This window comes from Rosa chinensis, chromosome 5, assembly GCF_002994745.2.
Source record: "Rosa chinensis cultivar Old Blush chromosome 5, RchiOBHm-V2, whole genome shotgun sequence".
NCBI classification, from domain to species: domain Eukaryota; kingdom Viridiplantae; phylum Streptophyta; class Magnoliopsida; order Rosales; family Rosaceae; genus Rosa; species Rosa chinensis.
In genome coordinates, this window is record NC_037092.1 from 28,103,416 (window position 1) to 28,229,872 (window position 126,457).

Consider the following 126,457-nt stretch of genomic DNA (forward strand, 5'->3'; position numbering starts at 1 on the left):
GCAGGACATGAACAATAGTTGTTCCAATAGAATGAAAGTGACAGAGCTCTTCCCTTCGATTTGCAGACCATGTTTAGTACAATTTGAGGCAACAGAAAACCATTCAATATCAAACCAGCATATGCGCGATAACAGCTAAAACTCAACATGGGATGTCTATATGACTTGAATTCATCAGAAGCAGCATAAAAGTTAAAACTCCTGCTGCATATACAGGTAAAGCCTTCGATCTTCTCCACATTCCAAAGCTGCGTAATGATTCCTTTCACAGATTGTGCTGACCATATTTGCTGCAAAAGGAGGAAATGCAACAAGAGAGCTACTACCATTGTTATTACAGTTATTTCCCTTACGTTTTCCTGAGAAAATTGAAGCCATTCACCGCTTCCAAAGAACAGATTTTGGCGTTCAGTGTCATGCATGAAGATGGCTTCAATGTTTACCATAAGAGGTATCAAGTAGCCAAGGCTTAGAATTAGTGGCATTAAGAATGAAATGGAGGGAAGCACATCTTGATGTTTTTTCACATGAAAGAGTTGTGATGCCACCAAAACAGAAGCAAGTATGGTGGATATGAGAACCAAGACGATCTCCACAAAAACAGAAGAGTGTTCATGCAATGAATGCTCTTGAGATTGCAGGAATGTCATTTGAATACCAATACTTCCTTGTAAAACCTATCACCAACAAATACTGGAGCAGCCCCACCCCATGCAAACCTTTCTCCAAAATTTTTAAATGACATGTAGAAACTCAAGTCCTCAGCAAATGGATCTGCAGGTGGATAGATGCCACAAGCAGACTTCTTTCTAGTATTTCTCAGGAATAACTTGATTGCTCTGTTTATTTTTGAATACTCATAATTCATCCCAGGAAGTAGAGTGCTTCGAATATTCACAGGACTTTCAAATGCCAAGCCTTCAAAGTAATGAAACTCTGTCACAGTTTTGGTGCTCCAAATTTTCCCCACAATGCTGCCAGTGTTTAAAATAGTCCACATTGCAGGAAATCTTAAGCTCATTTTTATTGAACGTCACCCACATGAATACTATTTGTCAACGAGTCTGTTCCATTCAAAAATCGACAAGCAACAACTTGTAGCTGAGTTTTCTTTGCATCCCATGACCCTTCTCCAACCAAGGTGGTATTGGGATTGAAAGGCCTCTGGTACCAGACTGTTAGCGTGAGTCAATGTATCCTATTTAGAATATTCTTATTCTGTTAGGAATATACTTATTGTATGCAATTAGGAATGTAATTATCCCTTTAATTGTAATTAGCACTTACCTAGTTAGTATATGTAACCTTAGTATATAAATACCTCCTTGTGAGAAGAATAAAATTATCTCATCATTCTCTCAAATACATTCTTATTCTCAAGTCAGACATTGTTACTGTCTGCAAATATTACCAGAACTCTCAAACTTCTTGTGTCCCTGAACACCCAATACTCTTCAACGACGCAACACGAGGCAGACTGGACAGAGGGAATGGACTACAGTTTGTTGCAGAAATGCAATGGCTCGAATATTTCAGATAAAAATAATCAAATTCATGGCTTACTGCTGTTGAGAGTTCAGAACAAAATCTCCATGTTGGCAAAGAACTGAGGGGAACATCATTTCCACTGCTAGCACAACTGTTATCAGATTCATTTGGAACCAAAGAGTACTGTTAGTTCATACGAGGAAGCATCAAAATAGAGACCGGTTCAAAATTATCAAGATCATACTCTGAACTTATCAAACTTTCTAAGGTTCCACTAATCAAACTTGTAATGGTAGTGAAATTGAAGAGATTATAGAGTTTAAGAACAGCAGGAACATTAAGAGAATCACTTTTTCAGATTTCATAGAACCTGATCCCACCATACAAAGCTTCCCAGAAGATTCTGACCAGAACCCTGTTAGGAAAAAGCTTACTGAACTTGGTCGAGGAGGATTTGATGCAGACCTGTTAAATTGAGGCAGGCTTGTGGAATCTCTTCTGAGATAGGTGTACCTCCTACTAGCTCTAGGAAATCTAAGAGTTCCTTCAACCTTGAATAAGCCTTGTACATCAGTTTCTTCAACACGCCTGGGTTTGAATTCAATTGAATTTTGTGGCTCAGGATAAGGCTGATATAGTGAGCTTTAACTAGGATTCATATCACTGCCACCAAAAGTATAGTAACCTGAATGGTCTACAAGACGGGGAGACTCTGAATATCTAACTGGGGATGATTGGGGGACTATTGAAGTACAATGATCAGCATAAGAGACATTAAAATGTGCCGAAGAGGATGAAACTGAATTCAAACAAAAGGTATTGGAAAGAAGGAAGATTACGGAGAAGCTTTTGGACTGTGTACCACCTCTTAAAAGAGGCAGAATTGCACTTCCTCGACATAGTCATAGGTTCGTCCTCCATGTATACTGGGAGAAACATAAGAAACACAAGAACACAACGCAATTTGTAAATGCTGGGAGATTGTATTGTTTTATGTACTCAGCAAAGTCTTCTTCGTTGTTTTGTTTTATTGAATTGGCATAATGTGGGATATGTTTCAAGTTGTTGGTTTGACAACTTAAGAAAAAGTAGATAAAAGACTTGATGAGACTACAGTCTCTACTCTTCATAAACAGCCAATATAAACAACAGTACAACACCAAAGGCTATGAAAACCAGTTTTGTTCTTTTCTGAATGCCTAAAAGGAACAAAGGTAAGTGGAAAAACCAAGAACACCAACGAAGCAAGCTCCTCACACTCCTCATGAAATTGAAAACAACTGTATTCTATTCGATTCTTTGATTCTTTTAACTACATACGAATAAACCTAAATTGTCCACTATCTATGAAAGTTAGAGTCAAATACCTCATTCCCAGTTCATAAACTGAAGCAGATAGCCAAAGAATTAACCACATTGCATCTGCAACAAGAGAAAAGTTACTGATTTCATGGCTATATAGCCAAAGACACATAGAAAAACTCCATCAATCTACTTGCATGAGTGTGATTTTATACAGAAGCATAGTGTTGTAGACATTACTCTGCCATGTACGATATTACAATCCATTTGACATCAATATTCACGCACACAAAAAATCCAAATTTTAGCATAGATTTGTTTTTACATGTATAGAAACCATTTGATAGGGTATCTCCTTACGGTACATTAATGTACTAATACATTAATAGCAGAGTACCAGATGCAATGACAGACCAACTCCATGTAGACTTGTAGTGGTAGATTAGGGAGGTGTTGGTAGAACTCATTGCAATGATCTGGTCCATCCTTGATGTGTCGAATGAAGGCTTTTCCAATTTATATAACTAAATTTCTTTTCTGCGCAGCAAAAACCAGTGAAAAAATTGTTGTGGTACAATTGGCGGAACCTATTTGCTGCGAAACAGAGAGCTTTGGACCAGGCCTCATAGCTTCCTTTCTTGCTTGAATAAGCCCAATGTGGTGTATGCTTCTATAGGGTTTGTAATCATCCCCCACTACAGCAACATATAAATACTATACCAATTCGGAAGTCCTATTAAGGAGGAGAGGGGCCGGCCAATTCCCAATGGGAAGCCTTTCCGTTGTATCAAAGAGAATGACAAGATATCCCAGAACTTCTCCGATGAGGGTTTAGCTGTCCGACTCGTTTCTTTTTAGGGAAAAACTGACATGTTTGATAATGCGGCGAAGATATTCCATGAGTCCCATCAAGAGAAGGGGTTCAAAGAAATGTAATTTTATATTGGAGAACAATTTTCATTACTAACATAATGACATAACCTCACACTTTTATCAATAATGATGTCACGGAAGCAAGAATGGAAGTGAACACATAAAAACTCAACAAATGAGAGGAAAAACAACTGCAGATGTTTACATTAGCCACCATGGAAATTACTCTTCATGAACTGTAGGGACCTTCTTATATATACCCACCTCTCGCAGCTTTCCAGGAGCAATGCACCGACCGCCAAACCGCTGCTGCAAGTATATGATACCAGCAAACAGTACACCTTCTAAAGGAATGATGGCATTCCAAGCTATGGAGAATAAATCTGCCACAGGAGCTGGATAATTGTATGAGAAATCATCAAATTGGTCATTGGCAGGGCTGTGAGCCCTGTAAAGAGCATGTGCATGTGGCAGAACTCGAGCTACAGTTGTTCCAATGTAGAACCAAACTGATAGAGCATTTTCCTTCGATTGGCAGAATATGTTGAGCAGAATTTGAGGGAACAAAAAGCTATCCAAGACCAAACAACCATAAGATGTCAAGGCATCCAGAACTGTATTCTCTAGATGAGGCAACTCAATGCGATCGTCCCTCTTCCTCAGTTTCTGTCTATGCAGAAACAAAGCAGCTAAAGCCCCTACAGCATACACATGTAAAGCCACAAAGAGAGCCCTCTTTTCCATAACCCGGAGATCCTTCCGGGTTCCATTTCCCAATTTTGCTGACCAAGTTAGCTTCAGAAGGTGGAACTGTATCAAGAAAGCTACCAATGTTGCCACCCTTATGATTATCTCATTAAATTCAAGCCATCCACCCCCTCCAAGGTGCACATTTTGGCGGTTGAAATTATGCATGAACATGGCTTCAAAATTAATCCCGAGAGGTAACATGTAGCTAAGGGTTAGAATTAGAAGCATTAAGATGGAAATAGAGGGAATGACTTCAGGGTTTCTTTTCACATGGAAGATTTGTAATGCAGCAAAAACACATGCAAGTGTGGTTGATATAAGAACCAAGGTTATCTTCCCATCCATCCTCCAAATGGATCGCTTTTCTTCAACATGCTTGGCAGCTGTAGACAAATCCAAGCGTTCAAAATGGAGAGGATCGGACTTCTTTCGAGTGCTCTCAATGCTTCCTTTGATATGATGCAAATCCTTTGCAGTTGTTGCTGGGAACTGAAAATGGACAAGAATCTCACAATCTATTGAATCATTTGTTGCCTGCTGACTGTTTGAGACAAGTGTGCGGCAGCCTACCATGCAAAGGCTTCCTTCTGTACCATCATAGATCCCTTCAGCATTGATATGCATTTCATATTTAACCGACTGCTTGCCCCACTTTGGATTAGATTGTAGTTGGAGATCTATTTTGTAGCTAATATTGATGGGATTGCTGTGGTTGTAGCTGTAAGTCAGAGGAGCCACAGAGTATTCTTGATTGCTTTCAGGTGCACATGCATCTTCCCCCGAAGACCAATCAGTCCGGTAAATACTATTGTCAACAGAGAGAGGAACACAATTGCCAAATCCAACTTGTCCTTCAGAATTTTCGGCATGCATAATGAAACTCGTGACATGCGAAAATGGATTTGGGTAAATGCTGGCCATATCATTTGCAGTCTTCTTTCTCGAGCACAAGTTTGTTACTTTCTCCATTTTAGTGTACTCATATGTCTGGCCTGGAAGTAGACCCTTGCGACAACCACAGTCCCGACTTGCAAATGTGATCTTTTCAAAGTAGCCCAACTCTGTCACAGTTTTGGTGCTCCAAATATGCCCCACAATGCTGCTAGTACTTCCAATTGTCCCTGTTGCGGGAATTCTCAAGCTCAATCTTGTTGAACAATCACCCACATTAGTATTATTCAAAGAATTTGTTGTATTCAAGAATCGACAAGCAACAACACATAGCTGATTCTTCTTTGCATCCCATGAGCCTTCCCCAACTAAAGTTGTATTAGGATTGAAGAGCGTTGGGCACTGGTTTAGCCTACCATCAGAAAATTCCACCAGAACTCTCACCCTTCGATTATCCTCCGAGCATGCAATGTCCTTAAACAACACAGCCCGAGGTAAATTAGACAGAGAAATTGGAATGCAGTTCTCTGGAGTGATACAGTGGCTTGAAAATTTGAGTGGAAAGTCATGATTTAGTACTATTGATGATAGTAGTGAACAAAATCTCTCAACATGTAAAGAGCGTGGGGTATCTTCACTTCCACTAGAGCAACTGCTATTAGTACTATTTGAGACCAAAGTGTACGCGTAGTTCATGCGAGGAAACATCAAAATAGAGATTGGTCCCAAAGACTTGGGATCATTCTCAGATATCATCATGACATTCTCAAAGGTTCCACTAATCAAACTTGTAACACTAGTGTTATTCATGATGAGATTATACAGCTTAAGGACAACAAGTGGATTACCTTGTTTCGAGTAAATGGACGATGATCCAACCATGCAGAGCTTCCCAGAAGATTTTGACCAGAATCCATTGAGTCTAAATGAAACCGAACCTGGAATTATTTTAGGCGGCATGCTTTGCAACTCAATCATATTGGTTACTTGAAACTCTAGAGTTGCCTCGACCTTAAACAAGCCTTGTACATGAGTTTCACTAATATCCCAGCATTGGAAGCCAACTGAATTTTTGACCTGATCATCGGGCGAGTATAGATTAAGAATGTCACTGCCACCACCAGTGTAGTAGTAGCCTGTGTGAATCAGATGTACAAACTGAGATCCTGCATTTATATTTTCGGTTGACTCGGGAACTACTGAAGCACAATGGTCAGCATAAGAGATTAGAGAAGCTGAAGCAGAGAACGACAATGAATTGAAGGAAATGGTGGTAAAAACAAAGAAGGATATGAAAAGCTTCATGGAGATGGTCATAGGGGAAAGATGACCAAGAACAAGAAGCAGTGCAAAGCAATTGGGAAAATGGTGTTCTATCTAGCTACTTGGCAGTTTGAACTCCCAGGTCAACCACCATGACAGAGCATGCTTCGATATTAATGTTTAAACTAGTTTACCAACTTGATCATTTCTTTAGTTATACCGCAAATTATTCATCTTATAAATATAGAAGCACAAAATTATTCAGTACAATTTTTTTAGACTACTAGTTGCAAGATTCCACAGGTATGCATGATATTTCTTTTCCATGTTGGGATTAGTCCAGTTAACTTTTTTTATTTGGTTCAATTTTGATGCCTAAAATATATGGAAAATGCTTGAGATCCCAAAAAATTATACCAAAACTCATTACCAAATGATGTGGCACCTGCTATGTCATCAATTTTGGTTCTAAGATGGTGATGATATGGAAAAAATACAATTTTATACTTCTCCTTAAAAAAAAAGATTTTAAAAAAAACAAGATAAGATTAAACCTACACCATTAATTATCATCTTCCTTGTACATTTGAGCATCCACTCATGCTTCGCTGTTCTTGCATCCACTCTTGCTTCACCCTTCCTAACCGGAGCATGAAAAAGTGCTAGAACTTTTGCCTTTGTTGTCAGATGAATTAATGAATTAATTAAAAGCCATCCAAACTTACCAAAGTTCATTTCTCCTTCTTTTACTCCCTCTCTTTTCATGATTTCCTCGAGACATTTGAACTTTAAAATTTTGAATTAAAGAATCAATTGGAGATTGGGCTATATTCAGTGCCAACAATTGGGGATCATGTTATGTCTGCAGTTAATTGTGACCTATTGGCTATTGGCCTGACCATATTTGTTGATGGAAGATCCTTGTTGCTTTGTCATCTAGAGTCTGGGGCTACCCAAGGAGTGTTGATTAATTGGCCCCAATAGTCTTATTGGAAGAAAAATGTCCTCCAAAAATATCATGCAAGACAGGTGAATAAGGTGAGTGAAATGAGTGAAACATTGAAAATGGAGAAAAAAGCCTCACCCAACCAACTAGATCTACGTCTGATGGTAGATGATCTCCTCTCGATGAGGATGGCAACCATATATCGGACTTTGCAATGGTTTTAGGTTTTCTTGATTTTTAATTTTTTGATAAAGAAAAAATTAGTAGAGAAAGTCTATGTTAGCAATTTCTTTGATGAGTTGGCACCTGCTACATCATTCGGTATATGAATTTGGTATAAATATTTGGCATCTCTAGCACTACTCAAAATATATAGTTGACCAACTTGATCAAGTTTTATGTTGCTACCAAAAATTATTCATCTTTTTCTCTTTGTTTTTGGATAATACATCTTTTTATATGGAAGCAAAAAGAAAATATACATTACAAATTATATTTGCCCTATTAGTTGCAAGATTCCACAGGTATGCATGATTTTTCTTTTGTTGTGATTTGAATTTTTATTTATTATTAAGTTAGGATGCTCATTTACACGTACATGAGAAATGGAGACCTTATAAATGTGTTTATAAGGATTTGGAACACTCTAAATTGTTATTTGTTGTGAAATTTGTATTACTTTATTATGGTATCCAAGTTATCCATAACAATATAAGTTGTATATGACTTGAAAATTAACCACATCATATTGAAAATAAATCCTATATGAAAAAATAAGGTAAGAATTTGGCTTTTTTTTTTTTTTGGAGAAACTTTAAGGTGACTCTATCCACTCTCGGAAGACAAACCTTAGTGTGTGAGATGAGACTAGCACTCTGCTAGGGTTATCGTCGGCCTCCCGTCGTCGACAAAATTCTCAAAATTTCAAAACCTTAATGGCCATGGCCTCTACTTTCATGGCTAATCCTTTTCTGGTGTTTGGGAGGTCGCCTTGCTTTGGGACTTATTTGATAATGGGCGGAGTGCAGTCCTTGGCTTTGGGCTCTTTGCTGCAATCCATGGAGGGATGGCGGCTTGCAGATCTGGCGTGGGCGAATTGGCTGAGGGCTGGTGGTTTGCAGCGGATTTGGGGTGGGCGTTTCATCAGTTTTCGACCAGGGATCTGGCGCTGGGATTCTTGTGCCGATGGTGGGTATATGCCTGGAAACGGAGAAGGAGATCACAAGCAGGGTGACATGCTAGGGGTCGTCAGAGGACGTACTGGAGATGATAGATTTGCTGGTGAAGTCACTCAACCTGGCGGAGGAGTCTGTTGCGGCGGTAATGTGCGGGCCAGTAAAGGTGGTGAACTGGAACAGGGCGGGGTGCCCTTAGCATTCTCTGATTAGGCCATCTGGGCTTTGTTCTGGCTGGTGGGCTGGGATTGGGAGGACTAGGCTCTGAGGTTTCGATCTTGGGCCTCCATTATTAGGGAAGTGGAGGATGGTATGTCATCCTCTAATCCAAACATTGTTTAATTTTTTCGGGTCGCAAAAACCAGTACCTTAGTTGTTACCTTTTATGTCTGCTTCAAGGTTTTTGGTTTTTGTTAGAATAATGGTGCGTGGACTTCCTAAAAGGTGGGTGTACTAGGGACTATCTAGGACGCTATTTGTTTAGAATAGGGTTTATTATGGTTCTAAGGAACGATTGCTTTATGTTGACCCCATAAGAGTGTTTCGTTCTTGTACTGCTTGCTGAATTTAATGAAATGGCTGAACTATTTTCGTCAAAAAAAAAAAAGGTAAGAATTTGGCCACTCCAACCATTGCTATTTGGGGGACATAAAACCTAAATCTCAAGCTACAACATTAGAAGCGACACATTTACATTTATATTCGTAGACAACGCCAAGAACATCTTGAATAAAAGCATAAATCTTGTCAAACTAACATATGATGAAGGAACTAGCAAGGTTATCCAATTTTTGGGTTACACTATTTGTCTTGAGATAAATATGTTGTATCCCAATGAAAGTAATAGCTCTCATGTAGGTCACAATCATCTACAATACAACCAACCTTAGAAAAATCATATTTATTGCTATTTAGAGCGGTGACTAAAAAGGCACAATCATTCTCAATGTCTCCAACTGACCACCTTTGATGAATAACAAGTAGTTTTAAGCCTGCTCTCACTGCTTTTGCCTCCATGTGTAATCCTAAAAGTGTATGATAAAAAGATCTTGCATTAGCAGTGAGGTAGTTTCCTTCCTCAACCAGGTTTGCCTTGTCCATTCTCAGCAAGAAATTGGCATGTGATAGGCGCCACACCCCTCAGGTCTGACCCGACAATACTCTTCACTAGACTAGTAGACTCTAAGACACAACATGTTACTTGTTTTTTTTTATATTGAAAGGTAGCATCAATTAACAAGGCTCAAAGCCAAACAATGGTACAAGGGACACAGTCCAATACAGACGAAGTCTGCAAAGCATGATTCACATAGTCAACTGCCAGAACAAGCAAGACTAGAGAAATCAAAATACAAGAAACTGAGAAAGAAACAGTTGAAAACATAAAGGCCCAAGCAGCCCAAAAAACCCAAATCCTAATCAAAGTTTCTTCTTTATCTCCAACTTGCAGCCGCCATAGCAGATTCGACTCTGAAGCTCTGACCGAAGTCATGAGCGAGGGTTGGTAACCAAGGGTGGTCTGCAGAGGTGAGGATACCGACAGAGCTGCCATACATTCTCCAGTTGACCGATTACGAGAAGATCTCGCATAAAAGGATAACAACAACCAAACCAAGATAGATGTTAGCAAAGAAACCTGAGATCTGAAGAGGTGGTTGCAGAGGGGTACAAACTCTTCCATGGCAGGGTAAGGTAGACAAGAAGAAGGAGATTTGTTCACGGTTTGGACATTTTGAGGAGCAAAGGTAGAACAAAAACTGAGAATGACCATGAGAACAAATCTGAGAGTATATCTTAGAGATTCAGATCTAACATCTAAAAACATATTTGAACTGTGAGGACAAAAATCTGATGCAAAAGAAGAGGAAAACAAGGAAATCAAAACACCACTTGGGTGAGGAATCACCACATAGGGTGAGGAATCACCACATGGGTGAGGAAAATCAAAGAAAAAAAGTTGCTGCAGAGAAGAGAGAGCGTGGATAAGAGAGAAGCAGGAGCTTCTCTCACTAAAGGGAACAATACACGACTCTCATTTGATGGGAACATGTTACTTGTTGGATCATGAAATTTTTGGAGGAGAAATTACCCAACAATTTATAATTTTCCCTCTACAAATTCTTGAGAAACATGAGGGTAGAGGTGCCATAAACAACAAGTTGGCCTCGAGCAAACTTTCCTCGAGGTAATCTTCCTTAAGCACATTCACCAGGCTACTCTTTGTCGAGCGTCATCGAACAAATGCCTAGCTTTGGATTGCAATGATCAATGAAGATGAGAGGAGGTACCTACAAAAAAAACTCTCCAATGCCCAAGTTAAAACCTTTCTTACGAAGTGAATAAAGATAAAAAGTGATTAGATGCCTTATGAGATCCGCTAGCTAGCTAGGCTATTTATAGTGTCTCGAACCTTATCCAATGAGTTGTTATGGCTTGGACCACATTCCACTCGCACATCTCTTGAGTCGAGATCCGCGCTGCGACAATAGGTTCTGCATCCAATGCTTCGAGGCCACGGACGTGTTCCTCGATTCCACATTTCCACAGATAGTGGAATATGTTACTATGTGGAAAAGGATCGATGTGCGAACTAAGTGCATGGGCTGCAAGTCTCTCGTCCCATTACTTACTATGCATGTTTCAAAGAAGTAGTACGTTAAATGTTTTAAGCTAAGTCTCTCAAGAATAGGTCCCTTCGAGGTTGTATCCCTTGACGCTATGCTTACAGCTTCCTATTTCTTGGTTATTGAGTCTCCATGTATGAGCCTCTTTCATCGAGCCATTTCTGTCAAACCTAACTAAAAAATAGGCAAATGCTTAAGTAGAAAATATATACCCACACAATACTAAACCCCAAACAAGCAGCCACATTTGGTTCGCAAATAACATTCTGAAGCCAACATTTTTGCAGAAATAAAAGATAAATTGACTGGGCTTTTGACCCAAATGTTGTCTGTGGTGGTATTGGGGTTGTGGTGAGGAACGATGAAGGTTTGGGAGTTGCGGCATTAGCCAGGCCCTTTGCCCACGCTCACTCCGCTTTCAATATGGAGGTTGAGGCGTGTAGGGCGGGGCTTTTATTTGGTATTCACCAAGGATGGTTGGAAGTGGAAATTGAAAGCAACTCTATCCTTTTGATTGCAGCCCTAAAAAGAGAGGAGATTGACCTTTCTGAGGTTGGTCAGGTTGTGGATGACTGTAAGGCTTATATGGCTGCTTTTCAGGTAGTCCAGGTCCGACATATATTCAGAGAAGCAAATGGTGTAGTAGATCGATTGGCTCACCTTGCTAGGAGAGGGATGCTTGATGATGTATGGTTAGGAGAAACTCCTGCTATTATTCAAGATGTACTCTACGAGGATATTAGTCATTTGTATGCTGTGGCTCGGGGTCCAGGTTTTATGTCCCCCTTGATGCCCAATAATTCTATAATAAATAATAACGGGCGTGGGGCTGAGCCTCCCAGTTAGGTTGGGTTCCAAACCTCTTTTTCAAAAAAAAAAAAAAAAAAAAAAGAAAGATAAATTGATAACTTTTTTTTTTTTTTTAGAAGAAGAAGAAATTGCATAGAGTGGTTCTAGTTGGACCTCCAAATTTGATATTTGGACCTCCAATTTTTTTTCAGTTATTAATTGACTTTGTCAACTTATATGAAAAGACAAATAAGGACAAAGAGAGAAAAATGAAAAATTAAGTAAGTAAATAAATAAATACTCTTCTTACCTCCTCCAACCAAATATAATATTCAATTTAAATTTTTTTCCCCATATTTCCTTATATTGCCTATATAGTTTTATAATTTACTTAAAACAATTAAGTAAAAATAATAATTTCTATACATGGCCTATCATTTATTACAAAGGTAAATTCAAAACAATCTTATTTGGAATTTTCTTAAACTAAATTAATTGAATATTATGATCGAGTATATCTTTCAACCCAATACCCTTGAAATCATTCTTTTAGCAAATTCAAAGGGGTTCCAACAACATATCAAGATCGAGAACCAACCATCTGATTAATTTTGGTGGAGGAGAGACCTACTCATAAGATAGCAATGTGATATGATTTTGATTCATTTTTCTTGTCGTGGTTGCAGATAGAGATAAAAAGTAAAATAACATATTATTGTACCTCATGTTCAAGGGCATTTTGGTAAAAATAAGGAGGTCTACTTAGCTTTTTAAGTATTCTAAAAAGTAAATTAGAGGTGTACTAAGTATGGGAGGTCCAAATAGCAAATTTGGAGGTCCAACTAGAACCACCCAATTGCATATTATTAAACAAATTAGATAGGTACATCGGATGGCGAATAATATGAAAGCAGAAAATAAAAGAGCGATCTAACTAAACATGCGCTGCCTAAATACATTTCCTAGGGCATATGTACAAATAGCTGTAGGGAAGAAGCGGAAAAAGGTCATCGCTTCTTCTATTACAACAATTGTAATTCAATATAGATAAAACTTGATAGTGAAGAACTAGTAGTGTCAACAATATAGTGGTAACAACTAGAGAAAATTTCAGGACAAGTTTGCAAAGGCTAGAAGCTTCATATTGGAGGAAGATCCACACGTATCGGAATCAAAGACCAAAACCCATCCAAGTTTACCCTCTTTGATGACTCCATAGACCACATGATCCTTTCATTTTTTGAAATGTGTCTGCCGAGCCGAACCCAAAGGTGCCTTCCTTTTAGTTATATATAGCTCGTGAAGTAGAATTGATTTTGATTTTATGCTTGGAGGTCTGGGAGGAAGCCATATCTAAACAATATATTGCAATTACCAAATGATAAGAGCATAATGATGTGATGTTATTATTGTTAATTCTCATATTTACTTTGTTAGGTTAACTTATTTTATGGTTAATTTAGTTGGCTTTATGTTTTATAGGTATTTTATTTTGAGCAAAGAAGGAGAAAGGAAGCAAAAGAGAGATTGAAAGGAAAAAATCGGCAAATCTGCTTGTGCAGATCAGTCAACTTCGACAAAGCACTGAGAGCAGCTCAGTACGAGCTAGATGATTATCTTTACATTGATGGAAAGCCCCAAATGTCTAGTTTCCATATCTTTTTATGGTTTTCAATATCATTTTTCTAGAAGTTATGGCTGATTTAGTACAATAAGGTCAGGCTGCGCGGGAATCAGAGGTTGGACGGGAATTTATGTTTTGAGACCCAAATCACACCAGAAAGCCCGAGGACGAGTTTGTGCTTCATATTCTGACTTAATGTGGACAAATGGCACGACGTGAATGGTTGAATTGATTTATCAAGTTCAAGAGCCAATATGAAAATTCCACGTACCTAAGCATGCTAACCCTAATACTTTTAGGTTTTACATTTCCCGCGCAACAAGAAATATGAAGGCAACCTCTAAGCATATAAAAGGGGATCCATATGTAGCAGCTTGCTCTCTCCCTTCTTTATTTTATTTTGTTTCTTCTATGTTTAACTAGTTTTTATTAGTTAAGGGGGCTGCTTGAAGCCTCTATACATGATCTACAAGATGATTTGACATTTGATTTTATTTTCTTTTAATTCAAGATGAGACTTTGGTTTACTACTTTTCTCATTGATGAATTTTTGTTTGTACGCTTTGAGTGCACGCTTAGTATGCATGTTAGGGTTCTAATGCTTCGGTTGTTTGATGCATGTGTCAATAGTTGGACTCCTCAGAACTTCTAGAGAACCGATTGTTAGCTTTCACTATCAAGCAAATTAAGTCCTAGGATTAGCAAGGTGCTAAGTTGTCTCAAACTCTTTTAGACTTTAATGACTTTTTCTTGTTAAATATAATAAACATACATTTAGGTTGCATGTCAGAGAATTGTCTAGGTGTAGAGCATGCATTTGCTACCTAGCGTACGAAGTAAGAAAGGGTAATAGGTTTTGTTCAAGAGGACCGAGCTAACTTGAGCATCTTCATCTAAATTAATTGAATTAGGATTGAACCAATTATCTTGTGTGTGATTGTCCGGGGTGGATGCATCTTCCCTAGCTAGCTTTATACTCATAGATTTCAAAACCCACTCAAAATCAGTTTTCTTTATTTTACGTTTTGTTCTCTATTTTTCCATATTTATTTTAAGGATTAATTTCAGTTTAGTACCCTGTGGTTTGGGGGTAACATCATGTCAGTCCCTGCTCTTTCAATTTGATCAGCAACACTCCTGTGCTTTCAATTTCAATCAGCCGTGCCCAAATTTTATTGTTCCGTCCAAATTTTACTTTGTCAATCCAGTCAAAGTTAATTTTCAAATTGGACGGAACAGTAAAATTTGGGCACAGCTGAGTGAAATTGAAAGCACAGGGGTGTTGCTGATCAAATTGAAAGAGCAGGGACTGACATGATGTTACCCCCAAACCACAGGGTACTAAATTGAAATTTATCCTTATTTTAAAATAGTAAATCAATTCCAAAAATTCCCAAATTTTGTTGCCAGACGCCTTATGTGTCCAGTAGATCTTTGTAAATTTTTATAATTTTCTTAATAGTTTCGATTAGGTTTTTAATTAGGTTTTCGACTGCTATTCTCTAAGAACGGTGATCACTTTTGTGACATTGTTTTCAGTAGTTAGAACCTTAGTCCTCTGGGGGAAATACCCTTGTTTACCCTTACTACAACTGACAATCCGACATATCTAAGTGTGAATAAGGAAAATCAATAGTTTTCAATTTACCTATCACCAATATCTTGAAGCGGTCCCCATCGAAATTTCAAAGGAAGAGGCATGTTAGGGGGAACAAGATTTATTTTTCTTTAGAGAAGTCAGAAGAGGATCGTCAGATAAGATCAAGTTTTCTTTTGTCAAAACAGCTTTCGTAGCCTTTGAACGAGCAACCTTCTTTAAATTAACACGACTAGAAGAGAAAGATACACATTAAGAGACAACTGGTACTACCACCAAACCCAGATTGAGATGAAAGGAATTTGAAAGAGTAGAAGCAGTAACCGGCAAAGGAGGAGGTGACTTGCCAACTGACATAGAGATAAGAGTAGCCGCAGAAATCAATTTGCAACCGCGACAAAATGCCAACAGAGTGTAAAGGTGGTGTAAAAAAACCACGGGACTGTTCATAAGGCCCTAAAATAGATTGGGCCTGAGTAGGTAAAAGAGAACCCAATACAGAATTAGAGGGAGGTTGATTAGAAGATGCTCATGAAATCTGACCAGTATCAAACCCACTGTGCAAACTCCCATTGTAACTGTTAGTAATTGTTGGTAACAATTCATTATGAACCACCACTGAATTTGCCCCGGTCGCAGCTTGAATAATTCTGGCCTCACCTCCACGTTGGATAATCGGCAAACCAACAGAAAAGGAATGGGAATAGCAGTTGAATGAATGAGGACACCACAAAAATAGCAGAATTCTGGTAGAAGTTCATATGAAAACTCCACCTCTAAACCTCCATTGTCTTCTTGAGTCTCAATAGTTCGTTGGAGTAAAGCCTGATTAACATCATCCAGAGAACTCGGATACGAAGAGCGGTTCCAATACAGTCAAAATCATTATCACGATTGACGTCAATATACTAACAATTTGTTCAACTTCCTTTTAAAGGTAGAAGATCCTAGATTTGCCCTTTTTGTTTTCTCCTAGATTTGCTCTTTAACGGAACCGTTATGAAAATTTAACAGAAGTATGTCATTGATAGCAATATAAGACTTTAGGTATCACACTGATAGCTTTGTGAGTTTGTGTATCAAACTGGCCGGTGCACAAAAGTTGAGAGACGGTTGGTGCATTTTTTTTCTAAATAGGGGACATAAATGGGTCATTAAGCCTAGATGGGTCGGGTCGTTGGAGCTATCCAGATCACTCAAATCACAGTGATAAAGATCGCACGCGAAGAACTGGCCGCTGAACTTAACCCTCCGCCTCCGCGCGTGGAGATTACGCTCTTCTCTGTCGTCGACTTCCTCCTTCTCTAAGGTACTACTATTACTTGCACTAGATTTTTACTCGTCAATGGAGAGTCGGATTGTGCTTGATGAGTTTAATTCAGTGATTCAGTGGTTTAGTTTCAATTTTGATTTTAATTTCAGTCAGTCTTGCAATTTCTATTCTTGGTGGTTTTCTCTTAGCTTCTCAATTTAATTCCAGGGAATTCAGCATCAAAGATCTGTTCTTGAGTTTTGAATTTTGAATTTTTCCTTCTTCTTTAATTTGAGGCTTATAGGGCAAATCCAAGGTTGTATCTTTGAGTTCTGCTCTAAAACTCTGAGCTCCTCTCTTTTCAAGCTTCAATCTTGTTTGCTTTTTTGCTGACAAAACTCTTCTGTTATTGTATATTTTTCAATATTTATGAGGTTCTGAGTGCGGGTTGATGAACTTATACAGTGTACAAAGTCAGTGGGTACACTAGAAGAGATGTTCTCTAGCATTCCTTACACTCACTCATGATATGACAAGTGTAACTGCCAAGAATAGTTACAGACTTGTTATGCTACTATGGATAAGAAGATTCATCTGAAAACAAGTATAGTTTCACCTCAACGATTTTCAACAAATGCTTTTTATTTAGAAAACATGGTTGTCGAGGTTATGTATGTGAACATGTGATTCTCAACAATTCTTTCTACATATCTAATGGTTAAAATACTAGCGTGTTTCATGCTCTCATATGGTAGTTGTTAGATTTTAATCTGAGTTTAGACTCCATGTAAAAGACTAGTCTTTGGCCTATTTAGTTGGAGCCTTCAATCACTTAGCTCAATGTATAGTGTTTGCTGTTTTGTATTAGCTAAGCTTTCGTTTTGGAACCTTTGGTATTCAACAGACTTGCTCAAATATGGTTTACAATCATCAAGCAATTCGCAGTAATACTTGCTTTGATTCTGTTTGGACGTATACACAGAGAACAAGACTACCAATCATGCATTTGGACTTCTGTTTTGTGTTTCAAGTTTAGATTCTTTTTAAATTTTGTTGTTTTTTATCGTCCAATTATTTTTCTTCTGATAACTCTTTTCTTTGATAAAGCCTTTATGATAGAGGTACATTACATTCTGAGGACAATTGGTTCGTCACCGTCAGTGTCAAGTTGGTAGGATCAAGGATTTTACTTTAACCAAAAGCCAATGAACCATGGATTCTAATTAAGACTTTCACCGCTGCTTTTCTTCAAATCCATGGGGATTTTATCTTCAAGTCCATTTTCACCGCTCTGTTAATTTTTCTTCTCTATTACCAGAAGCATATGATTGAAGTCATCATCAGATCATTGGTTATTTATCAACCTATCCCACAAGCATAAGTAAAGCCAGATAACTGAAGCCATCTGACCCAACTCCTTGCTTGGAATGGGCATGTCAAAATTAGGCTACTCCAAACCCTACTGGCTCTATGCCAAAGTTCTAACACCTTGAATGGAGAATGCATCGAAATGGGTTATAATCCTGTCCCATGGTACATAATCCTTCAGGGAATTGAATGTGCAATTAGCATGCCAAAGTTCTTTATGCTCCAAATAAAGAATATATATATACCTACTAGGGATGTGGGAATTGAATGTGCAATTAGCATGCCAAAGTTCTTTATGCTCCAAATAAAGAATATATATACCTACTAGGGATGTAGGAATTGAATATGCACTTAGCATTCTTAAAACATGGTTCATAAGTCATAACTAATCAATTTTCATTTTCATTACTAATGGGAGTCAAAATTCGAACTTTGTTGGAGAAAGATCTGATGTTGGATATGGTTCAACTAAGAACCAAAACTCATGTCCACCAACATGTTTATGGCCTTGTTTGATGCATAGAAATAGTTGCTTGACAGAGGTACTGTATATAATTTTAAATGTTTGAGCTATTTACCTTGTGAAGAGAGAAGAAGATAATCTGAGACAAACATGAAAGTACCACACACCTCTAACAACAATGACGTTATTTCACAGAAGAAAAAAATGGAAGTAAACAAATTAAAACTCAAAAGAATGAAAGGAAAAACAGCAGAAGATATACAGTGAATTAACCAAACCTCTCTCTCTAGTTTAAATACGCTAAACACTTTAAAATTACTCTTCATGAACTGTAGGGACCTTCTCATATGCACCCAACTCTTGCAACTTTCGAGGAGCAATGCAACGACCCCCAAACTGCTGCTGTAAGTAAATGATACCAGCAAACAGTAGACTTCCGCTGCTTGCAGTGGCATTCCAAGCTGTGGAGTGAAAATAATCTGCCGCACGACTTGGATCAATGTGAGAGTACTTGTCCAAATGGTCACCAGCATAGCTGTGAGCCCTGAAAAGGTCATATGCATGTGGCAGCGCTTGAACAAAAGTTGTTCCAAAGTAGAACCAGACTGATAGAGCATTTTCTCTTGATTTGCAGAACATGTTGAGCAGAATTTGAGGGAACAAAAAACCACCCAAGACCAGACCACCATAAGATATCAAGGCATCCAAGATGGAATACTCTATATAATGCAACACATTGCCATTGTCCCTCTTCCTCAGGTTCTGCGTATGCAGAAACAAAGCTGCTAAAGCCCCTATGGCATACACTCGTAAAGCCACAAACAGAGCCTTCTTTTCCATGACCTGGAGATCCTTTCGGGTTCTATTTCCTGATTTTGCTGACCAAGTTAGCTTCAGAAGGTGGAATTGTATCAAGAAAGCTACCAATGTTGTTATTCTTATGATTATCTCATTATATTCAAGCCATCCACCGCCTCCAAGGTACACATTTTGGCTGTTTATATCATGCGTGAACATGGCTCGAAAATTTATCCCCAGAGGTATCATGTAGCCAAGGGTTAGCATTAGATGCATTAAGATGGAAATAGAGGGAATGACTTCAGGATTTCTTTTTACATGGAAGAGTTGTAATGCAGCAAAAACACATGCAAGTGTGGTGGATATAAGAACCAAGGTAATCTTCCCATCCATCCTCCAAATAGATCGCTTTCCTACATCCTTGGAAGCTGTAGACAAATCCAAGCGTTCAAAATGAAGAGGATCAGATTTCTTTCGTGTGCTTTCAATGCTTCCTTTGATATGATGTGAATCCTTTGCCTTTGTTGGTGGGAACTGAAAATTGACAAGAATCTCACAATCTATTGAATCATTTGTTGCCTGCTGACTGTTTGAGCCAAGATTGCGGCATCCTACCATGCACAGGCTTCCTTCTGTATCATCATAGATCCCTTCAGCAGAGATGTGCATATCATATATAACTGACTGTTTGCCCAACGCTGGATTAGATTGTAGATGGAGGTCTATTTTGTAGCTAATATTGTAGGAGCTGCTGTAGTTGTAGCTGTGACTTAGAGGAGCCAAAGAGTATTCTTGATTGCTTACAGTTGAATAATCGGTCTTGTAAAATTGATCGCCAACAGAAAGGGGAACACCATTGCCTGTACCAACTTGCCCTTCAGAATTTTCAGCATGCATAATGAAACTCATGGCATGCAACAACAGATTTGGGTAAATGCTGGCCTTGTCATTAGCAGCCTTCTTTCTCGAGCACAACTCTGTTACTTTGTCCATTTTAGTATACTCGTATTTCTGTCCAGCTGGAAGCAGACACTCTTGATAACTACAGTCCTCCCCACTGGCAAATGTGATCTTTTCAAAGTAGCCCAACTCTGTCACAGTTTTGGTGCTCCAAATATGCCCCACAATGCTGCTGGTACTTCCAATTGTCCCTGTTGCAGGAAATCTCAAGCTCAATCTTGTTGAACAATCACCCACATTAGTATTATTCAAAGAATTTGTTTCATTCAAGATTCGACAAGCAATGATACATAGCTGATTCTTCTCTGCATCCCATGAGCCTTCACCAACTAAACTTGTACTAGGATTGAAGAGCCTTGGATGCCAGATTGGCCAATCGTCTACAAATTCTACCAGAACTCTCACCCTTCGTTTATCCTCTGAACACACAATGTCCTTCAACGATACAGCCCAAGGCCAATCAGACATAGAAATTGGGGTGCAGTTCTTTGCAGTAACACAGTGGCTTGAATATTTGAGTTGAAAGTCATGATTTAGTACCACTGATGATAGTAGTGAACAAAATCTCTCTACTTGTAAAGAGCTTGGGGTATCTTCACTTCCACCAGAGCAACTGTTATTAGAATTAGTTGAGACCAAAGTGTACTTGTAGTTCATGCGAGGGAATAGCAAAATAGAGATTGGTCCCAAATACTTGGGATCATTCTCAGTTATCATGACATGCTCGAAGGTTCCACTAATCAAACTTGTAACACTAGTGGAATTCATGATATTGTACAGCTTAAGAACAAGAAGTTTACCTTGTGCTGAGTAAATGGATGATGATCCGACCATGCAAAGCTTCCCAGAAGATTCTGACCAGAATCCATTTAGTCTAAAGGAAACGGAACCTGGAAATGTTTGAACTGGCAGGCTTTGCTGCTCATGCCTGTGGGTTACTTGAAACTCAAGAGTTCCTTCAACCTTGAACAACCCTTGTACATTAGTTTCTCTAATGTCCCAGCATTGGAAGCCAATAGAATTTTTGACCTGATCATTTGGCGAGTATAGATTAAGAATGTCACTGCCACCACCAGTGTAGTAGTAACCTGTGTGAATCAGATGTACCAAGTGAGATCGTGCATTTATTTTTTCGGTTGACTCAGGAACAACTGAAGCACAATGGTCAGCATAAGAAATTTGAACAGCTGAAGCAAAGAATGACATCGAATTGAAGGATATGGTGGTAAAAACAAAGAAGGATATGAAAAGCTTCATGAAGATTGTCATAGGGAAAAAGATGACCATGAACAAGAAGGAATGCAAAGGAATGGGAAAAATGTTGTAACCAATGCTCTATCTACTTGACATGGTCTGAACTCCTGGGTCAACCACCATTACAGAGTATGCTTCGATTTTAATGTCTAATAAAGTGTACCAACTTGATCAATTATTTAGTTATACCCCAAATTATTCATCTTATACATATAGAAGCAGAAAACTATATGGTATAATTGTATTAGACTACTAGTTGCAAGATTCCAGTGGTATGCATGATAATTTTTTTTTTCCTCCTGTTGTGATTAGCTTAGTTGACTTTCTTTTTTGTTCAATTTTGATGCCTAAAATAGTATACCAACTTGATCAATTTTTAAGTTGTACCACAAATTATTCCTCGTGTTTAAGAAGAGAGAGAAGAGGAAAAATACAATACAAATTATATTACACTATTAGTTGCAACTTGCAAGATTCCGCAGCTATGCATGATTTTTCTTCTGCTGTGATCAGTCTTGGTTGAATTTTTTATTTTTATTTTTATTTTATTTTAAATTTTTGTAAGTATTGTAAATTTAGGAAATACCAACAGCCTCTAAACTTTGATAATCCTTCCCTTTCTAATATATGCAGTTGGTCCCTAAGCTTAAAATCTTGTATACCAACAGACAAGAAGTTTTGGCGTTGTTTGATGGATGCAGGGTAAGAATTTCTGAAAAGAGATTTTTTGTGCCTTTAACTGGTTGGTGTTGGAAGAGTTGCTGATATAAGAATTACCTTGATCGATACAGGGTAAGAAGTTCTAGAATTAAAGTAGGTTACTTATCCTTTAAATACTTTGTACGTATTAGCATTATGGAATGCAGTCAATGTAGTTGGAGCAGACAAAGCATGGTTTAGTTGTAGAGTTGCTAGGCAAAGCAAGCTCTCTAGGAATTTAGGAATGATAACTATAGAGCTGTACCAATTATGTTCCATACTTGTGCATTTATGAGTATTTGTGACTAATTCAATTGAAATCTAAATATAACAGTTCGTACTCTTCTTCCATATTTACTCCAAGAGTCATCTTGTTTCTCTTATAGATGAGTAAAATGGAAGGACGCACATTAGAGCTTAAATGTATGACATCAGAAGTGCATTACATAAAATGATGAATTCAGCGTACATTTCCCTTTTTGGCCTAGAAGATAGTTGCTAAGAAACAGAAAGAAAGAAATTACACAGATACAGAATACAGTTGAATTCTCTCTCCGCCTCTCCGGTCTGCATGCATATGAAGAAGCCACCCCGAGAATGTGCTGAACCAGATTGATTTGGAAATTAAGACGCTTCAGTAACGATAGGCACCTTCTCATATTCACCCAACTCTAGGAACTTCTGAGGAAGAATGCAGCAACCCCCAAAGCGCTGCTGCAAGTAGATTATCACAGCAAAAAGTAGACCTCCAAAAGGAATAATGACATTCCAAGCAGTAGAGTAAAAGTCTGCTGCAGGGCTTGCATAAATGTATGAATCTTTCAATTGGTGACCAGAGGTATGAGCCCTGTAAAGATCATATGCATGTGGCAGCACACGAACAAGAGTTGTTCCAACGAAGAACGAAACTGACAATGCCTTTTCCGTTGATTTGGAGAACATGTTGAGAAGAATTTGAGGGAACAAAAATGCATCCAAGAACAAACCAGCACAAGATTTCAAAATAGTACCCAAAATGGGATGCTTTTGACCACTCGAAACCATCACAGCAATATCGTTCCTCCTCCAGTTCATCAGAAGCAAAGCAACCAAGGACCCTCCAACATATACTGGTAAAGCCACAAAGAGAGCCAGCTTCTCCACTGCCCAGAGCTCCTTTTGGTTTCCATTTGCTGATTTTGCTGACATTGTTATCTGCAGAAGACGAATTTGCAGCAAGAAACCTACCATTGTTACTACCCTTACAATTACTTCATTGAGTTCAAGCCATCCACTTCCAAGGAACACAGTTTGGCTACCATGTTGTGTGAACAAGGCATCAAAGTTTAGCATAAGAGGTATCATGTAGCCAAGAGCAAGAATATACAGCATCAAGATAGAAATGGATGGGAGCACATCCGGATTCCGTTTCACATGAAAGAGTTGTAATGCCCCAAAAACACAAGCGAGTGTGTTGGATATAACAACCAATATGATCTCCACATCCATTCTCCAAATGGATTGGCTTGCTTCGACCATGTTACCAGCAGCTGAGGTCAAATCCAATCCCTCAAAATGAAGAGGATCAGACATTTCTCGTGTGCTTTCGATGCTTCCCTTGATAAAACCCGAATAGGTACTGTTTGGATTTGTTGGAGGAAACTGAACATTGACAACAATCTCACAGTCTACAGAATCATATGTTGGCTGTTGGTGACTGTTTGAGCTCAAGTATCGGCAACCTACCATACACAGGCTTCCATCTCTGCCATCATATATCCCTTCAGCAAAAATCCCCATCTCATATAATGAATTAAGTTGGGACACTCCACTGGGAAGCCTAACCCCATCTACTGCTTTAATGCTTATTCTGTAGCTGATGTTGTACCTGTTGCTATTGTTGTTTCTATCGCTCACAGGAGCACTCACAGGAGCTCCAAGGTATTCTTCAGTTCCATCTTCCAGAGAGTACCAATACGGTTGGAAGAATTTGTTATCAACAGAGAGAGGGACAGAATAGCCCCATCCAACTTCTCCTGTAGAACTGTTGGCTGTAATATCCAATCCCATGTAATAAGAAAAAGGATTTGGATAAATGTTGTTCTTGTCATCAGCATCAGTCTTCTTTCTTGGGCACAACTTTGTTGCTTTGTCTATTTTGGTATACTCATACCTCTGGCCTGGAAATACAGCTGAATCACTTTGAGCACTGTCAAATGTGATGTTTTCGAAGTAACCTGCCTCTGTCACGGATTTGTTGCTCCAAATTTTCCCCACAATGCAGCTAGAATTTCCAATTGTCCATATTGAAGGAAATCCCATTGTCAATCTTGTTGAACAATCACCCACATGACTAGGACTAAAAGAATTCCTTGCATGCACGAACCGACAAGCAACAACATTTAGCTGATTTTTCCTTGCATCCCATGAACCTTCCGCAACCAATGTTGTTGTTGGATTGAAAGGCCTCTGGTAACTGATGCTACTGGCTGCAAAATCTACCAGAACTCGCAATGTTTTTCTATCCTCCAAACACTCAATATTATTCAACGACATGATGCGAGGCAAATCAGACACAGCAAGAGGAGAGCAGTTGTTTGCAGAACCACAATGGCTTGAATATCTCAGTTGTAACTCACGGAATAGTATTGCTCTTGAGAATACCCTGCAAAATCTCCCTATTTTTAAAGAACTTGGGGGAACAACACTTCCATCCGAATAGCTGTTATGAGATTTGTTTGAAACAAAAGTGTACTGGTAGTTCATGGAAGGAAGCAATGATATAGAGATTGGTCCAAAATAATTTGGTTCATTCTTAGAAGTTACCAAGCTCTCTAAGGTGCCACTAATTAAACTAGTAAGACTACTTGAACTCTTGAGTTTATGTAGTTTAAGAACCACAGGAAAGGTCAGTAAATTACCTTGGTCCGAGGAATTAGAACCTGATCCAACCATACAAAGCTCCCCAGAAGATTCTGACCAGACCCCATTTAGCCTAAAGCTTCTGGGACGCTGTCCATATGGAACTCTTAAGTCGGTGGATTGCCAGCTCCTTGTAGAGTTTCCCACAAGGTTATATGTACTGTCACTAGGAAATCGAAGACTTCCTTGGACCATGAACAAGCCTTGTTCATCCGCTGCTCCATCATTCCGGAAGCGGAATACAATTGAGTTCTGACTAAGAATGTTAGTTTCACCAGCACTGTAGTAGAAACCGGTAAGGCGGTGAACAGAGGAATTAAGTCCGGCATATCTTTGTGGGGTTGAGTAGTGAGGAGGAGCAATTGAAGCACAATGATCAGCAAAATACACTTGAGCATCTGAAGTGGAGGACGAAACAGAGTTTAACGAACGTGTGACAAAAACAAAGAAGAAAATGAAAATTTTCATGAAAATGGCCATAGGTTCTTTAGTCATGTGTATTCAGAGAGATGAACAAGAGCATGAACAAGTAATGCAATTGAGTACATACATGGTCTTCAATGTACTTGGCAAAGTCTGAACTCCCAGGTCAACCGCCATTAGTCTACAGGTCAGTTTTTTAAGCCAACAGGATGGTTTTTAATTGTTCAATAAATCAGAAAAAGATTACAATTTAAGATATGTTTGAAGTTGCATTTGTTAATGCCGCAATTATGATTTTGTTTATAATTTTAAGACCTCAGTTGACTCCTGGGCATTTCATCTAATTGTATGAACACTCTGATCGTTTTGATCATTAGGAATCGATACTAACTAGTCAACCTCTATTGGTTCGTTAGATTAAACTCATCAGTCAATATCTAATAGTTACTGGATTTGGATCTAACAGGATGAAAATCGAATCCATTTCAACGAAAATTTACACAACATTCAAATTCTATTACTATCGAATTTATTGACACTTCATCCAAAGAAAATGCCAATTTCATTCATACGAAATAAGTTATAGAATAACATACATTAATATTATTATTTTTTTGGTTAAGATTTTGTAAATCATGAAAGCACACATTCGCAACTAATTAGAATATTAGAGATTTAGAGATATTTCAAATATATGATATAAAACTTTATTGACACGGTGAGTGTATGATAAGTAGATAAACATTCAAAAAATAATAATAACAGTTCTAAAGTGATAATTCAAGGCCAATATAGCACCTAAACCCTAACTTGTTGCGACATTAATTAATGAAACACACTAAATTTGTCACCTAAGCAACACATACAACGAAGAGTAGACCAACCTTCCTTGCAACTCATATGCTGAACGCTTTTCTTAGTCCTGGGACGCTGCGTTTGACTTTGACTTTGACTTTGTTCTTCTTGCTGGGCTTTGAAACACAAAAGGCCTTATAGGACTCCAACCAATAATTGGGATGCAATATTGATGGATCAAAAGTAATTTCAATTAGGTTTTGCGTCACCGGTTAAAGATTATATATAAATAAGAGTTGAAAAGGTCCAGAGGATATTACACTCGATTTTTAATACTTTTTTTATTATGAATTTATTTGACTATTACAGCCTGTTCGGGCAACCGTGGTCAGCATGTCGCGGTTGTTGACTCCGGCCGAGTGATTCTCCTTTTTGGGGCCAATTTTTTTTTTTTTTTTTTTTTGGGTCTAGAATTTTTGCCTGGTAATTTCAACCAGAAATTAGACAATACTGTCTAACTTGTAGCCTAAGAATGATGATGGTGTTGGTATTAATGCACTTTATTACTAATCTTTAGAATACTTTGTACTGTGACAAATTAATTGAAGCAGGCAAAGCATGGTTTAGAAATAGTGTCCCTAGGCAAAAGACTTTCAGCTCTCTACGATTCTAAGAATGGTAATATTAGAGCTGTACCCATATCATGTTCTGTACTTATGCGTGCAATGAGATTATAAAGTTTAATTGTGACTGATTCCGAGTGAAATTTATCTACATCAGCTTTCGTCTCTTCCATATTTTCTACAACAGTCAACATGTAGTCCTGTAGATGAGAAAACGGAAGGCTTAAATACAAGACATCAGAAGTGCATAATCATTCTATTAATTTAAAGCGTACATTTCTTTTTGGATACAGAAGCCTAGTTGCTAGTAAACAGAAAGAAAGAAATCGAACCAGATAGAGATGATATGCTGAACCAGATCGCTTTGGCAATTACAATACTTGACTGACGTACGATAGGGACTTTCTCATATGCAACCAACTCTCTCAAATTTTGAGGAAGAATGCAGTGACCCCCAAACCGCTGCTGCAGGTAAATTATCCCAGCAAAAAGTAGACCTCCAAAAGGAATAATGACATTCCAAGCAGTAGAGTAAAAATATGCCGCAGGACTTGCATAAATGTATGATTATATAATTGGTCATCAGCGGAGGTATGATCCATGTAAAGATCGTATGCATGTGGCAGCACTCGTACAAGAGTTGTTCCAATGTAGAACGAAACACACTGCCAAAAAAAAAAATGTAGAACGAAACAGACAAAGCCTTTTCCGTTGATTGAGTACATGTTGAGCAGAATTTGAGGCAACAAAAATGCATCCAAAACCAGAACACCACAAGCTTTCCAAAAAGTATCCAAATTGTTATGCCCTTGATACCTTGAAACCATATCAACAATACAGTCCCACCTCCACCCAAGCCCAATAGAAGTTTATTGCCCCTCTTTTGGGGGGCAATAGAGATCTATTGAGGGGCAATACAGGTCTATTTGGGACAATAAACTTTTCCGGCGACCTATGAGATCTCTGACGACCTCTTTAGGGATCTCCGAAGAGGTTTTTAGAGAAGCCAGTGGGTGGCGGTTGTTGACCGGAATCCGGCGATAGTTGGCCGGAATCTGGAGACCGGTGACCGGATTCTGGCTAATCCGGTCACCGGTGACAGGGCTCCGGCGAAGTCTCCTAGGGTTTCTCTCTCTCTCTCTCTCTCTCTCTCTCTCTCTCTCTCTCTCTCTAAGTAATAAAGGGGTGAGGGTAAAATAGTCTCAAAAATAAACAAAAAACAAAGAAAAAAAACTTAATGAGGTATTAGAGAACGTTTTGGGTAAGGGGGAATTACAAAAACTTAATAGGATAAGTGGGAAAAAAATTCCCTAAAAATGGGGTAAATGGACAAAATCTCTATAATAAATCCTCTCAAAATCAAAGGGCAAAAGCGTCACGGCACTATTGAATGAATAGTATAAAACCCCATTCTACTTTAGGATAGTTATTACTAGGCAACTCGCCCGCGCGATGCTGCGGATTGGTAAATTTTGTCTTAAAGTTTATATGTAATAGGGTAAAAATGACAATATAAGAAATGTTAACTGAATATATTATCGCTTTGCATATTATGAAAGTGTTGAGTATAAGCTAGTATTTTAACCAAACTTTTATATTTACATTTTTCAGAAGAAAGAGATATTCTAACAAAAGATATTCTTTACATACAAATTAAGAAAGTGGTTAAATCTCACCAAAATATCATACATTTCAAGTTGGAACTAATCATTCTCTAATGTATCATTTATTGGTTCATATGGTGTTAAAGACACTTCATTTGCTTTTGGATATGATGGGCTATCGCTGAAACAAACAACATAATATAATAAGCAGTATATGAAACTTAGCAGTGAAGCTTTTAAAAATCTGTGTGACAATTTACTGATATGTGATAAACATATACAGTTCTAAATTAATTTTTAAGAATTACTCAAGACACTTATCTATATAATACCATGTTTACCGACTTTTTCTATTTCTATTTCAAACAACTTGAATCAAGGCTCAAGTTATTTCACATTTCAATTCACATTTTAAAACAATGTCATTTTGATATATTAACCAAGCGATCCGAACCAAAACTTCTATTCAATTTTGTTTTAATATGAAATATTTATGGATTGATTTTTTTTTTTTCAATGGAATATTTATTTTATGGACGGTAGTATCATAGATATCGTAATCTTTGAATATCTATATATCCTCAAATTAAAAAGTTAAAAATTTGAACTTTGTTTTTGGTATTGGCAAAAACCGGAATCAAACACAACCAAACCCACCTTATTTACATGACAGGCGAATGGTTAAGAAAACAAAATGAACATACTTGAGACAAATACCATACCATTTTCACTAAAAGCCTTAAGCATGTCACACAATTATGTACAATAAGCTTATCTTTCGTATTCCATATGCTACTTGTTCTGGTGAAGCGCGCTAAAAGTGTGGGTGACTTTGCGAGGAATCTATGAAACCATTTTCTAGTACACGAAATGATATTGGTTTTCAGATAGAACATAATAGCACAAGCAACAACATATAAACACACATACAACATGGTGTTTGGCTCCAAAATCAGTATGGGTGAAAACTGTCTCTTTTGAGCGTGTGCGCAGGCGTGCCAGCACAGTGGGGTGCAGTCGTCGGAGAATCTCTTGACCTGACTTCTTGATCAAACTATGTAGACGAGGAGAGCACCAACCTCGTCACAAGGTTCTTTTCACTGCCTTCCAGAAAATGACTTCTTGCCTTACAGGTAAGGGCTTTGGTTGTTATCTCTTCGCGTCACCGAATCGATACTCAACGTTGTAAGTTGAGCAAAGCAATCACTAGGAAGTTTGGAGAAAGCACGGGTTTTGCTAAAGCGTATCTTTAGCTTCGCTGGGTTGAGAGGGCGTTACCCTTGCTTCGCTGGGTTTTTAGTAGGTTTGCTCCGGAGAGACTTTGATAATCTTTATGATTAGTTGATTGAAGAGTTGTCCCTAATTCGTCATTGAAACCTGGTATTTATACCTAGGGTTTCGACTGTTCCTTGCCATAGAAGGATTATTGATTGAAGTTTCCTATTCGATCTCTGCTACCTGACTCCAATAAGGACTCGTTTTCCTTATGGATCACGGAATGGGTGAAGCTATAACCCAAACCCAAGTAGGCTTATTTTTGGGCCGCAGGTATCGGCCCGCTGTGCTAAATCCCCTAAGGGATCTTGCCAAAAATACTTTTGGGCTCAAACACATAGTTAAACTTAAAGAACCAAAATTTCCATGGAGTAAAAGGTAAATTGCGTAAGCAATATTTTTTTTTTTTTGGCTGAAAGATGAGTGAAAGAGAGGAGTAGCCTCCCTAACACTCTAATGAATTAATCAAAGAAAAAGTAGATAACAAGAGAGGGGCACAAAACCAAAACCTCTCGAAGCAAACTAACAATTAAACAAACCTAGCAAAACCGAAACTGAGGAAGACCCATAATGCCACTATTACAATAGGACAAAATAAAAGAAGGAGGCACATCCCACCACACCAGCTGAGTTAATGACGTACCATGATTAGCCAATGCATCTGCAACTTTATTCCCTTCACGAAAAATATGAGAAGAGCGAAATATCATATTTGAGATGCAACTTAAACAATTAAGCCAACGAACATGAAGTTGCCAAGGTACAAGCAAAGGAGAGCGCAGGTAATCTAGCACAAGTGATGAGTCAACCTCCAACCAAATGTGTTTCCAATCACGAACCCAAGCAAGCTCAATAGCCGTTATCACTGCCAAAACCTCCGCCACTATAGAACTAGGAATGTCAATGTTGGAAAAAAAAGCACCCAGAACATGACCATTACAATCACGAAATACCGCACCAAAAACTCCAATACCCTCTGCATGCTTCCAAGCACCATCTGAGTTAATCTTCACCCACCCAATGACCGGAGGATGCCAAACAACCTCAATTACTCTAGGGGCTCTCCGCAACCTACACTCTACTCCAAAACACTTTAATATTCGAAGATCTTGAACTAAATTACTCATTAGACCCTTTGCAAGCTGACTAGCCGCTCTAACATGACCCGAAATGAGTTGACAAATTGAAGTAGTAGACAACGACTTGCCGTCAAATCTGGTCTTGTTCCTAGCATGCCATACAAACCATAAGATCGATGTGAAGGTGATCAACCAAAGCTCTTTAAGCTGTGAACTACGTCCCATACTCAAACCCTTGTGAAATATATCCATAAGAGTATGAGGAACAACACCCAATTCAAAAACAGACGGGAAATAAGCCCATATATATAGCAGCTGTAAAAGGACAAAGCAAGAATATATGCTGTAGGGATTCAGTACATGCACCACAAAGTTCACATCTTGAAACCCAAGCTACTTCCCGTCTTTGAAGAAGATCATCACAAATTATTCTCCCTTTTGATACTTTCTAGGCATGTAGAGACATTCTAGGCAATATAAATTTAGACCATAAAGTCTTACACCAAGGCTGGGAGGGAGATGGATGCCTCAAAAATTGATAAGCATGCTTTGCCATTAACTCACCAATTGATGAAGGCATCCAAATGAGCTTATCCTCCATTGATGCGTTAGTTGCAAAAGAAACTTGCCTAATTTTATTACACAATGCTGGAAAATGAACTTGAAGAAGATCTGGAAACACCCAAGAACCACCAACAATAAAATTAGAAACCAAGTCCTTATTACCTCGCAGGTCAACATGAGCACCAAAGTAATCAATAATAGGCCTCCCCATAAAATTATCACGCCAAAAAGAAATCTTGCCTCCTGAACCAATCAACCATTGAGAATTTTCTTTGACAACACCCCAAAAAGGACGAACTCCCGGCCATATAGAGGAAGAGGCATAAGAGCGACGTTGAGAAAATCTATTCCGAATAAACGAACAACCTTTTGATGGAAAAGAATAGATCTCCCAACAACGCTTCAACAAAAGCGAACGATTAAGAAGCACAAGTTGCTTCAACCCCTAGCCACCTTCATCCATGGGAGTGCAACAAGATCTCCATGCCACTAGAGGAATCCCACGTTTATCAATTGAACCGGACCAAAGAAAATTACGGTACCATACCTCAATACGACGTAGCAAAGAGACCGGCCACTCATACACTTGAAATGTGTAAACAAACATACTGTAGATGACTAATTTGATAAGTTGGAGTCTTCTAGCCATAGACAAAAATGAGCCCATCCAACTTGATAATTTAAACCTAATTTTATCCACAACTAGTTGAAAGTGCAAAACCCGTGGCTTGCCTTTAAAAATATGAGCAGCCAAATAAGTGAAAGGGGCTGAACCCAATGGAATACCCAAGAAACTTGAAATCGAATGTCGCCGCCGATATATATGCTTGCCAATGAAAACTTGTGACTTGTCCTTATTAACTACTTGGCCTGAAACACCCCCATATTCCTCAAAAAAGCTCATAATTTTACGCAAATTGCGTTTATCACCCCGACAGAAGACAATAACATCATCTGCAAATAGAACATGTGAAGGAGCAATGGATCCTCTAGGAGAAGATATACGATGAAGTTGTCCATTAGAAACCATCATAGAGATACCACGACTAAGAACTTCTTCTGCCAAGCAAAATAATAATGGAGAAAGCGGGTCACCTGGACGAACACCTCTTCCACAGGAAAAGTAACCCACCTGCCTTCCATTAATGAGAATATAAAGCTTAGCTGATAGCAGTAAGGCGTGCACCCACTGTACAAAGGTCTGATTGAACCCAAAGGCTTGCAGTACATGTAGCAAAAAATCCCAAGATAATGTATCAAAGGCCTTGGAAATATCAACCTTTACCGCTACGTTACCTCCAAAACATTTTGAGTCCAATAAATTGAAACATTCTGAGGTTGTGAGGATGCAGTCTGATATATTCCTACCGGCAACAAAGGCATGTTGTTGGGGGGATATGATACGAGATGCCACTGAAGACAAACGAAGAGCAAGAATCTTTGGGATAATGTAAATTGCGTAAGCAATTACCATCTTCATTATTTATAGTAATGTAAAACATACATCTTTCTGTTTTTTTGGACAATAATGAAAAACATACATATTGGTTTTCCTTGGCCTTTTACGTATATGTTCTCCACTTTTCCTTAAGTCTATGATCACGTTCTTGTTTAATTGTTGTTGTACCAGAACTGTTTCTGGAGATACTGAACGAGCTTTTCATCGACTTGGAACGCCTTGCTTAAAACATCAGGATTGATGGGAGGATTGGCCCCGAAAACTGCGTTGGCTATGGTGATACCCCTGGGTTCTGGCTGCTAAGAGCAGCAATTGCTACAGCATTGACGGGTCCGATGTTAAGTTGGAAGTGAATGAGACCGACTGGGAAGACAAACACATCTCCCTTGTTCAAGACCTTGCTGATCAGCTTGTTATCGGGGTTGGAGGTGACGAAGCCAACGTAGAGAGTGCCTTCCAGGACCAGAAGGACTTCAGAGGCACGAGGGTGCGTGTGGGGAGGGTTTAGACCGCCATTTGGTGCATAGTCTATGCGAGCTAGGGATATCCCAAGGGTGTTCAATCCGGCGATTTGCTCCACGTTCGCGGCTGTCACGGTTGAACCAACTGCGTTTGCCGTGGATTTTGGAATTTGGAGACCAGAGAAGAAGAAATCATTTGCTGTTGCAAGCTTTGGGTCCTTGCAGAACTTGCCATTCACAAACACTCCTAAACAAAAATAATTAAAGCATATAATTATAAATGTTCTCAAAAGAATCAGTTTTATAACATAACATATAAAGAATCTCTACTAAACACTACTTCAAGAAAAGAGTACATTGCATTTTTTCTTTTTCTTAATTATGTACAAAAAAAATTATGATACATGAACATATTGGTGTGTCAATAATAGACTAATTGTCTACAGACTGTAGTCGTGGACTACCTCGAAATAGGTTGAGGAGTCTAGCATTATATGAAGCTAACCAATCTACTTGATTTAATGTTACATTGATGTACCTTAGACGAACCCCGAAGTTAAATGAAGTCCAAATTTACAGTTTGACACCACATCATTTATCTGTATGTCTGTAGTTACTAGTATGAGTAATATCAGATATTATATGCACCAGATACCATTCGAACATGGATAGTTAACTTGAAGAACAATCTTCACATGCGCATGCATTTTGAAAAGCAATATGGAAATTAATCATAAGATTAAGGAAAGATGAACTCATAACAAAACATGGGAAACTGATATGATAAGAACAGAATATAGGAAGCTAAGTAATACCGGGAAATTGGGAAAACTGTGCGTTATTGATGGCTACGCAGAAGTCCTGTAGAGGACTGGGGTCTGAGGCAGAGACGAGGAAGGTTGCCAATGCAAAGATGGCAAGAGTAGCAATAGGCAAATGAACTCCTTTCATGATCTTAACGAGGTTGCTATTGCTGCTAGCTAGGTTGTCTCAGATTACTTGTATCTCTAGAGTTTCTTTGAAGTGGATGAATATCCTACATTGGGCATAGCTCTATTTATAGTCTAAAGGGGGTGAGATATCTCAAATATTTGGATTTTCTTTTCGGTGGAAGTAGGTATAAAACTTGGTTTCTACAATTCTAAATGTACCATTTAGCACTTTTCTACCTCTTTTCTTCAACTTGAGTAGGGGCGCGTGCAGTTAGGGTTGGGACTGTTTATTTCTGATCTTTATCATTTTCAAAAGATTAACCGTACGAAAAACCAATGACACAAAACTTTTTTTAGTTATCTAGCTATATCAAATGAACAAATGATTCGTCATAAGAATTTAATTTTTAGGAAAATCATCAATAGATTTGATAATTGTTAGACAATTACACAGTTTTCAGTTCAGTTAATTTTTGCAAATATAACCTTTAAGGGGTGATCTAGAAAATATCAAAATAATGGTTTCAGATCACATGACTACTCTATTAGATGATTGAAGATGAGAAATAAAAAAGTTCACGGAGAATGTTGAAATTTTATAAGAGAAAACTAACTACCATTTCTCATTTAGAAACAGTACGTTTAATTAATTATGACTCTGATTGTTTTGGTGTTTCAGAATGATTAGTGTTGTTTTTTTTCTTCAAGTCCCAGGCCGCCATGGTTTGTTTAATATCATCAACTCGAGCAGGTGAGGAATTAAGGAAATAATTTTTTTTTTCCAGAAGATGAAGACGATCAAGATGATGTTGTACCACAACTAGAATGGAGTTGTTAAACGTGGCTAATTTGTATTTATTAAAAATATTAGGTAGTGTATACTGCAATAAAACCATTAACCAAGCTAATTACTAATTAGTGTTCTAATGTTTATCTATCGATCCTTAATGGGATTTTCATTCAGTTTCTACCAATTAATATACACAGCAGCCCACGAAAGTCTGACGTGAGTTTCCACGATTCCACCAGCACCTCGGAAAGTTTGGTCATTCTCTTTTTGGTCCTTAATGACATATCCAAGTTCTTGAGATAATTCTAGGGTACATAATTATTATACATGCATGCATGAACATTTCATATCTCATTCACACTCTCACCACTTCAGATAATCCGTAAGAAAACGACATCGATCACTTCTAGCTCTTTACTGAGATGGATAAGGCAAGACGCGGAACTAAACTAATAAACACATTCGATTGACTTAGATTTGACGAATGACGAGCGTACGTATGTATAAGAGAGAACTCAGAAAGTAAGATTAATGATCAAACTCTAGGAATTGTGGAAGCATATTCTTCTAGTCCTAGGTATGAAGCCTCATAATTATTCTTCCACTCATTGAATTTGGGCTAGTGTTTTGAAAGCGCTTTCTTCTTCCAACTATTTCTGTTAGGCTCTAGTAGCAAGAAGCACTCAAGTCCAACACCATTGCTTGAGTGCCCATTCTGTGGTCGAAGGTCACTGAAAAAAGGAGGCCTCGTTTGTTGGCCGGTCAACCCAACACCATTTTTGGAAGTTCAAGCTCTTTTTGCTCTTTTTCATTTTCAATGAGAGAAATTTTAAGTACACCACCTCAATTACTTAATGCACACCCTTTATATTTTTTTGTCTAATTTTTTCATCAAACTTCCATCTATGCTCCTCCTCATGAAATAAATAAATGAGAAAAACTTCAAAAAAAAAAAAATTCATCAGCTAGCTATGTATATTAAAATTTTATTTGAAACATTACTTTACTATAATTTTTTAATTTATTGTGGAACTAATTGCTAATTAATTCAGCCACATATCAATAAGGTAATTACTAATTACCTTTCTTCTTTCTCACATCAATGAGGTTTGTATATCGCTAGCTAGAAGATTGAATAACTTAACTTTCTTACCTTTGATATTCTTCAAGTTGATGTCTCTAAGATTTTAAAAGATTCCATATATGTCAGACATATCTTCATGATCCATATAGTCATAGTCAATATTAAAATCAGTAAAGAATGAGCCATGGTGGTTGTTTGGCAAACAAAGTGATTGATGATGATGTATTCATGTATGCAAGATATATTTGATGGTGGTATAACCTCTTTTAATATGTTTCAACCAATTTAGCTGCTTGCTAGTTCTTTATGTGGACTACAATTATTTCATTTATCAATGACGTTCACGTATGATCTTGCAGAGAGATAGATTGTATAATGAAGACGAGGAGAAAATTTAACGTATAAGAAAATATTTTAGGGAACGTGACCAAATGTCCAAATTTGGGCAAATATGAACCCACTTACTCCGGTAAGATATTAGTGTGCCCACTTACCTCATTTAAAAAGAAAAGACTGTTTTAGACAAAGCTTAATTATAAAATTACTAAGCCACTCTCTCACTGCCATTGACCTCCGGCTCTCTACCCCGGCCTCTGGCGACTCAAACCACGACCTCAGACCGATGGATCTATACTTGCGTCTCCTCCCAAACCGGATCGTCGTCGCTCTTAGCTGAGTACAGCCTTTGGCAAGTAGCTTTCCTCAGTCGGCCTTCCTTTCGGTCTCGAGTTGCTTCAACAGCTTCGACGACTGTATGGCGTACCCGTAGATTTACGACGATATGACGAGGTCGCGTCGGAGAAGGAAAAACACCAGAGATCTATGTTGCCGGCGTTAGGTGGAGATTCCGGGTCGTCGACGTCAAGAAACGCGCTAGTTCTAGATTTTTGGTGTCCAAGTTCGGGTCTGGAGGGACCAGCAGTCATTGTGATGGTAGTGACTTCAATTATCTTGCATTTTACCTCTAGGGTCAGTAGCTTGGACGTGCTTTAATTCATTTACAGTGGGTTTGATTGTGTATATGATTTGGTTTGTACGTAGCAAGGTAGGTGAGGCTGGTGGTTGTGATCTGAGTTATGTTCTTTTGCTTAGAGATCAGAAGTAGAAAGTTTCTGGTACCAAGGAAGTTCAGATATAGATTGGCTAGGGAACAGAGAAACAAGCAAGCATATTAGCTTCTGGCCATTATATCCTTTTCTAGTTTTCTCAAACAAGATAGCATACTCTATATGAGGTGGTGGAAGCACACGGATTTTCAGTCCTGATGCTCCACGTATTCATAGTTATTTAGTTAGTATCCATTTACACACTCACATGACTCTATATTTTTGCCTATGTTGTTTTTTTCGATGAGTTATTTTTGCCTATCTTGTTAAATTTGGTATATGGAGTATAAGATGAGATTTTTGCATTGGTTAAATTTATTTTACTGGGGCAATAATGTTATTATTGAGGGGCAATAATACTATTATTGCCCCCCAATAAAGTTTTTATTAGGGGGCAATAATCATATTATTGGGGGGCAATAATATTCTCCGATGACCTTCACCGGCGACCGTCACCAGTGACCGGAGTCTGGCGGTCGGTGACCAGAATCCGGCGAGCATTGACCGGACTCCGGTCAAGTCTCCGTTGACTTCTCTCTTAGTGACAATGGGAAGGAGGGCAAAATTGTCTCAAAAATAAATAAATAATAACAATAAAAACTTAGTTGGGTATTAAGACAAAATATATGTTATTTGTTGGGTAAGTGGGTAATCTTATAAGATGTTTGGGTAAGTGGGGTTAATGTAGCTTAAATTTGGGTAAATGGACATTTTCAACAATTTGATACATAAAGCATTTAATTCTTATTTTATTTTTGTGGATTCTTCTTCATTTTTTGTTATTATTTATTTATTGTTGAGGAGGGTATAGAAGGAAGTTTGATGACAAAAAAATATAGGAGGTGTGTATTAAGTAATGGGGGTGTGTATATAAAACTTCTCTTTTGATAAAAGTAAAATAAAAAATTTGCTCAAATGTTGGGATATAGAATGTTCAGTTCACTAACTCTAGTGTTGTAAATTTTTAGGGAGTTGGATGTGGATCAGCAAATTAGCCAGAGGCCCAGAAGAATCATTTTGTATTTTTTTTTTTTTGCTCAATACGAGTTTCTCCTTTCACATCTTCTCAATCCTCACACGTAATCAAGCTTATTTTGAATCATTTACAACTTCTTCATTACTCATTACTCTTACCTGCTAAGCTTTAATTTTGTCTTCCCCTTGTTTCATTTTAGCTAGGAATAGAAATAATTGGTTATAAGATAAAAAAAAAAAAAATTGGACAATCATTTTTTTATATAATTTAAAGGCGTCTTAACTCAAAGCACCAAAATAAACTAAAATTAACCCACTTGCCCTAGTGATAGATTTTTATTCTCACCTACCCAGTTTAAAGTGAAATGACAATTTTGCCCTCAATCTAATTAATGAATTACATCATGCCACACACACTCACTCATCCCTCTAATCTGCGCACACACATACACTCTCTCTCTTGCCTCGATCCCTCCCTCCTCTTTCTCTCTCCAAATTCTTCACCACGGTGGACGACTTCTGGCACCGATTGATTGGGACAATCTCACCAGCCATCCATCCTCTCAGTCTTACCTTGATCTCTCTCTCTCTCTCACAGCCACCGCCGCCGCCACCGTCAGATTCAGATTCGCCGACAAAAAAGTGAAGCGAATGAGGCGAAGGTGATGAACAAGAAGAAGAAGAAGGGCAAGAAGATAGCAAGCGTCGAGTCAGAGCCCCAAGAAGTGGGGCCCAAACGCTCTCTCTATCCAGTAGTCAATGGCGGTCTTTGTCACCTCCAGCAGATGGAGTCTCTCTCTCTCTCTCTCTCTCTATGATCATATTTGGCACACTTAAGATTGCAGAAGGATATATGATGACTAGAATAGATGGGAATCAAATTCTGTTAGAGCACCACTGCAACTATATCAAGTTAAACAAACACAACCTTTTGAGTATCGGAATCATACCACTGATGTCGCCAAGACGTGTGTGTGTGTGTGTGTGTGTGATTTCGCTTTGGTTTTGGTGTTGCTAGGTTTCATTTCCGAGCAAATGAAGCCATTGATAGTGTTCTAGGGTTTATGCAGTAGCAATTTCAAATTTTAGATATTGTACAGTCGTTAATATATATATATACAATTTTTGTTGGATTTGTGTTAGTTAATGTAATAATGATGCTATTTCGGCTAGAAGGAAAGAAAAAGAAAAAAAAATTATTGTCTCCCAATAAAACGTTTTTTAGGGTGGGGCAATAAACATTTATTGGGGGACAATAAAACATTTCCCAACTTTTATTCCCCCCCCCCAATAAAAGTTTTGAATTTATGTATTCTCCTCATCTCTTTACTTAATCAAAGTTTTATTTGTCTAATTTTATGTCACTTTTGGCTCACGGAAAGTAATCATCAGGAAATGAAACTTGTTCTGGGATACAAAGGGAAAGGAAATACTTTCGTGAAGGAAGAGAAAATAAGGAGGAAAGTGGTTCCTTCAAATCCCCAAAGGAATCACTTTCTCCTCTTCTTTCATTGCATTTATTACTCATAACACATTAATTTATTGCATTATTTACAAACTTTTTAACAACTTTCCATACGTTACCAAAAATTAGAATGAAAAGTTCTTGGGAAATTTCATTTCCCTTCCCATGGAAAAGACAAAGAAATTATTTTCCTTTCTGTGAACCATTAGTTCCCGAGGGAAATTTCATTAGTTTCATTTCCCCCCAATAAACTATATTGCCCCCCTAATAAACATTTATTCGGCCCTAATAAAGTTTTTATTGGGGTACAACAAATGTTTATTGAGGAGGCAATAAAAGTTTATTTGGGGGGCAATAAATGTCTTCGGCGACCTATGAGATCTCCGGCCGACGACCTCTTTGAGAACCTCCAGAGACCTATGGTGATGTTTCCAGTTGAGTCCGACTACCAGTGACCTCCTGCGAAGTCTCCTATGGCTTCTTTCTCTATGTAACAAAAGGGTAAGGGAAAAATAGTCTCAAAAATAAATAAAAAACAAAAAAAACTTAATTGGGTATTAGGAAATAATTATAAGAGTCCTTATGGGTAAGTGGGAAAAAAATAAGTGAGTGGTGTAAGAGGGAAAGAAATCTCTAAATACGTGTAAATTGACAAAACCTCTAATTTAAATAAGCTTGAAACTTATTTAAGTTGAGAGGTTCATCCCCAGACCCATACTAATTTTTCATTGATGGACAATGTTGTTTTTCAAGAAAAATTTAGGCCATAATATCATATTTGTTTAAGGAAAAGAGAATCGGGGAGAGAATTTGGAGGATAGTTGTGTCTTTCATTGATAATATGAGCCCCTATATATAGGGAGTACAAGTACATAATCTTGGAGTACAAGGAATCCTATTCTAAACAGAACTAGGAATCTATAACATTCTCTCATATAACAACTATAGAAAGTAATCCTAGTTTGGTAAGACACACATTATCCTGATATCCTTCAACATGCACTCCTCCTTGTGACGTCCAAATGTGATGACATCGTGACACCATGGCGCTTCTAATGTTGCCTCATTAAAAACCTTGCTTGAGTAATAAATACCCTGTGGGACAAAAACAACCTCGAGGAGGAGAAAAAGAGTACAACACGCCCTTCACTCTTTGAGATCAAACATGTAGACATCATACCTCCCCCTGATGTCAAGATCTCCCTCTGATTGCTACAATCGTGAGAGTTCGGATAATTCCTCATTCCGATACTCTTCACATGTTTCTCGAAAGTGGATTTAGGTAACGATTTAGTAAATAAGTCTGCTACATTATCCTCTGATTGGATTTGATTCACTTCAATCTTTAGAAGTGTTTGTTGTTACTGATTGTAAAAGAATTTAGGTGATATATGCTTGGTCTTGTTTCCCTTGATGAAAACTTGCTTCATTTGTTCCATGCAAGCTGTATTATTCTCATAAATGCATGTAGGTTCATATGTGGTAGACTTCAAACCACAAGTTCTTCGAATATGTGCAACTATGGACCTCAACCATATGCATTCATGAACTGCTTCATGAAGAGCAATAATCTTTGCATGATTCGAAGAAGTAGCGACAAGGGTCTGCTTTGTAGACCTCCAAGATATCGCGGTGCTTCCCATGGTAAAGACATAACTAGTTTGGGAATGACCTTTGTGAGGGTCAAAGAGATACCCTGCATCAGCAAATCCCATCAAAATGTCACCATCGTTTTGATGGAGGGAGGGAGGACACTGGCGACCCTTGATGGCGGCGGCGGCGCCGACGATGTTGCCGTGTACAACGGCAATGACGATGACTCTTGGGCCTATTGATTCTGATTCCATCTTGTCGTCCATTCTTTTATCTCTGCAGGGACAGAATAAGCTCATATCTATCGTACCTTTTAAGTATCAAAATATTGTCTTTACACCGGTCTAATAGCGTTGCGTTGGCGCTGGGCTATATCTAGCCAACAAGTTCACAACAAATGAGGTGTCCGGTCTTGTATTGTACTAAGTACAATAATGCCCCTATTGCACTTAGGTAGGGCACTTCTGCCACTAACACGTCTTCATCATCATCCCTATGACGAAACGGATCCCTCTTAGGGTCAAGATTACAGACGACCATGTGAGTGCTTACAGACTTGACTTTATCAAAATGCCTAAGCATCTATTGACACGGTATACAAGTTCTAAATCTAGACAAAACCGTGTTCTCCCAAAATCCTTCATCTCAAACTCGGATTTCAGATGTTCAGCAGTTTCCCTTAACTCGTCAAGGGTTCCAGTTATGTTTATCAACATAAACCGCGACAATTGCAAATCCAGAACTTATCATGGGAACACACCGGCATAGTTCATCATATCCCTTCCCAATCAAATAGTCACTTAGTAAGTGTTGCATCCTCATTACAAACGCACTTCGTTGTCTAGAGTCACTTGATTTTGGCAAATGAAGTTCATCAGGGACCGTCATGTATATTTTCGTATCTAGATCCCCATAAAGATACGTAATAACCACATTCGTAAGCTGCATGTTCAATTATTTAGAAACTACCAAACTGACAAGGTAGTGGAGTGTAATGACATCCATTCTGGGAGGATATGTCTTCTCGTAGTCGATTCCAGGGCGTTGTGAGAAGCCTTGTGCCATGAGGCGAGTCTATAATCTCTTTTTTCTCATCACACTTTCTAACGAAGACCTATTTATGTCAACAGGTTTTATGTTAGGAGGTGTTGGCATCTCAGGTCTGAAATCCTTCCTCCTCGTTAGTGAATCCAATTCAACTTGGATCGCATCTTTCCATTTAGGCTAATTTTCTCTACGTTGACATTCTTCAATGGAGCAAGGTTCAATATCATTGGTAACAATAATTTCACGTCTTCATGTACACTAGTGTAGTTTGTAGAGATCTCTATATTCTCAGGAATTGGTTCTAACATTGAGGCGTCCCCCAACGATGTCTCTTGGACATAACCCCAATCCAAAATATTCTCATGAGACGGATTTTGAGTATCAATGATCAATGGATCAGGTTGTGCCAAACTCGCTCTCTTCATAGGGGGGAATCCATCGAACCTATGGGTCTCCTACACTCCCTAGTGGAACCCACGGTCTGTGACGCTATTATGCTAACTTTTGGAGTCACCATGCCATCACCCATGGCGGTGGCGCCGTACCCATCTCCTCTGGGTGGCGCCATGTCCTCTTGAGGGGACATCAATCCTTGCAGGCATGTTTGCAGCAAGTATATGTGATCTCCTCACTTTAGGGGATTGAGATGAGACATAGTGGAGACAGACCACGACAATTCTTGTCGTTCCTGTTGAACGTTGACGTTCTAATCTCTCCCAAACGACTGGAAAACTATTTCATCAAAGTGACAATCTGCAAATCTAGCGGTAAAGAGATCGTCTGTGAAGGGTTCTACATAGCAGACTTATAGTTGGAGATTTATATCCAACACAAATATGTATGCATTTGTTGCTAATGACCTATTTTGATGCGCTGTGGTGACGCGATTGGCACATAACCGCACACTCAAACATGCATAAGTACAAGATAGTAGACTCGCACTCAGTCATTAGCTGTAATGCAAAGAAAGGTGAGGCGGTGGGTCGTAGACGAATTAGCATAGCTGCATGCAATATTGCATAACCCTAAGCAAAAATATTAATGCTCAATACCAATGTTCGGGCTACCATCGTAGTCGTTTAATAGTGGCTTTCCGCGAGACCATTTGGGTGTATATATGGGAATATGATGCCCAATATCAATCCCCAATGATATGCAATAGTCCTCGAAAGTCTTCGATGTAAAACTCTCCAGCATTATCAAGTCGAATTGACTGAATAGGATAATCTGGGTAGTGAGCCCGTAGCCATATGATCTGGGCAAGGATTTCATCATAAGCAGCATTACAAGTGGACGATACCGCGACATGTGACCAGCGTGTCTGCACATCAACCAACACCATAAAACATCTAAACAGTCCGCAAGTTGATTTAATCGGTCCACATAATCCCCTTGGATTCTATAAGAACACATGTGTCCTTTGCATAGGATGGTCTTGATCCTAATTTAGTTAAAAAGCAGGCTTTACAGAATGAAAATGGGTCTTAGAAGCAACCAATGAGGATTTTGGTTGAGCCACAAAGTCAAAATTGAATTGAGAAGTGGAGAGAGGAGACTAATCACCATGTATGGCGTCAATGCCATCTCTAAGCCGTAGGGGGATGACGACGCCAGCGTTAGCCGACCAGTGGTGGACGACGGCAGCGCCGTGCTCCCTGGTCTCCTTCCGGTGGTGCTCAGTGTTCCAAAGGTCATCTCTTATGACATTGTTGGACTTAATTACTCGAATAGTGATTACATATAACCTAATAGAGCGACACATAAGGTTTTCTAATACTCGTTTTCGTCCGTAGTCATTAGAGGCAATGCAAATGAACTTATGTCCATTCTCACTAGGTGTTTCCACATAGAAACCTTTGGCTCTAATATCTTTTAAATAATAAAGTTCGAATTAAGATATGTCCAAGACATGAAATAAAATAATTGACACTTTATTAATAATAGTCAACGATTACATCAAAGTTTCTGACCAAAATCTAATCCAAAATGACTATAATCAAATGTAGACAAATAGTTACTCATTCCTTTCGGTAACTCTAATTTGGTAGTTACCAGGTAAGGTAAGAGATTTTAGTGGAGCAATGCTCACTTGTAAAACCGTTCTCTCAGATCAAACATTTCCTAGACATCACAATTAATTGGATGAGCCTAGTTGAGAAAGAGTTAGAACTGTTGTCATTTCTTGATAATGTCTAAGGCAAAATGCCATTACATATATTCTTGGAAAATAAAGACTATTAATCAAAATCTGCAGCATCAACATTTTTTCCCTCGCCAGATTTGAAACCTGCAATAGTGAGATTGACATCATTGTCATCTCCATCTTCTCCTTCAGCTCATGCTCACTCATATCTTTATACACCTTATATTGTGCAGCCTTTTTTTTCACTCGCATTACAGCGCTTAAACCAATGCTCTAAAGATCCACATCTATAACATACCTTACACATTAATTGAAATGCACCTTGTGCATTTGGATGTCCCCTAGGGACGTTGGTGGCGCCACCAGCCAAGGTGGTGGCGCCGGCTTTGCCTCTCCCACGCTGGTCAACGTTGTCATGTGTCCGCGCATCAATCTAGCGGCTTCCTTCTTTTGTAGGACGGTTGTATGAACCCACATGTCCATACTGTTGTTCCTTAAATTTAGGGTTCTGCTCCTTGCGCCCTTCTTTAGGTGCGCTATTATAATTCGCCTCGTGAACGCTTTTAGTTCCAACAGGCCTTGAATTATAGTTTTTCACGAGTATATTGTCATGTTTCTCAGCAACTAACATAGCAGTGATAAGATGATGAAACCTCGTGATCCCTCTAGCATTACACTCAAGCCTATATTGCTTTGCAACTATTAATGCTGAAACGAGGAAGGTTGAGAGGGTTTTCTCAATTAATTCCTATTCTATGAGCTCTACTCCACAAAATTTCATTAGTAGTGAGGTGATTCTTGATGTTGTTCACCCATCGATGATAACCAATGTCATTCAAATCTAGTTTAATGAAGTCGAGTTTTTGCACGCTTTCATTCGACATTCAAAAACGAAGGAGAATAAATTAGTTTCTATGTAAAAATTTCCACGACAACTAATATAAGATTTCCAAGCCTCTTTGCTACCAAGAAATCGATTTCCAAGAAATTTGGATTAGACCGAAACAATGATGTTTGAATGGTCAATTTTCGATGCTCACAAACGCTCTTAGTTCATAGTTTATTAGTGTGAACTGTTTCGATTTTATGAATCGAACCCATGTTAAAGAAATGTGGGATAAAGAAGAAGGGATGGAAGTCTCCAAGAAAAAGAAAACAAAATTAAAATATAGAAAGTGGAAACTTTTATTAAAAACTTACTTGGAGATTTTGGAGCTTGAAGACTGGATACACGTGCGTGTTGATGCAGGCGTGTAAGATCGCAGGAGATGGTGGCGCGGCACTGGGGTGCGCTCGAGGTATTCCTAGGGTAGGGTTCTAGGGTATCACAGCAAGAAGAGAAAAGTGGAGGAATTTTGGCTTCTGATTCAGGGTTAAGGCTCGTGCTGATAACGTGTTTAAGGAAAAGAGAATTGTAGAGAGAATTGGGAGAATAGTTGTGTCTTTTATTGATAATAGGAGCCCCTATATATAGGGAGAACAAGTAAATAATCTTGGAGTACAAGTAATCCTATTCTAAACAGAACTAGGAATCTAGAACACTCTCTCATATTACAACTATAGAAAGTAATCTTAATTTGGTAAGACACACATAATCCTGATATCCTTCAACAATCTTTTCATTGCCAAATTAATTAACAACAATCATGTTCCTATTGTACAAGTGAATCATACTAATACTAGAACTCCAACAACTTTCTTTTTCAGAACCCAGATCTGCTTCTTTCGGTCTCCTCTTGCCAATATTGCTGAGATTGCCAGCTGCATAAGATGCAATTGCAGAAAGAAGGCTACAGCTACCATCACTCTTACAATCACCATAGTTATAATCAAATATGTAAAATCAAGCTGGTCAACGTTCTCATAAACGTGTATGGCTTCCAACTTGATCAAAAGATGTATCAGGTAGCCGAGGAGTACTAGACTTGGTAGAATTGAAACGGAAATGGACGGGAGCAGATTAGGATGCCTTTTCATGTGGAAAAAGAATAATGCCAGAGCCACGCCTTCAAGTATAGTGGCCTACCATCTCCACATCTATGCTCAAAATGGATCCGATTGCTTCAACATTGCAACTGGTAAATGAAGACAAATCCCAGCGTTCAAAATGAAGGGGATCAGACTTTTCTCGTGTGCTTTTGATGCTTCCTTGATTAAACGGGAAGAGTTCTTTTGATTTGTTGGAGGGAACCGAAAATTGACAAGAATCTCACAATCCTCAGAGTCATTTGTTGATGGCTTGCGATGGCTGTTTGAGCCAAGATTTTCGGCAACCTACCATCCAGAGGCTTCCTTCTGTATCTGCATAAATCCTTCAGCAGAGATCCTCATGTCATTTAAAGGTGGCACTTTAATACTTATTTGGTAGCTAATATTGCAAGGGTTGCTCTGGTTGTACCTTTAGTGTTCACTGTATGGATACGGCTGCAGGTAGCCTAGCCTGGTAGGATCTATTGCCAACAGAAACAGCCAAGAACTGCCCCATCGAACTTCTCCTTTGTAAGTTTTAGCTGACATATCAAAGCCCGTGTGAAATCCCAAGCTCAATCTTATTGAATAATCTCCCACAGGAGCAATACTGAGAATCTGTTGCTTTTGCATCAAAGAATCGACAAGCAACACTACATAGCTGATTTTACTATGCGTCCCATAAACTTCCCCAACCAATGTAATATTGGGATCAAAACGCCTCTGCTAGGGGCCATTTTCTAAAATATAACTCCACCTTCCTGCATCTCCATTATGATTTGCTTCCATATATTTTTGTTGATGCATTGAAATAGATGCGACTGACTTTCCGATATGAAAAAGAAGACATAGAATGCAAATAGTGGCCTCGTCACAAAAAGAAGGATACTAATACCAACGTGAAACTATTAACATGACACATCTTCACTCTGATTCTCAAGCATATATGCAAGAACTGATACAACACCAGCACATTATATAATCAGCTATCAAGATACATCAAAATTCAGACACCAATTGTTTGACAACCAACACAATCTATCTTGAGTCTTGACTCAGACATATGTACAAGTAACTCAAACTTTAGCCATCCACCTCCACAATCCATTACATAGCTAGCCGCATGATTTTTCCCTCTTCCTGAAGTAACCTCTGATGAAGTCCACACTGATGATTAGTAAACTCCTCGAACAAATCCTTCAGCTGCTTAGCTTTAGTGTATTCTGGACTCCCAGACATTATAACCTTCACCTCATTGCTACTTGGAGTTTTACACTCTAATGTTGCCTGTAAATCAATAAGAATAGTACTTTATACTGGCCAGTTGATGCTTTATAATAGTTATTTTTCATTCTAAAATGTTTTACCTTGGCTTCTGCCTCTCTTTCGCAGGGAGGTCAAAGAGAGGTTTTGAAAAACACTAACTATTTGTCATGGCACAATCGGTGGCCAATGCAGAAACAAGCAATAATCATGCTTAAACAGTATCTTACATAACTACAAATCACAGGACAGCTCAAAGACAGAGCATGGTGTTTGACCCTTACAGTCACACTGACAGGAAAAATTAAAGGAAACGAACCTGAGATGTACGCTTAAAGGGTTCAATCGATGCCCTTATTGTGCCATCCATGGGAATTTTCTCAGTCAGAACCCAAGGCCTACATAGATTTAAAACTGATGAACATTAGAAATCAATAAATAAAGCTAAAGGTTCAGAATCCTAAAACTACAATAGTTTTCCCTTTTTTTTTTTTTTTTTTTTTTTTTAACTATAGGAAGATATCAGTTCACAGAAGTGATAAAACCCATTCTATACTGACCAGTTTGAGTTCACATTAACAGAATAAACAAAACATTTGACACAAGACATACCTTCCTGTTGACGAGATGATTATGCGATCTGGACTTCCCAAAAATTCAGACAACTTGTCGAGGTTCTTTTTGCTGTTCAACATGATGGTTCCTCTTGTATAAACCTCTGATTGCTTACTTAGAGAAACAAATGCTTTACATGATATTGAAAGTTGCTGGTATATGAATTCCATAATTGTAAATGATGAGATCCCCTTCTCAAGATTCTCAACAAGGATCATATGGGGAAGCCCTCCAACATCCATGTCATGTCCATCCCTTGCAGAAATATTGTCCATTATCTCTGCTTTAGAAAATAGTAAAAGATTCAGAGAACAAAACTAATGCATTTCAACAAAACTCCATGAAAATCTGTACAAACCTTTGGAAGATGAGCTTGGAGTTAAGGATCTCCTGACATGGCTTGTATCCTACAAACAAACAAGCATTACTACTATACCGAAAAAAGAAAAGAACAGAGAATGGAAGTTCTTAAAGAGCAAGTAAAGGACAGAGAAACAGACAAAACACTCAATATTCAGTGGATATTACTGTGGTCAACAACTTCTTACTGTCTATGTCAGCCTCACAATGAGTCCAACACACTCAAACTCTTAACTCTCAATTGTCTTTAATTCACTCTATAAAAATTGTTTTTATTTTTTATTTTACAATCATGCACACTGTTTGTGCACAAAACATTATCAGAGAAAGACAAACTTTCCTGTATCAATGCTATTCAATCTAGGAAATAAACCCAGAATAAGAAACAGAACTGAACACAGATAAAATATTCTCCAAAAAAAAAAAATAAGGAGTAGGCAAGGGACTATAATTCAAACAAATCAATTTATAATCCAAAAGGCGGCAAACCTGCTATTAGAAAGACTATTAGAGAATCCAAACTCTCCTCTAACAATGCTACACACTATAAGAAAAAACTGAAAAAACGAAACTGAGCTTGTGCCCAAATAAAACTCGAGACATAGTCTAAATTCAATTTCACAGTTACATAATGCAGTGTTCATTTACAGACCAACACAGATATTCAAAAAAAAAAAAAAAATCAATTTAAATTCCCAAAATATTAAAACTTGCCTTGTTCAGCTGAGAAGAGCTTCCCTTGTGCCTCTTCCTGAGCCTACTACTAGACTCATTGTCACAATCACCACCACCAGAATTCTCAATCGAATTCGAAAAAGTGTTCTCAATCATCTTCTCCTTGACCGCGTTAACAAAAGAGGTCAACGCCGGGTCAATCTCTTCGTCCACCGCCGGCAGCCGGACTCTGCAAATATTCTCAAGCGCCACCACACTGAGAGTCCCAACTTGCGGGCCGTGAATCCACTCCAGAATAAAGCTGCATGTGCACTCCTCCTGCCCTCCCTCCCCAACCCTATGCTCCTCATGCACAACCTAATCATCCACAGTCAGAAATCCACAGAGGCATTTTCACAAACACAAAGCGTGCACAGAGAGAGAGAGAGAGTGGAAATGACTGAACTGACCCCGTCGACGAAGGCGTCGAAGAAGCGGCGGTCGTCGGGGTGGACGGAGCGGGCGGCGCAGACGAGGAGGCCTCTGTCGACGGAGGAGCACTCGGAGTCCTGGAGCTGGAGGGAGAGGCGGCGGACGCGGGAGCGCAATGCGTCTAGGTCTGGGAGGGCGGCGAGGTCGTTGGCGCCGACGAACTCGTCGTGGGCGTCGGAGAAGTTGGCGAAGGTGATTCTGAGGCGGAGACCGGCGCCGGTGTCCTCCGTGAATAGGCGGGCGTCGTACCAGGCGTCGTCCTTGTGGGACCGGAACTCTAACGCCATCGATGATCACGCTGTCACCGTCGCAGTGTGTGTGGGGTCCGAATGGGAATCTCGCAGCTTTTTGAAAGGAGGGCGATATGAGTCGGTGTGACGTGTGATCGTGTGCGTCAAAGGTGGACGGTCAAGGTATTAATTCCATGTTAATATTTTTCTCTAAAATTTACCAACCTGGGGTATTCAATGTTTACTTTTATGGCTATATGCAGTAATAATCTCGTAGACGGTGCGAATGTTACTTATAATCTACGAATCATTAAAACATTGAGCCACGTAAAAAGAAAATAAGGTCACACAAAACTGGCCTTGGAAAAGAAAAAGTTGTTGGAAGTGATGATCAAGGATATGCTGTGGTTTCTCTTGTCATGAAAGATATCGGGACTTCGGTATAAATTTTATTTTGTTTTGGGGTTTTGAGGTATTTATTTGTAAATGTAGGCTTAATACAAAAAATGTGGGTATAATGTAAGTGACAACTCTTTCTGACGGTCATTAGGGAAGTGGATTACTATTGTATTATTTTATTATACGGTGAATTTCATTAATGAATATGACTTTTGTAAAAAATAATAATAAAAAAGATTGATTTATCTATATTTTAATTGATTTTAGTACATAATTCTTGACCCGGAGCTCATTCAAGGCATTTGTTGTGGGTAATAAATAGCATAACACCAATATTAGCTTGGTTTCTTATGCTTTCTAATGAGGTATACATGCGGATAAATGAGAAGCTAAAATTAGTTCAAGATAGTCCTCAATTATAGTTTTATATATCAACATTTGTACATTAATTTCTTTAACTATAATAGAATGTAAATGTGTGAGTCAAAAAATCAACTGAACACGAATATTTAACATTCCAAAATCCTAATCCTCAAAAGTAAAAGAAAGAAGCCAGAATCACACATTAAAGTGGTAGGTTAAAAGAGGGAAGTGATCGAATTGTTTTTGTTTCCGATGTTCATCACATTCTTTGGATGGGTTCATGAAAAATTCCCTCTTGAGCTCATTTAGATCTGCGGTTTATAACAGCCTACAGTACTGGACGGCTAAGATGTACGGCCGAAATAAGTATCAACAAAATGAACGGTTGGCAGAGTGGGAAAGTAACATGAGCAAAGCATGGCCAAAGGTTGTATGGCACTGTCATCCCTGTCACTCTGACAATTTTGACGCTTGATTCTCCAGCTTTTTCATCTTCTTTTTTCCTTACTTTTGTTAAATCAACTAAGCACCGAATTTACTGGGTTTAAATACTCTATTGCCCCCATAATTGCTTGTCTTATTTTTCCGGCTTCTTTTTTGGAACCGGCTAGCTAAGCTAAACAGTTGCTTTTCATGTTTCCACTTTCCACTCGGCACCGCCGCATTGGTAAGAATTATGATTTGTTTTCTTTGTTTTTATATGGGAAAGTTAGTAAATAACTAAATCTCGATACTCTGCCGTATTTCCAAACATTAGATGAAGGAATTAGAAACAAGATTAGAAGAAATATTAGACTTTGAATGAAGATGATTTTGAACTCAATTATATGTTCTTTACCTATGTTATATAAGGTTTTTATTATATGGTATCTTATTTAATTCTAGCTTGTAAGAATATATAATTTAATTTTCTTAGCTTTCTTAGTTTGTCAATCATTTCCTAATCTGAATCATTTGATTTGATTACTCTTCCTTAATTAAGAAACAATGCTCGATAATTCAAAAGAAAATAAGAAAAAGCTTCTTTATATTCAAAAAAAAAAAAAAAAAAAAAGCTTGTGTTATGCTCATCTGCACACACGTGTTTGTTTGGTAAGAAAAAAGAGGAAGCCGATGCGCCGAGCGAAGCCGCCCCACCAGAATACTAAATCTTTGTCTTAATAAAGGCAGAAAGAGCGAGTGAAGTGAACTACACTAGAAAATATTCCAAATCTAAACACCCTTTTCACACTCTCCTACCTCTGCTACTCTCTCTCTGTCTGCCCCTCATTGTTGAAGAAGAAGAAGAAGAAGAAACAGTGGTGTACGTGTGTGGTTTGGTAGAGAAATGAGGGGTCCTTTGGGGGCAGTGATAGGGAGGTACCCATCAAGTGATGGGAGTGACCAGATGAGCTCAATCATCAGGCACAACAGGAAATGCAAGGACCTTGTGTTCCTGGTCATCTTTATAGCCTTCTGGGTTGCTATGATTGTCAACTCAAGCTTTGGATTCAATCAAGGAAACCCATTAAGGTAACACAATCTTCGCCATGCCTATTCTTTTGGGTCAAGTTTGGTTCTTTTTTAGTTTTTAAGGTAGGAATCGCCGTCTCTCAAATGGGTTTGCCTTTTTAGCTCGTTTCGCCAGTTTTTTAACATTCTTTATTATTTCTGGGTTTCCGTTTAGTTCTTCAGTGTGATAAGTCTGTTCATCATTGTGCTGGTTTCATCAGGCTCACTTATGGACTGGACTACAAAGGAAATGTTTGTGGCGACAGGCATGCAAAACCTGGTCTTCGGGAACTCGAACTCAAATATTGGTTAAATCCAAACCAGGTTTACCTGAGTGGTCTAAAAGACAATCAGTTCGAGCTGGCCGATGCCCGGAGTATATGCCTATTGGATTGCCCCGCCCCTTCTGAAGATACACTGAATTGGGTGTGTGATTACCCTGAAGGAGAGATCCGTCTCGCAATGAATGATTGGATTGACAGGAATTATGATTACTTTGAGTTCCTTACTCCTGAAATGCGAAATGCCTCTCTTCAACTTCGGGGTCCTTGTTACCCTGTCATATTTCCTAGTGTAAACGGTGAGTAAACTCAGTTTTGCTACAGATTATTGAATACAGTTCCTAATTGCATTCGAGTACAAATATGTTCTATTTACGCAGGTGATGTTTGTTGTGTGTGTATATGTCTGTCACTGGAAGATGGCTGAGGTTTAAATGTAGTCCCTGTATGGTTTCATTATCAAATATTTCTTCTATTTTACCTCATAGTAATGCTGAACCTTTTCCTTTTTGCAGTCTATTGGAGCTGCCAATTTATTGCTCGTCCGTCAAACAATTCGCTGAAGCATTGGCAGCAAATGGGTGGAGTGAATATTAATGAGGACATTATTATAGACAAATCTATTCACAGTTCCATCAATTCTCGGTCAGCTGTCTTAAAGGTTGAGTAGTGTTTTCTTTCTAGTTTTTACTTCTTTACAGCAAGTATGCTTGTGGAATTTGTGAAAATTGTAACTTTTTCTTGTCTTCATCACTTTTTGCATCAGATTTTCTTAACAATTAGCTACTCATTTTCAGAGAAACATAATTTATGGGCCAGAATAATTTTTGATTACTATAGAGTGTCATCACTCATAGAGACGAGATGAGTTGCCTTAGTCTAAGCCTGCTTTTAAAAACTCAATAGAGCCTATCATTTTCCTATTAAGTTATTAAGTTTGTCTGGCTATTAGTGAATATCCAATCTCAAAACTATTTAGTAATATTTCCTCATTCAGAGAACCTAGTTCCCAGCCAATTGAATCAACCGGGCAACAAGAGTTCTTCATTTTCTACAAAGGCCGAATTTATAAGTGGATGCTTGCTGAAACTGCGGGCAGTTATTTGACAAATAGATCTCCGCATTAGTCTTCACATGCTGCCAGAACTATGACCCTATATGGATGTGTTTGCCCCTTCTTTTTACTGCTTTATGGATATAGTACCTATGCTCGTTGCATTTCCTAGAGTTCTAATTTTCATTGCTTACATCGTATTTGCAGAGATACATGGCCGATATTGGAAAGTCATGGCGAGTGCTGCTTGTTTGTGGAGGAATCGTGCCACTGGCTTTGTCATTGATTTGGCTGCTTCTGATTCGTCATTTTGTTGCTGCAATGCCTTGGATAACAGTGGCCCTCTTTAATATTCTCATAATATCAGTCACAATGTTTTACTACTTGAAAGGTCAGGAGCTTTTTTTGTATTCACCATATCCATAATTCAATTGGTAGTTTGTTAATATTACTGATAAAGCTTGTTTAGGCATCTAAAGTTGTTTCATCTGAGGCCATTAGCCCTTCACTTCTACTTCATACATATTTGATCATCTTCTGAACAGTAGATCCTATATTACTTGTCCCCCAAAGAGAAGAGAGACAGCGGGAGGAGGAGGAGAGAGGGGGGGTTCCGAGAGGGAAGATTGAGTAGAAAAATTGGAATTGTGTTTATTTATGTCCAATATGTTGTCTTCTACAAGGGTATATTTATTCTCTCTTGTTGAGCATGGTTGTTGACTTTCTTGTGTCTCATCTTTAGCACTGACATATTGGTTAATACATCCGCCATTTGTACTGGAGATAGAATTCAGATCGCTGCTACTTGTTTGAGACTCAAGTGTGATGCTTCGCACATTCCAGTCGTCTACTTGTGTATTTAACAATATTCAACAACATGCAGTTCTGATTTTTTTTTTCTTGCTTGGTTATAGCTGGATGGATAGGAAATGATGCCATCTCCCCAATCATTGGTGAGCACGATCCGTACATTCGCATAATTGGAAGGGTGTGTACATTCATTAACAAAATTCTCCAAACTTCAAAGCTAGTTGATAGCACTATGCCTTTGTTTTAGTTAGTTTGTATCTTTTACTAACTAAACAGTTCCAATCTTTCAGGAGTTACATCATCTCCGTGCTGTTGCAGTTCTCATGACCTTTATTATGGTTGTTTCTGTTCTTACATCAATTGCTATAGTTCGCCGCATCCTTATGGCAACATCTGTCCTTAAGGCAAGTATGATATCTCATTAATTCTTTGAAATTGTAAAAACATATAATGGGAATTTTGATGATGCATAAAGATATAAAGACCTCTTGATTTCTCCCACTTTCTCCATCTAAAGAAGTAAATACTCCAATTAGTTTGAGTTGCCAAAGTTGTAGATATATAAATGTTTGAAAGCTAGAGCTATCAACTAGCTTGTAATCTAGTGGTATTTCTCCTCCATTTGTTGGAAGCATCCTAAGTGCTCCCCCTTGAATAATGATAATCATGAAAATAAAAATAAAACAAGACTTTCAGCAAATATTTCTCAAAAAGTAGAATGATGATGTAGGATTTATTAGAAATTAACCCTTAACTTAATTTCTGTTTTCCTCTTAAGATTTCAGTATTATGGCTGAGAAGAAACATGCAGGATAGTAGGGAAAGATATAAGAAACATGAAGAATAGACTTGGTTAGAATGTAATCAGAAAGTGTTTAGACATAATAAAATTTTCTTATGGATTTCTCTTTTGAGTCCACATCTGGAATTGCACAAAGATACTAAAACCGGAAGTTCAAAGACAGAAATAAAAAGATATGATAAGAAATGAAGGTCAACAGTAGTAAAGCTAGGGAAAATATAAAAATACTGTTGTTTCATCATGTTTAAAAAAAAAAAAAAAAGTCATGAAGAAATCCGTAGCTATTAAAGGTGTGGCACATGATCATTGCCAAACCTAGGAATTGTCTTGTTCAGTACTACCATTTATACCGAGATTATTAAACTTTGACCGAAGTGAATCCTCAATTTCTGTAGTGCATACAACTATGCAAGGAATAATCTCATTGATTCATATGCAGGTTGCTGCCAAGGTCATAGGAGAAGCTCAAGCACTCATAATATTTCCAATAATTCCATATACCATCCTTGGAGTTTTTTACATGATCTGGTTTTCAGCTGCTTTTCACCTGTTCAGTTCTGGTCAAGTAGTCCAGAATAGCTGCAACTCGAACTGCTGTGCCTATGATCTTGCATCAAAACAAGTTCACTGTGATCGTTGTTGCGGTTATAGCATTCATTACACTCCTCATATTGGAATTGCTATCCTTTTCCACCTATTTGGGTGTTATTGGGCTACACAGTTTTTCAAAGCAGCCTCTTCAACTGTTATTGCTGGTTCTGTGGCCTCTTACTATTGGGCTCGTGGTGAAACATCAGTAAGTTACTAAGCTTGTATGCTTAGATGTTTACAACAAAGTTGGCTTGTAGGTTTATTTCATAGGTCCGGGTTTTATCTTTGTTAGCTGAGTTACAAGAATGCCAAAATAATTTATATATGTATGTATACTGTCGTTAACATGATGGTGTTCAGTGCTTAGGCTGGCATATCTTGAAATTGGCATAGCATTAAATATTTTAATTTCGGCATGGCATGGTATTATGTCTAGAACTGTTTCAACTTACTTTTCATTTATAGTTCCTCTAGAGGTAATAAACCTGTTTCTCTCAGTCTGAAATTTGATTCTTACTGTTTTAGCCACAGATAATAGTGGTCTGTTATGGCATTTTTACAGTCGACTGTTGGGCATATTTCGTTGCATAGTAATATTGAACATATGCAATATCCATCTTAGACTGAGAGTAGATACGTGTTCACATGCATATCAGTGTCTAGATGTGTGGACATGCATTCCAGTGTTTGCATGTGCTAAACGCATGTCAGTGTCTGCTGGCACATTTGTTGTACACTGAATTTAGGTGGGGGAGCTCTCCCCCATACATGGGTAATATCTGCTGGATTCTGAAAAAAAAAGAATTTTGGGCTCGTTATCTTTAGTAACTTCAAACCAAGTGACCCGAGATTTTCTTTTCGAGGAACAAGTTTTATTTGGTTATGTGCCATTTTTATCTTACTCATTATTTTTTGTAATGCAGGGTGAAATACCATTTCTTCCGGTCTTTTCCTCTATGAAACGGCTGATGCGCTATAGCCTCGGGTCGGTGGCTCTTGGCTCCCTGATTGTGTCATTTGTGGAATCAATAAGGTTTATGCTCGAGTCAATTCGTCGCCGATTAAAAGTTTCTGGTACCACGCCTAATAACTGGTTCGGAAAGGCTGCATTCTCTACTGCTAGGTTTTGCCTGAGCTGTATTGAGTGGACAATCAAGTCGGTTAATCGCAATGCCTACATTATGGTAATTCCAACATAACTATTGATCAAATTTGCAAATGTTTGTCTGTTTTTGTTCAATTTCATTTCTTTGTATGATGACTGCACATAGGAGAACTTATTTGTTGGTATGACCAATTTCCTCTTTGACCAGCATGCTAAAAGTGATTCCTACATTACTAAGAAAATTCACACCTGAAAACAGTACCATCCGAAATTTAAACCTTATTGTTTTGAGTATGCAATACTTTGATTATGGCATGAGTTGTATGCTTTCTTGAAACTCATGTGGGTTAACTTTGGGACTTGGTGACCTTTAGTGAGAGTACTAGAATGAAGTAAGATCTCTGAAAAGCATGAAAGCTTCAAAGAATAGAAAGGGGGTGGGCACAAATCTTGCAAGTTTACTCGTTTTTGTTATGACCTACAATGCTGCATGACTGCAAAACACTGCAGTGATCCCTTCTTTTCCTCTATGTATGTACTGTAGAATTTTATTTATTTTGGGCTGGGGATGGTGCAGGAATGTATCAGGAGTTGAAAACAGTATATACCCTTTCGGTCTTTATAAAATAAAGCCAGAATATGGGTTATTGAAAACATGTTTGTTACTCTTGCAGATTGCTATAACAGGCAAAAGCTTCTGCAAGTCTTCTGCAGTTGCTACAGAACTGATCATCAGTAACATCCTTCGGATAGGGAGGGTGAACGTGATTGGAGATGTGATACTATTCCTTGGCAAATTGTGTGTCAGCCTATCAACTGCCCTTTTTGCTTTTCTTATGTTGGATACCCACAGATACAAATCTGCGCATAACAAGATCTCTTCTCCACTGTTTCCAGTGTTGGTATGTTTAGGATTTAAAGAAATTAATTCTACTAATGATGTTGATGTATTGTGATGAAAGCATTTCTGATGAGGGTTTGCTTAATTAAATCTGCTGTTTATGTTCATGCAGGTTTGCTGGGCCCTTGGTTATGTGGTTGCTACACTTTTCTTTGCTGTGGTGGAGATGTCAATCGATACGATCATTCTTTCATTCTGCCAGGATTCCGAAGAGCACCAAGGGACTGCACAGTATGCCCCTCCACTTCTCATCGAAACTCTAAATGACGAAAATGAGATGCAGAGACTTACCCAAGGATCCAATGATATACCTTAGATGTGCATTTTCCTTCCGGTCAAATTAGCTTAAACGGAAATTTAGAAGCCCTTTTGTAAGGTTCTGTAATCCTGCCTCCCAGTACTTTACTTGCCCTATCCTTGAAATTTTGTTTTTACCTGTATATGTTCAAGTGTTAGGCTAGGGAAAAGGTTGCCTCTATAGAAGATTTGAATGTTGATCGATGTGAAAATGGTCTTTAATGGAATGGAATTGAATTAGAATTTTGGCATGGAGTCTTGAGCTTGCTTCTGCTTAAAGTAATTACAAATGGTCATTTGAGTGGTAAGGCATTTTCATACATGGCTGCAATTTGCAAGGTGATGTTCTGTTGGTGTAATGGAAATAAGAATTGCGAATTGAAATAGAATGGATCCTCAATCAAATTGAGTAGGAATTTGATCGGTGATCCTCAATCAATTGTGGAATGCATTTCGTTGTATCAGTGATCGTATTACTAGAATCTGACATAAACTATACCAACGAGTGTCGTGTGGATTTTGTGAGTCTTAGGTCTGAGCTAAACCCCTAAAATTCTACACCGTACAATCTTGTTCTTCATTTGTGTCTACATTCACTCATGGATTTCTTAACACATGCAACGTTGCCCGCCACTATGCTTTAATTTAAATGAGATCAAAGAAGAGTAATATAAAGTTTAACTTGAGCTCATGGGATCTGAAAGGATATGTCACACTGTAAATATCAGCAATTCAACACAACTAGAAAATTGACTATTCTGAAATCTCTCTCTTAGTAGTACCAAAGTAGCTATAGTATGTTCAAGCTGACAAGTCATTCAAGTGCAAACATAAGCCGTTTCCAGCTCTGCAAAAGCTAGGATTTCTTTTTCACCTGCCAAGGATTCTATATCAACTTCCCACAAAGAGAAAGTTCCTTTCACAGCCCAAATGAAGGTGAGCTCTGGATTCTTTCATTCGATTTTTTTGAGAAGCTCAAGCGTTTCGGGTCAATCACATCGAGTCGGATCAATATTATCTGCCCATTCTCCTCCTCAGTCCATTTGATCGATTCCTTCTCCAGTTGCTTTATAATCTGCAAGTACAATACCCTTTTAAAACATGGTTTGAAATCATAAAGTTGAAGAGGGATATAAAAGCATATGGTGTCATAATAATGCATTAAGAAAAGCTCTAGAAAGCGAATTCTTTTGTCCTCTGTCATCTCTCTGTAAGATTAAAGTACTCTTATATATTTTGATTTTTTTTTTTTTCATATTTCCTTAAAGAATTACACTCAAAAGTTGAAACCATGGAGATATTCCATGTAAACTAAACAGCAATAGTTCGACTTTGAAAAGAAAAGAAAAATATGATCAGTTGGTAGACCATGTTATATTTACACAGAATGAGGCTACGAATCACTAGTAGGATAAATTATAGCTTAGCAGAGACTGCAGAGTTGTAATCCACAAGCAGAAGCTCAAATGAAAATGAAACTGTTGTAGGCATAAGACCCAAAAACAAATAAAAAGAAAGTCTAATCGGAAAGAAAATTTGAAGAGAACTAGCATGATGATATATCATACCAGTCTTCTCCGCGCTCCTCGAGTGGTATCTTCATCATTGCTTCCCACTATGATCCTAAGGTACTTGAAAGCTGAAAAAAGCATGATGCAAATCCGTGTCCTTAATTCTTTCTTAATAGATAAGTCACCACCCAAAATTAAAATCATCTTGTGGATTTGATTTCAAGAAAATTGAGGATCATGGTGACCAACCTGGCATGCCAGAGAGATAGGTTAATTCAAGCCTTAGAGTACGTATAGCTTCCTTGGGTTCATGATCATGCAAGTCAAGAGACACAGAATCATCATCATCTCTGCAATCAAATTTACAACAATGTCATCTTATGAGGTAGCTAGTACACATAAATGATGGCTCAAGAATGGTTTGCATTTCCCACCTAGTCTGAAGAAGTTTTTCAGTGGATTTGTCATCTGCTTCCCGTGCCTTTCTGCAAAAGAAATGGCCCTATACATTCCAAAGAGAAAACAATAAATAGTTAAATACTAATAGCCACTAAATAGAGAGTAGGCACAATAATTTTCAAAATCTACTGGAAACACTTTTTTTGTTTTATTTTTTTCAAACTATCATCTGTGTACTTGTCATCTTTTTTTATTTTAATTTTTTTTTATTATCATTTTAATCTCTATAGGCCACTGACAAGGAAGAACACAGCGTTCACCACCCAAAACCACAATCCAATATTGATGATAAAGAAAGTCCATGAATTTGACCTATTGTGCATGCTAATAAGTGTATCATCAAACATCAATTACGTTAAAGAACCATAAGTAATAAGAATGCAAAACAGTTGGGAATAGCAGTCACAAGAAAAGCCACATGACATGCAAAAGTCAAGATTTTCATAGTTATCAAACTTAGTGTTCCTGGCTTCATCCACAGTGAAGGAATACCAGTATGAAAAGATATTCTAACAGAAAGTACATCAAGGGTGAACAGAAATTCCAAAGTCTAGATTATTAGAAAACTCAAAGCTGTTCTTTTCATCTTCAATGATTCAGTCACTAGAGTAAAATAAGTACACTACCTTCTCGAAAAATTTATCTGCATGTACATGATCACCGTCAGAAAATGCTTCTAAAGCCTGCAGAGCAAGTGGGAGGGTTACTACTTACATATGAAAAACAACAATACCGATGTATTTAGCTGGAGACAAAATTGCAACCTCAAAATAACATGTAAGCATAAAGGATATAGAAGCAGAAGCTTAAAGAGAAAGTAATAATATGGCTATCATATCTCCCTGTTATCAAGAGAAAGATATCAACATTCTTGTAGAGGGCTATATGATAATTTTCCCAAATAGAATTCTGCATGTAAATTTCAATATGTTTACATAATGGGGATCTTACAGTTTTGTAATACTCCTTCATTGTAATCCAATATTCCTTCACAGAATTACGTAGAACCTCATAGCTATTCTCAACATCCTCAGATTCTGTTTGAAGAAGCCAGAGTACCACAAAGTGAAAGCTTTAGAAAACTTTATACAGAAAGCAATAGGAAAAATAAAAAATAATTGCTGACTTATGTTTTCATGGTAATGCAAACAATTCAAGTTTGTACCTGCCCTGGTGACTTCTCGTCGTACCACTGTCGCAATTTTGTTTCCTATAATTGTGTCTCTAAAAGGTTCAACCACCAAATTACCATGAAATCCCCTACATCCATTTCTCTTCAGTCCCCTTGATGGGAGATTTACTTTAGGTGCTTCTTCCAATCTTTCAGGAACACCAAACAATGCTTCAAATAACTCTTTCTCAAGAGCAGAGTCAGTAGACCCACCTTCTATTGGATTTCTTGCATTTCTAGATCCATTACTGCAGGAATGGTAAACAAAAAACAATTAAATTTTAAATCCTGAGCATAGTGAAAGCTATGACTAAAAATAGCAGAACTCCACTAAAGTGAACTAGATGAGCATACCTATGAGCAGAATGTTGATCTGAACACTTCTCTGTAGACTGTTACAGAAAAAAAAATTAAATGAATGGAAGAACTTAAAAATTTATGGTTATATCATGTTGTAACTAGATTTCTAACTTTGTGAAAAACAGTACAATGGTAAACAATTTTATCATTAAAAAACAGGATCTTCAACATTCATAAGCTAATCACAAGATTCAGTCATTATCTAGACAAGTCCTTTCTCCGTGCAGCCTATTTTTTCTTTTCTATCATGCTCCATGGCTCTTGTTCTCATTATGCTGGCCTTTTCTCCTGCTTTAGATTGCCTACATGTCACCAACGTAATGCCTACAACTTGATGGCTTTTCTCCTCTTCTCATTATGGCTCTTGTTCTCATAAAGCCGGATTTAACACAATGCCACTAAGTAAGGTCAAAGTTTCTAAGTGATTTTGACCTAGAACTTCCCACTAGCATTTCTCTTACTTCTGTTTTTGTTGCTCACTTCTCCAATTCAGAAATTCTCTTCGTATTTTTCAACTAACTATATCTTGACTACCCACTCGTTTGTTACCTATACTTTTGTAAATGGTAAGGGAATGCATCAAAGCAAAATCTCACCTTTGAACTTTCTAAACTAACAAGATCATCAGAATTTTCCAAGGTTGATGCTGACATAAAACGAAGTTTCTCCATGCTCTGCATAATCAAAATATCAGTTCTTAAATAACATAGATTGAAATGCTAAAGAGTAGAGGGAAGAAAATGAAACATTTCTAAAAGGCAATCTCAGATTTATATCTCAACAAAAAATTCCCCCAACATTACTCATCAAAAATTGAATCCCTAAATCATCAACCTTTTCTTCTCCATCTGTTCTGGGCTTATGTTTCTTGAAGGATGAGCACTCTATATCTAGAAAGATCAGTTAGTTGAATGTTTATATGCGTTTTGTTTTTTTACTGTTTTCTAACAGTAACAGTGCATCATTATGCATTGGTTGCATGTCTTTATCACATTTTGTATCTGTTTCCATCCATAGAAAATAACAACCAAGTTTTCACTTAATTTAAGAGCAAGCAATTGGAATTAGTGCACTCAACTATGGAAAAAGCCATATGTTTGGAAAAGTTGACAGAAACTACAGCACTGATATTTAATGCTTAATTTCTTTTAGCATATTAGAGTACAATATATTTACATCAAATGAGAAAATGAAGCAACTGAAGAATGCGCTATACCTTTTCCCTATCATATCCACAAAAGCCTGCATCCAAGGAAACTTTCCAGTTAAATAGGTTGTAAACCTCAAGAAACTCATCAGGAAAGAACATAAATTCTATAATAAGAAGGCATATACATATCAACTTCGATTCAACCATAGGACATCTAACTTCTTTCACATTTTAAATGCAGCACAAGTCAGACACAGAACTAGCATCTAGGGAATCCAGACTAACCACCATTCTCGCTCAAGTGCAAAAATACATCAGAATAAATTTATATACTTTGACATCAACCAGGAGAGTAGTATCTATAACATATATAACTACGTATCAACTGGTAGAACTGCGTATATCGCACATGTTATATATAACAATCACATGATACCAAAGTGCACAAGTATGAAAATATGTGACTCTTTTGGCGTGCTAATGCAAATTTGCAGCAATGCATGGATATAGGAAATAATACCAGGTATCAGTTACCATAGCCAATGGGTTATCTCATCTTTTAAAAGCAGAACCATTTCACTACATGTTTTCTTCACATTCCACATTCATGTTGGGGAAATGTTAAATACAATTTTAAGACCCCACATCACTTAGATGAATCGTTAAGCAGAAATTTTTTTTAGCTTTACATCTGGCAACGGCTATTACTTTAAAGATTATACAACAATGAAAAGTCTCAAGATGACTCCAAGTACAATGAGACCCGGGATAAGAGGTTTAATGAACCTTAGCTTAGGCAATTAATTGTGCTGGTTGCTTATAAAAAAGGAATCTCAGGCTTCTACAACTATCCTGAAAGGTAATGCATAACAGAAGAATCAACAAACCTAAATCTGGAGGAACATCATGAAGGCATATAATTTTGGTTCCGATTGTCAAAATTCAGTGATAGCACTGCCACCTCTTTCTCTTTTCAAATCAAAATAGTCGAATGTCTACAAAATACTTGAGGAACTGTTGATTTGGATTAAATGTGATACTTGCACTTGACACGTTATGCAAAGTAAAAGATTACAGTATTATATTTGAGTAAAGTAAATGCACAACGAACTAAGATTCCGTTCGACAGGAGATTTTTTTTTTCTTTTTGGACCAAGAAAATCATACAAAATCTAGTACGCTATTGAAGAAATGGAATTTCTGGAGATGAAAGACTTACTGAGAACTTCTTTGATCACATTCATATTAAGTTTAAAGCCATCTCCAAGCATTTCAAACAGAAATTCTTCAATATCGGCGTGCATCTTACTGTTGTTAGCTGTCATGCTTGATTGGACTTCTTCACTAGATAAATCAGAGAAAGGCATTTCTTTCAATTCTAATTTTAATGGTTTCTGCATTTCAGCAGATTCATTTGTTGATGTCTTCTGCCTACTGTAGTCTTTGCCTATCACACCAGAAACGGTACCCACTGATAGAGGAGGTCTTTTTGACTTTGATGCTCTGGTATTGCCAACTCCATTAGAGGTCTTTTGAAGAATGCTGACAGATGACAGTGCTGCAGGAACTACGCTTGTACACTGCACTTGAGGTGACAGGCCATCTGAGAATGTATCACTTGCACCCTCAAATATAGCCTTTGATGCACTAGCACCATCTGAGGAACATAAATTTGACGTGCAAAGAATTTCACCAGCCATTTTTACATTGTGCCTAGCCTTGACATAAGCAGAGGCAATGTCCTCAAGAGAACAACTAGAGCTAAACACATCAAGCAAATATGTCAAGTCCTTTTTCTCTTTATCAAGGCCTGCATCAGGTAAGGTAGATGCTTGCATTTTTATGTGTTCTGCATTTAGAAGAAAACCAAAATTTATTTTCCTAAATTCATTTATTAAGAAAGAGAAGAAGATTATCAAAGTGCTATTTAATTAGGCCCTTCTACTTGATCTATCAACAACCAAAAAAAAAAATTGTAAAACTCACTTTGAGATGCTTCAACATCAGAAACAGCAGAAAGAAAATATATACATTCTTTATACATTACAATCCTTCTGTATTTCCCTTTACTTTTGACTTCTTGCAGACTGTAAAACTTATACATGATCAGAAAAGAAACAAAAGACAGCAAACAGAACACTCGGAGTCTTCCATACTAGAGAACAAAACAGGACCAAAGGAAATAAGATCAAATGTTCAGCATGAGAGAGGAATGCAAGTAGCCTAGGAAATATTGAAACATCACATTGCCATTAATCAGAATAATAAGAGACTGTATAAGCTCTTAGGATCACAGTAAGAGCTTGATTTCCTTGACAGGATTAAAAGCTCAAAATGCAACGGAACAGAGATACCATCACCTTTTCTACTGATATAAACTGCAGTTAGCAACAGAGTCTACCAAAATGTGTCTATGGAGCTTCCTTAAAAGAGGTCATTGGAAATATCAAAACTTTGAAAAAAGAAAAAAAAACGACAAAACTTGGAAGTTCGATCCGCAATTAGAAAGTTTAACTTTTTGTGCTGCTACGTTTCCACATAAACACAAAAAAACGTGTTCTGCGCGGTGCCTCCGTTAAATGCTTATAACCTCCATCACAATCTTTCCATATATATTTTTCAAAAATTACATATATTACAAAAACAATTTCATTTCTATTTTCTTCTTGGCAGGAAGTTACCTATATCTCAAAAAGTACATAATCTGAGGAAAAAAATGACATGAAAATAGAGAACAAAAAGAGGGGATACACATGTTTTCAAGTTCAGATAAGAGCTTCCACCTAAATTTCAATATATGGACTTCATTAACAGCTGGTTGGCACTTTCAGATCATCAAGTTAAATATAATATATCCACCAAAAGTCTCATTAAGCCCTCAATTCTAAACATTTTGTGCATTATACATATTATGACAGTCATGAGATAAGCAATGCTCAACAATGGGTCGTGAACATGAATGTAAACCTGATGAGAGAGAGTTAAAGATCAAAACTTTACGTATATATTCATACACAGGTTACAAACAGAGACCTACAAACCAACCCACATTGAGTAAAGAGAGGTAGCAGAGATAATAGTGACGGAAAGAAAACCGATTCGAAATGAATAGCAAGACTGAAAGAGAGGTTTGATTGTTACCTAGAGAAGAGAAGATGACTGAGGCCTTGAGAGCTTCTCTTTCTCTTTCAGTCTTTCTCTGTGAAGATGAAGAAGGCGCTTAGCTTCTCAAGGAAGGCATAGAAGATGAAGAAGGCGCTTAACTTCTCAAGGAAGGCATAGTGAGAGAGAGAGTAGTGTCCACGCCAGGGCCGGCCTTGCCCATGGGCATTATTGGCGACAGCCCAGGGCCCAGGATATTGGGGGGCACCAGATTGCAGTATTATTTAATATATAATATATATATTTAATTATATATAATTATATATGTATAGCACTAACGTGTAAAAAAAAAAAAGTTCATATTTCCAGACGCATTATTGCGTCTTTACTTTTCCTCTTTCTTCTTCTCCTTCCAACGCGTCTTTACTTCTCGAGTTCTCCTCCTTCTTCTTCTTCCAAGTTCCAACGCACAACGGCAGGAAGAAAATTGATTATCCAAGCTCTTGCTCTCTCCCAAGTCCCAAACCCCCTGCAAATTTTTTCTTTAAATTGGTTTCAAACTTTCAATGGTTACTCAATTCTTCAATTCATTCTCATCCATCACCCAATCTTTCTCCTCTCTATGTTTATGTTATTCTACGGTGATCGTACGAAATTTTCAGCTTTCCATTGATGTAGGTTGAGGTACAAATCAAAATAGGTATTGGGTGTTCTTCAATTTTGATATCTAATTTTGATTTTTATTGGGTGTTCTTCAATTTTGATTTCGAACAATCTGGACATTCATTAGTTTTCAATTTTCAATATTAGGTGCAATTGGAAGTTGCAGATGCAAGTCAACGAAGATCAAAAGACTGAGAAGAGAAAGAACAAGAAGGAAAAAAGCAAATTCCAGATTTTCAGGTATTGTTTTAATGTTCTATGCTACTGTGTTTATCAATTATCATTCAAAGTGATTTCTAACAACCTGCTCATTCATCAATTTTCAATTTTCAATATTAGGTGCAATTATAAGTTGGATTTGCAAGTCAATCTCGATCAGAAAAGAAAAAACAAGAAGGACAAAAGCTGATTCCAGATTTCCAGGTTTTATTGTTCTATGCTAAAGTGTTTATCATTCAAAGTTTAGTGTCTTGGCTTGCTTATTTGAGTTTTTTCTTGCTAGTTTCAATAATGTTTCCTAGGAAACAAATCTCAGGTTCTCAAAAAAGAAAAAGAAAGAAAAGAGAAGAAGAAATTATTCAATCTCAACGGGGATCTTTAGATAGATATTTTGTTAAAGAAACAAATGAATCTGTTGAAAATCATGTTGAGAATTTAGTAAATGAACCTGAACTACATATTCATTGTTGTTTGAATCTTGAAACTGCTTTGAGAAATGGTGATGGTTCTGACATTGATGCGAAATATTTGCTTATGGAGTTACAAATTTTGCAGGAAATGTTGCCGAATGAGGCATATGAAACAGATAGGCCTTGGACATCCATTCAAATTATGGAGTTTGCAAAGAAAATGGATATGTTTCCAAGTGTTATGGTTGCCTATAGGATTTTATTAACTATACCGGTGACGGTAGCATCCGCTGAAAGAAGTTTTTCAAAATTAAAATTATTAAAATCTTATTTGCGGACTACCATGACTCAAGATAGGCTGAATAGATTAGCTATTTTAACCATTGAAAGAAATATGTTGGTAAATGTTGACTATGAGAAGATAATTGATGATTTTGCTTCAAGAAATGCAAGAAGGCATCATTTCAGATGATTTGTAATCTTTTTTATATGGGGTTTTGGTTTTATGTCTCCTCCCATTGTATAATATTTCTTTATGTAATAAAATCGGCGTGGGGATGAGCCGCCCAGTTTGACTGGGTTCCAAACCCCTAAATAAAGGATTTAGATTATGACATTTTGTAAGAATCATTACATTTATATTTCGGTTAGTTGGTGGGCACACAAAAAAAATTTCGCCCAAGGCATCAAAAATCTCAGGACCGGCCCTGGTCCACGCGATATGTCAAGAAACAAGAAGAAGACGTTGGCCCATTGTTTGAACTTCTTTTCAAATTTCATGGCTGATTTGGTCATTACAATGTAGCAAATGAAAGATACATCTGTTTCATTTTTTTTTTTTTCTTATTAGACAACAAACCAATAGACTGTAGACAAGAGTCAAATTTAGACATTCCACTCACAGAAGATAAATTTCTTAACCATATAAATGATATTTCAATTATCATCTTTCTTGTAAATTAGAGAAAACCAAACTTTTGACCTATCTTAGGTCTTATCTCGCTTACGAACTCGACTTCCAAATTCGAAATACACAATGCATTTTTTTTTTTTTAGGGCAACGGAAGACTAATCCATTGATAGAAATCATGACGACCTCACTCGGTCAAGCATGAAGGATACAAACACCCCTCATACACAATGCGTTTGTATTGATTTCTCATATCGTTTCAAAATCCAAGTAATTTGGCCGAAAAAGCAAAAACGTTTCGCCATTGCCATATATAGGAACTTGTTTGGGAATCTTGGGCTGCAGCTTCACATGGGCTTACTGTCAATAACACCGTTTTGGGTTTATGTTGTCATCTCATTAAGATCGACGATCGAGACCCTCTCTTTTGGGTTTTGAATGATCCAAACCCAAAACCCAGCAAGGCGCGTGTGGCAACATTGAGGTCGTTCCACCCTCATTTCTCTCTCTCTCTCTCTCTCTCTGCTACCGTCACCGAACGCAGGGGTCTCTCTCCTTCAAAGCAGTATACTTTCCATCTCTATGCTCTTCCTTTTCAAATTGGGTCGTGCCGTTTGATCAATCTTGTAAATGGGTTTTTGATTTTAAACATGTTGTGCCTGATGGGTTTGGTTTCCTCTTGGTGATTGAGAATGCCTTTGTGAATCGATAGATAGAGCGTACTATGTATCATCAATGATTATTATTTGTGATGCCAATCTTTCAGTTTTGCATTTTGAAATTCTTGCACTAGATTATGTGATGAGCAATGAAATGAAGTTTAAGAGTCTAGAAAGTTGTATTCTGAAGCAGTCTAATTGGTTTTGGCAGCAAGCAAGGTATGGGATCCAGAGGAGTTATTACTGATAAATGGTCCATGAGGGTTCTCTGGGCCTGTGCAATTGGAAGTGCTATAAGTATGAGTTCTTGACCTGTCCATTTATATGTTCATGCCTCATATAGAATTTTGATTTTCAAGTTGATGTTTTATCTGGAAAATGCTTGGTCTTGTCTTTACAATGCTTTTGGTTTAAGAACCGGACAATAGATTGTACTTGTTGCAGTCATAACAATCCCATTTCACCTCTGTAGATTCCCAAGCATGCTGTGTTGCTATATAAATTTACTATGATTGAAGTGTTCAATCTGAACCAACAAGTTTAGTCCAATTCACCCAACGCCAATCCTAAACCCATAAAAACCAAATGTAACTGGAATGGATAAGATATCTTTTAACTGATGAGTTTCCAACAGATGAATACCAGTCTAGACATAGTAAAAGTTTGTAGTCTAGCACCGGGCTTCATCTAGTTACTGTTTCATAGAGTTTTCCTTGTTTCAATTTCTTGGCTTATCTTGCTAATTGTTGTACTGATTTTGTTCTTAGGCCTGTATTTTGTTGCTGCGGAAAGGCAAGCACAGAACAGGGAACGGATGTTAGCTGAAAGTTTAAAGGCCATGGAGGAAGAATCACGCAATGCTGCAGATGCTTGATTGTTGATATTATAGGCATTAACTATTTTAGAACTTTCAGATTTCCCAAGCTATCCTTTTTATCATTTTGGCCATTGTAAGGACTATGTAAAAAGTTTTGTTTTCAGAATCGAGTTTAGGGGGTTCCCCATTGACCAGAATTCAATAACTGATGTTGAGGATAAGAATGTATAAGAGGCTGTACGGATTGATCTCTGCAGGGGAGTACATGTTCAATTACGAGTCTTTCTCATGTGATGTTATATTTTGCTTGAATTGCAAAAACACTTCTTCGCTTTGTTGCCAAATTTTCATTGTTATTGTTGGCTTGCAGTTTGCATAATCGTTGTCTGTAAGAAGGGTCATTACTGTTGTTTGAGCTTGAACAAGAAATGGTAACAACTCGATTCCAAACCTGGAACAAACTAAAGGAAGTTCCGGCTTCTTGAACCACAAAGAACGAAAGATCACCCCTAGGCCTCAGCTTTGCTCCTGGATAGGATAGGAGATCCAGTTTTACCAGCATTCCAGGTTGCAATAACGCGCTGCAGCTTTATTCCTACAAGGACTAGCTACAGATACTTATTACATACAATCTAAACTTTTCTTTCGTTTTTCTTTTAGAAAATTAATCTCAGGGGTCTGACTATTTGATGGACGTGTGAGTGTGTGTGTCTAGCTGTAATGGCAATGTGCTCTAAGAATGTCATATTTTACTTGCCAACTTAAACACCAGAACATAGTAAGACTCTTATTTGATCTTTTGCATATACTTGCTCAGCCTCAATACCGGAATTTAGCGAGGCTCTTAATCGCTTCTTTCTCATGTGATCTTTTACCTACTCCAACTGAGCTTAGGGGGTTGTTAAGTGAACTAATTTTCCTCTTCCTCCTATATATACTTGGATACTCGTTCATTCTCTGGTATTGAAAATATTTGGGTTTATCCCTTTGCTTATCAAGAGTTTATCTCTTTGGTTTTCTGCTTTTCAAAGTGTCTTGTTCCTTGTTGAAAACAATTTGAAAAACACAAAACCATTCATGCATTAATATTCATCACTTGCATCCCATGAGGTCAATTGGGTACTACAAGCTTCAAAGGTGAAATCTTCAAGAAGAACTTCCTGCGTTCATAGCTTGTGTCTTTGTTGAGATTTCTGAGTTGTTAACTTGTGTAAACAATTAGCAAGAATTGAGTACAAACAGTCTAGTGAGTGAGTCTAGAAAGGTTGTCGCGATCAGTGTAACCTCTGTGTTGTAATCTTGTAATTTGGTTTTGGTCTTTCAAGAGTAAAGGCCATGCAGATGTTTCCCTCGATAGGGGTTTACTGCGTCAATAAAACATGTGTTCTTTATTGCTTTAGTTGGTTTGTTGATTTTACAATACATACTGTTCAATATCAATACTCAGGATTGATCATCCATTTGCAATCCTTGAGAAAGTTTTTGAATGAAAAAATCGGTTATTTCACAAACCCCAACCCCCCCCCCCCCCCCCCCCAAGGCTCCTTCTAGGATCTTCAACTAGTTTTTACACATTCTCATTGCGTTGCAAAATGGAAGCATAAACATGGAAAGATCTTCGCCACAGCCATGATTCGATCTATTGGGTGAAGATACTGACCTTGCACTGTGAATCCAAAAAAAATAGTACTGGAGACTTTTGGTGAGAAGAAGATCCGTCCTTTCCAAATTAAGATAACGAAAACCTACTGGGAGTAAGAATATGGAGAATGTATAGTGATGTAATGTTTTAATGGCTCCTCCATGGTGATGTTATGTTTCAATGCCACATTGTTGTTGTACATATGTAACCTCTAAACTCAGATCCAACAGAAGAAACTACGTACAGCAACAATTAAACCACTATTTTTCATTTCACTATAAGACCAATCAGTGAATCTAAACCTCGGCTCAAAAGCTGGATTAGAGGCCTCCATATGGAAATTCTAAAGCATTATCCATGTTCTAAAGCACGTTGTTTCGGTCATTATCTCCTAATTGTCAACATTTTGGTACAATAAAAGAAAAGAATGCAACAAGTAAAAAGGTTAGTGGATAATGCTCATGAAAATCATGTGTTACCATTAGTAATTAGTCTGCGACAGTAATAGTAAAGAACAGACTGCTCAAAAGTAAACTCCACATATCCAGCTAGCAACAACATATAAAAGTAACTTCTATAGTTCTAATCCAGCAGAAATAGTTATTGAACCAACTCCATTAGTCAGCCAATTAACGCCACAAAAGTTCAAATTCAAGCTCCCGCGATCAGAGTTGCCATCAGATTTTCGACGGAGTGAAACTGCGACTAGCAGTAGCTTTGGATTCATCCAAGGGGCAATGTTCAGTCAAGTGGTCAGCAAGACAATCACAAATCCCACAGTACTTGCGACCATCATTAGCTTCCCTAGGGCAATCTTCAGTCAAGTGCTCACCCCGGGTCTCATAGCACGAACAAAAGATAACTATCTCAACAAACTTGCAGCAATCATCAGTCAAGTGGTCACCCAGCGACCGACAATTCCAACAAAACTTGCTATCGCCATTAGCCAACATGGGGCAGTCCTCAGTGCAGTGCTCACTGTCATCACACTTGAAACAAATCAAATATTCCCTGAAACCAGGCTCTCGCTCCGGCAGTCTCTATTCTGCATGGGGAAAACATCAGAATAGTTCTCACCCTCAACCCCACAAGCTTCACAAAACAAATCTTCCCCAACCACTGGGCCAAATGGGACGGGTTCCAGGTTTGGACACCTGCAAAAGGAGTGGTCATCCTTCTTCTTACAAAAGTAACAGTACAAAACCATCTTCACCCCATTAATATGGGCACCTCCAACTGGAGTGGTCATCCTTCTTTTCTACTCTCTTCAGTAGAAGAATTTGGTGAAGGTTTGCTGCAGATTGGAGGGTAGGGTACGGTTGAGTGTTATTGACTGAAGGGCAAATTTGGAAACTCAAGTTCCAAAACATGAGTAGGAATGCAGAATGCAGAAAGGTAACGATCATAGCTCCGATTTCTTACCTAGTAAAACCATGTTGTTTAAAGAACATATTGTTTATGATCTTCCTTATTCTACCAAGTTGTTTGATTTCCTCTCAGTGAATAATACCTGTCAATGAAGTTCCCAGATAGATCCAAACTGGGTTCTTGTACGCACAAAAGTGCATGCAACTGACCGGCCAACCACGTCACTTGTTGTTTTCCTGTTAGGTTATGATCGATGCAGCAGTTCCTTCACCTAAACAACGCAGACAACTTCTATTACTGGTGAAGACCCGAACCCTAGCCTCTAGTAGTTAATTCCCTAGATTATGTAACATGTACTTCAGTAGAAGCTCACTAAAAGCCTCAAATCTTGAATTAATGGTACATACATGTAGTAATATACAAGCTATATATGATAATGATAGGTTCTAGCTGATGTTCAAATGCGTAACATTTGTATCAATAAGCAGGCAGCTGGAATACAAACATAGGTTTTCAGTTCAGTATATATAGGAACAGTGGCGGAGGGAGAAATATATATGTATGGGGGCCAAAAAATTTAACCAAACACCAAATAGACCATTGATGAACCAAAATAGATCCCTTGCATATACAAGAACGGAGAAGAAAAATAGTAGGAAACAAAAAACCAAATTAATTAACCTGAATCACAATAAGACAATAGATAACTATAATTCCATATGAATTTTGTTATCATAGATGTTGGACGGATCAACAAAGAGATATTGATATTTGAGGTTTAACAAACGAACTCATCGCAACAAGCTAGCAATTTCAGTAGTGTTTGACTTTCAGTGCTGTGATAGTTGAGTTTTGATTATATATGCTGAGTAGAGTACACAAGAAGCTTCATATTCCCTCTCTTATTTTGTGGGAATCGTGAATTGTGGGCTTGCTAATATATTTAGTCCAGCCATCATATGTTTTGTGGCCTGTGAATTGGGGAACAGAATATATATTGTCACATTTTTTTCTGACGAGGGCAAATCATACAATTATGAGACAAATGTCAAAATCTTAATGGGGGCAGTGGCCCCCACTCGGCCTTAACTCCCTCTGCCTTGTAAATAAAACAAGATTTCCTATATCCAAAATCAAAGCCTTCCCACAGAACTTTTTGACTTTCAGGAATTTGATGAGGCTTTTGGTTCATACAACAAGATGTTGACCTAGTCTATGTGCCTATATGCCTCTTATTGCTGGGGTATTTTGTACCTTTTGTAATTAGATGTATCATTTGGACCATCTAATACATTTATTGCTGGGGTATTTTGTACCTTTTGTATTTAGATGTATCATTTGGACCATCTAATACATTTCTTTCATTGAAAAAAAAGAAGAAGAAGAAGCATAGGATAGACTTGTTAAACAAGCACTTGTAATTCTTCAAATAAGGTATGCGCGTATTTTTCTTCCTGCGGACCCAATACTGTAGAAATGTCTTGCTAGTTTCATCCCTAGATTTCTGATCTGGTATGTACGATATATACGGTGACGTGCAAGTCAGAATTATTGGACTACACTTGTGGTTAAGGGCGCTCTAATCTCCAGTCAACTGGGTTTGACTTTATGAAGTCAGTCCAATAAATTAATATAAGTGATGCGCAAATAGAAAAGGCCAAAGCAAAAAGTTTCCCCGAGAAAAACTAACAATGAGTTCCAGCATCGAAGCGTTTATCCTGATATTGCTTCTCTTACTTCTTCTCCCCTCTAGAATTTGCCAGCTTCCCCTTGACGCCCTTACGTCAGACCGTCCCATCAGAGATGGCGAAGTTTTAGTCTCTAGCACGCAAATCTTTGCACTAGGGTTCTTCAGCCCCGGAAATTCTCAGCACCGCTACGTTGGAGTCTGGTATAACAAAGTTCCAGAGAAAACCATTGTCTGGGTTGCGAACAGAGATAACCCAGTGAATGATTCCTATGGAGTGCTATCGATCAATGGTGATGGAGGCCTTGTCATACATGGAAAGGACCGAAGTACCACTCTTTGGTCCGCAAATGTTACTCTATCTTCACCAAACAATTTCACAGCCAAGCTTTTGGATACAGGAAATCTTGTTTTACTTGAGAATAGCCAAAGAGTTCTGTGGGAAGGCTTTGATTACCCCTCAGATACACTGCTTTCCTCTATGAAGATTGGGCTGAACTGGCGGTCCGGTTTGGAGTGGCACCTAACATCTTGGAAGTCAAAAGATGATCCGGGAACCGGGAGTTGTACATATGGGATAGACCCGATGGGGTTTCCGCAGTTGTTTTTGTACAAGGGTAGAGGGGCATCGTGGCGGGGCGGCCCTTGGATCGGGGACAGATGGAGCGGTCTACCAGTAATAACCGCTACCGTTGGAGCCTACAATGTGAGTTTTGTCAATAATGAAGACGAGCTATCCTTCGTGTATGCTATTGCCAGGGACTCAGTGATCACAAGGGGGGTGATAGATGAATCAGGAATATATCAACTGCTCGTGTGGAATGATCAGGAAAATCAATGGACCAAATTCGTCTCCTACCCGAGTGAGTGGTGTGAGCAATATGGACAGTGTGGTCCAAATACTAACTGTGACTCAGACAAGGACTATATGTTGGCTTGCACGTGCCTACCTGGGTTCGAATCCAAATCACCTCCTTTGAGAGTTGGCGGGGGTGGGTGCATTAGGAAAGCTGGAGCGTCCACGTGTCAAAATGGAGAAGGGTTCATGAAGGTGGCGCATGTAAAAATACCGGACTCGTCTACGGCACGTGTGAACATGAGTATGAGTTTGAAAGGGTGCAAACAAAAGTGCTTGATGGATTGTTCTTGCACAGCTTACACGAATGAGGATGAGCAGGGAGGTGGGATCGGGTGTGTGACATGGCACGGGGACTTGATGGACACGAGGACTTTCTCCAATGGTGGTCAAAATTTATATGTTCGAGTTGACACAACTTCTTTAGGTACGTTCTTTATGTTTATAATACTACATTAGTTAGAGCTAAATGTGGTCATCTAAACAAACATAGAGAAGGAGTGAATTTAGAGTATTTAATATTTAGGCCATGCTCGACAGTTTTAAGGAAATGTGAGAGACAAGTGAATCTCAACCACATGTATTAAATTTAAATACTGAAATTACAATAACTTAAAACTTGTATTTATCTTCAGTCGTCAGATGCACTTGTACCTCACATTATATCAAAAACTGTTTCTTATGTGAGCGGCTCTAATTTAACAATCCACCATACTCAATTTAATTGTGATAATATTGTAATTCTTCAAAAAATTATGTGGACCGCATCTTGAATAGGAGGGGTCATTTTATTTACACTACCTTCATATTCGTGTAATGCATGTGCGATTGGTGAACGTCTTTAATTCTTACCTTAAAAAAAAATTGTATTTATACTTTTTATGCGCTTTTTATTGTATTAAAATAACTATTTATATGCTTTGATTATGAGTTTCTATTTTATAGACTAAAGGGTATTTTGAGCAATCCATATTTTGGAGAAGTCTGAGCACTTAACTTTATATTATAGCACTATAGATAGCAGTCCTGCTCAACTGATCAGTTGATTTCCATGCTCAATCTTGCTTAGTAGTGATGAAAAATAATAAGGCAATTGAAATGCTTATTAATTTTCATTCTTGGATTTATACTGATTACTGAAATTTTATAGTTTAGAGGCAAAGAGGAACATAATAATAATGGTCGTAGTGGTTTCGATGGAGGCTTGGATGTCGGCCGTAACGGCTGTTGGAGGATAGAGTTGGCTAGGTTCCTTGTTGGATCTGGTTTAGTTTTTGGTCTGATGCTGTTGATGTTAGGTCTGCAAGTTCTTCTATCTATCTATCTATCCATCTATCTAAGTCATGCTCTGGTGGTCAAGTAATTGGTACTCAGTTATTTACAACTACCCAACTGCCGTTTGATATAAATCCAAGAATGAAAATTAATGGATTTTTTTTGTCCGATACTTTAGATTTTGTTTGGGTGTTTACTTATTTCCCTTTGTAGCTCAATATGCAAAGTCAGGTGGTTCTCTTAGCAAGAAGACAAGGCTGGCAATTTCACTAGGATCTGTTACAGTTTTTCTTCTCTTACTTACCCTTTATTGGTTGGTAAGGATGAAGATGAAAGGTAAATAAACTTTTTTTTTTTTTAAATACTTTTTTTTTTTTTTTAAGAGGATCAAATGATTTCATTCCTACTCCCATGGTGACTCGAACCCATGACTTCGTCATTAGGTAGTGGGTGCTCTAACCACTGAGCTAACATCACTTCGTCATTCCTTTAGTCTTGCCTTCTATTCATTTATCAACATTACTTGTTATGTAATATCATCTGATGAGGCTAACTAAGCTTGACTATATCAAGATAGGAATATGGAAACAAGATTATAAAAAATTACTTTTCTGTCTTTGATAATAGGTAAGCATAGGCAAAATAAATATCCACTTAAACTTACTGCCGGGTCAACCTACTTCGAAGAAGCTACTGGTAGATTAGCTCTTCATGATAGTAGAATAAACTCGGAGTTATTATTCTTTCATCTAAAAACCATAGCAACCGCCACAAAGAATTTCTCCATTGAAAACAAGCTTGGAGAAGGAGGTTTTGGCTGCGTTTATAAGGTAGCTCCCCTTGCATAATGTATGAAATCAAAAAAAAAAAAATTTGGTTCATGTGTTGCATCAGCTACTCTCATTCATTTTTCAAATTCAATTTCAGGGCATACTTTATGATGGAAAGGAAATAGCCGTTCAAAGACTATCCAAGTTTTCTAGCCAAGGAGTTGAAGAGTTTAAGAATGAAGTTCTTCTAATTGCAAAACTCCAACATAGAAACCTTGTCAAGATTTTAGGTTGTTGTCTTGAAGATGAAGAGAAGATTCTAATCTATGAATACTTGCCAAACAAAAGTTTGGACACTTTCATCTTTAGTAAGTCTTTATACACACACACACACACACACACACATACAATTATTATTTGTAAGTATCTTCAAGTAAGCAAGGGTACTTAGTTACTCTATATTTCTTACTCTATCCAGATGAAACAAGAAGAGTACTTTTAAGTTGGACAAGACGCCTCGTGATAATCTTTGGGATTGCTAGAGGGTTATTATATCTTCATGAAGATTCGAGACTGAGAATTATCCATAGAGATCTAAAGGCCAGCAATGTTCTATTGGATAATTCTTTGAACCCAAAGATTGCAGATTTTGGTATGGCTAGAATGTTTAGAGGGGAGCAAACTGAAGCAAATACCAATCGTGTGGTTGGAACATAGTAAGTTTCCTCTAAAATTAGCAAATCTCAGAATAAATTTTTGGTCTATGTGTTATGGTACTCTTATTAAACACTAAAGAAGTACAAATAGCTTGTGGCAAGTGTACCCAATATAAATGCTATTGAATGAAGCTTAACATTTGATTTTTGCTTTCTACAGTGGTTATATGTCACCAGAATATGCAATGGAAGGATTGTTTTCAATCAAGTCTGATGTGTATAGTTTTGGTGTCTTATTACTAGAAATCGTTACTGGCAAAAAGAATGCTGGTTCCCATGAGGGGTATCCTTATTCAAATTTGATCGGACATGTAAGCGTGCAAGTCTGTCTATTTGCAAACAATGACTATCATAATATACACCCTACTTATAATGCTAACTTGATGATGACCAAACTATTTTCAGATTTGGGAGTTGTGGAAAGAAGGCAGAGTCGTGGAAATCATCGATTCATCTATAGGTGAATCTTACCTTGTTAGTGAAATTATAAGGTGCATTCAAATCGCACTCTTGTGTGTGCAAGAATTTGCGACTGACCGGCCAACCATGTCCAGAGTTGTTTCCATGTTAGGTAATGATTCAGCTCTTCCTTCACCAACACAACCCGCATTTTTACTAAAGAGAATGAGTCCTAGTGGAAACTCATCCAGCAACAAAGGAGCTAATTCAGTAAATGATGTCACATGTACAATTGTAGAAGCTCGCTAATTATGGTTATATTTTAATACACGTGGAAGCTTCATATTTAATGGTGATATATATCACCACGTAATTATTGGTGGTGTGCAAATCCGCTTCCGAATGTTTACGTCCGGACGTCCGGTTCAATTTATTTGAAGTTTTGAACTTCGATCATCCAAAATTGTGAAGAGTAATATCGGCAAACCAATCAATGGAAGGTCATATATGCGATAAAGTAGAAACAAAGTACGGGGGTGTCTTAAGGCCCAGTCAGGTCGAAACACCACCAGTTAGATACTTAGATTAATTCTTACACTAGTACAGTGAGTCAGTATAATCTACTATTAATAGGCACATCTAGACCAACTACTACAAGAGCTAAACCATAAATGGGGAACATCTAAAACCTGCTTGCACAAACACCAGAGCCCGAATAAACAACTTCCACAAGATTTTACGCCTAAGACCAAATTTTGTGAATCAATAACAGTTGGCACCTGGCAGGTATAGTTAAGAGTTGGGATCATAGTTTGCCGATTGGAATATTTGAAAATTTTGCACTATTGGGGAAATTGATTCAAGACAAAATCACTCAAAACTAAAGAGCTCCAAGTTTACAGAGATACAAGTATCTTGAGGAGGAGTATTGACAATGGAAAAGCTCGTAAAATTTAATTCTTTCAGTAAGGTATCATTGTAATTCTCATTGTACCAAATACTCTATACCAAGGCAATGGAATAGATTGACCAACTGTAAATCTTACAAGTCAAAATAGGAAGCACCAACAACTGAGATGATGATGAGAAGGGTAAGTTTGTTGACAACTATTACCTCTATAACTCTCCAAACTGAATCAAACGTGGGTTTCTGCTATCTTTCCAACAGAAATTCCGAGGCATATCAAACCATTTTTGTGTGAGTTTTGAGGACCCAGAAACAGATCCAAAATCACTTCTTTTTTGTTCCAAACGGTGAATGAAAAGTCAAAAGTCTTGGGTTTCCTCACATTCTCTCAGCAGCCGGCTGGAGAGAAACATAAAGTAGATGTAAAACCCAAGATGGGAAATAGAGAACATTCAAAGATGAAGGGTCTGACTTATGGCGCCGGTGTGGTGCTGTTCGATCATAACAGAAATGTAGGGGACAGAGAGGAGTAGTACTTCCACAAGTTGAAGACTTTTGATATATTAGAAATGGTCTTGCTGTCTGAATCAGAAATAAATTATGGAACTACTTCCCTGCTACCTAAATGTACGAGTTTTAATCACCAAAAGATCCTTGTGTTTTCGAAAAAATCAAAAATACAAGTCCAAAGATTTTTGTTTCTATGCCAAAATCTAAAATTTCTCTTTGGTTTTAAATTTTTAGGTTACAAGTCCCGCTCACAAGGTCTTGCTGTCTGGATCAGAAATAAATTATGGAACTACTTCCCTGCTACCTAAATGTACGAGTTTTAATCAAAAGATCCTTGTGTTTTCGAAAAAATCAAAAATACAAGTCCAAAGATTTTTGTTTCTATGCCAAAATCTAAAATTTCTCTTTGGTTTTAAACTTTTTGGTTTTAGACTTTTGATATATTAGAAATGGTCTTGCTGTCTGGATCAGAAATAAATTATGGAACTACTTCCCTGCTACCTAAATGTACGAGTTTTAATCAAAAGATCCTTGTGTTTTCGAAAAAATCAAAAATACAAGTCCAAAGATTTTTGTTTCTATGCCAAAATCTAAAATTTCTCTTTGGTTTTAAACTTTTAGGTTACAAGTCCAAAAATTAGTGACTTCATAGTCCTGGGCAAGCGGGACTTTCTAGAAGGCTCTATAGCATGGTTTGCATTATGGTTTTTGTTCTGGGCATGGCTTTGGTTACGTCCTCCGGCCTGTATGTATTTTTTTCTTCTCCTTATCAATAATACTTCGGGAGGGGACGTTGAGCTTGTCCTCTTCCCGCTTCTTTAAAAAAAAAAAAAAAGTCCCGCTCACATTGATGTTATAATGTAATTGGTGAGTCGAACATGACATGTTACAAAACCCTCTCACTTAACAGCATTTTAATTTTTAGAACATTATCAACTAGCTAATTCCTCAAATCTTCTGTGGATTTTAGTTGGTACATTTTAACATCAAATTTTTGCCTCAACTTACGTCAAATTCTTATGTGGAAATGAAGCCACATTATGTTGAAATTGATTGGATCATAGACTTGGTGATTACTGATTAGGCTCAAACAAAAATTGGTGATTACTAAATTAAGAAACAACTTGAGGTGTTAGAAATTTAAAATGATATAGGCAACGGAGAAGATTTTTTTTTTTCTTTTTTCTTTGAAGGTTTAGGAAGGAGGAGTCTTTTTGATTGAGTGAGGAAGGATAGTCACATGCTGGCACATCCAGTGTGTACAAATTCTGGTTCCAATGAAGTGGATAAATTTCATGGAATTATTTTGTACCAAAAAGTGGCATTGTTTGTCGGTACCAAGTCCATACGTAGAATATTGGGATTTCAAATATAAATGTTGAAGTCTTATGAAAACTGAGACAGGTTCAAAGTAACAAACAACATAGTATAGCCTTCTAATTTTTTTTTTTTTATGTATCCGTCAATATCAATTTCTATAGGAAGGTCAAATTGACATTTTAAATGAAAGAAAGACATGCTTGACTGTTCAAGTGTGAAACAACTCAAACGGAGCTTTTATAAAAAAATTTATCCTGGAATTATGTCGTCATCAGACGTCTGATATCAAAAAGGTGGAGGAGTCGAGATATGACCTATTCTCCATTAATTGACATGCCATTCAAGATATGCAGTGGACAAATATGGGCATTTGCCCTTTTTTTTTCTTCTTTTGTTTTTTATTTTTATATCATATAGAAGATTTTTGAAAGAAAAGGGTTATTCAATTAATAAATGAAGAGTCGGATACTCACCGTTTATCTATCTTTTCTAGCTATTTACAATGAACAAACAAGTATCTTGGAAGTGGTGTTAGCTCAGTGGCTAGAGCACCCACTACCTATGTACGAAGTCATGGGTTCGAGTCACCATAGGGGCAGGAGTGAAACCGGGTTCGAGTCACCATGAGAATAGGAGTGAAACCCTTTGATCCTCTTTTTTTAAAAAAAAAAAAAAAAAAAAAAAAAATGAACAAACAAGTATATTGTGGCAGGGTTCCTACTTCAAAGCATACTCGGCTATTATTTTCCAGAACTCAAAAGAAGTGTGTGATTATTCCAAGAAATTATCAATGCAATCAAGGTTAAATATAATGTCAACTTGTAATCATGCCCTGTGTTCTTACATGTTGTTACTCAATGTTTTGAGGTTTTAGGGTAGCATACGCTTTCCTATTTTGTAACAACTTGTCAACTTGCATATCATCACAACTTTCTTTTGTAACACCAAACCGCTACAACGACCTCAGGACCAACCGTATCTTAGTACTTTTGAAAAAATAGAGAAGACATCCCATCTGGCCCCGGAGCCTTGGTAGGGTACATTTGGAACAGCGCCACTTTGATTTCCTGCTCACCATATGGTGCACAAAGCTCAATATTCATCTCATCTGTCACTCTAGGTTCAAGTAAATCAACCACGGAATGCATATGAGCCTGATCAATATTAGCAGAACCAAACATATCTGAAAAATAGTGCAGGACAACCCTTTCCAAACCCTCCTCTAAGGACTGCCATGTACCATTCCTATCAAACAGCCCTTGCAACCTATTCTTTGCTCTCCTGTTTGAGGCCTTTCGATGGAAGAACTTGGTGTTATGGTCACCTTCATTCAACCATACAATCTTAGAACGTTGCTTCCAGACTTCCAGTAAGCATGTTCATCTTCATCTTCTAGGAGCACATCAAGCCTGGTAGATAAATCAAAGGTCTCCTGCTGGTTTTCTTGAGTGAGTGGTAAGTCAAGTAGAGATTGGAGTCTACCACGTATCAATTCAATCTCTCTGCGACGATTTCCAAAGACAGAACGTTGCCACTCATTTAACTCAAATCTAGTACTGGTAATCTTCTTCGTAACCTAAAGCATAGGTCTACCAGGAAAGGAACAACCCATCCTCTAGCAACAACCTCCTGACAGTCAATATGAAGTGCCCAGAAACTCTCAAATTTGAATCACCGGCACCTTCTAGCACTAGCTGCCGGAGATGAGGTAAAGACACCAATTAACAGAGGCACATGGTCCCCATGTATTGGAGGGAGATGCACGACACGCGCCTCCGCGAACACGTCCAACCATGAAGGCGACGCTACCGCTTAGTCCAACCGGCATCGCACACCACCACCTTGCCAAGTAAATGGCGCCCAAAAAAAACCCAGATCAAACAAATCAGACGAGCGCAATGCATTCTGGAACAATTGCATTTGCCCTTCTCGCCTAACAGCACCTCCATCCTTCTCATAGCCATGGACGATCTCGTTAAAATCTCCAACTACTACCCACGGTAGTGCTGATTCCTCACTGAGGTGTTGAAGCAGTGACCACGATCGGTGTCTCTCCGACGTGGTCGGATGGCCGTAAAAGCCAGTAAGCCTCCAAACCACCCCTAAGCCGTCTACTGCATGGACCTCAACATCGATATGATTCTTGGATTTTGACCTAAATCTCACATCCAGCCCTTCCTCCCAAAAAAGAGTGATACCGCCGGATTGCCCAACACTGAAAACAGCCTCACAATTGAGAAACCCTAACTGCAGCCTCAACCCATTCATATAATCCCAGTCGTTAATCTTAGTCTCACTCAAGAAGATGAACAAAGGCCTCTTCTGGTGAATCAGGGTTTGCAATGCTTGCACAGCAAGGTCATTGTTCAATCCCCTACAATTCCAAGCAAGGATCTCCATTGAAGATTGCTTAGTTGCTAACGCAAACCGGGGAGCGTTCTCTGTGTCGATAAGTTTATCGACCTGTTGCAATTGCAAACTTGGATATCGTCTTGTTTTTAGCAAATACTTGCTCAACCTCAATACAGAAATTTAGTGGCTCTTAATCACTTCATTTTTGGTAAACTTACTTCCTCATTATAATTCATAGTTATTAGTTTTTACACGTTTTCATTATGTAGCACAACGGAAGCATAAACATGGAAAGATCTTCGCGATCTCGCTACCATGATTCGATCTGTTCGGTGAAGATATCAACCTTACACTATGAATCCAAAAAAATAGTACTTGAGATTGTTGGCGAGAAGAAGATTGGTCCTATCCAAATTAAGAGAACCTTAATTATGGGAGTAAGAATATTTATTCTCTATGATATGGTGATCGATGTGATGCTGTTATGCTACAAAGTGTTGTTGTACATATATAACCTCTAAACTCAGATCCAACGAAAGAAACTACCACTACACCAATTTTTCAATCAGACGACAGTTTTTCACTGTCGTCTGATTATAGACTTTACTGTTGTCTATCTCAATGCCGTCTGATACATGGATCAGACAATACCAAAAAACTGTCGTCTGATAAAGTTTACTACAACAGCGACGACTATGCTGTCTGTTGTCTGAACACCAAGAAAAACAACAGTGGCTTATATACTTACTGTGTCTGAATGTTGTGCCACACAACAGGGGCTTATATGCTTGCTGTTGTCTGAAGGCTGTGCTCGACAACAGGGGCTTATATGCTTGCTGTTGTTTGAAGGCTATGCTAGACAACAGGGGCTTATATGCTTGTTGTTGTCTGAAGGCTTAGTCAGACAATATGTACTTGCAAATCCCATTGTCCATCCATTACTGATACTATAGATTTCTCCAAAAAACTGTTGTTTGTTGTTTTGCTGGACAATGACTTTCTCGTTCTTTTAGTCCTTATAGTATTATAGTTAGATGGCTCATACAACAGTTTTTGTTAGGCATATTGGACAATAGTTTTTAGCTGGATTGAACGGTATGATAGACATTCAAAATGACATCACATCCAAAACACATTCATTTATGTTAAAATCCGATACATTTATCCAGATATCCAATAAAGTCATTACATCAACAGAACTAGTTTTCTAACAAAATTTAGTAAAATGTTGAAACCAACCAAGTCTTGAAGAACACACTTTATGATGACAATGAAGATGCCAGCAGAAGTTGCATCAACAACAACCTTTACTTTCGCATCAACAACAGCCTTTACTTTCGCTGTTGAGTGAGCTTAGCAGAGAATCCACTGGCAGCCGTCTTGTAACTGCTAATATGAACACCAAAGTATGCAAGAATAAGACTATTAATAAAGTTCACTGGTAAATTGCTACTAAACTGCTAATGATTAACCATGCATTCTTATAATTAATAGTCACAAAAAGATAGCAAATTTACCTTCTGAAGTTTCTCAAGAGCAGGAATAGCATCAGTTTCAATAGTCTTAGCAGCATCACGTTCTCCTGCAACTTTGCTTGATGAGAGTTCATCCTGTCATTACACCAAGGAATAGTTAATGATGGACTTCAGTACTGGAATAAATAAAAAATTTGACTTACCATAACTTTCTGAAATTCCTCGAGATTGGTTGCTAGTGTTTCCCACTGGAAACTGATATTTGGTAGGTTCAAACACCCTTTTCCCCTAACTTTTGTCTTCGACTCAATGACAGTTACTTCCTTGTATAATCTATGACCTATTATTGTATTTCCATCATACCTGACATAAATATAGAAAGTGATATAAAAACCAAATTTGCTATTAAACACATGAAATTCATCGTAACATATCAAAACATTACCAATAAGAAGTCCTCTTTTCGTCTCCTCCTATCTTATCTTTGCGGAATGAAGAAATTTCAGTTCCTTGTTTCAGAGCATCATTAATATAAGCCACTGCATCATCTTGCTAGATACAAAAAGAATGAGTTAATTATTTCACACAACCAGAAACTAAAGGGAAAAACAGAACAGACACCTGAATATACTTGGAACATGTATTGACATGTTCAGGCAACAACAATTGGTAACATAAAGCTAGGATATCCGGTATGTACACCACTTGACATTAAGAAATAGAAAAAATAATGACAAAGGAGTAAATACATCGGCTCGGAGTTCACAGAGTGCTTTTAACATTAGTAAATGCTCTGTCGGATCAAGTCCTTTATAACGTGCTATCTCCTCTCTGCAGGGAAAAGAGATTGCCTTTAGTTGATATCACTTTTTGAATCATATTATATATAGTAAATCTAGCTTGTTTCAGTACCCTTTAGCTACCACGAGTGGAATCTCCCCCTCAGCAACCTGTAGTAATGTAATCACATACCAGTGAACATTTTAATCATGAATTACCACTCTGACATATATTGCTGGAACAGAAATCTCTTCCTTTGTACAAATAGAACTTCCTTCATATATAGCTCATATATTGCTGGAACATATTGAGAAGAGATACAATTGAAAGACTATGACCAATGGCCTTAACAGTAGAAGTTGGATTCATTTATTTTTCTTGAAGTTGTAAGTTATCAAGCCTGCTCAAGCAAATTAACATTTAGTAGTATTCTTAAATGGCCAAAGATATATACGAATTATGACTTCCGCTACATTCTCAAAAGTCTCTTAGCCTAAAATTATATACCATAAGTTGTCACAAAGACGTGGATGGATTATAAAATATAGTCTAATATCTGCAGAGTATGGACTTAGACTAGATTCTTTACTATATATCAAGGCGCGCATCAATAATACCTAAGATATCTTGAATGTTAAAAATTATTTGCGCATGATTGATTATCTACTTTCAAAAACTTAAGTACATATACACATTTCATTACATTATATTAAGCATAATATTCAGAGATAAGTTTATTTCACCACAAAATGAGAAGTAGAATAACTGCAAAAGAAACTGAAGTGCATGATACATTATACTGGTCATACCTCTTAACATTAGTATTTGCAAGACATCCAAAATAGCTATAGTGAAACACAACCTCAAATCGGTACTTGAGCCCCGTCTGAGAAGTACAGTTGACACAGAAGGTCCACAACCACATTTTGGCCCACATTCAAACACTACATCCTTGGCTTCAATTAATCTGGAAGGTAAAACAGAAACAAGTACAGTATTAGAAAATGAAATGCTATAAACCACTTAATATTAGATGTTTATGTAGCATTTCTAGGATAGCATGTTTGATGCAATTCTCACCTGCCACCATCACGGTGCACATATGGAAAGTCAGAGCCGTTAAGTTTAGCACTTGGTAGGTCTTGGAATCTACACAACTTCCTTTGCAATTGCATCCAGTGGCATCTTTGGGAAGCTTCACGTTTTGCGCAACTTGAATAGACTTGAAATACGTGTAACCTGAAGTTGAGGGATATAAAAAGATCCATGAAAAAGTTCCACCATTGCAACTGAAGAGGGCAAAGTAATTTGATAAGGAAGAATGACTCAAATCAACAAGACAACTGGATGAAATTTGAATTCCAACTTGCCTATAAACATTTTTTTATTCACAATAACAAGTATTACTCCATGAACATGATCAACTTGCCTGTAGGAGCAACAGGCGGATCATCGACCAAATTGCTAGCTGGAATTGCAATATCCTCTAGACCCCCAGATATGTCCTCGCACGCCAACCTTAGACGATAAAACAACAGAAAGTATTAAGAGCTGAATTGCAACTCAGATTTCAATTATTTGTAACAAATTATTCTCCAAATAAAATCATATTTCTGATATAGATTGTGGTACACGTCCATTAACAAATTGAATCTGTCAGAGGAGTTAAAAATCATATTAAAGAGAAACCAAAATCTCACCCAACTTTAAGAATTATTCTCCAAAAAGAATTGATGAACAAGTCATTAATAACCATGAAATTGAAAACTTTAAGAACCCAACTTTTATTTGTGTTCATTGGGAATTCTGATGTTTCAAATGCTAGTTACTTTCAAATCAGCATTTCATTTGCACTTTTCAAGTATAGCAAACTAAATTAATACTAAAACTCAAATGTATAAATCTTAGCAATGTTGAAATTGAATTAATATATGCATACCATTAAGAGTCACGATGTTCCGGTGCTTTATATCTCCCATTGCTTCAAGTTCCCTCTCAAATCCTCGATCTCTATCTGCACTTCCTCTGTTCCCTCCCATTGCGTGAAGGAACGAATCCATGGAAAAATTAAACATCTTAAAAGAGCTTGAAACTCCAATGCTTTTCAGTTTCGTTTCACTTTTGATCCGCTTAGAATACAATGCAGTGTTCCAATCACCCTAATACATCATCTCCATATATATGAGTACCATATTTGTATACCAAAGTCAGTTAGTTATGATTTTTCAAATTATACTATAACGTTGATGGAAACTTTAACAAATTTAATTACCTTTATTCTCTTCAAGCTTTCATTTGTGGCCCTCTGATTCACACAGTTCTTGCATAGAGGATGAATAAAAGAAATCAATATTCAAGCATCTCCACTCAAATGTATTAGCCTAATTCAGCAACCCACAAATTCATTAGACTGCAAATTAGATAAAGCTAGATATCTATATAGGTACGTAGTAGGCTAGTAGCTCCTCTCTTCGATCAAATTTTTCGTTTTGGTATAGGTCTCTTCAGTTTAATCAGTAACACAGGATTTTACAGTGAGGAAAATTTGCCTCACACTCCTTATACCACATCAAACGATGGACTTCGATATCATTCCAAATTCCAAGCAATGATGTCAAAATTGGTATTTGAATTAAATGAATGACTAGCTAGAAAATTACATGCACAAATTCAGCAAATCCAACCCACCCAAGAACTGGGATTTATCAGAATTTACAATTTCATTAATTTTAACAATTTCAATTTGGGTTTTATCAATTTGGAGATGAATTGGGTTGTCTTAGAATACCTAGATTCGGTGGAGTGACTGGAGTCAATAACCCAGCAAGGCAGCAACTGATCATGCCTCAAGGGCCGAGCTGCCGAAGAACTGATGAAGATCAGAAACTTAAAAAAAAAAAAAATGGAATATTCAAATATAAAGGAGAAGGAGAAGATGAGGAGAAGAAGATGGAGACGGTGAGAGAGATACCTGGATGATGGATCGCTGGAGCTCAGAGACGGAGAGGAGGAGATTCAACTGGAAATCCGAAATCGAACCCGGAACCCATTTCAACAATTCAACAATCGAACCTGGAAATTACATATTAGAATTTTAGAATTCAGAAACCCAGAAGGCCAGAACTTCAGAAGAAAAGAAGAGGAGGACTGGAGGAGGGGAGGAGCCGTCACCGACTCGCCGAGGAGGTCAGGAGGAGGAGAAGAGTAGGAGACGGAGAGGGAGAGGGAGATAGTGAGATACCTCGAGCCTGGAGGCGGAACTCTGAGACCGGAGAGCGAGAGAGGCGGAGACGGGTTGCTAGACAGAGTGACAGACTCTCCAACTCCGAGTTCGGCGGCCCTGCAACAGCCGAGGTTGAAGCCAAATTGGGCAGGTGAACCTATACAAGACGGCTTCCGATCCTTGTATCGCAGGACGGCCTCTTCATTCTAGATCTTGGATTGGATGCAATCCATCTGAGAGAAGTTGAGGGCTGAGAATAGTGAGTATATTGAGATCCAGTAGTGATAGCTGAGGATTCGTGAGAGAGCTGGTTGGTGAGGTTGGGTGAGATGGATAGTGATTCTGATTAAGAGGGATAGAGAGAGGCGCGAGCTCAGGTTTTGGACTTTTGGTCGAACAGTGGGAAGTGAAAATTGAAAATTTGGCTAGGTGTTAATTATTAACTGGGCGCCAACTTATTGAACCCTAAAACTCAGACAACATCATCAATTCAAGTACATTGTTTGAAAAATAGTGGCACGACAGACAACTAAAAACTGTTGTTTGAATAACAATCAGACAATATCTTTCTCAACCATTATATTACTAGCAATTACACAACAGAGAAGAGAAGCAATAATTATTGTGTGATTAAAAACAATCAAACAACATCTTTTATCGACCATTGTGTTAATCAACTTTGGACAACATCATATAATAACTGTTGTCTAAATTAATTCATTCAGACAACATAAAAAAAATCAACCATTGTCTGAAATGCTATTGCACAAGAGCCAAGAAAAAACTGTTGTTGGAATCGAAAACTCAAACGACAGAATATTTCTTGCTGTCGTCTGATTAATTCAGACGACAGTTAAAATGTTTGCTGTCGTCTGATATGTATTGTCTGATTCCGAAATTGGTGTAGTATACAGCAACAAACAACCATTTTTCCTTTGATACTCAATTAGTGAATCTAAACCTCGGCTGAAAAGCTCAACTAGAGTCTTCCTCATGGCTCAAGTAAGCTCATGCATTGCATCCCTTTCACAAAATCATGGGTTTTTCATGGGTTCCATTCTTGTGTCAGCCTTGATTAAGGAATTTAGATGTTGGCTTCTAAATTTGGTTTTCCAAATTTAAATTTGGGGTATGGGTTTACATGTGCAATATGAAATTAAGGGTATGACTTTACCTACTCCAACTGAGCTTAGGGGGTTGTTAAGTGAACTAATTTTCCTCTTCCTCCTATATATACTTGGATACTCGTTCATTCTCTGGTATTGAAAATGTTTGGGTTTATCCCTTTGCTTATCAAGAGTTTATCTCTTTGGTTTTCTGCTTTTCAAAGTGTCTTGTTCCTTGTTGAAAACAATTTGAAAAACACAAAACCATTCATGCATTAATATTCATCTCTTGCATCCCATGAGGTCAATTGGGTACTACAAGCTTCAAAGGTGAAATCTTCAAGAAGAACTTCCTGCGTTCATAGCTTGTGTCTTTGTTGAGATTTCTGAGTTGTTCACTTGTATAAACAATTAGCAAGAATTGAGTACAAACAGTCTAGTGAGTGAGTCTAGAAAGGTTGTCGCGATCAGTGTAACCTCTGTGTTGTAATCTTGTAATTTGGTTTTGGTCTTTCAAGAGTAAAGGCCATGCAGATGTTTTCCCTCGATAGGGGTTTACTGCGTCAATAAAACATGTGTTCTTTATTGCTTTAGTTGGTTTGTTGATTTTACAATACATACTGTTCAATATCAATACTCAGGATTGATCATCCATTTGCAATCCTTGAGAAAGTTTTTGAATGAAAAAATCGGTTATTTCACACCCCCACACCCCCCCCCCCCCCAAGGCTCCTTCTAGGATCTTCAACTAGTTTTTACACATTCTCATTGCGTTGCAAAATGGAAGCATAAACATGGAAAGATCTTCGCCACAGCCATGATTCGATCTATTGGGTGAAGATACTGACCTTGCACTGTGAATCCAAAAAAAATAGTACTGGAGACTTTTGGTGAGAAGAAGATCCGTCCTTTCCAAATTAAGATAACGAAAACCTACTGGGAGTAAGAATATGGAGAATGTATAGTGATGTAATGTTTTAATGGCTCCTCCATGGTGATGTTATGTTTCAATGCCACATTGTTGTTGTACATATGTAACCTCTAAACTCAGATCCAACAGAAGAAACTACGTACAGCAACAATTAAACCACTATTTTTCATTTCACTATAAGACCAATCAGTGAATCTAAACCTCGGCTCAAAAGCTGGATTAGAGGCCTCCATATGGAGATTCTAAAGCATTATCCATGTTCTAAAGCACGTTGTTTCGGTCATTATCTCCTAATTGTCAACATTTTGGTACAATAAAAGAAAAGAATGCAACAAGTAAAAAGATTAGAGGATGATGCTCATGAAAATCATGTGTTACCATTAGTAATTAGTCTGCGACAGTAATAGTAAAGAACAGACTGCTCAAAAGTAAACTCCACATATCCAGCTAGCAACAACATATAAAAGTAACTTCTATAGTTCTAATCCAGCAGAAATAGTTATTGAACCAACTCCATTAGTCAGCCAATTAACGCCACAAAAGTTCAAATTCAAGCTCCCGCGATCAGAGTTGCCATCAGATTTTCGACGGAGTGAAACTGCGACTAGCAGTAGCTTTGGATTCATCCAAGGGGCAATGTTCAGTCAAGTGGTCAGCAAGACAATCACAAATCCCACAGTACTTGCGACCATCATTAGCTTCCCTAGGGCAATCTTCAGTCAAGTGCTCACCCCGGGTCTCATAGCACGAACAAAAGATAACTATCTCAACAAACTTGCAGCAATCATCAGTCAAGTGGTCACCCAGCGACCGACAATTCCAACAAAACTTGCTATCGCCATTAGCCAACATGGGGCAGTCCTCAGTGCAGTGCTCACTGTCATCACACTTGAAACAAATCAAATATTCCCTGAAACCAGGCTCTCGCTCCGGCAGTCTCTATTCTGCATGGGGAAAACATCAGAATAGTTCTCACCCTCAACCCCACAAGCTTCACAAAACAAATCTTCCCCAACCACTGGGCCAAATGGGACGGGTTCCAGGTTTGGACACCTGCAAAAGGAGTGGTCATCCTTCTTCTTACAAAAGTAACAGTACAAAACCATCTTCACCCCATTAATATGGGCACCTCCAACTGGAGTGGTCATCCTTCTTTTCTACTCTCTTCAGTAGAAGAATTTGGTGAAGGTTTGCTGCAGATTGGAGGGTAGGGTACGGTTGAGTGTTATTGACTGAAGGGCAAATTTGGAAACTCAAGTTCCAAAACATGAGTAGGAATGCAGAATGCAGAAAGGTAACGATCATAGCTCCGATTTCTTACCTAGTAAAACCATGTTGTTTAAAGAACATATTGTTTATGATCTTCCTTATTCTACCAAGTTGTTTGATTTCCTCTCAGTGAATAATACCTGTCAATGAAGTTCCCAGATAGATCCAAACTGGGTTCTTGTACGCACAAAAGTGCATGCAACTGACCGGCCAACCACGTCACTTGTTGTTTTCCTGTTAGGTTATGATCGATGCAGCAGTTCCTTCACCTAAACAACGCAGACAACTTCTATTACTGGTGAAGACCCGAACCCTAGCCTCTAGTAGTTAATTCCCTAGATTATGTAACATGTACTTCAGTAGAAGCTCACTAAAAGCCTCAAATCTTGAATTAATGGTACATACATGTAGTAATATACAAGCTATATATGATAATGATAGGTTCTAGCTGATGTTCAAATGCGTAACATTTGTATCAATAAGCAGGCAGCTGGAATACAAACATAGGTTTTCAGTTCAGTATATATAGGAACAGTGGCGGAGGGAGAAATATATATGTATGGGGGCCAAAAAATTTAACCAAACACCAAATAGACCATTGATGAACCAAAATAGATCCCTTGCATATACAAGAACGGAGAAGAAAAATAGTAGGAAACAAAAAACCAAATTAATTAACCTGAATCACAATAAGACAATAGATAACTATAATTCCATATGAATTTTGTTATCATAGATGTTGGACGGATCAACAAAGAGATATTGATATTTGAGGTTTAACAAACGAACTCATCGCAACAAGCTAGCAATTTCAGTAGTGTTTGACTTTCAGTGCTGTGATAGTTGAGTTTTGATTATATATGCTGAGTAGAGTACACAAGAAGCTTCATATTCCCTCTCTTATTTTGTGGGAATCGTGAATTGTGGGCTTGCTAATATATTTAGTCCAGCCATCATATGTTTTGTGGCCTGTGAATTGGGGAACAGAATATATATTGTCACATTTTTTTCTGACGAGGGCAAATCATACAATTATGAGACAAATGTCAAAATCTTAATGGGGGCAGTGGCCCCCACTCGGCCTTAACTCCCTCTGCCTTGTAAATAAAACAAGATTTCCTATATCCAAAATCAAAGCCTTCCCACAGAACTTTTTGACTTTCAGGAATTTGATGAGGCTTTTGGTTCATACAACAAGATGTTGACCTAGTCTATGTGCCTATATGCCTCTTATTGCTGGGGTATTTTGTACCTTTTGTAATTAGATGTATCATTTGGACCATCTAATACATTTATTGCTGGGGTATTTTGTACCTTTTGTATTTAGATGTATCATTTGGACCATCTAATACATTTCTTTCATTGAAAAAAAAAGAAGAAGAAGAAGCATAGGATAGACTTGTTAAACAAGCACTTGTAATTCTTCAAATAAGGTATGCGCGTATTTTTCTTCCTGCGGACCCAATACTGTAGAAATGTCTTGCTAGTTTCATCCCTAGATTTCTGATCTGGTATGTACGATATATACGGTGACGTGCAAGTCAGAATTATTGGACTACACTTGTGGTTAAGGGCGCTCTAATCTCCAGTCAACTGGGTTTGACTTTATGAAGTCAGTCCAATAAATTAATATAAGTGATGCGCAAATAGAAAAGGCCAAAGCAAAAAGTTTCCCCGAGAAAAACTAACAATGAGTTCCAGCATCGAAGCGTTTATCCTGATATTGCTTCTCTTACTTCTTCTCCCCTCTAGAATTTGCCAGCTTCCCCTTGACGCCCTTACGTCAGACCGTCCCATCAGAGATGGCGAAGTTTTAGTCTCTAGCACGCAAATCTTTGCACTAGGGTTCTTCAGCCCCGGAAATTCTCAGCACCGCTACGTTGGAGTCTGGTATAACAAAGTTCCAGAGAAAACCATTGTCTGGGTTGCGAACAGAGATAACCCAGTGAATGATTCCTATGGAGTGCTATCGATCAATGGTGATGGAGGCCTTGTCATACATGGAAAGGACCGAAGTACCACTCTTTGGTCCGCAAACGTTACTCTATCTTCACCAAACAATTTCACAGCCAAGCTTTTGGATACAGGAAATCTTGTTTTACTTGAGAATAGCCAAAGAGTTCTGTGGGAAGGCTTTGATTACCCCTCAGATACACTGCTTTCCTCTATGAAGATTGGGCTGAACTGGCGGTCCGGTTTGGAGTGGCACCTAACATCTTGGAAGTCAAAAGATGATCCGGGAACCGGGAGTTGTACATATGGGATAGACCCGATGGGGTTTGCGCAGTTGTTTTTGTACAAGGGTAGAGGGGCATCGTGGCGGGGCGGCCCTTGGATCGGGGACAGATGGAGCGGTCTACCAGTAATAACCGCTACCGTTGGAGCCTACAATGTGAGTTTTGTCAATAATGAAGATGAGCTATCCTTCGTGTATGCTATTGCCAGGGACTCAGTGATCACAAGGGGGGTGATAGATGAATCAGGAATATATCAACTGCTCGTGTGGAATGATCAGGAAAATCAATGGACCAAATTCGTCTCCTACCCGAGTGAGTGGTGTGATCAATATGGACAGTGTGGTCCAAATACTAACTGTGACTCAGACAAGGACTATATGTTGGCTTGCACGTGCCTACCTGGGTTCGAATCCAAATCACCTCCTTTGAGAGTTGGCGGGGGTGGGTGCATTAGGAAAGCTGGAGCGTCGACGTGTCAAAATGGAGAAGGGTTCGTGAAGGTGGCGCATGTAAAAATACCGGACTCGTCTACGGCACGTGTGAACATGAGTATGAGTTTGAAAGGGTGCAAACAAAAGTGCTTGATGGATTGTTCTTGCACAGCTTACACGAATGCGGATGAGCGGGGAGGTGGGATCGGGTGTGTGACATGGCACGGGGACTTGATGGACACGAGGACTTTCTCCAATGCTGGTCAAAATTTATATGTTCGAGTTGACACAACTTCTTTAGGTACGTTCTTTATGTTTATAATACTACATTAGTTAGAGCTAAATGTGGTCATCTAAACAAATATAGAGAAAGAGTGAATTTAGAGTATTTAATATTTAGGCCATGCTCGACAGTTTTAAGGAAATGTGAGAGACAAGTGAATTTCAACCACATGTATTAAATTTAAATACTGAAATTACAATAACTTAAAACTTGTATTTATCCTCGGTCGTCAGATGCACTTGTACCTCACATTCTCTCAAAAACTGTTCCTTATGTGAGCGGCTCTAATTTAACAATCCACCATACTCAATTTAATTGTGATAATATTGTAGACTAAATGGTATTTTGAGCAATCCATATTTTGGAGAAGTCTGAGCACTTAACTTTATATTATAGAACTATAGATAGCAGTCCTGCTCAACTGATCAGTTGATTTCCATGCTCAATCTTGCTTAGTAGTGATGAAAAATAATAAGGCAATTGAAATGCTTATTAATTTTCATTCTTGGATTTATATCAAACGGTAGTTGGGTAGTTGTAAATAACTGAGTACCAATTACTTGACCACCAGAGCAGGACTTAGATAGATAGATAGATAGATAGATAGAAGAACTTGCAGGCCTAACATCAACAGCATCAGACCAAAAACTAAACCAGATCCAACAAGGAACCTAGCCAACTCTATCCTCCAACAGCCGTTACGGCCGACATCCAAGCCTCCATCGAAACCACTACGACCATTATTATTATGTTCCTCTTTGCCTCTAAACTATAAAATTTCAGTAATCACCAAAACTGATGATTTCCTAATCTTCCGGTCTTTGGATTTTTTTTGTCCGGTACTTTAGATTTTGGGTGTTTACTTATTTCCCTTTGTAGCTCAATATGCAAAGTCAGGTGGTTCTCTTAGCAAGAAGGCAAGGCTGGCAATTTCACTGGGATCTGTTACAGTTTTTCTTCTCTTACTTACCCTTTATTGGTTGATAAGCATGAAGATGAAAGGTAAATAAACTTGATCTTGCCTTCTATTCATTTATCAACATTACTTGTTATGTAAAATCCCCTTTTTTGCATTATTAAATATCATCTGATGAGGCTAACTAAGCTTGACTATATCAAGATAGGAATATGGAAACAAGCTTATAAAAAAATTACTTTTCTGTCTTTGATAATAGGTAAGCGTAGGCAAAATAAATATCCACTTAAACTTACTGCCGGGTCAACCTACTTCGAAGAAGCTACTGGTAGATTAGCTCTTCATGATAGTAGAATAAACTCGGAGTTATTATTCTTTCATCTAAAAACCATAGCAACCGCCACAAAGAATTTCTCCATTGAAAACAAGCTTGGAGAAGGAGGTTTTGGCTGCGTTTATAAGGTAGCTCCCCTTGCATAATGTATGAAATAAATAAAAAAATAAAAAAAATTGGTTCATGTGTTGCTTCAACTACTCTCATTCATTTTTCAAATTCAATTTCAGGGCATACTTTATGATGGAAAGGAAATAGCCATAAAAAGACTATCCAAGTTTTCTAGCCAAGGAGTTGAAGAGTTTAAGAATGAAGTTCTTCTGATTGCAAAACTCCAACATAGAAACCTTGTCAAGATTTTAGGTTGTTGTCTTGAAGATGAAGAGAAGATTCTAATCTATGAATACTTGCCAAACAAAAGTTTGGACACTTTCATCTTTAGTAAGTCTTTATACACACACACACACACACATACAATTATTATTTGTAAGTATCTTCAAGCAAGCAAGGGTACTTAGTTACTCTATATTTCTTACTCTATCCAGATGAAACAAGAAGAGTACTTTTAAGTTGGACAAGACGCCTCGTGATAATCTTTGGGATTGCTAGAGGGTTATTATATCTTCATGAAGATTCGAGACTGAGAATTATCCATAGAGATCTAAAGGCCAGCAATGTTCTATTGGATAATTCTTTGAACCCAAAGATTGCAGATTTTGGTATGGCTAGAATGTTTAGAGAGGAGCAAACTGAAGCAAATACCAATCGTGTGGTTGGAACATAGTAAGTTTCCTCTAAAATTAGCAAATCTCAGAATAAATTTTTGGTCTATGTGTTATCGTACTCTTATTAAACACTAAAGAAGTACAAATAGCTTGTGGCAAGTGTACCCAATATAAATGCTATTGAATGAAGCTTAACATTTGATTTTTATTTTCTACAGTGGTTATATGTCACCAGAATATGCAATGGAAGGATTGTTTTCAATCAAGTCTGATGTGTATAGTTTTGGTGTCTTATTACTAGAAATCGTTACTGGCAAAAAGAATGCTGGTTCCCATGAGGGGTATCCTTATTCAAATTTGATCGGACATGTAAGCGTGCAAGTCTGTCTATTTGCAAACAATGACTATCATAATATACACCCTACTTATAATGCTAACTTGATGATGACCAAACTATTTTCAGATTTGGGAGTTGTGGAAAGAAGGCAGAGTCGTGGAAATCATCGATTCATCTTTAGGTGAATCTTACCTTGTTAGTGAAATTATAAGGTGCATTCAAATCGCACTCTTGTGTGTGCAAGAATTTGCGACTGACCGGCCAACCATGTCCAGAGTTGTTTCCATGTTAGGTAATGATTCAGCTCTTCCTTCACCAACACAACCCGCATTTTTACTAAAGAGAATGAGTCCTAGTGGAAACTCATCCAGCAACAAAGGAGCTAATTCAGTAAATGATGTCACATGTACAATTGTAGAAGCTCGCTAATTATGGTTATATTTTAATACACGTGGAAGCTTCATATTTAATGGTGATATATATCACCACGTAATTATTGGTGGTGTGCAAATCCGCTTCCGAATGTTTACGTCCGGACGTCCGGTTCAATTTATTTGAAGTTTTGAACTTCGATCATCCAAAATTGTGAAGAGTAATATCGGCAAACCAATCAATGGAAGGTCATATATGCGATAAAGTAGAAACAAAGTACGGGGGTGTCTTAAGGCCCAGTCAGGTCGAAACACCACCAGTTAGATACTTAGATTAATTCTTACACTAGTACAGTGAGTCAGTATAATCTACTATTAATAGGCACATCTAGACCAACTACTACAAGAGCTAAACCATAAATGGGGAACATCTAAAACCTGCTTGCACAAACACCAGAGCCCGAATAAACAACTTCCACAAGATTTTACGCCTAAGACCAAATTTTGTGAATCAATAACAGTTGGCACCTGGCAGGTATAGTTAAGAGTTGGGATCATAGTTTGCCGATTGGAATATTTGAAAATTTTGCACTATTGGGGAAATTGATTCAAGACAAAATCACTCAAAACTAAAGAGCTCCAAGTTTACAGAGATACAAGTATCTTGAGGAGGAGTATTGACAATGGAAAAGCTCGTAAAATTTAATTCTTTCAGTAAGGTATCATTGTAATTCTCATTGTACCAAATACTCTATACCAAGGCAATGGAATAGATTGACCAACTGTAAATCTTACAAGTCAAAATAGGAAGCACCAACAACTGAGATGATGATGAGAAGGGTAAGTTTGTTGACAACTATTACCTCTATAACTCTCCAAACTGAATCAAACGTGGGTTTCTGCTATCTTTCCAACAGAAATTCCGAGGCATATCAAACCATTGTTGTGTGAGTTTTTGAGGACCCAGAAACAGATCCAAAATCACTTCTTTTTTGTTCCAAACGGTGAATGAAAAGTCAAGTCTTGGGTTTCCTCACATTCTCTCAGCAGCCGGCCGGAGAGAAACATAAAGTAGATGTAAAACCCAAGATGGGAAATAGAGAACATTCAAAGATGAAGGGTCTGACTTATGGCGCCGGTGTGGTGCTGTTCATAACAGAAATGTAGGGGACAGAGACGATTAGTACTTCCACAAGTTGAAGACTTTTGATACATTAGAAATGGTCTTGCTGTCTGGATCAGAAATAAATTATGGAACTACTTCCCTGCTACCTAAATGTACGAGTTTTAATCAAAAGATCCTGGTGTTTTCGAAAAAATCAAAAATACAAGTCCAAAGATTTTTGTTTCCATGCCAAAATCTAAAATTTCTCTTTGGTTTTAAACTTTTAGGTTACAAGTCCCGCTCACATTGATGTTATAATGTAATTGGTGAGTCGAACATGACATGTTACAAAACCCTCTCACTTAACAGCATTTTAATTTTTAGAACATTATCAACTAGCTAATTCCTCAAATCTTCTGTGGATTTTAGTTGGTACATTTTAACATCAAATTTTTGCCTCAACTTACGTCAAATTCTTATGTGGAAATGAAGCCACATTATGTTGAAATTGATTGGATCATAGATTTGGTGATTACTGATTAGGCTCAAACAAAAATTGGTGATTACTAAATTAAGAAACAACTTGAGGTGTTAGAAATTTAAAATGATCTAGGCAACGGAGAAGATTTTTTTTTTTTCTTTTCTTTGAAGGTTTAGGAAGGAGTCGTCTTTTTGATTGAGTGAGAAAGGATGGTCACATGCTGGCACATCCAGTGTGTACAAATTCTGCTTCCAATGAAGTGGATAAATTTCATGGAAATTATTTTGTACCAAAAAGTGGCATTGTTTGTCGGTACCAAGTCCATACGTAGAATATTGGGATTTCAAATATAAATGTTGGAAGTCTTATGAAAACTGAGATAGGTTCAAAGTAACAAACAATATAGTATAGCCTTCTAATTTTTATTTTTTTTTATGTATCCGTCAATATCAATTTCTATTGGAAGGTCAAATTGACATTTTAAATGTGAAAGAAAGACATGCTCAATTGTTCAAGTGTGAAACAACTCAAACGGAGCTTTTATAAATCCTGGAATTATGTCGTCATCAGACGTCTGATATCAAAAAGGTGGAGGAGTCGAGATATGACCTATTCTCCTTTAATTGACATGCCATTCAAGATATGCAGTGGACAAATATGGGCATTTGCCCTTTTTTTTTCTTCTATTGTTTTTCATTTTTATATCATATAGAAGATTTTTGAAAGAAAAGGGTTATTCAATTAATAAATGAAGAGTCGGATACTCACCGTTTATCTATCATTTCTAGCTATTTACAATGAACAAACAAGTATCTTGGAAGTGGTGTTAGCTCAATGGCTAGAGCACCCACTACCTATGTACGAAGTCATGGGTTTGAGTCACCATAGGGGCAGGAGTGAAACCAGGTTCGAGTCACCATGAGGGCAGGAGTGAAACTCTTTGATCCTCTTTTTTTTTAAAGAACAGAAAAAAAAAAAAGAATGAACAAACAAGTATCTTGGAAGCCTTCTACTTGCTAATTAATTCCATTAATCTCAGACTTACAAGGCTAACAGTGGCATAACCAAAACTTGTAATAAGCGGGTCAAATAAGTTAGGGTTTACATTTAGGTCAAAAATTTATACTCAATAAAGAAATAAATAAAAAGAAGAAAAATCTTAATTTCTTATGTTTCTTTCTTACTCTTGTGACAAACCTCAACAATTAGACCCTAAAAAATTGTGGCAGGGTTCCTACTTCAAAGCATACTCGGCTATTATTTTCCAGAACTCAAAAGAAGTGTGTGATTATTCCAAGAAATTATCAATGCAATCAAGGTTAAATATAATGTCAACTTGTAATCATGCCCTGTGTTCTTACATGTTGTTACTCAATGTTTTGAGGTTTTAGGGTAGCGTACAATTCACTTTCCTATTTTGTAACAACTTGTCAACTTGCATATCATCACAACTTCTCTTTTGTAACACCAAACCGCTACAACGACCTCAGGACCAACCATATCCCAGTACTTTTGAAAAAATAGAGAAGACATCCCATCTGGCCCCGGAGCGTTGGTAGGGTACATTTGGAACAGCGCCACTTTGATTTCCTGCTCACCATACGATGCACAAAGCTCAATATTCATCTCATCTGTCACTCTAGGTTCAAGTAAATCAACCACGGAATGCATATGAGCCTGATCAATATTAGCAGAACCAAACATATCTGAAAAATAGTGCAGGACAACCCTTTCCAAACCCTCCTCTGAGGACTGCCATGTACCATTCCTATCAAACAGCCCTTGCAACCTATTCTTTGCTCTCCTGTTTGAGGCCTTTCGATGGAACAACTTGGTGTTACGGTCACCTTCATTCAACCATACAATCTTAGAACGTTGCTTCCAGACTTCCAGTAAGCATGTTCATCTTCATCTTCTAGGAGCACATCAAGCCTGGTAGATAAATCAAAGGTCTCCTGCTAGTTTTCTTGAGTGAGTGGTAAGTCAAGCAGAGATTGGAGTCCACCACGTATCAATTCAATCTCTCTGCGACGATTTCCAAAGACAGAACTTTGCCACTCATTTAACTCAAATCTAGTACTGGTAATCTTCTTCGTAACCTAAAGCATAGGTCTACTAGGAGAGGACACAGCCCATCCTCTAGCAACAACCTCCTGACAGTCAATATGAAGCGCCTAGAAACTCTCAAATTTGAATCGCCGGCACCTTCTAGCACTAGCTGCCGAAGATGAGGTAAAGACACCAATTAACAGAGGCACATGGTCCCCATGTATTGGAGGGGGATGCACGACACGCGCCGCCGCAAACAAGTCCAACCATGAAGGCGACGCTACCGCTCGGTCCAACCGGCATCGCACACCACCACCTTGCCAGGCAAATGGCGCCCCAAAAAAACCCAGATCAAACAAATCAGACGAGCGCAATGCATTCTAGAACAATTGCATTTGCCCTTCTCGCCTAACAGCACCTCCATCCTTCTCATAGCCATGGACGATCTCGTTAAAATCTCCAACTACTACCCACGGTAGTGCGGATTCCTCACTGAGGTGTTGAAGCAGTGACCACGATCGGTGTCTCTCCGACGTGGTCGGATGGCCGTAAAAGCCAGTAAGCCTCCAAACCACCCCTGAGCCGTCTACTGCATGGACCTCAACATCGATATGATTCTTGGATTTTGACCTAAATCTCACATCCAGCCCTTCCTCCCAAAAAAGAGTGATACCGCTGGATTGCCCAACACTGAAAACAGCCTCACAATTGAGAAACCCTAACTGCAGCCTCAACCCATTCATATAATCCCGGTCGTTAATCTTAGTCTCACTCAAGAAGATGAACAAAGGCCTCTTCATGCTTGCACAGCAAGGTCATTGTTCAATCCCCTACAATTCCAAGCAAGGATCTCCATTAAAGATTGCTTAGTTGCTAACGCAAACCGGGGAGCGTTCTCTGTGTCGATAAGTTTATCGACATGTTGCAATCAATGTTTTAAAAGGCTAAGGCGTAGCCGAGGCTTTTTCGGGAGAGCCTCAGTAAGGCATTTGCCTTGAGGCGTAAGGCGTAAGCCTTACGTATTAACGAGATTTATGTAAATAAAGCTGAATCCAACTAAGTAAAGTTTCATAACACAAAGGAGCACTCATAAGCCATTGAATTACAGAACTCATCAATTGAAAGGGTGATAAAAAAGAAAGTCATGCACCAGTACTGATATTCAAAATGCCTATACTTAATTACTTATATCAACTTATATCTTAAACAGAACAACCAAGTAGATTGGAACTTCATAGCATAGTTTTTCTATGAACAGAACAACTAAGTAGATGGAAATTGCTATATCATAAACAGAACATTGAATTGAATAGCCTCAGACTAATAGAATTGAATAGCCTCACATTTTGGTCTCTGTATCGGCTTAACAAAGTTGGAAACGAGTGCACACATAACTGTCAACACCACTCTTATTGAAGAAAGCCTCACAGAAACAAACCTCACAGCATCCAAGCCTCCTAAATATGAACCTTCCAGATGTAATTCCACTTCCAAGCCTCACCTCATAAGTTAAACAAAGATAAGCATATTAAAAGAAGAATTGTCTTTTGGGGTTAATCCTTAGATGCACCTGTCAACACCACTCTTATTGAACAAAGTATTGAATGCTAAGAATTTTCAAAATAAACCTGAGTCAAGTGATAAACTTCGATTGGAACACAACATCATTTCAAACTCAAATATACGAAGAATCAAAATCAGATAAACTTCAATTGAAACAAAACTACAAAACATCAATTCGAACTCAAGTGAATATAGACCTTAATTCGAAACTAGTTCAAAGATTCAGACTATAGAAATCGAATTCAAGACCATAAATCCTCATACCTTAAACTCTTCAAATCGAACTACAACTCTGAAAGTAAGAAAATTTCTTTCTCCAATTCTGCAAACAGCCTCCTTTACAGTGAAATCCTTGAGAAAACCAATGGGCTCTTGATCATTTTATCAAATTGCTGCTTTGGGAATTGGGATTTGAGAGGAAGGAGACGAAGTTTTGATGGAGAAAGCTGAAGGAAACCAAAAATGACTTTAGCTCGTGAACACAAGGATTTTTAATCCACAAAACACCAAAACTACGTCGTTTTGGTGTTGTAAAAAATATATATATATATATCTGGAGCGTCCGCCTTTAACACCTCCGGATGCGTTTTCTGCTCTTTCTCCACCTTGAACAGCGCCTTCGCCGCCTCTGCGCCTCGACAGCAAAACACACTCAATTTCTTAGACGCCTCGCGCCTTTGAAGCCTCAAGGCGCGCCTGAGGCGAGCTTTTTAAAACACTACTTGCAATTGCAAACTTGGATATCGTGTTGTTTTTAGCAAATACTCGCTCAATCTCAATACCGGAATTTAGTGGCTCTTAATCACTTCATTTTTGGTAAACTTACTTCCTCATTATAATTCATAGTTATTAGTTTTTACACGTTTTCATTATGTAGCACAACGGAAGCATAAACATGGAAAGATCTTCGCGATCTCGCTGCCATGATTCGATCTGTTCGGTGAAGATATCAACCTTACACTATGAATCCAAAAAAATAGTACTTGAGATTGTTGGTGAGAAGAAGATTGGTCCTTTCCAAATTAAGAGGACCTTAATTATGGGAGTAAGAATATTTATTCTCTATGATATGGTGATCGATGTGATGCTGTTATGCTACAAAGTGTTGTTGTACATATATAACCTCTAAACTCAGATCCAACGAAAGAAACTACAGCGGCAGTTGTCACCATGAGAACGTATCTGGCTTTTGGCTCCAAAAAACTCGGACCGTGCCTAGGGTTTTCTTCAAGATCTCTTAGCCTTCTCGTCCGGCGGCGCTCATCGGTGGTGGTTCGTCATGCCGACTGGGCTGCTGCCGGGTGGGTTTTGAAAGCAATGGCCGTGTAGTCTTCTGAATGGGGGTGGCTCGAGGTTTGGCAAAGGAGTCCTGGTGATCGATTTGTGCAGGTTTTGGTGGGTCGTCTGAACTTCCACGACTTTTGGCGGCGAGGTTGCGTCGGGAGCTCTCCTAGACATGTGGTGGTGGCGTGGCTGTCACGCCCCTGATTTTAAACACATGAAAATCGATATATATAACCCCATAATTATATATGCGTGAACGTCCAGTCATCAATACAAAATACCTGGAATCTTTTTCCCTTTAACTTACACAAATATTGATGCCCTGAACCCTCAAAGTTAATATAAACTCGCTCCATAGAGTTATATATTACAATGCTTACGAAATAAATTGTCAACAACAAAATAAAACGTAAATGCAACTCAGAGTAACTATACAACGAAAGTCCTTAACAACGGTAAAGTCACAAAGATAGCTTCCTACCATAAAGCTGCACAAGCGTCACCTCAGCTTCAGCCACGATCTCCTCGACCTGCAGGATTAACCCCTACACCATTCCATTGAATAGTGCACCGGGTTCCACACAACAAACCCGGTAAGCTTATGAAGCTCGTATGAGTAACTCAAAACCAATTACACAAATTTCACAAAAGCCTTCTGCTCATAACCTCAATCCTAGCATCCAATTACACAGATTTCGGTCAAACAAGACTTCCTCAAGAAATGTTTAACGCCATCCTAACGCACTACGGAGAATTCCAACATCACACTCATTTCCCATTTCCCCCCCCCCCCTAGGAGTTTTTGTCATCAACATGACATCAAAGGTGAAGAACAATGAATCACCTTCCTATCCTCACTACAGAGTACAGTTCATAACCGCTATGGCTCTTAATGTAAATCAAACCATCAATCAATACAATCAAGGAGAAATCAAGGCAATCACATATCAAAACAAGCAAAACAATTCATAGTAACCCCTGCATATAATTTAGTTCAGGAGGTCACACTAAGTCAAACAACTCAAGACAAAGTAGTCATCGAAGTCCCACACTCTGACGTCTGTAGGTAGCCCCAACCATCACAGCAGTCCTCTCGATCTTTGTTAACTTAATAACAATTCAGCTCCGCTACTGAGCAGTCATCACACTGATCATCGCACAGATTTCTACCAGTCATCACCTAGATTTGCATCATCCTACTAATCATCACATAGATAGCGATCATCACATAGATTTACAACGAAGCCACTAATACATGAATATATATGCATATATATACATCCCATAATATATATATATACACACATAGTCATCCATCCACACAGAAAACCACTAATACCAACTATAGTCATAGTTAACCTAATAACTCCAAGACAATAGGGTAAACATGCTCATAACAAATATCAACCATATTCATAACAAATATCGATCTTACTCATAACAAATATCGATCCTGCTCATAACAAATATCGTGAGATTTACTCACCAAACGATAAAGGTATTCCATACATCAATGAACCTTGTGAGATTACTCACCTTGAATCTCCCGCTGCGTCTTCAATACAGAACAAGACAGCCAATCCACAAAATAGCCGTCCGAGGAGTACTACGTCACGTACCTAAGGAATTACAGCTCTCATTCAGTCAACGAATCACAAGGGATAACGTTCGAAACCCTAAATCGAACCAAAATTCCCAAGGTGACGCCAAATGAGGCGAAACCACATCCGAGACCTCCCAAAGTCCTCGGAATACGTCCACGATCGATGTGACCAAACCACAAGTCGATCGGACGCTCAAATCCTCAAGGATCGAATAAATCGATCGGTATGAAACTGCAAAAATCATAACAATTCCATACGAACTCCAAAATTTGCATATTATATATCGAAACGCTCGTATCAACGAGTAGAACATATATAATACCAAAACCAATTCCTTAAGTGGCCGGAACACCGCCGGAACGCCACCACAGACGGTGGTGCACCGCCGCCGGCCAAAACACATTATTTCACAAAACTCCCAACATCAAAGTTCTTCATCTAAGCATGCTTGTGAATTCTCATAACTAGCTCGAAGTCAGAAAACAAGCATAAGGGGTCGAAAACTACCTCACAAGCCGTGAACAGTAATCCAAACTGAGTTGATCGAAGTTTCACGTGAATCGATCCAAACAACCACCAAGGATCGATCGGCGAGCTTGTTCTGAACTCAACTAAGGAAACTCAAAGCCTTGCCGACGTCGGAGTTGTGTTTTCCGGCCAGGTACGAAAACGCTAACTGTACAGCCTCGCAGCGCCGTACACGGTGGATCTCGTCGCTAGAGAACACCACAGGGACCACCAGACGGCGGAGACGATCCCGTCTGGAAAGTTTCGTCGCCGGAGATGGCCGGAGCTCGCCGGAAAAGTCGGGTCTGAATGCCGGGTTCGGGTCGGGTCAGTCGAAAATCTTCGACTCCGAGGAAGCGGACGAGAGAGAAGAGAGAGAGGGTATGCGGTTTCCGGAAAAGGAAAATGAGGAAATGAATATATTTTTCTGATTTTTCCTATATATACCAAAATGGAAATTTTTTCCAATAGCCATAACTTCCTCATACGAACTCCGATTTATGCGTTCCGCATGTCCACGAACTCGTATCGACGCGCTCTACGACTTTCGTGAAGGAAGTTTTTGGAGAATCTCAACATATCAAAAGTCAACCTTGAAACCCCCCTAATTCCACACTTTACGAATAAAAATTCGTCCAAAACACTTCCGCTCCGTCCACGAGCCACGAAAACGTCCGATACCCACAATTTAAATTCCGGAAAATCCTCGGAAAGTAAATACGAATTTCTGGGGCATCACAGTGGCTATGGCGGTTTTCTGGGTGATGGTGTGGGCAACGCAGCTTTGGTGGTCTGGGAGGATCGCTGCAGGGGCGAGGCCATGGTGGATCTGGAGCGATCGTTGTGGCGACGTGGCTAGGCGGTTCTACGCGATCTCGTGGGGGTCGCGGCCACTACAGGTCTGGCGGTGATCGTCGGCGCTGGCGGAGGATGGTTTTGGTGGCTGGCTCGGGTCAATCTTTTGTTGGGCCTTGGGCTGGACTCATCTCCTTGGGCTGCTCTCTTGGGCCTTATTTTGGGCTGGTTTTGCCCTAGTTTTATATTTTATTTTTAGTTACTCTAATATTTCCTTGCTTTGGGAATCCTAGGTTTGTATTACTCTCTAATTTTGTTAGAGAACTACGCACTTTCGTGCCTCTAGCAAATCCTCTTAAGTAGTTACGACGGAGGATTCTCGAGATAATGACGTGGGAAGCTTTTGGTTCCCGGGTCTCCTTGCCTAGTACTTGACTTTGAGTCTTTTACTACTTGCTTCTTAGTTCTCTCTAGTTGTACACCAATTGAGGTCTCTAGGCGACTAGGTTTACTTTTCAAAAGAGAGGTTTTGTAGTGAGGATTTGATCTCCTGTATATAGGCTCAATAAGTGAGCGCATTTGTTAACAGTGAGGGTCACCTGTCCTTTGCCTGGTAGCTTATACCATGTATGATTTTGGTGTAAGACAGCATTCGATGTACGTGCCTTCTGGCCATGGATAATTGAATGATATTATCTCCTTTTCTCAAAAAAAAAAAAAAAAAAAAAAAAAACGAAAGAAACTACAGCAACAAACAACTATTTTTCCTTTGATACTCAATTAGTGAATCTAAACCTCGGCTGAAAAGCTCAACTAGAGTCATCCACAAGGAGATTCTGAAGCATTATCATTGATCTGAAGCACATTGTTTCAGTCATTTAACATATACTAAAGGTGAATCCATTGTACTACTATTCATACTATTGACAATTGTTCATAAGCGTGTGAAAAGACAATTTTGCCCTTTGTGTTCCAGCAATTACCGGCTGCCACTGAGGGTTAAGAGGTCGGGCGTTGTTTTGACGCGATAGAAGGGTGTGGTCTGAATTTCATAGAGGTTTGCCGTTGTTTTGACGCGATAGATGGGAGTGGAGTTAGCTCTTTCCAATCTTCGATCTGTCGATAAAAGGTAATCATGAATCATCTGCTCTTCCCTCTTCAAATCTCATCTCCCAGATTTGATATAGAATTTGAAATTTTGATTCTTTGATTGGATGTGAGATTTGCCAATAATTGATCGTGTTTGGGTAGGTGATCTGCGACAACTAAACCAATCGTGCTTGGGTCTTGAAGATAATCGTGCTAGACCAACCAGGTGAGAGGTTTTGTGCTGTGATCGAGATAATCGTGTCTATTTTCCATTTAATCTCTTGAATTTGGTTGTTTCGTCCTTGGGTCTGGAAGTCTTCTTCTGCTATCCTTTTTCTTATATTTTGTGTTTGGTGTTTATTGGGTTTTTGGTTTTTGTTGGTTTTGAACTGATATGAGTTTTGGTGTTCTAATTTGGGAATTTTTATTTTTTCATTCTTTCTGTTCATTATCTCCTCTTATGTCAAGTGATGGTGTTTATTGGGTTTTTAGTTTTTGTTGGTTTTGAACTGATATGAGTTTTGGTGTTCTAATTTGGGAATTTTTGTTTTTTCATTCTTTCTGTTCATTATCTCCTCTAATGTCAAGTGATGGTGTTTATTGGGTTTTTAGTTTTTGTTGGTTTTGAACTGATATGAGTTTTGGTGTTCTAATTTGGGAATTTTTGTTTTTTCATTCTTTCTGTTCATTATCTCCTCTTATGTCAAGTGATGTTTTTTTTTTTTGCAAATCTCACTGCTCTTGCCTCCTCTGGGATATTGCTGTTTTTTGTTTGATTTTGTTCTTTTTTTCTTGGTTTAGTTAGTGGTTGTAAGTGTGAGTTTGGGGTTTTTGGTTTCTGTGGATAAAAGGTAATGATGAATGTTGGATTAATTGGGTTTGTTTTTATGTGATAGAATTGATAGAAGGGAGAAAAGCCAAACCATTCCAATCTTGGATCTATGGGTGACAGGTAATGATGAATCTTTCTCTTTCTTTTTGATCTGGAGTTTGATATCGGAGGTTCGATAATTTTGTAAATGTAAGGAATTATATTGCTATCAAAGATTTGATAGAGAATTTGGATAGAACAGTGGAATTAATTGATTTTGTAAATGTGAGAAATTATATTGCAGGTACTGTTTGTTTCTTTCTTTCTTTAGTGTTTTGGGGTTAGGGTTATTGAATTTGGGGTTTTCTTGGGTGACCCTCCCTAGCGCTTAATTTCACCGCAAAGCACTCGATTTTTTTTTTTTGGATTGATTATTGGATGGCATCAGAAACTATGAAAAGGTTCCAAGATCCAACAGGTTTCATTTTCAATCGGACTCATCTTTGTTATTATTTAGTAAATTGTCACTGGTTTCCATTAGTAGAAGATATCAGTTACCATTTTCCAGCAAACCATGTTGTTATCTTATTTTTGTTGTATGAATTCTTGATATCTAAGCTACAGAATTATTAAAACCATACCTAACAAATCAATATAGATGGGTCCTACTATACCTTTTTATGTATGTGGAGAGCAGCTTTCTTCTAAAGGTTAAATCCTTTGTCTGACATTTCCATTTGCCTTATTGTGCAGGCCAAATAAAGGAGGTACTTCTAAGTTAGAGTGAAAGATCAGTTGATTAATTGAATTAAGAAGAAAGGGTTCTAGGTTCTGGACTGTATTGTGGTCACTGAGTTTGCAAAATCTCCTACTCCTTGCTGCAAGTAAATTTAGCTCGGTTTAGTTACTTTTGTTCAGTTTTCTGATCATTGTTGTTTATTGTTCATTTCCCTCCTCTTTTTCTGTTAAGCTTTGATGAATACTAACATTGAATAGAGTCCAGAAATATACTTCATCTCAAATTCATTGATATCACATAGAGCCTGTGAGATCGCTGGACAGTTAGTTTATTGTTTGAATGCCTCTCTGCCTCAAAATGCGATATCTTCTCAAACTAAGGGGCAGAAAAAAGAGCTGCATTCTTGCCATCGCTGCATTTAGGATTGCAGGACTCTTTGCTTTATGGTTAGGATATTTCTGCTCGGGTTTGTGATCACCTTTGAGTTATGTTATCAATTGTTTTGAACCAAAGAACATGCACAGTGTAGTTTGCTTAAAATCTGAGACTAGAAACTATTGTATTATACTTTGGTTTGCATTATTGTAAACATCATTTGAAGGATTAGACATCTATTAAATAACACCAACAATCTATATTAGTTGCCAGATAAGACTGAAGCATATTTCAAACTCAGAATCTATTAAAGGGCTGCAAGTCTGGTTTTTTTCCTTCTTTTCAGAGTTATTTACTTTCAATTTGTGAAATTGGATGCTTCTCTTTTTTAATTTCTCCTTCTTATGGAATTAAAAATTCAATATATCTGTTTGAACTTGAGTCAGAATAGGAAGATCATATTACTCTACCAAAACTTACAAACTCTGCCTTCTTTTTGTATCTTCTGCTAATGATTATTACTGGAATTTTACTTTGCTTCTTAATGTCATACTAAAAGGTCAATTTAGTACTAAGCTCTTAAAATTTGATTTGAGTATCTCCTACACTACTGTTCATAGTACAAATCAAAAAGGAGAAAAAAAGCTAATATGTAACTTATACACTTTTTAATTATTATTTTGTCTCAGGGAGCGTAAACTTCACCAAGAGTGCTACAACATAGAACGCCAAATTTGAGGTAATCCCTTTTTCTCCATTATCCAATTCATTATTCCAACTGAAGTACTACTCTTTAATTTTGCTCTATGTTTTGTTATCTTCAACTTTCGCTAGTTAGGTACCTGCTAATTAAGTATCTTTTCTGTGAACTTTGGACTCCATTTTTTACAAGAAGAAAACATATTAAAGTTACATATCACTGTTAAAATCAGAGGAATTGGAGAACTACATGTGGGATCAGTTAAAAAGTTTCTAAAACTCAATCAACCATCAAAATTATTAGACCTTGGTTGTCTTATTTACACTTTTGTTCAATATTAGTCTTTTTTTTTTTTTTAAACTTTTGTTTAATATCAACATTTTTCATTTCAATTTACTTTCTTTCTCTTCAAGCCTCGACCTCACTTTCAGCAGTCTTCTTCTCACACTCCAACACCTTGAAACCTTTTCTGATTTCATTTCATCGAACTTCAATTGTATGGAAAAATTTACATTACGAAATAATAAGTACTTATTTGTTTGTTAATTTGCAAATTTCTTCTGTTATTTGCTCTTACACTTAATCAAAGCTAACAAAATCGTTTCACTAAAAACTGCACTTTAGTGACCTACAGTTCACTGATATTTTTTACTAATAGGGCTAACTTCAATGGAACAGAGGAAAGGTGAAGAAGCAAAATGATCAATAACAGTTCAAGAATTTTACTTTTCTAACACTGCCAACTGAACTTTGATTGAACTTCCAAACTTTTTGAATTGCTCCTGCTAAACACTTCAATCAAATCTATATACATAAACAATAAAATCTATATGCATTAACAACCTGTATATATATACTCATTTATAGCTAAAAATTTGATCTTGTGGGTATCAAAGACTAAAAACAAAAGTAGTTTAAAACAAATAAGAAACAATGAAAATGAGACCTACCATGGATTTAATTGTTTAGCAAATTAAATCATCAAACAAGACCGTCTCCATTAAAAGTCTTAATGGAAGCAGAAGTCTGTATCATAGTTGGCCAGAAAATTCCTTCCTCAAGTTTAGCATCTTATATATGTTGATCACCATGTTGTTCCAATATAAGCTTTTGGTCAAATGCTTCCACCCGCCTACAACTATTCGGCATCAGTGTCCTTCTCAATCTGGGTAGACATTACTGTGCACCTTAGAACCGTTTATTAAGAATAACTCAAACTTTGTAGAGGCATGTCTTGCCTTCTTCTTAAGGCCAAAATCTATTTTAGCTGGCTATGGAGAACATTTCCAACCTATGCAGATTTGAAATTATTTCCATAATTAGCAGTTAAGTTGAATGACATTCTTCTTTGTCCATACTTTCCTCTAATGATAGCTGTGCACGGGCTTTAGTATCATCCATGTTATGGTCAGCCTAGCAGTCAATTTGGTCAATTTCCGTGCCTCCAACATGGAGCATACATTCTTCCAACATGGATGATACAGATCTTATGGTCAGCCTAGCAGTCAATTTGGTAAATTTGAGTGCCTCCAACATGGAGCATGAGGACTTCCTCAAGGCTGGCTTTTGGGAATCGATTAAATCAAGGTAATTATTGCTATCCACTTTTACTCATGATAAGAATACTACAACATGACATATTTTACACTGAACGTGGAAGTAATTCTATCAGCTGTGCCACATTGTTGTATTTTGTTTTATATACATTAGTGTATTGAGACTGCTATTATTTATTAGTTACAAAGTATGAGCAGCAACTTTTTATTCTTCTTAACACGTATAAAATGTTGTGGCTGAAGCTCCTCTGAGTGTTGAGTAAATGTAGTGTTTTTGCTTGAGGGCAAGGTTGTTGATTAGATCATCAAAATTTGATTCTTTTGTGTTTAGTGAATGTAGTGTTTTTTGCTTGAGGGCAGGAGATAGTTTTCGATTAGAGGTGGCAAACGGGCCGGCCCGGCCCGGCCCGGCCCATTTTAAGCGGGCCTAGTCGTGCTTCGTGCCGTGCTTGGGCCGGCCCATTTATTATCGTGTCAGGCTCGTGCCGGCCCATTTACTTAAACATTAAGCCCGGCCCGGCCCATGGGCCGAGCCCATATCATGTCGGGCCGTGTTCGTGCCAGGTCAATAACGGGCCGTGCTCGTGCCTACCCACTATAAAACACGATTTTAAAATCTTAATTTGAACAAATAAAAATTAATTTTATTTAACTATTTAGAAAATTAAAATAAATTAAGTTCTACAACGTTTTTCTTAATCTTAGCTTTTTAAAATTAGATTTCTAATAATTTTTTATATTCCACTATAAGAAAGAAAGGAAAAAAAAACTCAAAATATATTGTTTTTAGTATATTATTGTGAGATTAATCTTTATTAATATAATGAAGATTTAGTATCTATTATTCTTTCCTTCATTCTATAGTTGTATTATTATGAGATTAGTCTTTATTAATAAACATATATTTAATATTTAGGAAAAATACTTATGTCAAAACAATGATATAATGTTTTGTTTCATTATTTTGACAATATAAAAGAAAACATTGGTGGAATTGTCATGAGATTTTAAATAAAAATGTCTCATATTCAAATCTCATCATTGTAGTTTTTTAATATTTTTTTTTAAAAAAATGAAATTTTGTGTTTGTAACGGGCCGGCCCACAATATGTCGTGCTCGGGCCGTGCCGGGCCCATTACGGGCTCGGGCCGGGCCGGGCCAATGGGCCAATATTCTTAGGCCCAGCCCGACCCGTTATTCTAACGTGCTTGGGTTGTGTCGGGCCACTAACAGGCTTGGGCCGTGCCGGGCCGCTTTTAAGCGTGCCAGGCCCGTGCCGTGCTCGTGCTTAGCGGCCCGTTTGCCACCTCTATTTTCGATCTTATTGAAAAACTGTGCATTCTATCATTTCGTATCAGCAGTGGAAATTAGCCAGACTGTTTTTGTAGGGAGACGGATTGGAGGGTGATGAGCTAAGAAGGAATTCTTATGTCATCAAGATCCTAAAGAAGACAAGTTTCCATGGCTCTAGCGCGTTGAAAAACCCAGAAACAACCCTGGAGCATGAGTAAGAGTCTTGCTCATCAACTATTGATTAAAGACTTATTACAGCTTGAGCATATGCAAAAAAAGACGCATGGTAATGTTATCCTCTTTCTAAATAAAGTGGTTTAAAGCTTATGGTCTAAATTTTACCTCATAACTATTTGTTTCTCAGTTGAAGCTCTCAAAACCACTTTGGAAGGCTCCCTCCTAATATCAGAGATGAACAAGGCAAGGTCTGATCCCTTCTATTTTGGTCATTTTGTTTTTGTTTTTTTGGAAAGTTGAACAACAATAGAAAACTGAGCAATTTTGGAATTTTACAGTGTTTAATTTACTGCTTTTTGTTTGTATAGTGTGGAACTGAGAGTTGCTGATGATAAATTGTAGCCCTTTTTTTATTGTTTAAAATTGTTTCATATAAAATCTTATCAACGATGCACTTTACTGATTGTAAATTTAGTTTCCTACATACGAAAACTTTGATGTAGTTTCATATCTGTTGCACAAGTTGAATCTATATTGGCAGGTTGGTATTAATTGAATAGGTTGCTTTTGCAGGACAAGGTTGCACCTATGTAATTCATTTTTGGCTTATAAGCTTTTGACGCTGTCGCGGTTGCTTTACATAATAGTTATTTTTCCATTCCCTGTTTGTTGATAAGATCCCGTGTATTTCAATCAATTATCGTCTTACAATGTCAATCAACTCATCAACAATGTAGCTTCAGTTTATTAAAACTATCGTTCAATTCATTTTTTTACAAATGAAGAAGAAATACAATGTTTTCCCCCGCAGCATCGCGCGGGTTATTTTCCTTAAAAATTAGTGACCATATTGACAAAGTTATTTTCCGTAAAAATTAGTGACCATGTTGATAAGGTCATCATAGGTGACCTTATCATATTATTTTCAGTCTGCTTTCAAAACCTCATCACATCAACAAGTTTTGGATTATACAATGATCAAGAAAGATCACAATCCTTTTCCGCTATTTTCCAGAGTTTTGGCTCAACTTTGTTGCAAGTAATCAACTGAAATGCAATTATTTGAATCTGTCTTTTACAATAGCACAGGCGGAAAACTTATTCAGCTGATTTCACTTTGATACTCAATTCTAAGTCACCTATGATGACCTGGAAATCGAAATAAGAGCCTGGCACAAGCAGAAACCCTACAAGAAATTCAAAAAGTTTGCAGGGAAGTTCAAGCAAAGTTCAATTGCCAGTCCTGTTTGCCTGCACTGAAAATTGTATTCTGTATTCGAGCATCTGCTCTTTCAATTTCAGTTTCATATAAACTATATTCACTTTCAATTTCAACTAGCACTCCTGTTCATTACACATAACAACTTCATTAACAATCCTAAACAATTCATTAACAATCCTAACTCCCGCAGCAAAGCGCGGGCAACTATTCCTAGTTATCTCCTAATTGTCAATATTTCGGTACGATAAAAGAAAAAAATGCAACAAGTAAAAAGGTTAGTGGACAATGCTCATGAAAATCATGTGGTACCATTAGTACTAATAGCTTTTAGAGACAAACACAGCACATCAAACATTGACAAAAACACAGCAGCTTAAAAGTAAACTATATCCCTCACCTGTTTCCGGTCAAAAAAAAGTGGACTCCACATATCCAGCTGGCTAGCAACAACATATAAAAGCAACTTCTAATGCAGCAGAAACAGTTATTGATCCAACTCCAATAGTCAGCCAATCAAGGCCACAATAGTTCAAACTCAGGCTCCCATGTATCCTCCAAACAGCTGGTCACATGATCAGAGTTGCCATCACATTTCCGACACAGTGAAACTGCCACTAGCAGCAGCTTCAGATTCTGCCAAGGGGCAATCTTCAGTCAAAAGGTCACCCAGCCAATCACAAATTGTACAGTACTTGCAACCATCATTAGCTTCTCTAGGGGAATCTTCAGTCAAGTGGTCACCCCTGGTCTCACAGCAGGAACAAAATATAACTGTCTGAACAAACTTGCACCAATCATCCGTCAAGTGATGCACCCAGCGACGAACAATTCCTACAAAATTTGCGATCGCCACAGGGCAGTCCTCAGTCCAGTTCTTGCTGTCATCATACTTGCAACAAATCAAACATTCCCTGAAACCAGGTCTGGTTCCGGCAGTGCTCCTTTATGCTTGCGGCAAACATCAGTACTCCAGCTCACCCCCAACACCACAAGTTTCACAAAACAAATCATCCCCATCCATTGGGCCAAATGGGACGGGTACCAGCTCTGGGCACTTCCAACTGGAGTGGACATCCTTCTTCCACAAAAGTCACAGTACAAAACCATTTCAACCCCATTAATATTGGTTTATTCCATAAGTTCGCGATCTGTGACAAAATGCAAAAGAAAAAAATAATTAAAAAAAAATCAGTGCTGACCAGATGAATTGAAGAATTATGTACGGCAAATGTATCAATATATTTCTTCACAAGAGGAAAATTGAATTGTGGATAAAACATATGCATAGATAATTAACCTAGCCGCAGATTGATGTCATCATGTATGATCCCGGCCATCAAGAAATAGTTACAATGTATGATCCTAATATCCGCTATGCATCATCATGCACAAATTAAATGACTCGGCTAATAGTTATCTTCAAAAACCAAATTGATCCAAAAAATTTCACACAGTACAATCAAGCCACCAGCCATATATCATCAGGAATCTCAACCTAGAAGAAACATATAACCTATTGGCAAAACCAAATCAAGGGACTGGACTAGTGCATGGTGTATGCCCATGAAAGAGAATCTCAAGTACTACTTGACAAAATGGGGTGTGCCAGACAGAACATATAACTAAGGTAGACATTTAACAATCATACCCCAATATGGCCATCTTACAAGTAATTAATAACCATTTTACCTTTCTACTCTCTCATTCATATACAGGAAACAGAAAGATCGAAAAAACACTAGTTCAAGTTCAACAGCAATTGTAAAAGTTATTTACCATTTAAATTACTACAGACAATATTATTCCAATTCCTGCAAAGCTTGCTTCGTTCAAATAGCAAAGACAAAAGAATATGAACCAAGATCATTAGGGCACTGAAAGCTGAAGTGCTCATTATCCTACGCACAAGCCTTGCACTGCTTCTTGGCTCTGTGGCCAGGCGTAAATGGGCACCTCTATATGTCGTATTTATTATGTAATATGTGTGCTACCGCTAGGCACATATAATAGAAATCCAAAAAGGCAAAAATGCATGCTCACCACTGGTTGATCAAAGTCCAATGTAATTTGTTCCCTCCAACGTGTTAGGGAATGACCAAGCTATGAGCAACGAGGATCCAAAGTCTATAAGAATGTACTAAAACAATCGGAACGTGTTACAAATGGAAGTATCGAGAAAATATTGAAGATATTATTTATAATTTAGACTTTGATTACAGGCATTACTGGAACTATCCTTGGGATCATGAGGATTCTCAGCAATCAAATACCTAAAAATACCTGCTCCTATCTCAGCAGAAGCACATGAAGAGGCGATCAAATATAGTTGTTTTCAAATTGAAGCAACATACTACAGTGGCATGTATAAGACCACCCATATTTATGTTGTTTATAAAGGTGGGGATTGGCGATCAAATATAGTTGTTTTCTAACCTCTTTTCCAACATTTATCGTCTGATGGAGTCAGATAGAAGGGAGACTGATCATTAAAATAAAAATAAAAATAAACCACCTACTAGCTTGGTAATTCTTCCAACTTTTTCTTCTTTTTTTAAATCACACTGCGCTAATACTCAGTAATTAAACTAATTCACAACATCGATCAGTAGTATTTGTGTTCTGACATTTAGTCAACTATTACATCACGTTTCTACTCTATGTTCAGCAATATCGTGTAACACGTTACCGTCCGGTAGGTATTCTATGGTCTTTAACCCTCATCACTATTTTTCAAATTGCATACAGCGGGGTGTAAAATCTACACATTTCTCTTCCTAGTATTCTACTATTCTTCATCACCATCATTCCATTGCTACTTCATTGATGCAGATCTTGGAACAGTTTCTGGTTGAAAATTCAATACTACTGATGCAGAAACAGACGCCGATGGACGAAGAAGGGGTGTACCTGCCCTACTTGATGTTTCGTTAGCAACTGGGCAAGGACTGTTCATCACACTAGAAACTGGTTGCAACTCAACTCCATTATGTGTATTGACATCAGTTGCTGGGCCATCGAAAAAATCACGATCATCGTCCTCAACCGACACTACTGTGCTTGTGTCTGTACATGTGTGTATGGTTGAATCATCATTGTATGTGCCTAGCCTTCTTTTCCTCCTAGCCGCTTTTTTCCACCCATGTATGGTTTCTCTTATCCTTTGTGGGATTAGTGCGGCCTTATAATTTGTTCCCATCTGAAAATTCAGTGTAAAAATACAAACAGATAATTTAGAATTTCAGTCAAGGACATAGATCATAAGGCAGAAAACAAACAATAGTAATAAATTCATGACAGGTTGTACAGCAAACAATTTTTAAGCAACATTATCAACACTATAAATAGATGGTGTAAAAAATTATTCCGAGCGAAATAGCAAAGGACAACCAGATCTAGACTTCCTGTAAATTGACAATTATCAACATAAAAAAAATGGAAAGACTGATTGACAAAAGAACTCCCATCATGCAGAACCCCCATCAAAATGGACAGAACTTGCAGCAGACAGTTTCTTCCTTCCAGCACTGGCCCAATGTTGTCTCACTCACATTTGAATATAGAAATGTAAACACGTATAACTGTATCAATTATATATATAGATATTTTTGTACCTGAGTAACCAAGGCATACAGTGGCAAGGTGCTGTAGCTGCACAGGAATTGCCCAGCAAACCTGGAAGACAGTTTACACTAATATAAGACGCATGATTGACAATGCACTCTACAGTGTAGATTGTCATAACCAGTCAAATTGTTTGCATACCCTAAAATCAGCCTCAAATACACAAGTGTATGATTCCGAATGAAGCAAGAACTATACCCAAACTGCCACTGTAATCAAATTAATCAGGAAATTAGTTAATCCTTAAAGATCCTATACACTTTCAACAAGTAAATTTGGAATCAAAAGGGTTCCTTTTTGCCATCTCAATTGTTTGTGGTTTATGATCTTAATTGATAGGAACTGAAATACCAGATTGAAGATACTATAGAAAATATAACAATCTATTCCACAGATAAGGAATTACCCAAAACCAAAAGAATGAAGCCAACTCAAACGCATTCTGCAAAGTAACATAAGAAGATTTAGGAAATGAAGAACATGCGTATCATAATTGTGAGTACATTAGAGGACCTAAAGTCACAGTACACCAATAGAAATGTCTGGCATCATAATAACACCATTGCAAACCTGGAACAAACAAAAATGTATCAAGGACAACAGAAGTTCTGGCTTCTTGAACCAGAAAAGATCATCTCGAGGCCTCAGCTTTGCTCCTGGATAGGATCCAGATATACCAGCATTCTCCAAAGCAAGGGTTGCAATAACATGCTGCAACTTCATTCCCACAAGAAGGACTAGCTGCGCACAAACATACAATCAACATGAGAAATTTATGATCATTTAAGAAACTTGAGACAGAATTTTGCTTATAAAAAATTCATCACTATTGTTGCTCGACCCTCTGGATATTAAATATAAAAGTGTGACATGTTTGTAGTCGGGGAATAGCCCAGTTGGTAGGCTTTATCTAAAGAGGAGGTCCCAAGTTCAAATCCCCTCCCTCAAATTCGTAAGTGATCGAAAAAGAATAGATGCAATGTGTGCTTGAAGTTTCTGTTTCCCAATCAACATTTTGCTAGCATCTTACAAATCATTCAATTTTAGTAAACCTGTGGAAAACTAATTGTAAAAACAAGAAAAGTAAATCTGAACTTACAGTAATTGGAATGATTGCAATCCAGAAATAAAGATTAGACCCTGCCATGGTTTACAGACATAGAATCACAGTTTAGAGTTTACAAGATTAATAAAAACGTCATCATCCATAGGTTCAAGCACATGCACTAAATGAATGCATAACGAAACATGAGACCCATATCTGTTACAACGGCGATGAACATGTCCTGTAGCTAGATCCACTTGAGACCAAATACTGAAACAGATAAAATCATTTGCAGCATATTCACACTGTAACTGTCAACACTTGCAGCAAAAAATCATCTGCTAACCTTGTACATTAAACAGCATGAAAGCAACGACAAATCCCCAGAGTGGAGCGCTGCAGGAGATTCAAGAAGAGACATTTAGTTATTGATTCACAGTGAATTTCAACTACAAAACCAGAAATAACATCCAATAGCAGGAGAACTTGAATTAGGTCCAAGCGCAGGAGAACTTGAATTAGGTCCAAACTGAACTTGGACGCTTACTGTTACTGTAGTTGCTAACAACCATAATATTTTCTATTGTGCACTTAACAGACATATATAGCCATCCAAACACAAGATGATTCCCAACACATTGCAACCATAACGAGAGCTATGGATGTCAACGAATTATCAAGAGCTGACATGGAAAATGATGGTTTTTTTTTTTATTTGTACTGCAACATTGAAAAATGTTTCCTTCTTAACAAAGCTTTCTCTTTCTCACATCGACTTCATCAACAAGTATGGTCTTTTTTACTTTGAAAAAAAAAATTAGAAAAAAAAAAGGTAGCACATATTGGAGAACACTTGGCGCAAATAAATTGAGAATTCAAGAGCTTTAAGTTGTAAAAGAATGTTGAATGATCTAAGTGATTTATTCAACACTCTCTGCCTTTAATGAGAAGGCATGGAGAACTTGCCTTATATATTACAACTTACTACAAGAGTTTTGGGCTCGTACAAAAACTAGCTGTAACAACAAAGTAATGAAGTTTCATCTCCCATTTCACTAACCACTAAATTCAGAAAACATTCATGGCTGACAAATACAGTTTTCTTGTTTGCATTAAAAATTCCGCAATTGCCTAGTATTAAAAGTCACACTCCACCATATTTGAAGATACTAACAAACAGATGCTATCATGGGAATGGAAAGTAATACACTATTCTTTTTTCTTTTTTTCTTTTTTCATTCATAATGTTAATTGCTTACCTCACACCAACTATTCTTTGGAATTCCTCTTCCATAGATCGAATCATATAGCTGTGAAAATCATACTTTGGTGGAAGGTTGTGATTCTGCCATGAATAAGAGCCGAGTGAGTAAACATCCATTGAACATGTAGGGGAAAATGGCATTCCTCACATATCAGGAGAAAGATACTTAAATTGTAATACTACCTAAGCATACATAATATAAGTGGAAGCAGAACGATAGACCAATTATAATGTGTTGCACATACTATTGATAGTCTTTTGGACAATCTTTTAGACGCAAGTCATAAGTTATAGGGTACTGATTTTTTTACTCCTCTTTCTTTTTTCTTTTTCTTTTTTTAATGATCTTTATGTGTTTAAAGCTATTATAAGATTATGTTAAAGGTAAGATAATGAAAAACAAATCATAAAAAGATATGGAGATCATTTAAAGGTGGAGGACCGCAAGTGGAGAAAAGGGGAGTGCGAAAATCGCTTCCCAATCATAAAGAAGTATACAAAAGTAACAGCAGCCAAAGATTGTAAGAAAACTCTTTAATTCTCAGTTAAAATGACATTCAAGTTTGTCTAATGTCGTTTCCTCTTATAAAGAAAAACAGCTCCCAATTACCGGAAAAGCTACGGTGGTACTATAGATGGTATGTGGACACAACAGTAAATCCGAAGTGCAAGTTTATGCTGAAGAAAGAATCAAGAAAATAAAACCATATGCAAAGACCCATTCTACTTGTTCTGATGAATTGCATACCATGATGAAACCCTTGCGGAGTGTTAAGTAGTCAGCACGAACCACTGAATGCCCGAATTGCCTGAAGAAGCATATCTGAAAGACAAAACATTCAACTAAAGCCTTTAATGAATGCAGCTCATTGAAAATACTAAGATACATAAAGAAAGTTGAGTAATAACTAGTGTAGCCTATGGAGGACCTAAACAAGGCTCCACAGACAAATCAAACCATATTTTAGAAAATCTATGCCCTTCAAGCTTGTGTTTTCTGTCAATTTTTTCATGCATCAGTTATGCCCCTACCATATTTCCTCTATATGGTCCACAGAGCATCATCAATAAAATAAATGGAGAAAGACGGCTGTATTTTTTTGAATTTCTTTTGTATTTTAGGAGGGTGGGGGCAGACAAGAGATAGAAATTTCTGGGACCTAATTACTTTTGTGTAAGTCTCATCAAATTTAGGGTTTAGGAGGGTGGGGGCAGACAAGAGATGGAATTAGTTTTGCATAAAAATGTATGCTAGCTTAAAAAAGAATGGAGGTATTGGCGTAATTCAAGTAAAAAAAGGGAGTAACTTACCACCCAGATTAAAAAACTATTCCTAGCCAGTGGATTTGATGTATTTACAAAGGTAGACTGCCTTCGCATTGTCATCTGCCGTGTGATTTCTGTTACAGAGTATATCTACAGTCACCTCACAGTTATGTAAAACATACAGATAATAATACATGATATACAAATCTAGTCGTCATAAGCACAGCTTAAGTATAAAGATTTCCTTGGCTGGATGTAGATACATTTATCTCACGGTTTACATTTCAAAGTATATACAAAGAGGGATTTCCAGATACAAGGCTAAAAACAAAAGAAGGTATGGTTAGATTTAGAAAATCAATCTCTTGCAAGTAAATTTGAGGATCAGATCAAAGTTTTGACACTCAAAATAAGTACAAAGTAATAAAGGCATAGAATTTTCCCTGGAGTATGAATTATAAGGTGGATGATATTTTTGGCTGCAAGTGAGCCAAGTGGTAGATGAGTACCTTGAACCTCAGCTTGTTGAGGCTCATGAACGAGATCGTATCAGTTTGGTGACATTTGATTTATTTATACCTAGTACGTAAAGTCACAGAACCACTTATACAGAGGTCCTTAGTTTCATCGATATAAGGCCCTTCAACAGAAGGTTTTGTTAAGGTTTCACCTTGTTAAAATTCTATAAACAGATCCTGCACAAAGGGAAAGATGAACCTAATGCCATTTCAGAGCTTACCAGTCAATGAATCATGCCTGTCCATGCGAGCCGCATCCTCCCATGCTCTCCAACCGTGAATCTGTTCATAATATATATAGTTATATATAACGCCAAACATTGAGCCAAAATGGAAGCAATATTGGATAGTCTACTCTCATATTTCAGTATATAACGTAGCAGTACAGTACAGGGAAGTGATAATATATCCACATACATACAAACACACCCACCCACCCCTACTATACCATAATTCTAAATACTAGGTGGAGATACAGCACTGTGTTCATGTCTAAGGTTGTGGCAAGTGATGTTAATTGTGTTAAGGACCAAGCACATAGAACAACGGGAACAGGCTATTTTTAGGTGAAAGTAGTCATAAAATCTCAACTCTGGAACTAATACAGAAAGATCAATAAAGGAAAGAGATAGACCTATTCACTGTATTTCTTATTGATTGGTTGATGTTTCCTTTACTGCTTTTATCGTGAAATATGCAAGCCCTTTGTTTCAGAGTTATCATAGTGAAATGATACATGTTCTCACTTCTCACTCAAGGACACTAGTAAACTTTTACTTCATAAACTTAATTTCATAAACTGGCCACCAACAGGCATCCAAAATTAGGCTATTAGTAAGTAGTTCATATTTGCAGTATCCAGGAAATACCAATTCGGTTATCATGCACAACAAGACCTGGATTTTCAAACCACTATTTCCTTATAGAATCAGCCAGATGAGAATAAACTAAAACCAAGCTTTCTTAATAGGAAGTAAATGCAGAGACTACGATATTCAGACCTTCACTATTGCCAGCAACATCGTTAAGCAGCTGTAGGATACATGTGTTATTGCCATGACAAAGATGAAGCGGTGCAACTGCTCAAGACCTTGATATGAAACGAATGGCTCATAACCCTGTTCAAAACGAACGAATTCTATTTTAGCCAAAACCATTCCATAAGGCACCACTTAGTTCATGGAAAGTACGAGGGAAAGAGAAGAAGAAATCTAAAATAATTTCCTTCCACATTTAAACCATTTTCAATAGTTCTACTTCATTTCAGTTTGTATTCCAAGAACCAAGTCAATATAGTAAATGAAAGAAGATTTAAAGAGAAGAAAAGGCAAAAGCTAATTAACAGAATTTTAAATGTACAAATAAATAAGTCATGGTACCTCTTTGCAGGTATTAGCATTCAAGCCATTTAACATTCTCCTAAACGTATGGGGCAGAACAGTAAACATCAATAGTTTGCGTTCCTCAGACGTCTTGGTTTCATTTTCTTCATCAATCTCTTTTCTTGTACATGGAGAAAACTTGCTATCATAGAAGTTTGATGGAATGCAAATATTGGCTATCGTGCTTGAGGTAGCCGTCAAAAGAAGAGAGATAAATCCAAGCAGCATCAACTCTGAAGGCAACAGACCATGAAATGAAAGCTCAGAAACGAGATATATAGTATGAAATTATGTTTTCAAGTCACTTTCCAGCAACACATCAAAAAGGGTTTTTTGCATATACAAGGTTGTAAGAATTCAGGCCACATACCTTCCTTCATTTTCTCCACAGCTTCAAGCAAGGGCTTACGATTAGTTTTCCGCAACCACTGAAAAAACAAAAGAATATAACATAACCACACAGCAATATGCCGCTGTAAATGCTGCTGATACTGAAGATTAGACAATGGTCCGATCTTTTAAGTTGTTAACTCTAATCTGATCCTTAAATGTCACAACCTAGTCTCCCTCAATCCGCCTAAATATCCCATAAGAGGTTAAAAGAACCAGTGATGTGGAGAAGCTCAAGAAAGATTGCTAAGAGAATCACTTACATGGCTTAACCGATGAATGCCGCGCTCCACAAGCAGAGAAACAGCCACAAAAATTGTCAACACAGTAGCAACAGACCATGTTGGTGTCAAGGCCAAAGAGCGCATTTCTTGTGCATCTTCGGCCATTCTGAACTACTCTGATACTGTAAATCTTAATTTCAAATGCACGCCGAAGTATCTTTGTCTAAGGCCAGTAAAAAGACTCCAACCAGGGAAGAGTCGAAACTCTTGCCCCTTGATTGTTTAACAGAACCAGGATACAACAGCACACCAAATCCACTCCAACCAAATCCTACATAATATGCACAGAAAATCCTAATCTTCTAATATCCAACCACATCAAGATACTCACAATCAAAATAAATAAGATGGGTACTCTGCATTTCTAATATGTGAACTCAAATTCAATGACAGCAAATCACAACTGTGGATAATAAACTATAACTCTAAAAGGGTCTGTCAAGAACCCTTTAAAATTTCCAAAATTAGAAATCAAATACAATACCCTCTCTGCTTCAATGATCTTCCTTGGAGCCCCAGCCTGAGAAGAATTGAACTGGGTTCTTCTCAGTGCCACCAAAAGCTGTCTTCACTCCTCTACTTTCCACCCACAAAAGAAAAACCAGAAAGTATTGTCTAGCCTTGAGACCAAAAGCAGAGCTTTTTCCTCAAAATCCTTTTGACCCATACCATTGTTGCTCAGTTTTCAAGATCAGAGCCCCATGAAAGACAACCCCTTTACCACATTTAGCATGGATCTCCTTCAAAACTGAAACAGGGGAGAGTGAGCCACTGCTGATTTATAGTTGCACCCAATGGGAACCCAAGATTCTGTCTTTCCTTCTCAGTGCCTTCAACTGTAGATGTGATTTTCTTGGTCTCATAAAAGGCAGTCAAAATGTAGGACCCGAGACTTTCTTTGCTTTCTTTCTTTCTTTTTTTCTCTTAACTCTTTGGACGGGGTACGGGGTAGTGGGTAACTGGGCTTTTTAGGGTTTTATACCTTCACGGAACACATAGTGTACACGTATTTCAAAAAGTGAAGGGAAACCGGACATCACCTTCACCAGGAAAGATCTCAGTGTGCTTCTCTTTTTTTCTATCTTCTTTTTCTTGTCTTTTATCTTTTAAGCATTTGCAGTTGGGACAAGAACTACTGTCTGTAATGCCAGCTATGACCTTTGGCCTGTACCATCTGGATTCTGGAATATAATGTTGATGTCGTTAAGCATCACCAGAAAGGATTTTATGGTTGTGTCTGACTGCCTGTCTGCGATGTCGTTTTCCACTCACTCGGAGTAGCTAGAATCGTCATCACAAACCTTAAAAATATTTTGTACTTTGGTTACACCATACCTTATTCACACCTATTGAACTGTTTTCATACTCGGACAAAATGCATCTTAATTTACTTTTTTTTTTTGTATATGAGAAGGATGGTATGTGTGTGCGGCAAAATGAGGAAGAATCAAGATGAAGCTTGATAAATTTTGCATCCCTTTCGACAATCTAGACTTTTATTATTAATCACCATGCATATGTACAGGGCTTTTCTAGTAAGTGAGCGTTTTTTTTTTTTTTTGACCATTTAAAGA

At 37.9% G+C, this 126,457-nt stretch overlaps 12 protein-coding genes and 4 long non-coding RNA genes across 21 annotated transcripts; 8 read left to right on the forward strand and 8 right to left on the reverse strand.

Moving 5' to 3' along the window:
* Positions 1-3,885: 3,885 nt before the first annotated feature.
* LOC112167462 lies at positions 3,886-6,621 on the reverse strand. Its single transcript, XM_040505790.1, has one exon. It carries the CDS (start codon positions 6,619-6,621, stop codon positions 3,886-3,888), a length of 2,736 nt encoding a protein of 911 aa, XP_040361724.1.
* Positions 6,622-11,735: 5,114 nt separating this feature from the next.
* LOC112203572 lies at positions 11,736-12,804 on the forward strand. Its single transcript, XM_024344518.1, has 2 exons — positions 11,736-12,084; positions 12,788-12,804. Exons 1-2 carry the CDS (start codon positions 11,736-11,738, stop codon positions 12,802-12,804), a joined length of 366 nt encoding a protein of 121 aa, XP_024200286.1.
* A 3,694-nt stretch (positions 12,805-16,498) lies between these two features.
* Positions 16,499-17,304, forward strand: LOC112168141. The gene is made up of 2 exons (XR_002924084.2): positions 16,499-16,631; positions 17,040-17,304. It is a non-coding gene; the product is annotated as an uncharacterized LOC112168141 (long non-coding RNA).
* Positions 17,305-18,720: 1,416 nt separating this feature from the next.
* LOC112203573 lies at positions 18,721-21,369 on the reverse strand. The gene has a single exon (XM_040505791.1). It carries the CDS (start codon positions 21,367-21,369, stop codon positions 18,721-18,723), a length of 2,649 nt encoding a protein of 882 aa, XP_040361725.1.
* A 1,154-nt stretch (positions 21,370-22,523) lies between these two features.
* LOC112168140 lies at positions 22,524-25,605 on the reverse strand. Of its 2 annotated transcripts, none has more exons than XM_024305259.2 (2): positions 25,568-25,605; positions 22,524-25,415 (listed from the first exon to the last, which is right to left on the reverse strand). In XM_024305259.2, the coding sequence occupies exon 2, from the start codon at positions 25,210-25,212 to the stop codon at positions 22,741-22,743; it is 2,472 nt and encodes an 823-aa protein (XP_024161027.1). In that variant the 5' UTR covers positions 25,213-25,415; positions 25,568-25,605; the 3' UTR covers positions 22,524-22,740. The 2 variants fall into 2 exon arrangements, with proteins under 2 accessions (XP_024161027.1, XP_024161028.1); XM_024305260.2 differs by lacking the exon at positions 25,568-25,605 and having other exon boundaries at positions 22,524-24,760; positions 25,017-25,154.
* Positions 25,606-32,819: 7,214 nt separating this feature from the next.
* On the reverse strand, positions 32,820-34,376 carry LOC112167508 (germin-like protein subfamily 1 member 11). Its single transcript, XM_024304528.2, is given in 3 exon segments — positions 32,820-33,122; positions 33,125-33,547; positions 34,116-34,376. Coding segments are annotated over 3 exon segments (690 nt in total). The 5' UTR covers positions 34,252-34,376; the 3' UTR covers positions 32,820-32,991.
* Positions 34,377-47,287: 12,911 nt separating this feature from the next.
* On the reverse strand, positions 47,288-50,408 carry LOC112202267. The gene is made up of 6 exons (XM_024343209.2): positions 49,766-50,408; positions 49,356-49,673; positions 48,640-48,688; positions 48,279-48,561; positions 47,986-48,064; positions 47,288-47,690 (listed from the first exon to the last, which is right to left on the reverse strand). Exons 1-6 carry the CDS (start codon positions 50,072-50,074, stop codon positions 47,511-47,513), a joined length of 1,218 nt encoding a protein of 405 aa, XP_024198977.1. The 5' UTR covers positions 50,075-50,408; the 3' UTR covers positions 47,288-47,510.
* A 1,556-nt stretch (positions 50,409-51,964) lies between these two features.
* LOC112167163 (choline transporter protein 1) lies at positions 51,965-58,362 on the forward strand. The gene is made up of 10 exons (XM_024304133.2): positions 51,965-52,291; positions 52,492-52,850; positions 53,067-53,212; positions 53,813-53,996; positions 54,520-54,593; positions 54,706-54,819; positions 55,657-56,013; positions 56,732-56,992; positions 57,588-57,815; positions 57,927-58,362. The coding sequence occupies exons 1-10, from the start codon at positions 52,107-52,109 to the stop codon at positions 58,128-58,130; spliced, it is 2,112 nt and encodes a 703-aa protein (XP_024159901.1). The 5' UTR covers positions 51,965-52,106; the 3' UTR covers positions 58,131-58,362.
* A 420-nt stretch (positions 58,363-58,782) lies between these two features.
* Positions 58,783-66,055, reverse strand: LOC112167164 (putative nuclear RNA export factor SDE5). Of its 3 annotated transcripts, none has more exons than XM_024304135.2 (12): positions 65,904-66,055; positions 63,982-64,611; positions 62,829-62,854; positions 62,209-62,286; positions 61,607-61,644; positions 61,247-61,500; positions 61,033-61,118; positions 60,708-60,764; positions 60,057-60,124; positions 59,872-59,972; positions 59,680-59,750; positions 58,783-59,186 (listed from the first exon to the last, which is right to left on the reverse strand). In XM_024304135.2, exons 2-12 carry the CDS (start codon positions 64,598-64,600, stop codon positions 59,031-59,033), a joined length of 1,554 nt encoding a protein of 517 aa, XP_024159903.1. In that variant the 5' UTR covers positions 64,601-64,611; positions 65,904-66,055; the 3' UTR covers positions 58,783-59,030. The 3 variants fall into 3 exon arrangements, with proteins under 3 accessions (XP_024159903.1, XP_024159904.1, XP_040362389.1); XM_024304136.2 differs by having other exon boundaries at positions 63,982-64,523; positions 65,904-66,043; XM_040506455.1 differs by having other exon boundaries at positions 63,982-64,572; positions 65,904-65,992.
* A 163-nt stretch (positions 66,056-66,218) lies between these two features.
* On the forward strand, positions 66,219-67,780 carry LOC121048874. 2 transcript variants are annotated; one of them, XR_005799869.1, is made up of 3 exons: positions 66,219-66,548; positions 66,675-66,767; positions 66,867-67,780. It is a non-coding gene; the product is annotated as an uncharacterized LOC121048874 (long non-coding RNA). The 2 variants fall into 2 exon arrangements; XR_005799868.1 differs by having other exon boundaries at positions 66,226-66,564; positions 67,302-67,780.
* A 706-nt stretch (positions 67,781-68,486) lies between these two features.
* Positions 68,487-69,886, forward strand: LOC112167168. The gene is made up of 3 exons (XM_024304142.2): positions 68,487-68,631; positions 68,937-69,022; positions 69,493-69,886. Exons 2-3 carry the CDS (start codon positions 68,947-68,949, stop codon positions 69,597-69,599), a joined length of 183 nt encoding a protein of 60 aa, XP_024159910.1. The 5' UTR covers positions 68,487-68,631; positions 68,937-68,946; the 3' UTR covers positions 69,600-69,886.
* A 4,357-nt stretch (positions 69,887-74,243) lies between these two features.
* Positions 74,244-97,820, forward strand: LOC112167165 (G-type lectin S-receptor-like serine/threonine-protein kinase RKS1). The gene is made up of 16 exons (XM_040505792.1): positions 74,244-75,522; positions 76,584-76,706; positions 76,998-77,200; positions 77,298-77,508; positions 77,619-77,856; positions 78,080-78,167; positions 78,262-78,316; positions 78,428-78,553; positions 89,867-89,886; positions 93,891-95,097; positions 95,959-96,081; positions 96,255-96,457; positions 96,560-96,770; positions 96,875-97,112; positions 97,273-97,423; positions 97,518-97,820. Exons 1-16 carry the CDS (start codon positions 74,244-74,246, stop codon positions 97,818-97,820), a joined length of 4,779 nt encoding a protein of 1,592 aa, XP_040361726.1.
* LOC112167167 (DDT domain-containing protein DDR4-like) lies at positions 84,570-85,763 on the reverse strand. The gene is made up of 5 exons (XM_024304141.2): positions 85,569-85,763; positions 85,265-85,371; positions 85,023-85,182; positions 84,862-84,954; positions 84,570-84,730 (listed from the first exon to the last, which is right to left on the reverse strand). The coding sequence occupies exons 1-5, from the start codon at positions 85,599-85,601 to the stop codon at positions 84,698-84,700; spliced, it is 426 nt and encodes a 141-aa protein (XP_024159909.1). The 5' UTR covers positions 85,602-85,763; the 3' UTR covers positions 84,570-84,697.
* Positions 97,821-108,125: 10,305 nt separating the features above from the next.
* LOC112168485 lies at positions 108,126-109,337 on the forward strand. Of its 2 annotated transcripts, none has more exons than XR_002924259.2 (3): positions 108,126-108,279; positions 108,402-108,465; positions 109,136-109,337. It is a non-coding gene; the product is annotated as an uncharacterized LOC112168485 (long non-coding RNA). The 2 variants fall into 2 exon arrangements; XR_005810656.1 differs by having other exon boundaries at positions 108,217-108,279; positions 108,372-108,465; positions 109,136-109,188.
* Positions 109,338-109,557: 220 nt separating this feature from the next.
* Positions 109,558-114,141, forward strand: LOC112201701. The gene is made up of 5 exons (XR_005810744.1): positions 109,558-109,934; positions 110,854-110,903; positions 112,239-112,451; positions 113,810-114,000; positions 114,079-114,141. It is a non-coding gene; the product is annotated as an uncharacterized LOC112201701 (long non-coding RNA).
* Positions 114,142-117,640: 3,499 nt separating this feature from the next.
* On the reverse strand, positions 117,641-125,993 carry LOC112164871 (MLO-like protein 11). Its single transcript, XM_024301210.2, has 16 exons — positions 125,368-125,993; positions 124,863-125,154; positions 124,580-124,637; positions 124,207-124,442; positions 123,829-123,945; positions 123,049-123,109; positions 122,355-122,443; positions 121,792-121,866; positions 121,039-121,124; positions 120,126-120,175; positions 119,834-119,874; positions 119,305-119,475; positions 119,141-119,176; positions 118,876-118,943; positions 118,725-118,785; positions 117,641-118,309 (listed from the first exon to the last, which is right to left on the reverse strand). Exons 2-16 carry the CDS (start codon positions 124,986-124,988, stop codon positions 117,926-117,928), a joined length of 1,659 nt encoding a protein of 552 aa, XP_024156978.1. The 5' UTR covers positions 124,989-125,154; positions 125,368-125,993; the 3' UTR covers positions 117,641-117,925.
* Between the last annotated feature and the right edge of the window lie 464 nt (positions 125,994-126,457).

Excerpts from the sequence above, each read along its gene's own strand:
- LOC112167462 (XM_040505790.1), bottom strand. The coding sequence starts at position 6,621 with ATGACCATCTCCATGAAGCTTTTCATATCCTTCTTTGTTTTTACCACC.
- LOC112203572 (XM_024344518.1), top strand. The coding sequence starts at position 11,736 with ATGGAGGTTGAGGCGTGTAGGGCGGGGCTTTTATTTGGTATTCACCAA.
- LOC112203573 (XM_040505791.1), bottom strand. The coding sequence starts at position 21,369 with ATGTCATTCTTTGCTTCAGCTGTTCAAATTTCTTATGCTGACCATTGT.
- LOC112168140 (XM_024305259.2), bottom strand. The coding sequence starts at position 25,212 with ATGGTCCAAGGAAGTCTTCGATTTCCTAGTGACAGTACATATAACCTT.
- LOC112202267 (XM_024343209.2), bottom strand. The coding sequence starts at position 50,074 with ATGGCGTTAGAGTTCCGGTCCCACAAGGACGACGCCTGGTACGACGCC. Across the intron at positions 49,674-49,765 it reads TCGACGCCTTCGTCGACGGG|GTTGTGCATGAGGAGCATAG; the intron begins GTCAGTTCAGTC and ends GTGGATGATTAG. Across the intron at positions 48,562-48,639 it reads TCCAAGCTCATCTTCCAAAG|AGATAATGGACAATATTTCT; the intron begins GTTTGTACAGAT and ends TTTCTAAAGCAG.
- LOC112167163 (XM_024304133.2), top strand. The coding sequence starts at position 52,107 with ATGAGGGGTCCTTTGGGGGCAGTGATAGGGAGGTACCCATCAAGTGAT. Across the intron at positions 54,594-54,705 it reads ACATTCGCATAATTGGAAGG|GAGTTACATCATCTCCGTGC; the intron begins GTGTGTACATTC and ends CCAATCTTTCAG. Across the intron at positions 56,014-56,731 it reads GGGCTCGTGGTGAAACATCA|GGTGAAATACCATTTCTTCC; the intron begins GTAAGTTACTAA and ends TTTGTAATGCAG.
- LOC112167164 (XM_024304135.2), bottom strand. The coding sequence starts at position 64,600 with ATGCAAGCATCTACCTTACCTGATGCAGGCCTTGATAAAGAGAAAAAG. Across the intron at positions 62,287-62,828 it reads GTGGATATGATAGGGAAAAG|AGCATGGAGAAACTTCGTTT; the intron begins GTATAGCGCATT and ends TTGATTATGCAG. Across the intron at positions 59,751-59,871 it reads CTATCTCTCTGGCATGCCAG|CTTTCAAGTACCTTAGGATC; the intron begins GTTGGTCACCAT and ends TGCTTTTTTCAG.
- LOC112167168 (XM_024304142.2), top strand. The coding sequence starts at position 68,947 with ATGGGATCCAGAGGAGTTATTACTGATAAATGGTCCATGAGGGTTCTC. Across the intron at positions 69,023-69,492 it reads TGCAATTGGAAGTGCTATAA|GCCTGTATTTTGTTGCTGCG; the intron begins GTATGAGTTCTT and ends TTTTGTTCTTAG.
- LOC112167165 (XM_040505792.1), top strand. The coding sequence starts at position 74,244 with ATGAGTTCCAGCATCGAAGCGTTTATCCTGATATTGCTTCTCTTACTT. Across the intron at positions 89,887-93,890 it reads TTCATGGGTTCCATTCTTGT|CTTCCCCTTGACGCCCTTAC; the intron begins GTCAGCCTTGAT and ends AGAATTTGCCAG. Across the intron at positions 95,098-95,958 it reads AGTTGACACAACTTCTTTAG|CTCAATATGCAAAGTCAGGT; the intron begins GTACGTTCTTTA and ends TTCCCTTTGTAG.
- LOC112167167 (XM_024304141.2), bottom strand. The coding sequence starts at position 85,601 with ATGTTAAAAGCACTCTGTGAACTCCGAGCCGAT. Across the intron at positions 85,372-85,568 it reads TCTGTGAACTCCGAGCCGAT|CAAGATGATGCAGTGGCTTA; the intron begins GTATTTACTCCT and ends TTTTGTATCTAG. Across the intron at positions 85,183-85,264 it reads GAAAAGAGGACTTCTTATTG|GTATGATGGAAATACAATAA; the intron begins GTAATGTTTTGA and ends TATTTATGTCAG.
- LOC112164871 (XM_024301210.2), bottom strand. The coding sequence starts at position 124,988 with ATGGCCGAAGATGCACAAGAAATGCGCTCTTTGGCCTTGACACCAACA. Across the intron at positions 119,476-119,833 it reads TTGCAATCATTCCAATTACT|CTAGTCCTTCTTGTGGGAAT; the intron begins GTAAGTTCAGAT and ends GTTTGTGCGCAG. Across the intron at positions 119,177-119,304 it reads TACATTTTTGTTTGTTCCAG|AATGCGTTTGAGTTGGCTTC; the intron begins GTTTGCAATGGT and ends GTTACTTTGCAG.